General features: G+C 44.5%; 1 protein-coding gene across 50 annotated transcripts; it reads right to left on the bottom strand.

Moving 5' to 3' along the window:
* Positions 1 to 45,524: 45,524 nt before the first annotated feature.
* On the bottom strand, positions 45,525 to 108,029 carry LOC127951882 (fibroin heavy chain). Of its 50 annotated transcripts, none has more exons than XM_052549970.1 (13): positions 107,801 to 108,029; positions 107,428 to 107,559; positions 105,462 to 106,697; positions 99,630 to 100,235; positions 93,761 to 94,330; positions 87,892 to 88,461; positions 82,035 to 82,604; positions 76,598 to 76,735; positions 76,166 to 76,471; positions 70,605 to 70,760; positions 64,724 to 64,879; positions 57,845 to 58,846; positions 45,525 to 46,387 (listed from the first exon to the last, which is right to left on the bottom strand). In XM_052549970.1, the coding sequence occupies exons 1-13, from the start codon at positions 107,892 to 107,894 to the stop codon at positions 45,540 to 45,542; spliced, it is 6,384 nt and encodes a 2,127-aa protein (XP_052405930.1). In that variant the 5' UTR covers positions 107,895 to 108,029; the 3' UTR covers positions 45,525 to 45,539. The 50 variants fall into 50 exon arrangements, with proteins under 50 accessions (XP_052405930.1, XP_052405938.1, XP_052405928.1 ...); XM_052549978.1 differs by having other exon boundaries at positions 76,166 to 76,417; XM_052549968.1 differs by having other exon boundaries at positions 76,166 to 76,735; positions 82,035 to 82,340; positions 82,467 to 82,604.
* Between the last annotated feature and the right edge of the window lie 28,872 nt (positions 108,030 to 136,901).

The following is a 136,901-nucleotide window of genomic DNA, read 5'->3' as shown; positions in this document are numbered from 1 at the left end:
GGGTTTGATAAAACTATTGAGTATGAAAGCAGACCAACACTGCGGGCGGCGCCGGGAACAATCACGCATGGGCTCGGACTGCAGCAAACGAGCCCCGTGTAAAAGCCCCCTTAACTAATCCCATAACCCTGAGTTTGTTTAACAATGGTAGCCCCTTCGAATGCACTGTTTAAGGTTTAAGCAAATGGTACATGTTGAGTAATAGATTTTAGGACAATATAACAATGTCGCAAATCAAATTAATAATCGAATAATAATAATAAATAATACACACATGATTATGTATTTTTGTATGATTGTTTTGTAAGTCTGAAAATTACACAATGACCATCTATTCCCTGCATCTGATACAGCATTCAATCTTTAGATCAATCTTTAACCCAATTGCTTATGCGTTTAAGTCGATGCGGCGAGGGGACCAAGCAGTACTACCGATCTGATCCCGTTGGTTTGGGAGAAGAGTGTGTTGCTGTTTTATGCTGGTCCTTTGTCAATAAATGACCAGCATCCTAGTGTCAAAACATACCAAACCAGCATATGCAGTTTTTTTCAACAGGGAAGGGGGCTCAAGTCTTCAGGGAGTTGTAGTTTCAAAGACCGTGTCAGTCTCAGAAGGTTTTACACTGCAAGCGAGAGCGTAACTACAGCATCAATGCAGTTGCACCATAGTATTCACCCTAGGAGCATTTGTACAGCGTCACCACAGCGGCTCTAAAGCTACGTATTTCTGTACAAAGACAACTATACATTTGTTTATAGGGACAGGTCAATTATAAACTTTAACGTTTTGAAGTCTTGAAAGTTTGTTAAAATGAGGATTCGCCCTGAGTTGTCCCCTGACAACTCAGGGTCCCTGTTCTTCAACTACAAGGGGACTTCCTCAGTTGTGTACTGCTTCCGTGTATTGGATGTGGGCAGCTACGGGAGGACAAGCGATGGCGGTGTGCTGGCTAACTCCACTTTCGGCCAGGCACTCCGAGATGGGACCCTTGGGCAGCCACTGGATGCTCTGCTGCCAAGTGCAGAGCATTTGGGACCCCAGCCACATGTGTTTGTGGCTGATGAAGCCTTCCTGAGAAGGTCCACAAACAGCACCCGGACATCCATACTATCAACTGGAGATGAAGAAGCTGCTGGCTATCCGTGTCCAAGAGAGAAATTTATGACCTATTTCTCCACAGTGGGAGCTGTCCCTGGCAAACTGTAGCATAATCCATTGCTTTTAACAGCTCTTTTAAGAGCCAAGAATTTGTAAAAAAAAAAAAAAAAAATGATTTCCATACATTTAATATCAAGTTGTGGCAACACCCACTCTTAAATGTGCTTAAAGTGCTCTTTTTATGCACTAATTTTGTACATAATACACTACAAATTCTTCTTTAGTAGTTCTTTAAAACATCCACATGTACCTAACTATGCTATTTGTGAGACACCATGAATATGAACTAAATGTGCTAAAAATATATTTATAAAATGTGTTTAGGTACCGCTTGAAACTCTTTCATAAAAAGTGCTAATTAATATATATTTTAATAGGGGTTGTTTATAACCTCTCATCAAACTGTGTGCTCTCTTTCTCCTGTGTGAGTGCCCTGTCTGGCCCTGAACACTGGACTGGCTCGGGCTTGATGGTCCTGCCTGAACCTCAACGCTAAACTGGCTTGAGCTCTCACTCAGCTGGTTCGCCTCACACTGCTGACTGTGTGTGTATGTTGTTTGCGCTGACTGCCATGGCATCTTCTCCTGGGGTCTACCATATTACTGGCAGTTATTCTGTCTTCTAGGAAGGGGTTGAGGAAGCCCATGACCCCACTGTAGCACCATGGCCAGACACTGCTCGCCCCTGCTCCACTTCTTTTTCTCTCTGACTCCTTCCTTGCCTCTTTTCTGTAGGTATCTCTAAGAGACTTTCACCTTTTTCTACACTCATCCGCTAGTGAGAAGACAACAATAAACACATATTCAATATAAACACATCATTACCCACAATTCAGAATATTTCGTTTGCATGCTGTGTCTAAAATGGCACAGCTGTATGTGCCACTGACTGTGTATATATTTAAGCCTACTGACATTTATCATAATTTTGTCCAGCTAAGCAATTTGTTGAAAAAAAAAAAACACAGGGGAGACCAGTTATAGAACAGTTTTGTTTTTTTACTTGTATAAAAAAAAAACAAAAAAAAAACAAAGGAAGCAGTGACTGCTTTCATTTAAAATAAAATATGTGACAAGCACATCTGTCTTCATCAAATGTAAAAAAACAAAAAAAAAAACTCTTTACAACACCTATTTTTCATTTAACCCAATATGTGTGGATATGTCAGTGTAGCATTTGGACCAATCAGACACACAACTAGTTGTTACATTTAACAATATCTAACGCCTCCTCATCTAACCAAAGGGGTATATGGTCCCCCCCCCCCCCCCCCCCAAAAGGAAGCTATCACCTCAAAATGGACAGAACAGGCCTCTGGTTCCCTTGCAACCAAAGGCACACTCTCTGATAACACTAGGTTCACGATGTCCAAAAATGTGGCTAAGCAACTCTTAACTCAAGTCTCTCAGAAACAGACACATAATGCACATAAAAAAGGGACTCTTCCTCTAATGAATTCATAGAAAACCTTTAGGGCATTGTGTATGCTGTTACTGTTTTTGTATATTGTGAAATGTAAATGTTTTATGCATGCTTATGATGGATCACTAGTTAATATTACCTTATCTATATGATGTTTGGTATCTATGAGTTCGTATTTCCATGATCAAATGACAGTGTATATTATATGTCGATGCCTATGCAACACATAATTTTTTTAGTTAATATAACCTCATCTATGTGATGTTTGGTATCTATGAGTTCGTATTTCCATGATCAAATGACAGTATATATTATATGTTGATGCCTATGCGACACATTATTTTTATAAGAATCTTAAAGATCCTTCTCTTTAACTCCCCAATCTAATTTCATAGGCAAGACACCATACTAGGAACAAAGAGTGTAAAACTTCCCTCCGAAAGGTACAATACCTTATTGGCTCACTCAAATCCTGAGGGTGTGACATTGTCCCCCTATATAGATCACTGATCATCAGATCAGGGCGGTTCTTTTAGATTCAGGAACTCCAGGAGAAGATGCTGAGTTAAGAGCTCTCAAAACCATGCCAAGCTTGTGCCAGGCTTCGGCCTTGACTTTCCATTCATCAAGATCCTCTGATTCGAACTGGTCTCATCTATTCTCTTCAGCAGAGACCAACTGGAGCCCCAAAGTTCATCAGGACTCTTTATCAAACAGGCGAGACTAGCAAGTATCAAACTTAGTCTTATTATTTGACACATTAAGTATCATATGCACCTTTTACAAAGGTTTGTTTGAACTAAGAAACTGATATTTCCTTTAGGCTGTAGATCTGCTGAATATCAAATTGTACCATAGCGTCATGTCTCTATTTCTTTCTTTTTTTATACTCCTTAAGCTTTAACCCTTTTTCCCTATGCCAACTATGCATGTGTGTGTGTGTGTATATGTTAGACTAGTTCAAGTGTTTATGTAGTTAATAAAGTCTTAATTGTATCACACTTGAGGTTGTTCATTGTTTCAGCGAGCTCATAACTGATTTTAGCTACATGCTCTGAGTAGTATTGTACAGTAAGAAAGTTATTTTTCCTAAACCAGGAAATTAACATTCTTAGAATTGACAGACAGTTGACAATGAGAGGTCAAGTAAAAACTTACAGTGGATCTAAATATTTATAATTTATCATAACTAGTTGTGATTGATTATTCATATTATCTCTTTGAGCTAATTTGTTACATTAGTATATAAAATCTTTAAGAAATCTACACAAAAAAAGTATACAAAATTGTCCCTCTTAGTTATGTGTATATATTATATTTTATGTATGTATCATTGCATTACATTAGATTACATATGTAATGCATTATATTACATCCAGGTACCATTAGTCGCACTGGATTATGAGTTGCATTTATTTAGAACCATCATTTCTCTTGGTTCATGCCAAATTCATTTTGATAAATAAGTTGCAGGACCAGCCAAACTATGAAAAAAAAATTATACTTAAACTTATAGTCCGGAAAATAGATCCAAATATATTTAAAATTTTAATATTCATAATTTAATATTTATATTACTTAAAATGTATTATTTTAAAACTTTGGTTTTGTCTGCATTAGAGGTGGGAATTTTATATTTAAATAATTAAACAATGTAATATTTCTGTTTGAAATTATTCTTGTTCCTTTAAAGTAAAAAATAAAATATAAATAAAAGACAAAGTTAATCACTAAATTCAACTACAATGAATCAATGTCTCTTTCTCTATATTTTAATGGCTATAACAATTTGAAAGTATTGATTTTAAAGTACTCATTAAAGAAAACTGAAATATTTTAATTAAACTTTTTCATATGTGGAACCTTTAATTGATTTTTAATTTATAATAATAAGGCTTACTGCACAGCTGTCTCCATGGGGTCTCACTTAAATATATGGATAGAAGAATAACGCTGCATGACTATTGGCTGCCAGCTGAAGTTCACAGTGCTGACTGGCTGATCAGTGATCAATACTGTGATAGAGCAAGACCAATGGCAGATATTCCAAAATTCTCCCGAGGTAAGTAGCGGTAGTTTATTTTTCTAACATCTGCCTTTAAAAAAGATTTTCAATAAATATGTTGCCCAAGTGGTGTATAGTATTGTTGCTTGAAATTTGTGTATGCATTATCTAATTCTGAATATTAGCGCAATATTGAAAGAGTGCATTTTTTAAGGTATTTTACCAGAAATTAGTAATTAGTCATCAACGTTAGGCCGCTGGAGATCGATGGTATATTTCCTGCTTGAATGTGCTTTTAGGACTTAGTATTTCCTAAAATTTACCGCCTATTTAAGAAAAAACATTTGTTTGAAGTGACTGTGAGACCTGATTAATGCTGCGTGTTGGGCATGATTAATGCAAGTATTTTCTGCTGTTCCATAAATGTCTATATAATGTTTAAAAATAGGTAAAAATAGACAGGGCTCTGAAACTACACACTGGCCAGTCCCTCCAGAAAAACGCGGATTATTTTTGTGATTGTTGCGGGCAAAAATCCTTGATTTTGCGGCAGGTTTTCTTAAAAAATGCGATGGAACATGCGGGATATTTTTGCAATATTATGCGATGGAATATGCGGGATATTTTTGCAATATTATGCGATGAAATTGCGGGAACTTGCAAAAAATGTGGTTTGATGAAAAAGAGAAAAAAAGGTGATACCCCCCCCCAACACCCTGTTCTCACTAGGCTACTACCTTACTGTAATGAGTCATTTCTTATGACTTCCTATGATAAGCAAGCATACTAAATTACATAATATTTAAGTTCTCATTCTGTTTTATTTCAGACCTTAATTAACACATGGCTCAAACTTACAAAACATTGAGTCAAACAAGTTCTCTAGCTTTACAAAAGGAATATTCAACAACTTCTGTAAAAATGAATACAAATAAAATATACACACAAATATACAAATGCTGTTTTACAGGAATTGCAAAGTGCAATCTCTTACTGCAACATAAATTAATTTACATACTACTAATATACTTACGACTGTAAGGTTTTGGTACTATTCTGTAACAAAAAAGTACAATCTTACAACTGTAGAGGTGCATCAACTTCTGAATGAAACTACAACAGTCCACTGTGAAAATGAAAGCTAACTGCGTAGCCTTTAACACTGGCCTATCATTCGCCATCCTCATCTCTCTCTCAAAATAATTTGCCCCCACTGTCATGTAACACACCGGGTAACTGCTTGCGCCGTCTTTTGCGCTTATTTTTGTTGGCAGATGAGAATGATTTGCATCCTTCACCCTGGTTTCACCGCTGGGTTCGCAGATGATGTTCACGTCGCGCAATTACGTCACTTCATAAGGTTCCCATTGGGAAATAATGGCGATTTTCTTTGTTTGAAGTAAACGCAACATTTTTCAACTTTCTACTAAGATATATGTGACTTTTTTGCAACGGAAATTATTATTATTAAGAAATCATGCTACCTCCGCATATTTTGCTTCCTGAAATCGGCAATTTATGCGGCGAAAGTGCGGCGTATTTGAAAAAATGCGACCCCCGCATAAATATGCGGCCCTTGGCTGATTATGTGTTAAATCAGACGATCGCATAATCGCGTTTTTCTGGAGGGACTGACTGGCTGCCGAGTCTGACATGTTATTGAGATTCACACACGGAGTCGGTGTGAGATAACGTTAAATATTAATGGCACTTATCCATTTTTTCTCGTTCACGGGATGCGGGCGGCTTTCCGTTTTGAGCATATATGCGAAACGCAAAATCTGTTGGGCTTTTTTTTTGGCCACAAAATGTTGTTGAGTAACTGTTTAGATGCAGTGTCAGCTACACTTTTTATGTACTTTTTTCATAATTTATGATCAGAATATAATTAGAGTACTTTATAATGGTAATGCTTAATGGTTTTAAGTCGGCTATATATCAGATTATATATCCATTAATATATAGTAATGAATGCGTCAGGGAGGAGCAACAGTATTTAAAGCTTAAATACAATCTGTTCATGCAGAGGAAGAGCAAGATGAAGTTGTGTTTTGTTTGTCGGTGACCAATGCTGTATTCATTTGATGAGAAATGGTTAAAACAGTGGTATTGTAAGATATCATTACAATTTGAAATTACTGTTTGCTCTTTTAACATATTGTATATGTGAATTATAAATCAGAAATTATTTATATTATATAATTATTAAGAATAAACTTTTATTATCAGTGTTGAAAAAGGTTGTGCTGCTTAATATTGTGTGAAAAAAAGAAATTTGTGATAAACTGTAATGCATCTTAAAGTTTTGTAATAAACCCTTATAAATTTTTTTCCAGTATTGTTTGAAAACAAAGTAAAAAAAAAAAGTAAAAAAAACGTTTTTTTTTAAAGTCCAAAATCTTATGTAACATTGTTAAATACTGTCACTTTTGATCAGTTCATGTCTGTTTAGTAGAACTCAAACCTAATAGTTATAATTCACAGTTTTAAGAAAAATATGAAGCAGCACAACTGTTCCCATGTTGATGATAACATGACACTGACAAATGGAGTAAACAATGATAATTCAGTTTTCCATTACGAAAATAAATAAAATGTAAAAAATAAAATAAAAAGAAAAATACAAAAAAAATTAGCCATTCTCTCAAGAAGAGAAAACTAATTTTAACTTTGTTTGCCAATGCCTGATTTCTTTCCAGTTTACTTTTGTAAGTTACAAGTTACTTTTTTTGGTGCATGGAAATAAAAGGATTCTCCTGTACATTGTTGTAATTTGTAATTCTTCCATAACATACTTATTTTAATAGAAACATTCAAATACATTTATTTTTGTCTTGAAAATGAAGTTGTTTCATTAAAACAAATAATTCAAAACATTACTGAAACTACTTAACAACATAACTTACACAGGGCTGACACAATCGACAACTATTATGTTTTCAGAAAGGGATGAATAATTTAAATTAACTTGCATACTCAAAACCAGGGGCGTCATGCACCTTTGTTTTTTTGAGGGGGCACAGTGTGCACAACAAACAGAAACTTGTTAACAAATACAGATGTTAAAAGCAATATTCTATTTATTATATATTTATACAACAACAAAAAATGAAGCTCCTTTCCTTTCCTTTAATCGAATGTTTTGGAAAACTTTCTAGTTCTGGCTGAATGGGACATATCTTAATGTAATTCTCCCTGGCCAGTTGATCTTTTGGGATAATAAAGTCTGAATCTTCTTCTCAAGAGGCAAAGCAAGTAATGAAACATGTATTAGTCAAACAGCAATAATCTCCTCCCTTGTCTCTAAATAACCAAGCTTGCCTTTCCTACCTGTTACAGTATCAGTGACCATCTCCTCTTGCTCATCTGCATCCTCCTGCCTTCCTCCTATCTGTCTGTTGACATCTACAGTCATGTGATAAGAAGATGAGAGCATTATTTTAAAAAAATACACACAAATCATGGTAACAAAAGTACTATTTGTTTCATAATAAATTCTATAAAAGATGTAAACTAATAATGGCATATTTTAGTTCGTGCCAGCATTTCAGTTGAGCATTTATAGTTACAGCATCTAACCCTCTCCCTTCCCAACCCCTCACCCCCACAAAAAAGTTAATTAATTTTATCAAATACTACTGTTCTTTTAAAAGTTCGATTCTTTTAATACTAGGTTAATAACTCGTTTAATCTACTATTGTTCTTTTCTTTGGAAAAAAAAAAGTGTTTCTATATATATTAGATTCATAATTTGTTTTATTTGCTCCTGTTATTTTTATTGAAAAAAAAAGTTTATTAGCTGTATTTGTAAGTTGTTCCTGTCAATTAATAGTTTTTTTCTTTAGAAATACTTTGCAGGTTGTATCATTTCAGCACTTCGTGAAGTAAGTGACTGAAAATATCCTACACAAAAATGCTTATTGAATACAATCCTTTTTGACTGTAGCATTAAAACCATCTTACAGTCATTTTTTAATCAGAGATCTGTTCAAACTCACATTGAACAAAAGGTTTGTTTGCTAAACACTTATTAAAGAGATGATGTGAAATCATCTGCTTATTATTATTATTATTATTATTATTGAAAAACCATCAGATCAGGTTATCAAGATATTAAACTTAAATTATTTAATCCCATTTACCTACATAAAAGGTTGATTATTATGATCATAAAATGGAAAAATGCAGTAATTAACTTATTATTAAATTAACTTATTTTAATGTGGAGTATGTTTGAAAATTAAGCACCTCTTTGTTTCCATACATGCAGCATGTTATGGTGTTTTCAGAGCATCTCTACAGAGAGAGCATCACATTGACACAATTCCTGTGTCTGTATATTTTTGGAGTTGTAGAATTCCCAACTCTTTGACCAAGTTATATCTTTCTAATAATGGAGTTCGTCAGATATGTCATGGATTATTTTATAATAAGTCTTCGGTCTGTTTTCTCACATTTTGTCTTTTGTTCTTTTGAAGGATGCCTCAGAAAGGTAGGAGATCCCAGGCTCAGAAAGTAAAAGGACAGACGAGATCAGTAAAGGTGTTGATCAGTTTTCTAATGGACAGCAGTACGAAGATGGCAACAACACATCTATACTTCTATCCGTGCAGGCGTCTCATTGCCAAAGTGATGCAAGGTTTTCTCTGACATTCCTTGCGTACCACATTGAGGGAACTTTGTTCAGACAGCCTGATCTTGACAGAGTGCTAGAGGAAGAGGATGCTTTGTATGTCGGCATTAAAATGCAGTTTATTGCTGAAGGAAGATTCCGACAGGATCTTCTAAACATGGGTAAAGTACCTGTGAGCATCTCAACTTCTAACCACAACTACAGCGTCCAAAAGCCAGAAGTTTTGATGGGGTATCTGAGAAACAGAGGAACTTCTGAAATGGCTTATAGTTTCTCCAGAGTGCTTTGAGTGAGTGAAGTGACTTTCAGCCAAGTATGGTGACCCATACTCAGAATTTGTGCTCTCCATTTAACCCATCCGAAGTGCACACACACAGAGCAGTGAACACACACACACTGTGAACACACACCCGGAGCAGTGGGCAGCCATTTATGCTGCGGCGCCCAGGGAGCAGTTGGGGGTTCGATGCCTTGCTCAAGGGCACCTAGGTTGTGGTATTGAAGGTGGAGAGAGAACTGTACATGCACTACCGCCACCAACAATTCCTGCCGGCCTGGGACTCGAACTCACAACCTTTCGATTGGGAATCTGACTCTCTAACCATTAGGCCACGACTTCCCCTTGGTGTGTTCAGAGACAGATCTGAAAGATATGGATTTTTTGATTCACATTCCAGAACTGCTGAAGGTTTGCCACATCCTACTGGTGATAGAACAGCAGTTATACTAACTTTCACCAACCTGCATGACATGATCAACAGACTACTTGAGCTTTTTGAAATCGTGGTGCTCTTATTTGCTTATTTGCAGTCTGAGGAACCATGCTCATCATCAACATGTGTGACACCATCAGAAGTAACGTCACCTCTGCCAAAAACACAAACAAATGCTGACATCAGAATTCCTAAAATCTTGTTCTTACAGATGCCAAAAACAAAAGTGTCAAAGTTTTAAAAACAAACAAGCAGCGAAGAAGAAAAAAAAGTGCGTAGAGATGTGAATAAAAAGCAAGACTTGAGAAAACCGCTCCACATTTTGAAGTCCGGGGGTAAAAATGAAGCGAAAACAAGAGAGAGAAATATGCCACAAATTTGCAGTTTCAGAAGAATAAAATGGAGGGTACCAAAAATTAGTATGATCAAGATCATTTTGGCAGATTCAAAAAGCTAGAGTATATGACCGAGAGGTACAAAACTGATGTTCTCTTCCAGAAGAAAAAGAAGGACTACATGATGAAGAGGTACAAGACCGATGCTCGTTTCCAGAAGAAACAGAAGTTTCTCACTGATGCAGGATTCCACATTCTACACAAGTTGAAATTTTCACTAAGGATCAAGAGAAAATACATGCCATGCGACAAACCAGCCTGTGTCCAACAGCTTGATGCAAAAGGCCAAATCTGCATTCCGGTGTCAAATTCTGCATGGTCCAACTTACATCTGTACAGTCTTTCACAGGACTCCTTTTCCAAATCAAGTCAAGATGTATAATAGAACACGATATATGAAAAATGTTCATATTACAGCCTGTTGCTTAAACGAGAAAAATGTTCATGCTTGTGAAAGTGCCTGCTCAGTTTCTTGTGCAGTTCCAGAAGAGAGAAGACAGGAATGGATCTGCAACACTTATGACACTCATCTGAAGAGAGGAACCATGCCTTATATTGCAGCAGGAAACAGACTTGAATTGCCTCTCTTCCCTGCAGAACTGATTGAATTGAATGTACTTGAATGACAGCTTATTGCCAAAATTGTCCCTTTCGCAAAAATAGTTGCATTGCTCAAAGGACAGCAAAGATCAGTGTATGGTGCTGTTGTGTGTGTGCCCTCTGAGGTGGAGAAAACAGTCAACTGTCTGCCAAGGCATAAAAGTGAGTCCCAACTCCTACAGGTGAAGCTGAAAAGACACATCAAGTTCAGAGGATACCAACACTTCCATACAGTGAATATGCACAATGTGCTAGCAGCGTTAGCAAAACTGAAAGCGATGAATTTAGAATACAGGGACATCTCGATTAGTGACGCTACCACATTTGAATTTCTCCCTTGCGATGAGATGGATGACACAGAGGAGAAACAGGAAGTTGTTGTCTCTGAGCAGGATGACCAGACTGTCAGCACAGAAGAAAAGGATGAACTCAGGCCTGGGCTCACTCTGGACACATACATGCAGCCACTTGACATTGGACAGGACTTGCTGTCGTACAGTGAGAGAATCTTCAGCATTGCACCTGCTCAAGGAAAAAAGCCAGTCGGAGTTCTGTCCAGTTCGGTTTTGCCAAAGACCAGAGTTATCTCTTCTTTGCACAGTTTGTCACTGAAATGCACATGTCCATCCAGTTGCGAAAAGGCAAACCTGTTACAAAAGATGGACGTAGAATCTCCAACAAGCTTCTTCAGGATAATTTTAAGGTCGAAAGACTGTTCCGCAGTCGTGATGCCACAAGGTTTATGCAACCCTTGAGAGGCACTCCATCTTATTGGGAGAAAACGTTGAGAGATCTACAGCCCATGATCAGGCAGTTAGGGACTCATCAGGGAAATCAAGAATTCAGCCAGAGGAAGCTGGCCTGGCCTGGGTAAAGGGGGCACACACGAATTTAAGAATGCTGTTAGAAAAGCAATGAACAAAGCCAGGACTAAACTCACGCCATTGTGGGATTTACTAATTGATCCTCAGGCCTCGTTTGACAACTTGTCAGCCTTGCTGACCAAATGTATTCAGTCCATGGATGATTACTGTGAATACGCTAAGGCACTGTCCACTTAAAACGTGATTTTGCTGAAGTGTGATCCAAAGGAGGCTTGGGTGAATGGATACAACCCAGATGGGGAAGTCGTGGCCTAATGGTTAGAGGGTTGGACTCCCAATCGAAGGGTTGTGGGTTCTAGTCTCGGGCCAGACGGAATTGTGGGTGGGGGGAGTGCATGTGCAGTTCTCTCTCCACCTTCAATACCACGACTGAGGTGCCCTTGAGCAAGGCATCGAACCCCCAACTGCTCCCCGGGCGCCGCAGCATAAATGGCTGCCCACTGCTCCGGGTGTGTGCTCACAGTGTGTGTGTGTGTGTTCACTGCTCTGTGTGTGTGCATTTCGGATGGGTTAAATGCAGAGCACAAATTCTGAGTATGGGTCACCATACTTGGCTGAATGTCACTTCACATTTCACATTTGCTGAGGGCATGGAACGCGTTCTTGACTCTTTCAGCTGCATCATGTATATGTTGTCCTACATTTCCAAGCCAGAAAACGAAATGAATGATTCCCTGAAGACCGTGATCAAGGGTGTTAGTGAAACCAATGTAAACAAAAAGGACAAAATTAAACAAATAATGCAGGCCTACTCCAAACACAGGCAAGTGAGTGTTCAGGAGTTTGGGCACGAACATGCAGCTTCCCAATGAAGAAGTGTTCACGAAGTGTTATGTTTATACCGATAGATGATGATGCCCTGAAGATGAGTTCAGAGGATGTCTGGATATCATGTATGATAGATAATTACAGAGCAAGACCTTAAATGCTGGAGTTTGAAGTGATGTGTGGTGATTTGTGTCGAATTACAAACTTTGTGTTGTGTATGGTCTGCAAACAAAAGGAGAAGAACCGGAGAAGTTTTGCGGAACACTGGTTAAACTTTACATGCCACATTGTGTCTATGCACAGCTGAAACCTCAACGGTATCCAACATATCAGGAGTTTTACAAAAGTGAATTTGTTGAACTCCGGCACACCCTGGTCTCCTAATGCCTGTCTGTGGCTTAGTTAAATCACAGCAGCATTAGTTAAAAAAAAACAGCAATAAAGTGGATGAATCATTTGAACAGCAGCAGTGGGAAGGACCATCTGAGAATGCTTGGTCTGCTTTTGCACCTGAAATCGACGTTGATCGCATGGAGTGTATTGCAGAACAACAAAATGTCTATCCAGAAGAAGATGAACAAGATGATGTTCCGGAATACCAGATTCTTCATGAAGATGGAGATGAGTCGTACCACAGATAGAAGCTACAGATGACTAGTGAATTTGTGAGGAAGATGTTTAGGAGTCTTAATGAGATGCAGGCAGCAATTATTTACACTGTCCGCCAGTGCTGCCATAAGCATATATGGGGTCATAATCCAGAGCAGTTTTTTTACTTTTTGTCAGGTGGTGCTGGTTGTGGGTAATCACAATTTCTTTACTGCTTACACTCAGAAGCAACCAAGATTCTGCGACAACTACCTCGACCACGGGAAGAAGGGGATCTCTCCGTGCCCAAGGTGCTGCTGTCTGTATTTACTGGAATGGTAGCATTCAACATCTCTGGTAAAAGCCTGCATTACATTTTAAAATTGCCTGAAGCCTGATTCTGAAGCCACCATATCAAGGACTTGGAAATGCCCTAGATGAAATGAGAGCAGGATTACGCGACATGGAGATTCTTATCATCGACGAAATATCCATGGTTTCAAAGGACCTGTTTACTCAAGTAAACTGAAGATTTCAGCAGATCAAAGGCAACAAGAAACCTTTTGGAAGAATATCTTGCCTCGACGTAGGGGATTATTATCAACTGCCACCACTTGGTAAAGCCAAACTGCTCTGTGTGTATGCAGAGGATGTGCTGGACTTCTGGAAGGACCATTTTCAAATCATCACCCTCACAGAGATCATGCGCCTGATAGAAGACCTCGCTTTTGCTAAAGCGACTTCAAGGGAAGCAGAATACTAATGTTCTCAGGGAAGACGATAGAGCTTTGTTATTCCAGATTGTGAAGAAGCCAGAAAACTGCCCGCGTGATGCTCTGCACATATTTGCCACCAACAAAGAAGTTCACAAGTGCAATACCAAGACTGTACAGGCCCTATTCACTGATATCATAACAATTGATGCCAAAGACTACAGGAAGGACCCAAAAACAGGAGGGATGAAGAAACTAAACAAACCTGTCACTGGGAAAAAGGACAACTTGCTTGACACAATGCAAGTTGCAGTGGGAGTTTGTGAAGGTTACCAGGAATTGTCAGTGGATGTTTTGGTATGATTGTAAACATTGTCACCAAAACAAAAAGATGGAATCGCCACAGTACAAATGCTAGGACTTCACCTCGACAATTCGAACGCCAGTCAGAAACAAAAAGGTATGAGGTTAAGAAGACATCTTGGTTTACATTGAGAGATCTGAAGAAAATCTAAGGAAAGGAGCCATTCGTCGACAATTTCCCATCAAGCCAGCTTACTCCTGTACAGCCCATAAAGTTCAAGGCATGACGATGCACTCTACAGTAGTGTCACTGAAGAAGATTTTTCAGCAGAGAATGGCCTACGTTGCCCTCAGCAGAACGACTTCTCTACAAGGATTACACATTATAGGCTTCGACGACAAGAATATATATGCTGATACTGAAATCACAGTCTCTTTGTGAAGCATGAGAAAAGCAGGAGTCAAAAAAATGATGCCACTTCTGCAGTATGTATGAGGAAAATAGGCACGAACATAGTTATCCTCATTCATCACAACACGGAAGGACAGGCATCTCACACAGAGGATATCAGATGCCATCATGAGCTACAACTCGTGGATGTTCTATGTCTAATGGGTAACGCACCTGACTGGATCGTGTAATTCAGATCTACAATTGGAAGGATACAACTTGTTTACATGCAACAGGCATGTCTCCTACTCCACACATCAAGAAATTGGAAAGAAAAACAGTGGAGTCGCAATATATTGCAGGGAGCACATTCCAACTCAGTCCAGGCAATATATACAAAATGTGACTGATCTGGAGTTTGTTGTAATCAAATTAGATTCCCCAATAAAAGCAGCAGTTGTAGCTGTGTATAGGCTACCACAATATGATATTGGAGATTTTATGACCAACCTGAAGAGTATGCTGGATTATCTGGACTTCGCACACAATAATCTCGTCATCATCTGTGGAGACTTCAATGAGGACCTCCTACACCCTGAAAAAAAAACTTATTCTGGAGTTGTTTCAATCTCAAGGATACACGCAACTGATTACATCAGTGACAACGGAAAAGCACACACTACTTGACCACATCTACATTTCCAATCCGGACCTCTGCCATCAATTGGGTGTTACAGAGCTACCACAGTTACCACAATCACGTGTACTGTGTATTGCGTTTAACATAGGTGATTTGACTGGTATGGTTGTGTCCTGGTGTTGTACCATACCGGGGGCACTGAGCATGCATTAACGGTGCAAGTGGGGCCTGAATGGGTTGGTGCGTATGGCTGTGTTGGAAGTGAAGGCAGCAGCAGCAGCATACAGGACGAAGTGAGGATTAGTGATAGCTAATTGTGCTAATTTCTTTCAAGTAGTTTTTAGTTTACTTTTTTTTAATCCTTATTATTTTTTAGTTTATTTATAAATATGTATGTAGTGATCCTATTATTCATTTATTAATTTCATTGCCAGAGGTTGGGACCAGATGTGTTTGGAGTTGAGGACAATGCTGAAGCGGAAGAAGCAGATTAAAACACTGAGGTAAAGTTCGTCTAATACTGGTAAGGTCTAGTGTTTCAGTGCATTTTATCATACAATGTGTTTGTTCAGAGGCATGTGCTTTGATATGAAAACTTAGATTTTAAAGTGTATAAGGGTATTCTTAAAGCATTATAATGAATGCATAATGCATTATAAAAAAAAAAAACTTAGAATATGCTGCATCTTCTCATGAATAATCATAACAACAATTATAATACATCATAATACTTACATATTTGTGGTTATAAGTTTAAGACTATGATTATTTATGACACACAAGGAACTCCTATCAAATCTACTTCATTTACAGTATAATGGACTGTATCATATCTTGAAATTGTTTATTTAAGATCTGCACAGTATCTTACTACAGCTTGTGAGTGGTTAGATGTTGAGTGTTATTTGAGTGTTTCTGTGGAGCTAATGTTAATTAATTGATGTGAGCTTAATACTCCAACTGAAAAAAATTCAATATTTGAATGGTTAAATTTTATTTTCATGATTCCCTTAAACAATCATCTATAAGCAACTTTGCAACTACATGCCAACTAACTCTCATTAGAGTATTAATACGCTCAAGAATGGTAGAATCTAGTATGGTAGAATAAATAGAAGTAGTCAGTTTATCTGTTGGTTGACCATCAAAATAAAGTGTTTACATATAATTACAGTAGCAGACTCTGATGACTGCTAGTTGAATTGTAGTTGCAGAGTTACTTATCAGCAGCTGACTAAAGGTTACCATCAAAGTAATCAGACTAATATTACAATAAAAATAGTTCAAAGCAAATGTGTCATATTACAGATTAATCTGATCTGATATCTGATCTTATGGCTGTTTGAGAGAATTTTTATTATTATTATTATTACTAATATTATTACTACTTACAAGTGGTATTTGACTGCTTTAAGTAAAGTAGCATCAGAAAAATGGCAAGATATGAGACTTATAAAACATTTTAACTATGAAAAATACAATCCATTGTAAAAGTGGATGCAACGTGTTCATTGTGTTATAAATCATCATAATCTTAAAAGCTATAACCACAAATAAGTAAATATTATAATTGATTAAGATTGTTCTTATGAATATTTATGAGGTGATACAACATTTAATAAGTTTTTTTTTTATAATGCATTGTGCATTCAATATAATGTCTAAAGAATACCCTTATAATATATTATAAATATGAGCTTTATAGAAAGTGTTACCGAAATATCTATTGCAAGACATACATCTGACCTGAAAGTTTATGCTCTATAGGTCTTATTTAATGAAAACAATTCAATTCAATTCAACCTCCTCTACCTCAGGGTGTCCAGCCTGTTTGCCATGTTAGATGGCGGGATATGCTTCATTATACCCCTGATTGCATTTAATCATTGGATGATCAATTAATTAATTTTAATATATTTATAAATTATCTTATTATATTTAATATTGGTCTTAATTTATTATTTCATATTTTAACTTAAATTAGAAAGTTATAATGTGTATGCCATGCCAGAGGAGGATGGGTTCCCCCTGATGAGTCTGGTTCCTCTCAAGGTTTTTTTTTTTTTTTTATCTCCCTAAGAGTTTTTTTCTTGCCACTGTCGCCACTGGGGGTGTTGTGTCAAATCCTGTGTCCGTCTCGGGTACCTGCTGACCAGGGTTTCCAAAACAACAGTTTGCGAGGACTAAGGATTGCAAAAAAATGAAATAACCTTATGGTGTCCAGAAATCATTGAAATGCTTAGCATAAAATCTACAATAGTAGTAGTATTAAGCTCGTGATTCTTTATGGGAGTGAATACACATAAATTTGACACATAAACCAGCATTCTCAAATGGGCTGGGGGTAGCATGCAAGAGGTTCATTCAAAGTACAGTATGTTTTCCAATTAAAATCGTTGACTGTATATCAAGAGTAGGAACATGTTTGTCTACATTTCATTTTGTGATTTCACCGGAACAAGTAGAGTGATCAAGTGGCGTTCAACGAACAAAAGGGTAGTATCAAGTGATGTTCTTCACAGTATTGTCAGTAGTTGCTTTCTTTAGAAATTAAAAACAAAAAAAAAATATATATATATATATATATATATATATATATATATATATATATATATATATATATATATATATCATCATTGTATATTTGCTATTTAATTTTTTTAATTAAAATATTATTTGTGTAAATGTATTTATAAAGATAAAATATGGCCTAAGTCAATTTAGGGGACAAATATTATCCTTTAATCGAAAGGTGTGCAGAAGGATGGTTAATGCTTTGCAGGGTTTATTGTGTAACAAAATATTCATTGATTATGCACTGCTCTAAAGCGGTCGCTGTCTGTAGAATGTGCAACAGCTTCACCTTTTGATAATGAAACGCAGCGATCATCTTAAATACTGGCACCAAATCACAGCACCCTCACTCTTCGAGATGGCGGATGAGAGAGTACCTCATGTATTGATTGTTGACAGTTCAATTATTCGAAGGCTGTATGCTCACATTGGTGAGCAGGGGCTTGACAGGATCCTTGGCCTTTGCTGCAGGATTACTTGGCAGGGCAGAGGAGACAGATTCTGGGAGCAGTTGTTTCCAGTGCTGCGGTCTCTCAGGGCCAGAGCTCCAGCTCCCAACATCTTGATTATTCACCTCGGTGGAAACAGCTTGTGTCGGGAGGGCCAGAAACGCCTGGTTTTCTTGAAGACCAACCTGGCTGAGGTCTTCAGGATGCTCCCCAGAAGCAGACTTCTTTTTTCATTCATTCTGCCCCGACTGAATTGGTGAGGACAGACTGCTAGGTCTGCATACGGCATCGAACGGAGCCAGTGGTGGCTCAACAGTGTGATTGCAGGCTTCTTGGCAGAGAGACAGATGCACTGCGTTTGCAATCCCAACATCGACCTGTTGCATCTGTCCAGGGACGGAGTCCACCTGAGCCCAGAGGGGAATGAGCGTTTGCTGAGTAACCCAAGAGAAGCTCTGCAGGTAGGACTCCGAAGATGAAGCCGTCAAATGTCCTTTTAAGGGCAGCAACGGCTCTTTTAAGAGCAACCCATTAATTAAAAATAAGATTTTTTTTTTTTTCAAGTCTCCTTACATTACATAATGGGTTTTTTAAAACATATGACACATTTCTATCACAAACAGTGATAAGAAATCGTATGTCTTTACTATAAAAAAATTTATGTAGTGTTAAGCTCGTGATTTAGGATTCAGGGTTCGAAACCATTGTATATCATTTTTTCTTACACTTTACAATAAGTTTCATTAGTTGACATTAGTTAACATAAACTCATAATTAACTGCACTTCTACAGAATCTACAGAATTTATTAATATTTGTTCATGTTGAACAACATCTTGAACAACATCATGAACAACATCTCCAGCACTGCTCTGACAGTCACTTCATGAGCATTTGACCGTTTGATTTGAGTAAAACTAGCGTCTAGCGATGTCCGATTCGTGAACGAATTGTTCAATTTAACCGGTTCTTCTTAGTGAACCGGTTGAACCAGTTCACCAAGTTTTCAGGGAAGTTGGACAATAATTAAGACTCTATGTTTAATAGGAATAAGGGATGATTTATGAAATATCTGTAGTGTATATATAGTTAATGATGACACATTCACAAATTGAGTTTGTAGTAAACAGAACATGAACACGAGTAGAGCAGCTGATGAAACTGAACTGCAGCCCGTGCCGGTTACAGCGATTCTCGTTCTCGAGTCAAGAACCGGTTGCATCGGTTTTCGGATCATCAGTACACTGAACTGAAAACCGTTTCTTTCTGACGCGTCCGATTCGAGAACCGAGGAGCTGATGATACTGCGCATGTGTGATTCAGCGTGAAGCAGACTGACACACAGAGTGTCTGAACCGAACTGATTCTGTGCTAATGTTATGAGCGCGGGTAGACAGTAAAAGAAATGGACACAGCGACCCCATTGGAACTCAATTGAGACAAGTGAAGCCCATTTTTAGCGTTTTTTAGCACTTCCGTTTCTGAGGCGCAGACTCAAACGAAGCTTGACGACGTCAGCAACCTGTCTGACAGATGTAAATCTTCTAGTAGCTGTGCGTGCAAACTGCCATCGTTAATCTTGCAGAGACGGCGAGCTTGAGCCGGGAGTTCTTTGGCGTGAGTGAGCAGGAGTAAGTATTCTGATTAATTATTTTGTATAGTATTTTAAAATGTAACGCCAGTACGCCATATTAAGTTAATGCATACTATTAAGAAGTTATGTAAAATTATGTTCAAGAACTGATATGAATTCATACCCAATAGTTATTTAAACCAGGGATCGAATATGTTAAATATAATAAAATTTTTGATGCACATGATGGTGTATAACGTTAATGGGCACCGAATATAACCACAAAATGGCGTTAACTGTTATCTACACATCTACATCACAAGAGAAATGGATGAATCAGTCATATAAAAAAGTTATTCAGTAAATCGCTTGGACAAACCCGTCTGCTTTGGCCTGTTAAATAACATATAGATAATAAATGGACAATAACGAATGTCACCAATAACATCTATAACTAATGGTTGCCCTTTTCATTTTTCTTTCCTCATAGGTAAAAATACAAACTTTTCTTCTGCTAACACCAGAAAAAGAAGAAAGAAAAAAAAACGAAAACCATGGCTAACTACGCTACCAACAAAGGTAAGCCATATTGATATAGTTTCATTTAGAATATATAGTATAAAATATGAAAACAACACTGTTAGAGAGAATAAAATAATAAATTAACCTTGTGTAATACCTTTATTGTTATTATATTTTCAATGGACAGATAAGAGCAATTAATTTGTGTTTTATTGTATATTTGCATAGACTTTTTTTCTGTTTTGTTCGGACATAAATAAATCAATGGCCAGAGACAAGTTACTTGTGTGATAAAATCGTTTTACTCATACTGACAAAACAGTGTTTTGATTGTGATTGCTGTATGCTTTTAACAGGTCCAATGATTTGGATCATCGGGAGTAGCTACATTTGTTTTGGGGAAGTGAGGGCCAGAGAGACCATCAGGGCCAAGTTTTACTGGTTTGGCTGGGGTGGACTTCGATGGCACGGACTCCTTCCTTTCTTCTACCGGTCCCTCAGAGGAAGAGCAGTCCCGGATGTCCTGCTGATTCACTGCGGCAGGAACGACTTGGGATGCAGTAAGAGCATCGATCTCGTCACAGCGATGAAGCAGGATCTGCAACATCTCTATCGGCGTCTCTCTCAGATGACCATTGTGCTGTCTGACATCACCCAGAGACGTCGGTGGAGATCGGGTCTTCCGGGGAAAATTGACAAGTCCCGTAAATGGGTGAACAGTGTAATGGCTACCTTTGTCTTGGGAATGCAGGAGAGTATTGTGCATCACCCTTAAATTGTATTTAACAAGCCTCAGCTGTTTCTAAGGGACGAAGTTCATTTATCACCTAGGGGTAATGATATTTTTTTTAATTATTTAGCTGAAGGCTTGGGAGTCTTAATCCAGTAGGGGTGATGCTGGATTAAACCTCTCAGCATGTTTTTAACTTGAAACAGTTGAAGATTGTTAAATTGTTTTGGGGTTGTGTATGTGCCTTTTGTCTTTAGTTTAATACATGTTCACATTGGTAGACATAACACTGTTCAATAGACACTGCTCTTTCTCCCCCCACCCTTCTTTCTCCCCTCCGTGCCATTCATGTATCACCCTAGCCATCCACCCCATGGCCTCTCACTTTTCTTCCCCTCGACGAATGTAGCTAGAGAGGGCATCAGGATAAAAAATAAAAAAAAAGTATTACTTTATTTAAATGTTTTAGTGTTTCAATAAATAAATATTTATTAACGAAATGATTGAATATTTATTATCAAAACACAGTAGACACTTCAAGTAGACATACTTTGACAGAAATGTCATGTGGTTTTATTACTTGTGGTTTAAAACTTCGTAATGATACATATTCAGTCAGTAGCCTTCGCAGTGAATATTGATAAGGGAGATGTCAAGACACCTTTAGATTACATTAGATTTATCTTTATTGTCAATGTGTAGAGTACAAGTACAGAGACAATTCAATGCAGTTAGTGTCTAACCAGAAGTTATTATTATAAACAGTAAATGACATGAAAGTAGTATACACTTAACCTAGTAGTACGGTTTATAGTAAGGATGTTTATTTCAAGTTTATTTGTATAGCACTTTTCACAATACATATTGTTTCAAAGCAGCTTTACAGAAAATGCATTTCAGAAATGTATTAATTTATTGCATAACATATCGCCGGCATCGAGTCGTCTCTTCACAGGTGTTGGGGCATCTGAAGTTTCAATGTGAGGCTGGATACAAACTGGAGCTGACATAGTCTATAACAAAAAGGCAGATGGGAAATAATTAGCATTAGCATAGCAATTAGCATTGCTTTTATGGACTCTATATCTATGGGCTTCTCTCTTGACGTCTCCCCAATTGCCTGCGAGCTTCTCCTCCTGTCTGTACGGTAATTTCTCTACTGTGCGACAGAGTCGAGTGGTTATGACGCAATCGTTAGCCTATTTTTCAAACACTGTTTCTATGGGGCCGTAATGTAACAGAGAAGGGAATGGAGCCCTTTATACATTGTCGTGTATCTTAATAAAATAAATAATGGACAAATGGAGTCTTTAAACACCTCAGATGTAAAGTTATTTGCTGTCAAAGTGACGCCAAAATGAATGGGAGTCAATGGGATGCTAACAGCAAGTGAAATCTGCTACAAGATGGCGGCACGCGGCCGACTTCAACTTCCGGTCAACTTCCTTCCCGCCTGGTGAACTGAGGGCTTGGATGAAGGGCAATCTGTCAAAATGTAAACACCTAATTTATGTACTTTATATCTTCAAGACTTAAATCCTCGTATGCACATTATTGCTGTTACTGTATTTGGGTCCATTGTTGCAAAACTCAAATGTAAACTTTCCATGATTATGAGGTTCTTAACTTACTAAAGTTATGATTACTGACTTATAAATAAATACATATATAAATTTGATAGACTTGACACCATTACGTCATCGCCAATGACGTCATTACGTCGAGCCTAAAAGAACCGCTGAACCGTTTTTTTTTCAACCGGTTCATTGAATTGAACCGTCCGAAAGAACCGGTTCGCGGAAAAGAATCGATCTTCCCATCACTACTAGCGTCACATCACATACACAGAACTGTAAAGGTACATCAACCCGTAAAAATAAAAGTCCGATTAAAGACTATTGTTCAGCAGAATGTACATAGTCTACTACTTAAAAAAAAAAAAAAATTATGTTTTAATCACATAACATTTCTTCCATGTTTTGTTTTTTTTATAGTAAATCCCCTTTGTTTGCCAAAAAGTAAATTTTCAATAATTAAAAGATAAATTAATGTTTTATGTGTTTAATGTGCATCTAAGTAAATGCTTTATTTAAAACCCCAACTGAATGGCACTTAAATGCACTTAATTCATCTATCAACTTTATTGACATTGTTCACAGTACAAGTACAGAGAAACAATGGGTAATAATTAAATGTTTATTTTGATGTATGCATTGCATTCTATGCATTAAAAAAAAAAAAAAGTTAGTTGTTCATTTTAAGAGGTCCAGGAGTCTTATTTTCTCTTGCATAATTAATATTGCACTTTAATTAAGCAAAAACACATTTTATCTGATTAATCGATGGAATTTTTGGTAGAATACTCGATTAGTAAAATATTCGATAGCTACAGCCCTACTTTAGTTCAAGATCATGATGGTGCTTAAGTTTCAGGGTAGGAGGTGTGCTCTTTTGTTGCAGGTGAGAAACCAGTCTGCAAATATCAAACCAGTCTGCCCTCCATCCTCCAACTGACTGTCCTCTCCCGGGAGCTGACCACAGAGGACCCCAGCCCCATGTGGCAGATGAGGCCTTTTCCCTCAGGAAAAACCTCATGAGGCCATTCCCTGGGCGCACCCTTCCCCGAGAGAGATGGGTCTTTAATGTTTAGCTCTTATAAATATTCCCATTATTTAGTCTTTTCTTTTGATTTACACCCTTTATATGTTGTAAATAATGTTTTCAACCTCTCTTGTAAATATTGCTTTCGTTTTTCATCCTTAACTCTTGAAAATCTTTCATCATTTTTCAATGATTTTTTTGTTCCAAGTTTAGATTATAGTTTTCTTGTTTCCAAATGATAAATGGAGCCTCCAAAAGTAATCCCTGTCTCGTTTGCTGCATTCTCATTACACTTTATCACAACACTGCTCCAATCACAAATAACTGTCATTTAACTAAACTATTGTGAGTATATTTGAAATAGGATATAATTAGAATGAATGTACAAATGTTTACCATAAGTCTTTAGTCTTAACATACAAATACAAATTATGATTTACTATGTTATGCACTAAGTAATACACCAAACTCTTTGGTCATTGTATAGAACATATTATATCAAATAAAACGAATCAAATTAATATATATGTGTATACACACAGACACATACACAATTTACAAAGTACATTTACAACTATTTACAGTCTGATTCTCTTCACCCCCTCTCCAGATTCCCGATGGAGACGAAGTGGTCGAGGAAAGACAGGAGAGTACTTCCACGTTTTCCCTGACCCTGCTGCTAACCCACTTTCTCTTCTCCCTCTCCTTTAAAAAAACGTCCACATCTTTCTGCACACTTCCTCTAAATAAACACATCAATTCAATATGTATATATAGCTCAAATTGAGAAAAAAGGCGTTTTTTAAAACGGACCAGATTGTCCGACCTCCTCGCTCACTTTCTTCTAATCCTTTTTATTTCCGTTTCTGTCAAAGTATGAAGAAGTATCACACAGCTCTGGGTATCCACACACAGCGACGATGACTTCGTCCTCCATTGCTGTCTCGGATTTTCCCTCCGTTCGCTCCTGAATTGCTAACACTCCACGGATTTTCTCCATAATTCAGATTTTTTACGCGCGTCAAAACGTCCGAGACGCGCAAATCGCGTCATTCGCTCCGCAGGATGTTTACTCGCTCACTCGCGGTTAACGCTTCATCCGCGTCTGGAGTTTTGAAAGCAGTCAAACAGAATGAATATTATTCTGAACAATCTAAACTCTTAACCTGTTACGTCACAGTCAGCGCCTGCGGGATTTATCCGGGCATTCTAGTCACGTGATTGTGCTCGCACCTCAATTAAAAAGAAGATATTTTTTTATAATACGGACTACCAGCAAAATAAAACACCTCAAAAGACAAAAAAACTGGGATAAAAAAACACATACACACACACTTTGAAACACACGAGTAGCACACACATTCAGTACATACTCTAATTCTACCCATTTTCTTTTTATTTATTGTATTATTTAAAAGCCCTTGCTACGTGTAAAATAACTGAAATTTGTTACATCACTTATATATATCATTGCTCTTTTGTTGTTTTTGATTCCTTTCATTGTTCTATTTTTTAAGTCATTTGGATAAAAGCATCTGCCAAATGACAATGTAAATGTACTCAGAAAAGGTGCATGTATTTCTCAGTATGGATGAGATCTACTTGAGAAAACCATTTCCTACAGAGAAGAAAAGAAATGAAAGGGTGAGAGTGGAGTAAATTTAATTTAATTCAGCCTGAAGAAATATTTTTTATACATTCTTGTGAGGTATTTCTTTGGTTTGGTTTGCACATCGGGTCTTTATAAAAGCAAAGGAGGAGAATAATGCTTTTTGAACTAATAAAACAAAAGATATATGTTCTTTTGTTTGTCCGGAGAAGAGATTTTTAGACTTTTGGACTTTTTTTTTCCATCAATGATGAAATACATAGAGAAAAATAGTCTTTTATTGAACTGAAAAAACACAAAATGCTAAAAATGTAGGTGCATTTTAAATAAACTTGCACTTAGTGAAATGTAAAAATCTATTTTAATAAATTTTATGCAGTTATGAACAAAATGTAAACACTGCAGAAGGTTTTGCCACAAATTCAACTCACAGGCAAGTAACTGTACATAATAGTATAAAAAAACAACAACACAAATATCCCTTTAAAATGATTTCCACTTAATCATTATATATATATATATATATATATATATATATATATATATATATATATATATATATATATATTCATGTTTAGGGCACTATGTTTTATTTTTTTCTTACTATAATATTTATATTATTATATTGAATATATAAACCACTTTGTTTATGAATTTTATTTTTTCTTAAAGTAGCCTTATGACCCCCCCCCCCCCCCCCCCCATATTAATATTAAACAAATGGGATATAATATAACAATTGATACATGAAAGAAATGTTGTGTAATTTAATTAAAAAATAATTGTTTATTTCATTTTAGTAGTAGTAGTAGTAGGCCATGTATGTTCTACTGAAAAATAGTTCCAGACTTTTATTTTGATGGGTTAATACCTTTACAGATCTTTGTATCTGAAATGATGCTAGTTTAACTCAAATCTGACGGTCAAATGCTCATGATCACTGCGTGCGTCAGCCACATTTCAGTAAATGTAACTGTGCATGTTTACATTGACTTTTGCAGCTCTATATTTACAGATAATGTCATGTTCTCGAGACACATCAGATCTCGCGAAATCTCGTCAATAAAACAGCTTACACACGCAATGTCACATCAAACTACCTCGGGAAAGCCATTCAGTGTCCACAATTAAACTCTGGATAGCAGTTTTTAAAATAATTGTACCGAAATAAATTCACCGTAAGCAAGTGGCCACTCCTATCTGTTGATAGCCAGACAAGCATGTTTGTCTGATCAGTCCACACTTTCATTGAAGTCTTTTGGACTAATCGTGTTTTGAAAATAGAAAAAAAATATATTATCATATTTAATCTCTTAACCAATTGACGTGTTTGTTACTATATAACTCCTGTAATTTCAAATCAATCAGATTATTGCACACTGAGATGTGAATATCCATGTGTTCACACTGGCGGCCATTTTGAAAGCTGTCTGAAAACTTTCACCAAAAGAGGAGCCCCTTAAATGTATTTATTTTTATTTTTTTGTTATGTTTAAGCCTTTATTTTGGGGGTGTTTTACTACTTACTGTAAAAATTAAGAGATTAATGTTTATACTTTTCCATATTATAGCCTGGAACTTGTATGTGGGAAATAATTACAGTTAGATCCAAAAGATAGTTCTAGCAACACAGCGCAGATGCTACAGAACACTTCTGTTTCAGATTGTGTGATACGCTAATGTATAACTTAACAGGAATAACTGGCTTGGGCTTTAAAATCCATATTATAATAATTTTAGAGTGTTTCGCTGGTCTGTGGTTTTACAGTGTTGTAATTGTTAAAGATTTCATATTATTGTCTCATGAGCTTAAAGGTAGCTCTACTATGAAAATCACAGTTTCAGTGTGACCTCAATAAGAAAAAGTATAATTTCATTGATATTGTTAATAATAGTTGTTCATATTAAAATATGTATTCATTGTTTATCTTGCACAATCTTTGTCATCTTAATGTTACATGAAAATTATTAAATATTTTCCTGCTCCAATTAAGCGCAGTGTGTTTTCTTTAAGCTCTTCCACATTGAACGTCTATGTATATACTTCATAAACATACTTTAAATATTAACAGATGGTTGTCATCTTTAGTTCATCTTTATAAAATGGTTAATAACTTATTTTAACAGCTTTAAAATAAATAGACATAACTAGTTTATGGCCAAAAAATGAAAAGAGGCTTGTCATCCATTCAAAGGAGCCGTATCTGTCCAGGAAAAAACAACTAAAGACTAGAAATAAAATACAGGACTTTTAACATTTGAACAGATTTTGAAACAGCAGTGCATGATGTGATCCTCTGTCATTTACTGCATGATGGCTAGTTTTCCTTTGTAACTTGTAAACAGTCATACACTAAATGACTGCGGATCACACACTGTGACACACTATGCAGACTTTAAATTCATTTAGATCACAACAAACTCCAGAAATCTGTGCATAGTTGCTAGGAGACACATGGAATGAAATGAAAACAATGTGTTCTAACTCCTTTGACTCGAAATTTGAATCAAATTCGAAAGTCTGGGACCATCATCATCTGTGACGTGACTTTTTTTTATTGAATCAGATGACTCAAATCTACAGACTGACTTAGACCTTTGGCAACTAGCACCTTTAAAATTCACAGAGCAACTTAAGCTTACGTGTGACCTTGTTTGCAGCAGGAAAATCCTCCTTTTTTTGAACATTTATGATCAGTAATATAGTTCCGTTAAACTTGGCCAGAAGGACTCATCATGGGACTGTATGCCCTGCAGTGTGTTTGTGTTAACTTCAGGCATGCATCCATGTCAGAGTGAAAAAACAATGGGTACCCTGTCAGTGATGGGAATAACGGCGTTATAAATAACGGCGTTACTAACGGCATTACTTTTTCCAGTAACGAGTAATCTAATTGATTACTCTTCTCATCTTAATAACGCCGTTACCGTTACTGCCAAAAAATGCGGCGCGTTACTATAACTGATGATGAAGCTGTTTTTTTTACTGTTCTTCCTTGGTTAGTGGGCAGAGCACGAGACAAGCGCATAAATGCTAACGATTGGCTGAGGTAGAGTAAAATTTCATTGTAAGCCAATCAGAGGTAGAGTTGGGCGGGTTTTCGAAAGCACGCATAGTAATGATGGGAATTCGGCTCTTTTGACTCAGCTCACTGAAAAGAGCCGGCTCTTTGGCTCACAAACGGCTCTTTAAATGACTTTGACTATAATATTTCAATTTTTATTACATAATTATTTAATTTCTATAGGCTAAATTTGAAAAAAAAATAGAGTTGGCTCTTCAGATATGCGAGCCAGCTCCCGAAGTTCAACTAAAAAAGCCGGCTCTTAGAGTCGGCTCATTCGCGAATCGCGAACGACTCATCAAAAGCTCATTCGCGAACGAGTCGATCCATCATCACTAACGCTCATTCGCGAACGACCCATCATCGGACAGGACAGGACACACAACGAACAACACAAGCCAGTCAGTCAACGAGAGACAGGTATGGCGACGAGCCCAAATAATCCAAAAGTAGCCTTCTCTAAATAGAAGTATATACATTACTTTTTCCTTCAAGAAATTAAAGAAACAATAAAAGGAAATATCAAAAGTTCCCAAAAATCTATCGTGTTATTTGCATTGATCCACTATATAAACATAATATCTACATACATGCCATTTGATTGGAGGCTAGTCTCACTTTGTCCCACAGCAACTTTTTTTTTTAGATGTGTGTACAATGTTTCATGTTTCTGTTAATAATGTATTGTATTAAGTGTCCATTTCATTATAATATTCAGATTTATCATAAATAATTGAACATGCACATGTATTTTAAGTTCCTTTAAAGAGGGGTAGAGGTGGGGTCACGTTTGAGCATTTAAAATTTAATTTTACTTGAAAGTAACGCAATAGTTACTTTCTTAAGTAACTAGTTACTTTAAAAATTTGTAACTGAGTTACTAATTCAGTTACTTTTTGGAAGAAGTAACTAGTAACTGTAACTAATTACTTTTTAAAAGTAACTTGCCCAACACTGTACCCTGTAGACTGAAGAACTATAAGAACAGGAGATTTAGAGCCAATCCCAATTCTATTTTATACTTCTTCCCCTCTACCTACTCCTTCCCTTTGTCCCTTGAAACAGAGTGTCTAGTGGTAGGGTCAAAAATTTTGCCCATAGGATTGGGACACCACTATTATGCCATTACACATCATCATATGTCGTCTAGCTCCTACAATACACACATATATTGATGTGCATTAGAGCCTTTAATTTTCATTCTGTATTAATGCGCTGCTTTCTGGCACACACACACACACAAACACATATATCGGAAATCGTGCAGCAGCTCACACGTCCAGGAGAAAAGAAACTTGTCAATGCTGCCCCACGTCTTCTATTAAATACAGTTTAAATACTGAATCGCTACATTAAATTTTCCAGCAACTAGAGGATAAAATCGCTCATTTAAAGTAAACTGACTAAAAACCCATAGACGCGCAACTTTCATCTTTCTCTCTCTCTCTGGAATTGGCAATATTTGTTCATTACCAACTTTATTTAGAACATCGAGCATCTCGGAATCACAATGTGAAGTATGATTATCAAGTTATTTGTTTGTTTTCTCCCGAGCGTCTTATCAGTATGTGTGCTGTCTGCAGCCTGTCTGCGCTGATCGTCATGTACAAACACGTCATTAAAAAGAAGTGTAACTCTGTGAATACTCAACTTAGAGACATGAGAGAGATATCTATAGAAAGCTTGACATGTCTACTTTAAAACTAAACAAGTGCTGCCGAAAACAGATATTCTGTGATAAAGTAATCCATATGAAAACAACGCGATATCTGTTTTTCATGTCTCCCTTCGTGACCACGCCCCCACGCTGAAAGCGCTATTCAGATTCAAACTGAAGCGCGCGGCTTGAATACACCCACACAGAATAAAAAGCAGCGAGACTGTTCAAGTTTTTTTATTTTACTGTTTGCTTCGCGATGAGAGGAATAAGACATAATTCACCCCAAACAGATGCTAACGCATAGTTTACCGTGGAGGTGTGTGCGGAACAACCAATCAAACCTGACTATGTTAGTTGACCAATCAGAACACAGTATGCTACCGAAAGGTGGGGTTTAAGGAAACTGAATCTTTTGAACAGCTTCACGCGAACCGTTTGGGGATCTCTGAGAATTGAGGTAATTTTAAAATGATATTTTGACAAAATGACAATGTTTTTTAACCTTGGATGGATTTAAACCTAATGTACAGGACTTATAAACAGTGATAGGAAGCTTAGAATTTTCATCTTACTGGCTCTTTAATATTTTTGAACATTATCAACTCAAAAAAGTAAAAAGCTCAAAGGGTCTTCTTTCCAAAGACACCAAAATGATGTAGCTGGAGCTTGTGGGCTAGAGGAAATCTTTATTTTCATTTATTTAAAGGTGTGGTCATAAAACAGGCAATATTCTGACAATGGCAAACAGGAATATTGAAGACAAAAAGTAATCCAAAATGGGCATGAGTCAGATGACAGCGAACATTATCCAGCGGGCTTGACAAGGGGAAATCCAATGACACAAGCAATATTCCAGGCGAGGTGTAAACACAGTCTGAAACAGAAAGACAAATAGTTAATCCAAGAAGGCAAGAATCAGGTAACACGGGAGGGTAGTTAAGACAAAACTATGGCTGTGTTTGAAATGGCATACTGCTTACTGAATAGGTGCGTTTGACTTGAAGCATGGCTACAGACGGTGGTCAACGAAATTAGCCGAGGGGCAAAGTTGAAAATGGAGCCATCTAGTCGGACATTTCTGGCCTCACATATTCGAGTTTGTATCACTATATATTTTCAAATGTGTAAACTAAGTTAACAAGTTTCACTTGTGACTGCATTGATAGAGCAACATTATTTATTTTATTTGTCCTCCTTCATTTTTCATATGACGTTTAAATTTGCCATATTCTTATTCTCATATATCTCAACCTTTAACAAAACCTTTAACCTTTAGTTTTGAATCTCGCTAGGTCTCTCGCGAGAAGTAAATCAAACTGCTTTGTGTTGCAAAGCTCTTGAGTGGCTGTTTGCCAGTGATGTCACACTTTCATGTGCATAGGCTCCACAAACTCAGGATCAAAGCCTGAGTTGACAAAGTTGATGAACGGCATCATGGTACCAACAAAGCAGTACTGGAGAGGTTTGGTTTTGTCTACTAAAAACTAATCCTGTAACTCTGAATTTGTTCAGCTACCATCATGGTTCAGGCCCCTGGTTTGCTGGTCTTAGCTGGTTTAAGCTGGAAGTAACTGGTTTTGACTGGTTTCCCAGCCTGACAAGTTAAGTGGCCAAAATCCCTCTTAAACCAGCGTTCTTACCAGCTATGACCAGTTGAGTCCAGACTGAATGGCCAGCTAAAACCAACCAACCAGCTTAGGTTTTGTTTTAGCTGTTTTTTGTTTTCAGCAGGGACATGTTAATGTTTCTGTTATGTAGATTGGTACCAAAAATACTGAATTTTGTGGAGGATGTTGTTCCACTAGTATGTACAGTCCCTCAGAATTCTGAAGTCATTTCAGGCTTTCCAAACAATAGGTGGAGGTGCATACTAAATAATGTAAAATTCATTTAACTATTACAATTGTTTGCATGTTGTCTTGATAACCAATGTTCCATTTGTTATGGAAGCCTGTGAAAGGAACAGTGGTACGCTCCTTCCCTCCGTAGTGCTAGGGTCTTCTCCTTGGGCAAGAGAGAACAACCCTTTAGCCCCCCTTACTAGGGTTACAGTTATTTTTAATTATAATTATATTCTTGTGTGGATCTATTCCATTATCACACTTAAAGAAGTTGAAAGTAAACAGATCCTTAATATCCCAAATGGGACAGCTCGTTTGCGTGAGTTGCGACACATGTCGGTGGAGAAAGAGATCCTGGTCCCTGAAAAATGTGGTTTACTGAGGTTTCCGTTATTTTAACATGGTACTTTGGCTTCTCCTAGATGGGAGGTTAGAATGGCTCGATCAAATTCATCAGCTGGTCAAGGCATGCCCTGGGAAAAACCTTTCGTTATATATATCACCAGAAGGCATTGGCTTAGGGTCAATCGAGTGATTTGAGCAAATGATAGCTTACTTTGCTTGAGTATACCATTTTTATATCCCTAATGCATAATCTGCTGGAGATCCGTGGAGCTGTGCATCCCTTTTTTGGGGGGCTCCGAGGTGGGTGGGGAGTTAAAGATGATGAAATTTAAACATTTAAATTTGGCTACAAAACACAACTCAAAAAAACGTTTTTTGGAACCAGATACGGATAACAATGCAGCAAACAGAGTCTTTTCTTTGTCGAGTAATGATGAATGGCCAAAGTTTATCACCAGTGAATCTATCTCTTCAGATCTCCCAATCACCAAGCCATACAAAAGGGTATTGCAGGAATAGCAGGAACTGTTAAAGAAGTGAAAAAATTACATTCGGGGCAAATTCTTGTTGAATGCTGTAAAAAGGCAAATGCTGAAAACCTGTTACATGCTAATATGTTGGCAGGAGTTCAGATAAAGACATCCCCTCACCCAACTTTGAACTATAGTAAAGGAATAATTCGTACTAGAGAACTTGATGATGTAGATGCAGAAGAAATAACAAATGAGCTTAAAACTCAAGGAGTAACAAATGTGAAACAAATTATAACCAAAAGAGAAGAAAGAATTATTAAAACCAACCCTTATGAAACAAAAATTTATTGCAGTATATTGGAAAATATCATGTAATATATTAGGCATATATTCATATATATATATATATATTATATGTATCATCAATATATTATAAAATGTATTCAAATATATAAAATATTAGAAAATAAAAAGGGAAAAGAATATATTACAATATATCACAATATATTTTAAGAAATATATTGGTAAATATATTTTCCTTTCGTAGGGGAATACATACATCACTTTTAATAAACCACTCCTACTTGAAAGAATTCAGATTGGGTATCTAAGTGTTCCAGTAGACCTATATCTACCCAATCCTCTGAGGTGTTTCAATTGTCGAAAGTATGGTCATGGATTTAATAGTTGCAAAAACAGACACATCTGTTGTAACTGTGGAGAAGAAGGCCATGACAAGGGTAGTTGTAAGAAACCAACTAAATGTTGTAACTGCACAGGTGATCATTCGGCTGCATCAAAACAGTGTCCCATGTGGATCAAAGAAAATACAAAAAAAATCTAATGTACAAAAAGGATCAGTTACATTGAAGCAAAGAAACAAGTGCCTATAACACCTATTTTTACTCTAAATAAAACATTTGCTTCTGCTGTAAGGAAATCTGTGAGATCAGTAGATTTGTTACGGTATTCAGGGACAGGAGACTGGATTAACAGGAGAACACGGTTTATTATAGAACAAGCAGAGGAACAGGTAGTGCACAGTGAGGATATGGTGATTGAGGTAGCGGAGATGAATGGGTGTGTAGGAGATGAACACAAGACACTGGAGGTAGATGGCGCGCACACACACAATGGAGACTAGGAGACAGGTAAGCAAAGTAATGGGTTAGTCCTTTGAGTAGGCAGGCAGGTATAGACCTTGTTGCAAACAAGACCGGACGGCTGCGTGTGTGGCTTTTATGGGAGTGGGTTGATTGAAGGTGGATGAGGAGCATGTGGGAGTGATTAGTATTCAGTTGAGGGAGTGCGCTGTGATGTACAAAAATAAAACTCAAACAGTTAACCCAAGTAATACTCCCTCAAGGGCAAAATTTCCAGAAAAACAAAATAAAATCCCTTCAAATTACAAAAAATGAAAATCCAACCCAATTTCAAATTTTACAGTATTTGCCACCTTTGGACCCAATGACAAACCAGCTTCTGGTGGTACAGCAATACTAGTTAGAAACAATGTTATTCATAGTCCTATCAGTATTAATAGCAGACTACAAGTGACAGCAGTATGATTAACTTTGCAGAAAACCATTACTATATGCTCCATATATATTTCTCAGTTACCTATTTACATCCAGGGCATGGAACTTATTCTGCAATTGATGAAGTTCTTTTAGATTTATCATGGAAAGTATTGGATGGCCTTTGTGGAAGTAACCATTTTCCAATAATCGTTACTTTTTGTAAGGAGGATTTAGACTGAATGAATTCCATAAGCGGGCCTTTATTATAGGATCTGAGCATAAAATCCAAACAATAGTTGCAACTCGTGGTCAGGTCCCAGGCTTGGGTCAAAACACAGGCAAAACCATCCACTGGCAGACAAATCCAAAACAGTAATCCAAAAACGTGAGCAAAAGCAAAGGTCATAACAAGTATCAACAATGGAACAATGGAACAATGGAACAATGGAACAATGAAAGAACGCTTAGTAAGGCAGTGAACTGGCAATACTTCGCAAAGTGGCAGTACAAACAAATGATTTATATACAGGGTGACAGGAAATGACAAGACACGAAATGATGTGGCAGGAACAGGAAGTGGCAGAGTTCAATATTCAGGTGAAGGCTCCCTCTAGTGGACTGGAGCCTGATCAAACGTTACACTTTTAAAGGAAAAGAAGAGGAAGCAAAAACACAAAGATGGAAAATCAAAAAAGCTAACTTGTATCAATTTCAAGCTCTATGTTATGAAAGATTTACACATTTTGTGGAGGACAGCCCAGACGCCTTGGAAAATGTAACAGATACACTAATGTCTATTGCAAATGATACAGTCCCAAAAACATCATTAAACAAAAAAATCTAAAAAACTCCCATGGTTTGATGATAAATGTAAAGAAATTATTAAAGAAAAGAAAAAAGCTATTTCTGCAAACATCCATCAACTGAAAATCTTATTAAACTCAAAATTGCTAGAGCAAAAGCAAGAAGAACTATCAGTGAAGTTAAGAAGGAAAGCTGGAGAAATTTTGTTGCCAGTATATCACCTAGTACTCCTTTAACCAAAATCTGGAACTTGATACAGTAAATGAAGGGTGATACCATTGGTTCGCAAATACAACACATCAAGCAACATGATTTACTCTTGACTTCAAAACAAAATTTTTTTTTTTTTTGAAAAGAATTAAACTTTTGAGAACTGTTCTCCTGCTTTTAGAACATTCCAAATTCAACAAGAGAAAGAGAAAATACATTTTAATTCAAATAAGTTAGAGCCATACAATCAGAATTTGTCCATGAAAGAACTACAACGAGCCATAAGGAAATCCCATGATACAGCGGTTGGACCAGATAAAGTTCATAATCAATTTATAAAGAACTTATCTCAATGCTTTCTGAAGAAGCTTCTGGGAACTTTTAACTCTATTTGGATATCAGGAAATATTCCATCTTCTTGGCTTGAAGCTGAAATGATTCCTATCCCAAAACCAGGAAAAGACCATAGTGATCCTATAAATTAATGACCTATAGCTTTAAACAGTGGTTTATGAAAAACTATGGAGAGGATGGTAAATGATCGTCTAGTCTGGTGCCTGGAATCCAAACATCTTATAAGTAAGGCTCAGTGTGGTTTTAGGAAAGGTCGAAGTACAACAGATCACCTTGTCAGCTGTTTTTCTTTTTTTTTCGACTTTGAAATTTTCTCAAATTTTTATTGAAAGATTTCTTTCAATGGAATTTTTAGAGTCAAGGTAGACAATACTGTGTCCAACCCGCTTAAAAAAGAACTTGGGAGTACCTCGAGGAAGTATTTTATCAGTTATACTCTTTTTAGTATAAAAATGGACAGTATTGCTCAGGTTATTGGTTCTGATGTTCTTTGTAATTTATATGTAGATGACATCTGCATTTGTTATAGAAGCAAAAATATAAACACTATTGAACGAAAAATCTGACAAAAAATAAATAAAATGCTCTCATGGTCAATACGGAATGGCTTTAAATTTTCACAAACAAAAACTCTCTGTATACATTTTTGTCAACTTCTTTCATTGCACAGTGAAACAGAATTATTTTTGGATGGAACTCCCCCTAAGTCGCAAAGGAGTCTAAATTCCTTGGCATAATCTTCGACAATAAGCTGTCATTTATTTCACATATTAAAAAAATAAATGTTCTAAAGACCTGAACATCTTAAAGGTTTTGTCCAAAACTAAATGGAGAGCAGATATGACATCACTTGTGAACTTATATACAATATATACAATCATTGGATACTATACATCATCAAGGCATACGACTAGCTTTGGGAGCTTATAGAACATCACCAATTCAAAGTTTATATGTAGAAGCCAATGAACCTTCCTTGGAAAACAGATGATTGAAGTTGGCCTTACAATATGCAATCAGATTAAAAACAAATAAAGGAAATCCAGCATATCCAGCTGTTTTTTCAGTCCAGTGTTCAATAATGTATGAAAGAAAACCTACTCATATTTGTCCATTTGGTCTACATATAAAACCTCATCTGGAAAATCTCAAAGTAGATTTAAACATCTTGGAACAAACTCACTTTTGCAAAATTCCTCCTTGGGGTATCAAAAAACCCTTGATTTTGTTGGATTTATCAAAGAATCAAAAATCTGAAACCCATCCAAATGATTATCAAATACAATTTTTAGAAATAAGAGCTACTTATCCTCAGCGTACTCTTAAAATATACAGATGAATCCAAATCTGGAAACGGTAACGGTAACGGTCTGGAAGGTAGCAGCAGCTTTTGCAACGAATGAAGTACATCAAGGTATACGTATTCCAGATCAAAGCTCAATCTTCACAGCAGAAGCAAATGCTTTATTGCTGGCATTAAAATGTATTGAAACGTCCTCACAGAAGAAATTCTTAATAATGACTGACTCAAAATCATGCCTGGATTCACTGGAAAGTATGAAAACTGATCATCCAACAGTAGTCAAGATCTTCATTAAATTAACTATGCTCAAATCCAAGGCTTTTAGCATCTACTTTTGCCGGGTACCTGGACACGAGAAAGCGGACAGTGCAGCAAAAGAATGGGATCAGAATGGGATCAATGTCTAAATAATAAGTTACATGAAATAAATCCTGAATAATAAATCAAAACCCATAGCTGTCAACTCTCAAGCATTCAGCGTGAGACTCACGCAATCGACCCAATTCACACGCTCTCACGCTACACCCCCATATACTCACGCAGACTCGTGCAGCAGTGAGGAAAAAAAATTACGCCGCATGATTTCACAAAGCAACGCACAGAGAGACAAGACTGACAGTATAGTGATTTTTTTGACAATTGTGATGGAAATACTTTAAACCCATAAACTGTGTAGTAAGCCGTTCTCCCTCCCATCTGCACTTTGTGAATTGTGAACACAGGTAGAGGACTGCATTGGGTTTTTGGACCCCCGGGACCCAACGCAAATCTCGCGGGAGTGGGCAGTTTTACCTTTGCTGCGGGCGGGAGTGGGCGGTCAGAAAATTTCGTGGGAGACCGGCGGGGAACGGTGGTGTGTAGTAGAAATGGAGTCAACACAAGAAGTTGAGAAGAAAATTAAAGCTGCTGTTTACTTGACAAAATCAAAGTAAGGCAAGTCAAACATCTGGAAACAAACAAAATGTGTTTTATTTTGAGCATTGCCAGAGCATGTGAGAGGATCGGAGTGCTAAAATTTCCTGAAGAGCTCTGAGCGCTTTCTGGAGATTCCCCTCTGCTCGCTCAACCCATTCATTAATCTATGCGTTTTCTAAGTGCATTTTATCTTGTGTGTGCTTTTCACAGGCTTTATAATCTAGGTGTATTTTGTAAAGATCTACACACATTTAATCTCATGTGTGTGTTTGTGTTTTAATGAGCCTGTTTTGAATGTTCTATTGCACAACAACAGCTGCTATTTTCACTGAAATAAACTTAAAGTGAACGAAAATCAAATACACTTCTTCAGTGTTTGCATTTCAGGTAGGCGGTTTGTTTGATTATCCTATTAAATACATTTTAATTAGCCTAATACAATTACTAAAATTAGGAAGAATGTAAGAATTTCGTTTTGAAAAATTGCTATTTATCAGCATGCATTATTTTAGACAATTAACCAAGAATTTCTACATACATTTTATCTAGCAGACCTAATTGTTTATATATATATATATATATATATATATATATATATATATGTATATATGTATATATATATATATTAGTATTATGTTTTTTATTTTGTATTTATTTTGTTAAAATTATATCTAGCTCATTTTCAAAGTTCTTTAAAAGTAAACAAAGTGTTTATTTAATTTTTAAAGTTATTTATGTTTGGTGCATGTATGCAGTAGGCCTAGCCTGTGTTTAAAAAATGAGGTGCCGCTTTTGGTTTTGTTTTAATGATTTCTAATGGTTTTATTTTTTTTTATAACGCTAATGAAAAATACCCAATGTTTTTGCCTTGTGTGGTGCTTTGGTTTAGCATCGGTTACTTTCATGTTTGAAATCGGTTATTCTGGATGTTAACTTGAACGAATATTTAGTCTGAGTAGCCTACCTATTTGTGTACATTTATAGTCCGCGGGAGCAGGCGGGAGTGGACCCAAACATTGCGGGAGCAGGCGGGCCTGGTCATACATTCAGCGGGAGCGTGCGGGTGCGGGTTTAAGAAAACAGTCCCGCACAGGGCTCTAAACGCAGGCAGGTCAGTGAGTTACAGGGTGCTCCGTGTCTCCGTCCAGTTTAGGCTAGTAACTAATAGGCATATGCTGTTATATAGTGTATATATGATTAAATAAGCATTAGCAGAGTTGTTTGTTTTGCAGCACTGAGCAGTTATTTTACATAACTTTATCATAACAAAACAGTACAAAAGCATGTCCAGATGACAAATATCTGGACATGCCTAGTAGTTAATGTTAATTATTGTTTTCTAAAAACATAATTTCAAGTCAACAACATCCCATACTAAAAAGATTTTGTTTATATCAATCATAACTCATCAATCATGTCCAGATATTTGACTGGTGGTGGTGTCAGAATGGATGTTAATCCTATTTCTGTAAAATGTTTGTGAAAATTAAATGTAAATCTCCCAAGAAATTCTGTACATATACCAAATACTTTGACAATCAATATATACTTAATACACTTCTGCTAATGCAAGGATTTGGTGTTTGTATTTTTTCCCCTCCATAAGCCCCTCCCCCATGACAAAGCCCCGCCGCCAAAATCTCACTCTAAGATGAACTCAAAAGTTGGCAGCCCTGAAAAACCTTTTTTATTCCATTGATACTTTTGAAAAAAAAATTAATCAAGTGAATTCAAACATGGTCCTAAGATTTCTAGAGGAAATAAATTTTAAACATCTTTTCTAGCCTTCCTTTGATTGATTGTACTTTATTCTTGCCATGAATATAGCCTTAGAAGCTGGTATGGCGTTTAAAAGAAAAGAAAGGAAGAATACATGCATGCATCACCACATCTCCTGGCCCACAGGCCAAATGCTGCAGATGACAAAGTTGAATTTTGAGGCAAGGAGACCCCACTGTGATAATACCTTAATAGGAAACAGTTTTATTCAGTCATTTTAACTGGGTTTTGTGACAGTCAGCTGTGTTTCTGTCACATCAGTGTGGGTCACGCATTTCATCTAATGGAGGTTGGACGAGTTCTTGAAGAAGATCCTCATTCCCTTGTTCCACAGGGAATGCATATAATTGGAGATTCTGCCTATCCTCTGTTGCCTCAACTTATAAAGCCTTACAGAGACAATGGACACTTGACTGCTAGACAAAGAAGCTTTAATAGAAAGCTAAATGCTGCCCATCTAGTCATTGAACATGTATTTTGCATTCTGAAGTCCAAGTTCAGGAGGCTTCAATTCCTGCAAATGCAAAGCATTTCAAATATCAGTTCTGCACTCTCAGCATGCTGCATTCTGCATAATGTTTGTTTAGAACCCTGTAACCAAGATGTTCAAGTAGATGTTCAGGAGGTGAGCCACAACCCCACAATCTTGATGCATGCCACTATAGGGACCTGGTTTGCAACATCTAATATGAACAAATAGTATTTTCCGGACTAAAACTTTTTCAGTATTTTCTTTTTTTTTGCAAAAAGACATTTAAATATTTGACATATTATACTAACCGGCATGTACTGGTTCATTGGCTAACTTTTTTTTTTGACAAATTCAGTTCTGACAAAGTCATAACCTCATTTCTTAAACTGTAAATCTTTTGACACCTCTTCAGTGGACGCTTACATGAAACAATACACACAATCTGAAACAAGTATTTTGACAACTGTATCTTTTGTTCTTTAAGCAGATTTTGTTTCTCTTCCAGGTTTGTATGGTCTATGTTCCGTGAAACGGCGCTGTTTTGTACACAAAGCCTTCAGGACAATACAGCCATGTCTTTATCCAGAAGAGGTATAATGTCAGATTGTCTGAACAATTCTTTGTCATTGACAGCACCAGAATACAGTAAGGAAACCAAAGTACCAGCACCATGGGATGACACACAAATCATTCCTTTCAGGGTAGTGTGGTATTTGTACTGAGAAAACATCTCACTCTGTAAGAGTAAAGATGAAGGTGTCTGACATTTCAGCTCCGTACAATCAAAGGATAACATGGGTGTCAGAGTATTTAACAAACACATTCAGCATTGTGGCTCTGATGTCCTCAGGAGACATCCATATTCCAACAGTGGCAATTTCAGGACTAAAGTTGCCCATTCATGTGTAATTGATAATATTACTCCCAGTATAAATTACACTGTAACATGGACAACCTCAACCAAATGATTTAGAACAAGCCATGCGTACTGGTTTATGAAGTGCCTTGTCAGGTGCTCCAGCTGTGCTGGAATTGGATGTCCGTGTACCAACATGCACAATTCTCCTAGTTGCAGGTTCAATCATTCTCCAAAATGCTTGCAGATGATGGTATCTGGCAAATCTAAAATATTGAAATAAGGCCTGTTGTAGTATGTTCGTTGGAGGAAAGGAAGAGGACAAAGGGGTCAGCTAGACAACTAACTGAAAGTTTACAAACACCAAATGGTGACTTTTATTCTGACACGGTTGCACAACACTTTCGATTTACTCCTTCCGGTTTCCGTTTCTGGTTCGGGTCAGCAGTCCGTCTCTCTCTCGCTTGCTTCCGTCTCTTCTTGTTCCAGCCAATTACTGAGAATCTTATCCATGAGGCGCTGAAAGGTAGCAGGTGCCCCGAACAAGCCAAATGGAAGGGTAACAAACTGGTGTAATCCAAACGGCGTTGTGAAAACTGTCTTTTCTCTGGATAATGGAGACAAGGGGATCTGCCAAGAGGCCTTTGTTAAGTCCAATGTTGAATAAAAACGAGCCGTGCCTAGCCGATCAAGCAACTCGTCAACCCGCGGCATTGGATACGCAGCGAATTTCGACACAGCATTCACCTTGCGGTAATCCACACAGAACCAGACTGAGCCGTCCGTTTTCGGAACTAAAACTATCAGGCTCGCCCAGTTACTATTGGATTCTTCTATTACCCCCATGTCAAGCATAGAGTCTAATTCGTCCTGAACTACTTTTTTCTTGTGCTCAGGTAAGCGATATAGCCGGCTGCGAACTACCACGCCCAGCTCGGTCTTGATATGGTGCTGAATCAGGTTAGTAGGGCCTGGTAGGGGCAAGAAGACGTCGGCAAACTCTGCCTGCAATTTCGTTAAATCAGTGAGTTAGGACGGCGAGAGGTGATCTCCACCCGGAGCCAGGGAGCGAGGGATTGTGGTTTGATGTTCGCCTCTGGCCCGAGATCATCCCCCCCCCCCCCCAATCACCGTTGCCAACATCACTGATTCCGCCTCATTCCATTTTTATAGGAGGTTGAGGTGATAGATCTGACGGGATCCGTTCCTATCGGACCGTATTACCTCATAATCGAGATCTCCGACCTGTCGTGCGACCTCAAACGGTCCCTGCCACTTAGCCATTAACTTAGGGCTCGATGTTGGGAGTAATACAAGTACTTTCTCTCCTGATGCAAATTTGCGTAACCTAGCTCCCCTATTATACAGCTGGCTCTGGTGGTCCTTGGCTTGTAACAAATTCTCCATTGATAGTCGCCCCAATGTGTGGAGTTTTGTTCTCAAGTCCAGCACATACTGAATTTCGTTTTTGCCCTGAGATGGTCCCTCCTCCCAAGTTTCTCTCAGTATGTCGAGCACCCCTTGGGGCTGGCGTCCATAGAGAAGCTCAAAGGGGGGAAACCCCGTGGAGGCTTGTGGGACCTCTCGCACAGCGAATAACAAGGGCTCTAGCCACCTATCCCAATTTTTGACGTCTTCCTGAACGAACTTACGGATCATGGATTTAAGTGTGCGATTAAATAGTTCGACCAGGCCGTTGGTTTGTGGGTGATAGACGCTAGTTAGAATCGATTTAATGCCCAACAATCTGTACAGTTCGCGTAGCGTCCGTGACATAAACGCCGTGCCCTGATCGGTGAGGATTTCTTTTGGAACCCCCACCCGGGAGATAAGACGAAACAGGGCATCCGCAACACTTTTAACGGAAATGTTGCGGAGGGCCACCGCTTCAGGATATCGTCTTGCATAATCAACTATGACTAATGCAAAACGATGTCCTCAAGCCGATCGCTTTAATGGCCCGATGATGTCCATACCAATTCTCTCGAAGGGAACCTGCATTAAGGGAAGAGGGCAAAAAGGCGCTTTTGGGGCGGCCGGTGGACTCACCAACTGATATTCCGTCATGAATGCCCGGCCAGAAGAAACGGGTCATGAGGCGATTTAGTGTTGTTGCCTGTCCCAAATGGCCCACCATAGGGTTAGAATGAGCCGCATGGAAAATCATTTTCCTGTGGCTCTTCGGAATTAACAATTGGGTTGTATTCACTTTTGTCCGAGCGTCTTGGGTCACTCGATACAACGTTCTTTTAAAATGGTAAAATACGTATAGGTGAGCGGGAGGGCAGGTTGGAGAGGCTGGCCATCAATGGAGCGGACCTGTTGAAATGCATGCTTTAATGTCTCATCCTGAGACTGCTCCAGAGGAAAGTCATCACACTCCGAGAGAATCAGTCTCCCGATTTCGTTCGGTTCCCCGAAGCAGACCCCAGCGGTCCTGGCTCAGTTTCTCCCACCTGTACCCGCACGGTCTCCTTCCATGCCTTATTTCCCCAAGAGGCATCCGCACATAACGACCCCAATAAAACCGTAAACGCTGGCCAATTCATTCCCAAAATTATCTGATGCCGGAGGTGGGGACTAACCGCCACCTCTACACTATGCTTTTATCCCCGGAATTGAATAATAATTGGGACAACCGGATACTCCACCACAACCCCGTGTATGCACCGCACCTTAACCACACGGCTTGTATCCAATGCCCCAGGCTGAATCAGGCTTTGATGGATTGAGGTTTGGTTACATCCTGAATTCCTTGAAAAGGCCAAATATGTACCCCTCTTGATACTCACAGGTATTTGGTACTCACCAGCCTGACTGGGGGTGACCTGTCAGACGTCCGGGACCCGGATCATCGTCCCCACCTCCATCACTGGACACCTGTCCACGAAATGCTCTGGGTCCCCGCAACACCAACACCCAGACCTACCCACTGGATGGCAGAGTCCAGTGACGTGGGGCGGTGGCACTGGACCCACTCGGCCATCTTCTTGGGTAGCTGAGCGACGAACTGCTCCAGCACCACCAGGTCAATGACATGCTCCACGTCACTTCCCTCGGACAGTAGCCACTTGCGGCAGGAGTCTTGGAGCTGTTGGGCCATCGCGAAGGGCCGACCAGCTTCTACCAAGTCCAGGGACCGAAAGCGCTGACGATGTTGCTCGACCGGCCGACCCGCTGGATGATGGCCCTCCTCAGGTCGTCGAAGACCAGGAGGTTCGCCACCAGAAGTTGTCGCACCTGGGCTTTGCCGGAGAGCAGGGGAATGAAGCGCACCGGCCACTGCTCGTGGGGCCAGCCGCATGCCTCTGCCGACTTCTGGAAAAGCTCCAGGAAGGCCTCCGGATCGTCTTGGGGCCCCATCTTGTGTAACGGCAGGTGCATGGGTGCGGTGGGCGGCCTCAGCGCGAACCTCCCGATCAATCCAGCTCCGGAACCTCTCGCGGTTCTCCTGCTGGGCCTAGACGATGGCTTGGAAGCGCCTCTCCTGGTTGGTCCTCAAGTCCAGCAGGGCCTGGTGTTGTTCGCGGTGCAGGACCGCGAGGGAGGCGATGTTCACCAAGGCCAAATATGTACCCCTCTTGATACTCACAGGTATTTGGTACTCACCAGCCTGACTGGGGGTGACCTGTCAGACGTCCGGGACCCGGATCATCGTCCCCACCTCCATCACTGGACACCTGTCCACGAAATGCTCTGGGTCCCCGCAACACCAACACCCAGACCTACCCACTGGATGGCAGAGTCCAGTGACGTGGGGCGGTGGCACTGGACCCACTCGGCCATCTTCTTGGGTAGCTGAGCGACGAACTGCTCCAGCACCACCAGGTCAATGACATGCTCCACGTCACTTCCCTCGGACAGTAGCCACTTGCGGCAGGAGTCTTGGAGCTGTTGGGCCATCGCGAAGGGCCGACCAGCTTCTACCAAGTCCAGGGACCGAAAGCGCTGACGATGTTGCTCGACCGGCCGACCCGCTGGATGATGGCCCTCCTCAGGTCGTCGAAGACCAGGAGGTTCGCCACCAGAAGTTGTCGCACCTGGGCTTTGCCGGAGAGCAGGGGAATGAAGCGCACCGGCCACTGCTCGTGGGGCCAGCCGCATGCCTCTGCCGACTTCTGGAAAAGCTCCAGGAAGGCCTCCGGATCGTCTTGGGGCCCCATCTTGTGTAACGGCAGGTGCATGGGTGCGGTGGGCGGCCTCAGCGCGAACCTCCCGATCAATCCAGCTCCGGAACCTCTCGCGGTTCTCCTGCTGGGCCTAGACGATGGCTTGGAAGCGCCTCTCCTGGTTGGTCCTCAAGTCCAGCAGGGCCTGGTGTTGTTCGCGGTGCAGGACCGCGAGGGAGGCGATGTTGTCCGCGAGGGAGGCGATGATGTCCGCAAGCGGTGTGGAGGACGGGCTTTGCATGGCGGTGGCGGCCCCTCTTCCTTCCCGGGTTTCGGCACCAGTGTAGTATGTTCGTTGGAGGAAAAGAAGAGGACAAAGGGGTCGGCTGGACTGCTGACGGATTTATTTAACAAAAACTAACAGAAAGTTTACAAACACCAAATGGTGACTTTTATTCTGACACAGTTGCACAACACTTTCGGTTTACTCCTTCCGGTTTCCGTTTCCGGTTCGGGTCAACAGTCCGTCTCTCTTTCGCTTGCTTCCATTTCTCCTGGCGTTTTATACTGTCTCCTCGCCAATTACTCCCTGTCCATAGCCGCTGCCTTGTCCAGCACCCTGTCCATAGCCGCTTCCCTGTCCAGCACCCTGTCCATAGCCGCTGCCCTGTCCATAGCCGCTGCCCTGTCCAGCTCCGCTGCCCTGTCCATAGCCGCTGCCCTGTCCATAGCCGCTGCCCTGTCCATAGCCGCTTCCCTGTCCAGCACCCTGTCCATAGCCGCTTCCCTGTCCAGCTCCGCTGCCCTGTCCATAGCCGCTTCCCTGTCCAGCTCCACTTCCCTGTCCATAGCCGCTGCCCTGTCCAGCACCCTGTCCATAGCCGCTTCCTTGACCAGCTCCGCTTCCCTGTCCAGCACCCTGTCCATAGCCGCTTCCTTGACCAGCTCCGCTTCCCTGTCCATAGCCGCTGCCCTGTCCATAGCCGCTTCCCTGTCCAGCTCCGCTTCCCTGTCCATAGCCGCTGCCCTGTCCATAGCCGCTGCCCTGTCCATAGCCGCTGCCCTGTCCATAGCCGCTTCCCTGTCCAGCACCCTGTCCATAGCCGCTTCCCTGTCCAGCTCCGCTGCCCTGTCCATAGCCGCTTCCCTGTCCAGCTCCGCTGCCCTGTCCATAGCCGCTTCCCTGTCCAGCTCCGCTGCCCTGTCCATAGCCGCTTCCCTGTCCAGCTCCGCTGCCCTGTCCATAGCCGCTTCCCTGTCCAGCTCCACTGCCCTGTCCATAGCCGCTGCCCTGTCCAGCTCCGCTGCCCTGTCCATAGCCGCTGCCCTGTCCAGCACCCTGTCCAGCTCCGCTTCCCTGTTCAGCTCCACTTCCCTGTCCAGCACCCTGTCCATAGCCGCTTCCCTGTCCTGCTCCACTTCCCTGTCCATAGCCGCTGCCCTGTCCAGCACCCTGTCCATAGCCGCTTCCCTGTCCAGCTCCACTTCCCTGTCCATAGCCACTGCCCTGTCCGGCGCCCTGACCAGCTCCGCTTCCCTGACCCTGTCCGGCTCCCTGACCAGCTCCGCTTCCCTGTCCTGTGCCACTTTCCTGACCAGCTCCGCTTCCCTGTCCTGCGCCACTTCCCTGACCAGCTCCGCTTCCCTGTCCTACGCCACTTCCCTGACCAGCTCCGCTTCCCTGTCCTGTGCCACTTCACTGACCAGCTCCGTTTCCCTGGCCCTGTCCGGCTCCCTGACCGGCTCCGCTTCCCTGACCGGCTCCGCTTCCCTGACCCTGTCCTAAACCTGACCGGCTCCGCTTCCCTGTCCTGCGCCACTTCCCTGACCAGATCCGCTTCCCTGTCCTGCGCCACTTCCCTGACCAGCTCCGCTTCCCTGGCCCTGTCCGGCTCCCTGACCAGCTCCGCTTCCCTGACCGGCTCCGCTTCCCTGACCCTGTCCTGAGCCCTGACCGGCTCCGCTTCCCTGTCCTGCGCCACTTCCCTGACCCTGTCCTGCGCCCTGACCGGCTCCGCTTCCCTGTCCTGCGCCACTTCCCTGTCCGGCTCCCTGACCAGCTCCGCTTCCCTGTCCTGCGCCACTTCCTTGACCCTGTCCTGCACCCTGACCGGCTCCGCTTCCCTGTCCTGCGCCACTTCCCTGTCCGGCTCCCTGACCAGCTCCGCTTCCCTGGCCCTGTCCGGCTCCCTGACCAGCTCCGCTTCCCTGCCCGGCTCCGCTTCCCTGCCCGGCACCCTGTCCGGCGCCCTGACCAGCTCCGCTTCCCTGGCCCTGTCCGCTTCCCTGTCCAGCTCCACTACCCTGTCTATAGCCGCTGCCCTGACCTGCGCCCTGTCCATAGCCGCTGCCCTGTCCGGCGCCCTGACCAGCTCCGCTTCCCTGACCCTGTCCGGCTCACTGACCAGCTCCGCTTCCCTGTCCAGCGCCACTTCCCTGTCCGGCTCCCTGACCAGCTCCGCTTCCCTGACCCTGTCCAGCTCCCTGACCAGCTCCGCTTCCCTGGCCGGCTCCGCTTCCCTGACCTGCACCCTGTCCGGCGCCCTGACCAGCTCCGCTTCCCTGGCCCTGTCCGGCTCCCTGACCAGCTCCGCTTCCCTGGCCGGCTCCGCTTCCCTGTCCGGTGCCCTGTCCGGCGCCCTGACCAGCTCCGCTTCCCTGTCCGGCGCCCTGACCCGCTCCGCTTCCCTGACCCTGACCTGCTCCACTTCCCTGACCTGCTCCGCTTCCCTGACCCTGACCTGCTCCGCTTCCCTGACCGGCTCCCTGACCAGCCCCGCTTCCCTGTCCGGCGCCCTGACCAGCCCCGCTTCCCTGTCCTGCACCCTGACCAGCTCCGCTTCCCTGTCCTGCACCCTGACCAGCTCCGCTTCCCTGTCCTGCACCCTGACCAGCTCCGCTTCCCTGGCAACTTGCTTGACCTCTTCCCTGACCACGTGGTTCACTGCATGCAAAGCCACCGGTGGTTGGGCAACATTTCTGCGTGGCAGGACACTGGCCATCACGGAAACAGCTTTTAGCACACAGTGGAATCATCTCCGGTACGGGACACTGACCCGGCTTCACTGCGTGAACACAGATATTCAGCTTTAGTTTGTGCATATAGACCAGGAATCCTCAAATCTGGACCTCGAGATCCACATTACTGCAGAGTTAAGGTCCAACCCTAATCAAACACACTTGGGCATGCTAACCGGTGCCAATCAATGTCTTTGGGATCATTAGAAAAATCACAGGCAGGCGACTTTGATAAGGTTTGGAGCGAACTTCTGCAGTGCATTGGACCTCCAGGGCAAGATTTGAGGAACCCTGATAGAGACAGTATGCCACTTCGTTATACAACAAAACATTCAAAGCGTGAATAACAAGTTTTAGCTAAAGAAAGAATTCTATTCCAAGTCAGTGGTTCTCAATTTTATAGTCCTTGGGGCCCCCTCGCTTTGCACATTTTGCAGGTCTCCTTTATTTAACACACCTGATTGAGATCAACTTGTTGGTCCAGTTCATGGCTCTCTCTCCTGACAAGCTGATGTTCAGGAGTGTTAAATAAGGGGGACATACAAAGTGTGCAAAGCAGGGGGTCTCCAGTACTGGAATTGAGGACCACCGTTCAAAGTATTATTCGGCTTTATTTTGTAAAGCCATCCTGTCCTTAAAACCATCCTAAGGGATGAATTCAAACCGACTTTAGAGGAGAACAACAAAAGGCAAAGTCTCTTAGAACGTACATGGAATTCATTGGGTTACTACTGTGTGTGTTTTCAGCCTTAGCATCCATTATTAACTGAAACTCACTGAAAACAGGCAGCACGCAAACAGGCCCACAGTCAAATTGACAGCATTTGTGCCCTCCAGGGCAGTCTTCATCAGAGGAACATCCTCGATGGAACGGCACGACCGTCAGCCTCGCCGGACAGAAACCATCCACTAGAGAATTCAAGTGGATCATTAGGAGAGGCCAGGGAGTGCGGTTTCAGCAATTTTAAATCTGGGGTTTCGGAATGGGTCTCAAACCGAAATACAAATTTTATACATAGTTGTCTGCTTCAAATCAAAGGGGTTTGAAAACCTAATAATTCATAAACCGTGTTAATTACTTCCAAAGACTGGGAGTCACTTATTTCCGCATTTCTTCAGGGTGTGTAATGAAATCAACAGATCTTTTCACCTGTGGTTCGTCTTTGAATAGCGTGGGCTATGCTCAAGTATCCGAACAGACACGAAAAAACCGCAATCAACGAGAAATACACTCGAGCTGTCATCCTCCCAGCCTGTGATCTCTGCCTGTGAGCAAACCGCACAAAACTAAGACAAATACGTGTTGCTGCAATATCAACCTCTGTAAAATCGAATTTTAAAGATTCAAGAACAGGTCAATTCCAACCCCAATCAAACTCACCTGCCTGTAGCTTTCCAGTGATCTGAAATGCCTTGATTAGCTAGTTCAGGTGTGTTTGATTGGGGTTGGACCAACTGAATGCTGCGTTCTAGCCATGTCATAAATTAAGCTAGCCTAATTACGAGAGGATGGTGCATTTCTATGGCGACACTATCAACTGCAAAATGAATATGCAGTGGTCAGGTGCTACAGCGATCATGTTGTGGTACCAGTAGGTGTGTTTGAAAATTACCCAGAACAAAACTTACAACAGTAATGTACAAGAGTGTGCAAACCATTTATTCAGTAATCAACAACTGTATATTCGTAAAAGTTACAAGTCTTGTTTGCTTTATTATTAACATTGTTCTCCAAACTGGTGCAGTAGTCCTCAAGTCTCCTGAAGAAAATGGATGAAATTTGGCTTGGACCCTGACCTTGTAGGTGTAATTTTCCCCAAATAATAAAAAAAGATGTACAAGAAAAGTTATTACATTCATTTGAACACATACGTATCAAAACGATTTAACTTGAATGTAATATGTATTTCTTTTCCCTCTACGAAAATTAACCATGGTTTTACTACAAATAAAACCAAAAAACCATGGTTACTATAGTTAAACCATGGTGACCACAAAATAACCACGGTTTTGCTATATTAACCATAGTTTAACCATGGTATTTGTAGTAAATCTGTGGTTATACAAATGGTGGTCAACACGCCAAAAAACCATGGGTTACTACAGTTTTACTATAATAAAACCATGGTTATTTTTCGTAAGGGTCATTACATTTTGCACATCCACCCCGAAAAATATATAAACGTAAACAAAATTACAAAATACATGGATAATATAGATAATATAGAATTTACATTAATGCATTAACTAACAAGAATTAACAGTGAACAATACATTGATTACACAATTGGTTAATCTTTGTTAATGTCAATAAAACTAGGGTGGTTCATTGTTCATGTTAGTTCACAGTACATGAACGTTTACAAAAACAACTTGAGATTTTAATAATGCATAAGTAAACGCTCAAATTAACATGAACCAAGATAAATCAATGCTGTGGAAATATTGTTCATTATTATTTATTTATACATGTAATTAACTAATGTCAACTAATGAACCTCATTGAAGAATGACCGCAGATGAGGCATTAAGTGTGTGGCACTACGACCAACTTAACATTTTACAAGATTAATGTAGCAATGGGTTTGCTCGGTTTTAATCATGTAACGGTTAATAGATTTGAGCAAAGAAATAAAGTGCCATATTGATTGCAAATACAAAAACAAGACGAGTAAAGAAAATGTGGTACTTATTAAATACATTTTTATTTAGATGTACTCTATGAACAGAGAAAACCCGCTGTTAACAGGTTAATATAACATTTCTCAGTCTAGGACTAGTAAAATAATGGCAATATACTATGATGAACACAGCTCTCCTCAGAGTGGCAGCATCATCTTCTTGTATGACAGGTGTTAAGGCACAATACTGCCACCTGGGAGCTAAACCAGGTAGTGGTGCTGGAGTATTTACATGTGGCGAATACTGGTATATCGTCACGCACACCAAATTAACACGATATCGATAATCATTACTTTGAATATCATGTTTGTCTCCCAAACCGGTATGTCGCAACAACCCTACCATGAAACATTTTAAATCTAGCCTCTTTTACTTAGTTTATTTTCACAAACACACCAAGCTTTACTTCAATTCTAAATCCACAATAAGCTTTTGACCTGTAACACAGGTTATGCTACTCCTAGGTTTATTAGTACAACGGTTTAAGAATCAACGTCTTTTAGAAACATGCTGTCTTGAACATATTGCCTCAGCAGAATCACAAGAGCTTATGGAAGTGTCACTTGCGCCCTACAAACTGTTTTCAGCCATAATGAAATGTGTCTAGAGCATCAAATCAGCATAATACAATGATTTTAGACCGGAGTAATGGCTGCAGACTATTCAGCTTTGGCAAGAATAAATGTAATACACACACCAAAAAAAAAAAAAAAAAAAAAATCATGATTTTCTCATGCAATTATTATCCAGTACTCAGGGAGAGGAACTTACAGCACTGATGCCAGAGAGCATTTATGTGAGAAAACGGCCAAGTGATACCAAACACCAACTCTTCAAACCAAGCAATTATTTATTTTTTATTTTAGGAGGTTGTAGTAGTGGTAGAGACAGAAAATCTTTCTAAACTGAGCAAACAGGGAAAACATGCCATTTGAATAAAAGCACTAGAAAAGATCTCCAGAAAGTATCATGCAAAATTCCCAGGAACATCTCCCTGACCTCAACATTGACCTTGGCCACATCGCCGACAATTCCCTTGACCGCTTCCCTGTCCTGCACAGCTTCCCTGACCCTGTCCAGCGCCCTGACCAGCTCCGCTTCCCTGTCCAGCACCCTGTCCATAGCCGCTTCCTTGACCAGCTCCGCTTCCCTGTCCAGCACCCTGTCCATAGCCGCTTCCTTGACCAGCTCCGCTTCCCTGTCCATAGCCGCTGCCCTGTCCATAGCCGCTGCCCTGTCCAGCACCCTGTCCAGCTCCGCTTCCCTGTCCAGCTCCACTTCCCTGTCCAGCTCCCTGTCCATAGCCGCTTCCCTGTCCAGCTCCACTTCCCTGTCCATAGCCGCTGCCCTGTCCATAGCCGCTGCCCTGTCCATAGCCGCTGCCCTGTCCAGCACCCTGTCCATAGCCGCTTCCCTGTCCAGCACCCTGTCCATAGCCGCTTCCCTGTCCAGCTCCGCTGCCCTGTCCATAGCCGCTTCCCTGTCCAGCTCCGCTGCCCTGTCCATAGCCGCTGCCCTGTCCATAGCCGCTGCCCTGTCCATAGCCGCTGCCCTGTCCAGCTCCACTTCCCTGTCCAGCACCCTGTCCATAGCCGCTTCCCTGTCCAGCTCCACTTCCCTGTCCATAGCCGCTGCCCTGTCCAGCACCCTGTCCATAGCCGCTTCCCTGTCCAGCTCCACTTCCCTGTCCATAGCCACTGCCCTGTCCGGCGCCCTGACCAGCTCCGCTTCCCTGACCCTGTCCGGCTCCCTGACCAGCTCCGCTTCCCTGTCCTGTGCCACTTCCCTGACCAGCTCCGCTTCCCTGTCCTGCGCCACTTCCCTGACCAGCTCCGCTTCCCTGTCCTACGCCACTTCCCTGACCAGCTCCGCTTCCCTGTCCTGTGCCACTTCCCTGACCAGCTCCGTTTCCCTGGCCCTGTCCGGCTCCCTGACCGGCTCCGCTTCCCTGACCCTGTCCTGAGCCCTGACCGGCTCCGCTTCCCTGTCCTGCGCCACTTCCTTGACCCTGTCCTGCACCCTGACCGGCTCCGCTTCCCTGTCCTGCGCCACTTCCCTGACCAGATCCGCTTCCCTGTCCTGCGCCACTTCCCTGACCAGCTCCGCTTCCCTGGCCCTGTCCGGCTCCCTGACCAGCTCCGCTTCCCTGACCGGCTCCGCTTCCCTGACCCTGTCCTGAGCCCTGACCGGCTCCGCTTCCCTGTCCGGCTCCGCTTCCCTGTCCTGCGCCACTTCCCTGTCCGGCTCCCTGACTAGCTCCGCTTCCCTGTCCTGCGCCACTTCCTTGACCCTGTCCTGCACCATGACCGGCTCCGCTTCCCTGTCCTGCGCCACTTCCCTGTCCGGCTCCCTGACCAGCTCCGCTTCCCTGGCCCTGTCCGGCTCCCTGCCCGGCTCCGCTTCCCTGCCCGGCTCCGCTTCCCTGACCAGCTCCGCTTCCCTGTCCGGCTCCCTGACCAGCTCCGCTTCCCTGTCCTGCGCCACTTCCTTGACCCTGTCCTGCACCATGACCGGCTCCGCTTCCCTGTCCTGCGCCACTTCCCTGTCCGGCTCCCTGACCAGCTCCGCTTCCCTGGCCCTGTCCGGCTCCCTGACCAGCTCCGCTTCCCTGCCCGGCTCCGCTTCCCTGACCAGCTCCGCTTCCCTGACCCTGTCCGCTTCCCTGACCCTGTCCGCTTCCCTGTCCATAGCCGCTGCCCTGACCTGCGCCCTGTCCATAGCCGCTGCCCTGTCCGGCGCCCTGACCAGCTCCGCTTCCCTGACCCTGTCCGGCTCCCTGACCAGCTCCGCTTCCCTGGCCGGCTCCGCTTCCCTGACCTGCACCCTGTCCGGCGCCCTGACCAGCTCCGCTTCCCTGGCCCTGTCCGGCTCCCTGACCAGCTCCGCTTCCCTGGCCGGCTCCGCTTCCCTGTCCGGTGCCCTGTCCGGCGCCCTGACCAGCTCCGCTTCCCTGTCCGGCGCCCTGACCAGCTCCGCTTCCCTGTCCGGCGCCCTGACCAGCTCCGCTTCCCTGTCCGGCGCCCTGACCCGCTCCGCTTCCCTGTCCTGCACCCTGACCAGCTCCGCTTCCCTGTCCGGCGCCCTGACCAGCCCCGCTTCCCTGTCCGGCACCCTGACCAGCTCCGCTTCCCTGTCCTGCACCCTGACCAGCTCCGCTTCCCTGTCCTGCACCCTGACCAGCTCCGCTTCCCTGGCAACTTGCTTGACCTCTTCCCTGACCACGTGGTTCACTGCATGCAAAGCCACCGGTGGTTGGGCAACATTTCTGCGTGGCAGGACACTGGCCATCACGGAAACAGCTTTTAGCACACAGTGGAATCATCTCCGGTACGGGACACTGACCCGGCTTCACTGCGTGAACACAGATAGTCAGCTTTAGTTTGTGCATATAGACCAGGAATCCTCAAATCTGGACCTCGAGATCCACATTACTGCAGAGTTAAGGTCCAACCCTAATCAAACACACTTGGGCATGCTAATCGGTGCCAATCAATGTCTTTGGGATCATTAGAAAAATCACAGGCAGGCGACTTTGATAAGGTTTGGAGCTAACTTCTGCAGTGCATTGGACCTCCAGGGCAAGATTTGAGGAACCCTGATAGAGACAGTATGCCACTTCGTTATACAACAAAACATTCAAAGCATGAATAACAAGTTTTAGCTAAAGAAAGAATTCTATTCCAAGTCAGTGGTTCTCAATTTTATAGTTCTTGGGGCCCCCTCGCTTTGCACATTTTGCAGGTCTCCTTTATTTAACACACCTGATTGAGATCAACTTGTTGGTCCAGTTCATGGCTCTCTCTCCTGACAAGCTGATGTTCAGGAGTGTTAAATAAGGGGGACATACAAAGTGTGCAAAGCAGGGGGTCTCCAGTACTGGAATTGAGGACCACCGTTCAAAGTATTATTCGGCTTTATTTTGTAAAGCCATCCTGTCCTTAAAACCATCCTAAGGGATGAATTCAAACTGACTTTAGAGGAGAACAACAAAAGGCAAAGTCTCTTAGAACGTACATGGAATTCATTGGGTTACTACTGTGTGTGTTTTCAGCCTTAGCATCCATTATTAACTGAAACTCACTGAAAACAGGCAGCACGCAAACAGGCCCACAGTCAAATTGACAGCATTTGTGCCCTCCAGGGCAGTCTTCATCAGAGGAACATCCTCGATGGAACGGCACGACCGTCAGCCTCGCCGGACAGAAACCATCCACTAGAGAATTCAAGTGGATCATTAGGAGAGGCCAGGGAGTGCGGTTTCAGCAATTTCAAATCTGGGGTTTCGGAATGGGTCTCAAACCGAAATACAAATTTTATACATAGTTGTCTGCTTCAAATCAAAGGGGTTTGAAAACCTAATAATTCATAAACCGTGTTAATTACTTCCAAAGACTGGGAGTCACTTATTTCCGCATTTCTTCAGGGTGTGTAATGAAATCAACAGATCTTTTCACCTGTGGTTCGTCTTTGAATAGCGTGGGCTATGCTCAAGTATCCGAACAGACACGAAAAAACCGCAATCAACGAGAAATACACTCGAGCTGTCATCCTCCCAGCCTGTGATCTCTGCCTGTGAGCAAACCGCACAAAACTAAGACAAATACGTGTTGCTGCAATATCAACCTCTGTAAAATCGAATTTTAAAGATTCAAGAACAGGTCAATTCCAACCCCAATCAAACTCACCTGCCTGTAGCTTTCCAGTGATCTGAAATGCCTTGATTAGCTAGTTCAGGTGTGTTTGATTGGGGTTGGACCAGCTGAATGCTGCGTTCTAGCCATGTCATAAATTAAGCTAGCCTAATTACGAGAGGATGGTGCATTTCTATGGCGACACTATCAACTGCAAAATGAATATGCAGTGGTCAGGTGCTACAGCGATCATGTTGTGGTACCAGTAGGTGTGTTTGAAAATTACCCAGAACAAAACTTACAACAGTAATGTACAAGAGTGTGCAAACCATTTATTCAGTAATCAACAACTGTATATTCGTAAAAGTTACAAGTCTTGTTTGCTTTATTATTAACATTGTTCTCCAAACTGGTGCAGTAGTCCTCAAGTCTCCTGAAGAAAATGGATGAAATTTGGCTTGGACCCTGACCTTGTAGGTGTAATTTTCCCCAAATAATAAAAAAAGATGTACAAGAAAAGTTATTACATTCATTTGAACACATACGTATCAAAACGATTTAACTTGAATGTAATATGTATTCCTTTTCCCTCTACGAAAATTAACCATGGTTTTACTACAAATAAAACCAAAAAACCATGGTTACTATAGTTAAACCATGGTAACCACAAAATAACCACGGTTTTGCTATATTAACCATAGTTTAACCATGGTATTTGTAGTAAATCTGTGGTTATACAAATGGTGGTCAACACGCCAAAAAACCATGGGTTACTACAGTTTTACTATAATAAAACCATGGTTATTTTTCGTAAGGGTCATTACATTTTGCACATCCACCCCGAAAAATATATAAACGTAAACAAAATTACAAAATACATGGATAATATAGATAATATAGAATTTACATTAATGCATTAACTAACAAGAATTAACAGTGAACAATACATTGATTACACAATTGGTTAATCTTTGTTAATGTCAATAAAACTAGGGTGGTTCATTGTTCATGTTAGTTCACAGTACATGAACGTTTACAAAAACAACTTGAGATTTTAATAATGCATAAGTAAACGCTCAAATTAACATGAACCAAGATAAATCAATGCTGTGGAAATATTGTTCATTATTATTTATTTATACATGTAATTAACTAATGTCAACTAATGAACCTCATTGAAGAATGACCGCAGATGAGGCATTAAGTGTGTGGCACTACGACCAACTTAACATTTTACAAGATTAATGTAGCAATGGGTTTGCTCGGTTTTAATCATGTAACGGTTAATAGATTTGAGCAAAGAAATAAAGTGCCATATTGATTGCAAATACAAAAACAAGACGAGTAAAGAAAATGTGGTACTTATTAAATACATTTTTATTTAGATGTACTCTATGAACAGAGAAAACCCGCTGTTAACAGGTTAATATAACATTTCTCAGTCTAGGACTAGTAAAATAATGGCAATATACTATGATGAACACAGCTCTCCTCAGAGTGGCAGCATCATCTTCTTGTATGACAGGTGTTAAGGCACAATACTGCCACCTGGGAGCTAAACCAGGTAGTGGTGCTGGAGTATTTACATGTGGCGAATACTGGTATATCGTCACGCACACCAAATTAACACGATATCGATAATCATTACTTTGAATATCATGTTTGTCTCCCAAACCGGTATGTCGCAACAACCCTACCATGAAACATTTTAAATCTAGCCTCTTTTACTTAGTTTATTTTCACAAACACACCAAGCTTTACTTCAATTCTAAATCCACAATAAGCTTTTGACCTGTAACACAGGTTATGCTATTCCTAGGTTTATTAGAACAACGGTTTAAGAATCAACGTCTTTTAGAAACATGCTGTCTTGAACATATTGCCTCAGCAGAATCACAAGAGCTTATGGAAGTGTCACTTGCGCCCTACAAACTGTTTTCAGCCATAATGAAATGTGTCTAGAGCATCAAATCAGCATAATACAATGATTTTAGACCGGAGTAATGGCTGCAGACTATTCAGCTTTGGCAAGAATAAATTTAATACACACACCAAAAAAAAAAAAAAAAAATCATGATTTTCTCATGCAATTATTATCCAGTACTCAGGGAGAGGAACTTACAGCACTGATGCCAGAGAGCATTTATGTGAGAAAACGGCTAGGTGATACCAAACACCAACTCTTCAAACCAAGCAATTATTTATTTTTTATTTTAGGAGGTTGTAGTAGTGGTAGAGACAGAAAATCTTTCTAAACTGAGCAAACAGGGAAAACATGCCATTTGGATAAAAGCACTAGAAAAGATCTCCAGAAAGTATTATGCAAATTTCCCAGGAACATCTCCCTGACCTCAACATTGACCTTGGCCACATCGCCGACAATTCCCTTGACCGCTTCCCTGTCCTGCACAGCTTCCCTGACCCTGTCCAGCGCCCTGACCAGCTCCGCTTCCCTGTCCAGCACCCTGTCCATAGCCGCTTCCTTGACCAGCTCCGCTTCCCTGTCCAGCACCCTGTCCATAGCCGCTTCCTTGACCAGCTCCGCTTCCCTGTCCATAGCCGCTTCCCTGTCCAGCTCCGCTTCCCTGTCCATAGCCGCTGCCCTGTCCATAGCCGCTGCCCTGTCCAGCACCCTGTCCAGCTCCGCTTCCCTGTCCAGCTCCACTTCCCTGTCCAGCACCCTGTCCATAGCCGCTTCCCTGTCCAGCTCCACTTCCCTGTCCATAGCCGCTGCCCTGTCCATAGCCGCTGCCCTGTCCAGCACCCTGTCCATAGCCGCTTCCCTGTCCAGCACCCTGTCCATAGCCGCTTCCCTGTCCAGCTCCGCTGCCCTGTCCATAGCCGCTGCCCTGTCCATAGCCGCTGCCCTGTCCATAGCCGCTGCCCTGTCCAGCTCCACTTCCCTGTCCAGCACCCTGTCCATAGCCGCTTCCCTGTCCAGCTCCACTTCCCTGTCCATAGCCGCTGCCCTGTCCAGCACCCTGTCCATAGCCGCTTCCCTGTCCAGCTCCACTTCCCTGTCCATAGCCACTGACCTGTCCGGCGCCCTGACCAGCTCCGCTTCCCTGACCCTGTCCGGCTCCCTGACCAGCTCCGCTTCCCTGTCCTGTGCCACTTCCCTGACCAGCTCCGCTTCCCTGTCCTGCGCCACTTCCCTGACCAGCTCCGCTTCCCTGTCCTACGCCACTTCCCTGACCAGCTCCGCTTCCCTGTCCTGTGCCACTTCCCTGACCAGCTCCGTTTCCCTGGCCCTGTCCGGCTCCCTGACCGGCTCCGCTTCCCTGACCCTGTCCTGAGCCCTGACCGGCTCCGCTTCCCTGTCCTGCGCCACTTCCTTGACCCTGTCCTGCACCCTGACCGGCTCCGCTTCCCTGTCCTGCGCCACTTCCCTGACCAGATCCGCTTCCCTGTCCTGCGCCACTTCCCTGACCAGCTCCGCTTCCCTGGCCCTGTCCGGCTCCCTGACCAGCTCCGCTTCCCTGACCGGCTCCGCTTCCCTGACCCTGTCCTGAGCCCTGACCGGCTCCGCTTCCCTGTCCTGCGCCACTTCCCTGACCCTGTCCTGCGCCCTGACCGCCTCCGCTTCCCTGTCCTGCGCCACTTCCCTGTCCGGCTCCCTGACCAGCTCCGCTTCCCTGTCCTGCGCCACTTCCTTGACCCTGTCCTGCACCATGACCGGCTCCGCTTCCCTGTCCTGCGCCACTTCCCTGTCCGGCTCCCTGACCAGCTCCGCTTCCCTGGCCCTGTCCGGCTCCCTGACCAGCTCCGCTTCCCTGCCCGGCTCCGCTTCCCTGACCAGCTCCGCTTCCCTGACCCTGTCCGCTTCCCTGTCCAGCTCTACTACCCTGTCCATAGCCGCTGCCCTGACCTGCGCCCTGTCCATAGCCGCTGCCCTGTCCGGCGCCCTGACCAGCTCCGCTTCCCTGACCCTGTCCGGCTCCCTGACCAGCTCCGCTTCCCTGGCCGGCTCCGCTTCCCTGACCTGCACCCTGTCCGGCGCCCTGACCAGCTCCGCTTCCCTGGCCCTGTCCGGCTCCCTGACCAGCTCCGCTTCCCTGGCCGGCTCCGCTTCCCTGTCCGGTGCCCTGTCCGGCGCCCTGACCAGCTCCGCTTCCCTGTCCGGCGCCCTGACCAGCTCCGCTTCCCTGTCCGGCGCCCTGACCCGCTCCGCTTCCCTGTCCTGCACCCTGACCAGCTCCGCTTCCCTGTCCTGCACCCTGACCAGCTCCGCTTCCCTGTCCGGCGCCCTGACCAGCCCCGCTTCCCTGTCCTGCACCCTGACCAGCTCCGCTTCCCTGTCCTGCACCCTGACCAGCTCCGCTTCCCTGTCCTGCACCCTGACCAGCTCCGCTTCCCTGGCAACTTGCTTGACCTCTTCCCTGACCACGTGGTTCACTGCATGCAAAGCCACCGGTGGTTGGGCAACATTTCTGCGTGGCAGGACACTGGCCATCACGGAAACAGCTTTTAGCACACAGTGGAATCATCTCCGGTACGGGACACTGACCCGGCTTCACTGCGTGAACACAGATAGTCAGCTTTAGTTTGTGCATATAGACCAGGAATCCTCAAATCTGGACCTCGAGATCCACATTACTGCAGAGTTAAGGTCCAACCCTAATCAAACACACTTGGGCATGCTAATCGGTGCCAATCAATGTCTTTGGGATCATTAGAAAAATCACAGGCAGGCGACTTTGATAAGGTTTGGAGCTAACTTCTGCAGTGCATTGGACCTCCAGGGCAAGATTTGAGGAACCCTGATAGAGACAGTATGCCACTTCGTTATACAACAAAACATTCAAAGCATGAATAACAAGTTTTAGCTAAAGAAAGAATTCTATTCCAAGTCAGTGGTTCTCAATTTTATAGTTCTTGGGGCCCCCTCGCTTTGCACATTTTGCAGGTCTCCTTTATTTAACACACCTGATTGAGATCAACTTGTTGGTCCAGTTCATGGCTCTCTCTCCTGACAAGCTGATGTTCAGGAGTGTTAAATAAGGGGGACATACAAAGTGTGCAAAGCAGGGGGTCTCCAGTACTGGAATTGAGGACCACCGTTCAAAGTATTATTCGGCTTTATTTTGTAAAGCCATCCTGTCCTTAAAACCATCCTAAGGGATGAATTCAAACTGACTTTAGAGGAGAACAACAAAAGGCAAAGTCTCTTAGAACGTACATGGAATTCATTGGGTTACTACTGTGTGTGTTTTCAGCCTTAGCATCCATTATTAACTGAAACTCACTGAAAACAGGCAGCACGCAAACAGGCCCACAGTCAAATTGACAGCATTTGTGCCCTCCAGGGCAGTCTTCATCAGAGGAACATCCTCGATGGAACGGCACGACCGTCAGCCTCGCCGGACAGAAACCATCCACTAGAGAATTCAAGTGGATCATTAGGAGAGGCCAGGGAGTGCGGTTTCAGCAATTTCAAATCTGGGGTTTCGGAATGGGTCTCAAACCGAAATACAAATTTTATACATAGTTGTCTGCTTCAAATCAAAGGGGTTTGAAAACCTAATAATTCATAAACCGTGTTAATTACTTCCAAAGACTGGGAGTCACTTATTTCCGCATTTCTTCAGGGTGTGTAATGAAATCAACAGATCTTTTCACCTGTGGTTCGTCTTTGAATAGCGTGGGCTATGCTCAAGTATCCGAACAGACACGAAAAAACCGCAATCAACGAGAAATACACTCGAGCTGTCATCCTCCCAGCCTGTGATCTCTGCCTGTGAGCAAACCGCACAAAACTAAGACAAATACGTGTTGCTGCAATATCAACCTCTGTAAAATCGAATTTTAAAGATTCAAGAACAGGTCAATTCCAACCCCAATCAAACTCACCTGCCTGTAGCTTTCCAGTGATCTGAAATGCCTTGATTAGCTAGTTCAGGTGTGTTTGATTGGGGTTGGACCAGCTGAATGCTGCGTTCTAGCCATGTCATAAATTAAGCTAGCCTAATTACGAGAGGATGGTGCATTTCTATGGCGACACTATCAACTGCAAAATGAATATGCAGTGGTCAGGTGCTACAGCGATCATGTTGTGGTACCAGTAGGTGTGTTTGAAAATTACCCAGAACAAAACTTACAACAGTAATGTACAAGAGTGTGCAAACCATTTATTCAGTAATCAACAACTGTATATTCGTAAAAGTTACAAGTCTTGTTTGCTTTATTATTAACATTGTTCTCCAAACTGGTGCAGTAGTCCTCAAGTCTCCTGAAGAAAATGGATGAAATTTGGCTTGGACCCTGACCTTGTAGGTGTAATTTTCCCCAAATAATAAAAAAAGATGTACAAGAAAAGTTATTACATTCATTTGAACACATACGTATCAAAACGATTTAACTTGAATGTAATATGTATTCCTTTTCCCTCTACGAAAATTAACCATGGTTTTACTACAAATAAAACCAAAAAACCATGGTTACTATAGTTAAACCATGGTAACCACAAAATAACCACGGTTTTGCTATATTAACCATAGTTTAACCATGGTATTTGTAGTAAATCTGTGGTTATACAAATGGTGGTCAACACGCCAAAAAACCATGGGTTACTACAGTTTTACTATAATAAAACCATGGTTATTTTTCGTAAGGGTCATTACATTTTGCACATCCACCCCGAAAAATATATAAACGTAAACAAAATTACAAAATACATGGATAATATAGATAATATAGAATTTACATTAATGCATTAACTAACAAGAATTAACAGTGAACAATACATTGATTACACAATTGGTTAATCTTTGTTAATGTCAATAAAACTAGGGTGGTTCATTGTTCATGTTAGTTCACAGTACATGAACGTTTACAAAAACAACTTGAGATTTTAATAATGCATAAGTAAACGCTCAAATTAACATGAACCAAGATAAATCAATGCTGTGGAAATATTGTTCATTATTATTTATTTATACATGTAATTAACTAATGTCAACTAATGAACCTCATTGAAGAATGACCGCAGATGAGGCATTAAGTGTGTGGCACTACGACCAACTTAACATTTTACAAGATTAATGTAGCAATGGGTTTGCTCGGTTTTAATCATGTAACGGTTAATAGATTTGAGCAAAGAAATAAAGTGCCATATTGATTGCAAATACAAAAACAAGACGAGTAAAGAAAATGTGGTACTTATTAAATACATTTTTATTTAGATGTACTCTATGAACAGAGAAAACCCGCTGTTAACAGGTTAATATAACATTTCTCAGTCTAGGACTAGTAAAATAATGGCAATATACTATGATGAACACAGCTCTCCTCAGAGTGGCAGCATCATCTTCTTGTATGACAGGTGTTAAGGCACAATACTGCCACCTGGGAGCTAAACCAGGTAGTGGTGCTGGAGTATTTACATGTGGCGAATACTGGTATATCGTCACGCACACCAAATTAACACGATATCGATAATCATTACTTTGAATATCATGTTTGTCTCCCAAACCGGTATGTCGCAACAACCCTACCATGAAACATTTTAAATCTAGCCTCTTTTACTTAGTTTATTTTCACAAACACACCAAGCTTTACTTCAATTCTAAATCCACAATAAGCTTTTGACCTGTAACACAGGTTATGCTATTCCTAGGTTTATTAGAACAACGGTTTAAGAATCAACGTCTTTTAGAAACATGCTGTCTTGAACATATTGCCTCAGCAGAATCACAAGAGCTTATGGAAGTGTCACTTGCGCCCTACAAACTGTTTTCAGCCATAATGAAATGTGTCTAGAGCATCAAATCAGCATAATACAATGATTTTAGACCGGAGTAATGGCTGCAGACTATTCAGCTTTGGCAAGAATAAATTTAATACACACACCAAAAAAAAAAAAAAAAAAAAAAAAAAATCATGATTTTCTCATGCAATTATTATCCAGTACTCAGGGAGAGGAACTTACAGCACTGATGCCAGAGAGCATTTATGTGAGAAAACGGCTAGGTGATACCAAACACCAACTCTTCAAACCAAGCAATTATTTATTTTTTATTTTAGGAGGTTGTAGTAGTGGTAGAGACAGAAAATCTTTCTAAACTGAGCAAACAGGGAAAACATGCCATTTGGATAAAAGCACTAGAAAAGATCTCCAGAAAGTATTATGCAAAATTCCCAGGAACATCTCCCTGACCTCAACATTGACCTTGGCCACATCGCCGACAATTCCCTTGACCGCTTCCCTGTCCTGCACAGCTTCCCTGACCCTGTCCAGCGCCCTGACCAGCTCCGCTTCCCTGTCCAGCACCCTGTCCATAGCCGCTTCCTTGACCAGCTCCGCTTCCCTGTCCAGCACCCTGTCCATAGCCGCTTCCTTGACCAGCTCCGCTTCCCTGTCCATAGCCGCTGCCCTGTCCATAGCCGCTTCCCTGTCCAGCTCCGCTGCCCTGTCCATAGCCGCTGCCCTGTCCATAGCCGCTGCCCTGTCCATAGCCGCTGCCCTGTCCAGCACCCTGTCCAGCTCCGCTTCCCTGTCCAGCTCCACTTCCCTGTCCAGCACCCTGTCCATAGCCGCTTCCCTGTCCAGCTCCACTTCCCTGTCCATAGCCGCTGCCCTGTCCATAGCCGCTGCCCTGTCCATAGCCGCTGCCCTGTCCAGCACCCTGTCCATAGCCGCTTCCCTGTCCAGCACCCTGTCCATAGCCGCTTCCCTGTCCAGCTCCGCTGCCCTGTCCATAGCCGCTTCCCTGTCCAGCTCCGCTGCCCTGTCCATAGCCGCTGCCCTGTCCAGCTCCGCTGCCCTGTCCATAGCCGCTGCCCTGTCCATAGCCGCTGCCCTGTCCAGCTCCGCTGCCCTGTCCAGCTCCACTTCCCTGTCCAGCACCCTGTCCATAGCCGCTTCCCTGTCCAGCTCCACTTCCCTGTCCATAGCCGCTGCCCTGTCCAGCACCCTGTCCATAGCCGCTTCCCTGTCCAGCTCCACTTCCCTGTCCATAGCCACTGCCCTGTCCGGCGCCCTGACCAGCTCCGCTTCCCTGACCCTGTCCGGCTCCCTGACCAGCTCCGCTTCCCTGTCCTGTGCCACTTCCCTGACCAGCTCCGCTTCCCTGTCCTGCGCCACTTCCCTGACCAGCTCCGCTTCCCTGTCCTACGCCACTTCCCTGACCAGCTCCGCTTCCCTGTCCTGTGCCACTTCCCTGACCAGCTCCGTTTCCCTGGCCCTGTCCGGCTCCCTGACCGGCTCCGCTTCCCTGACCCTGTCCTGAGCCCTGACCGGCTCCGCTTCCCTGTCCTGCGCCACTTCCTTGACCCTGTCCTGCACCCTGACCGGCTCCGCTTCCCTGTCCTGCGCCACTTCCCTGACCAGATCCGCTTCCCTGTCCTGCGCCACTTCCCTGACCAGCTCCGCTTCCCTGGCCCTGTCCGGCTCCCTGACCAGCTCCGCTTCCCTGACCGGCTCCGCTTCCCTGACCCTGTCCTGAGCCCTGACCGGCTCCGCTTCCCTGTCCTGCGCCACTTCCCTGACCCTGTCCTGCGCCCTGACCGGCTCCGCTTCCCTGTCCTGCGCCACTTCCCTGTCCGGCTCCCTGACCAGCTCCGCTTCCCTGTCCTGCGCCACTTCCTTGACCCTGTCCTGCACCATGACCGGCTCCGCTTCCCTGTCCTGCGCCACTTCCCTGTCCGGCTCCCTGACCAGCTCCGCTTCCCTGGCCCTGTCCGGCTCCCTGACCAGCTTCGCTTCCCTGCCCGGCTCCGCTTCCCTGACCAGCTCCGCTTCCCTGACCCTGTCCGCTTCCCTGTCCAGCTCCACTACCCTGTCCATAGCCGCTGCCCTGACCTGCGCCCTGTCCATAGCCGCTGCCCTGTCCGGCGCCCTGACCAGCTCCGCTTCCCTGACCCTGTCCGGCTCCCTGACCAGCTCCGCTTCCCTGGCCGGCTCCGCTTCCCTGACCTGCACCCTGTCCGGCGCCCTGACCAGCTCCGCTTCCCTGGCCCTGTCCGGCTCCCTGACCAGCTCCGCTTCCCTGGCCGGCTCCGCTTCCCTGTCCGGTGCCCTGTCCGGCGCCCTGACCAGCTCCGCTTCCCTGTCCGGCGCCCTGACCCGCTCCGCTTCCCTGTCCGGCGCCCTGACCCGCTCCGCTTCCCTGTCCTGCACCCTGACCAGCTCCGCTTCCCTGTCCTGCACCCTGACCAGCTCCGCTTCCCTGTCCGGCGCCCTGACCAGCCCCGCTTCCCTGTCCTGCACCCTGACCAGCTCCGCTTCCCTGTCCTGCACCCTGACCAGCTCCGCTTCCCTGTCCTGCACCCTGACCAGCTCCGCTTCCCTGGCAACTTGCTTGACCTCTTCCCTGACCACGTGGTTCACTGCATGCAAAGCCACCGGTGGTTGGGCAACATTTCTGCGTGGCAGGACACTGGCCATCACGGAAACAGCTTTTAGCACACAGTGGAATCATCTCCGGTACGGGACACTGACCCGGCTTCACTGCGTGAACACAGATAGTCAGCTTTAGTTTGTGCATATAGACCAGGAATCCTCAAATCTGGACCTCGAGATCCACATTACTGCAGAGTTAAGGTCCAACCCTAATCAAACACACTTGGGCATGCTAATCGGTGCCAATCAATGTCTTTGGGATCATTAGAAAAATCACAGGCAGGCGACTTTGATAAGGTTTGGAGCTAACTTCTGCAGTGCATTGGACCTCCAGGGCAAGATTTGAGGAACCCTGATAGAGACAGTATGCCACTTCGTTATACAACAAAACATTCAAAGCATGAATAACAAGTTTTAGCTAAAGAAAGAATTCTATTCCAAGTCAGTGGTTCTCAATTTTATAGTTCTTGGGGCCCCCTCGCTTTGCACATTTTGCAGGTCTCCTTTATTTAACACACCTGATTGAGATCAACTTGTTGGTCCAGTTCATGGCTCTCTCTCCTGACAAGCTGATGTTCAGGAGTGTTAAATAAGGGGGACATACAAAGTGTGCAAAGCAGGGGGTCTCCAGTACTGGAATTGAGGACCACCGTTCAAAGTATTATTCGGCTTTATTTTGTAAAGCCATCCTGTCCTTAAAACCATCCTAAGGGATGAATTCAAACTGACTTTAGAGGAGAACAACAAAAGGCAAAGTCTCTTAGAACGTACATGGAATTCATTGGGTTACTACTGTGTGTGTTTTCAGCCTTAGCATCCATTATTAACTGAAACTCACTGAAAACAGGCAGCACGCAAACAGGCCCACAGTCAAATTGACAGCATTTGTGCCCTCCAGGGCAGTCTTCATCAGAGGAACATCCTTGATGGAACGGCACGACCGTCAGCCTCGCCGGACAGAAACCATCCACTAGAGAATTCAAGTGGATCATTAGGAGAGGCCAGGGAGTGCGGTTTCAGCAATTTCAAATCTGGGGTTTCGGAATGGGTCTCAAACCGAAATACAAATTTTATACATAGTTGTCTGCTTCAAATCAAAGGGGTTTGAAAACCTAATAATTCATAAACCGTGTTAATTACTTCCAAAGACTGGGAGTCACTTATTTCCGCATTTCTTCAGGGTGTGTAATGAAATCAACAGATCTTTTCACCTGTGGTTCGTCTTTGAATAGCGTGGGCTATGCTCAAGTATCCGAACAGACACGAAAAAACCGCAATCAACGAGAAATACACTCGAGCTGTCATCCTCCCAGCCTGTGATCTCTGCATGTGAGCAAACCGCACAAAACTAAGACAAATACGTGTTGCTGCAATATCAACCTCTGTAAAATCGAATTTTAAAGATTCAAGAACAGGTCAATTCCAACCCCAATCAAACTCACCTGCCTGTAGCTTTCCAGTGATCTGAAATGCCTTGATTAGCTAGTTCAGGTGTGTTTGATTGGGGTTGGACCAGCTGAATGCTGCGTTCTAGCCATGTCATAAATTAAGCTAGCCTAATTACGAGAGGATGGTGCATTTCTATGGCGACACTATCAACTGCAAAATGAATATGCAGTGGTCAGGTGCTACAGCGATCATGTTGTGGTACCAGTAGGTGTGTTTGAAAATTACCCAGAACAAAACTTACAACAGTAATGTACAAGAGTGTGCAAACCATTTATTCAGTAATCAACAACTGTATATTCGTAAAAGTTACAAGTCTTGTTTGCTTTATTATTAACATTGTTCTCCAAACTGGTGCAGTAGTCCTCAAGTCTCCTGAAGAAAATGGATGAAATTTGGCTTGGACCCTGACCTTGTAGGTGTAATTTTCCCCAAATAATAAAAAAAGATGTACAAGAAAAGTTATTACATTCATTTGAACACATACGTATCAAAACGATTTAACTTGAATGTAATATGTATTCCTTTTCCCTCTACGAAAATTAACCATGGTTTTACTACAAATAAAACCAAAAAACCATGGTTACTATAGTTAAACCATGGTAACCACAAAATAACCACGGTTTTGCTATATTAACCATAGTTTAACCATGGTATTTGTAGTAAATCTGTGGTTATACAAATGGTGGTCAACACGCCAAAAAACCATGGGTTACTACAGTTTTACTATAATAAAACCATGGTTATTTTTCGTAAGGGTCATTACATTTTGCACATCCACCCCGAAAAATATATAAACGTAAACAAAATTACAAAATACATGGATAATATAGATAATATAGAATTTACATTAATGCATTAACTAACAAGAATTAACAGTGAACAATACATTGATTACACAATTGGTTAATCTTTGTTAATGTCAATAAAACTAGGGTGGTTCATTGTTCATGTTAGTTCACAGTACATGAACGTTTACAAAAACAACTTGAGATTTTAATAATGCATAAGTAAACGCTCAAATTAACATGAACCAAGATAAATCAATGCTGTGGAAATATTGTTCATTATTATTTATTTATACATGTAATTAACTAATGTCAACTAATGAACCTCATTGAAGAATGACCGCAGATGAGGCATTAAGTGTGTGGCACTACGACCAACTTAACATTTTACAAGATTAATGTAGCAATGGGTTTGCTCGGTTTTAATCATGTAACGGTTAATAGATTTGAGCAAAGAAATAAAGTGCCATATTGATTGCAAATACAAAAACAAGACGAGTAAAGAAAATGTGGTACTTATTAAATACATTTTTATTTAGATGTACTCTATGAACAGAGAAAACCCGCTGTTAACAGGTTAATATAACATTTCTCAGTCTAGGACTAGTAAAATAATGGCAATATACTATGATGAACACAGCTCTCCTCAGAGTGGCAGCATCATCTTCTTGTATGACAGGTGTTAAGGCACAATACTGCCACCTGGGAGCTAAACCAGGTAGTGGTGCTGGAGTATTTACATGTGGCGAATACTGGTATATCGTCACGCACACCAAATTAACACGATATCGATAATCATTACTTTGAATATCATGTTTGTCTCCCAAACCGGTATGTCGCAACAACCCTACCATGAAACATTTTAAATCTAGCCTCTTTTACTTAGTTTATTTTCACAAACACACCAAGCTTTACTTCAATTCTAAATCCACAATAAGCTTTTGACCTGTAACACAGGTTATGCTATTCCTAGGTTTATTAGTACAACGGTTTAAGAATCAACGTCTTTTAGAAACATGCTGTCTTGAACATATTGCCTCAGCAGAATCACAAGAGCTTATGGAAGTGTCACTTGCGCCCTACAAACTGTTTTCAGCCATAATGAAATGTGTCTAGAGCGTCAAATCAGCATAATACAATGATTTTAGACCGGAGTAATGGCTGCAGACTATTCAGCTTTGGCAAGAATAAATTTAATACACACACCAAAAAAAAAAAAATCATGATTTTCTCATGCAATTATTATCCAGTACTCAGGGAGAGGAACTTACAGCACTGATGCCAGAGAGCATTTATGTGAGAAAACGGCCAAGTGATACCAAACACCAACTCTTCAAACCAAGCAATTATTTATTTTTTATTTTAGGAGGTTGTAGTAGTGGTAGAGACAGAAAATCTTTCTAAACTGAGCAAACAGGGAAAACATCCCATTTGGATAAAAGCACTAGAAAAGATCTCCAGAAAGTATTATGCAAAATTCCCAGGAACATCTCCCTGACCTCAACATTGACCTTGGCCACATCGCCGACAATTCCCTTGACCGCTTCCCGGTCCTGCACAGCTTCCCTGACCCTGTCCAGCGCCCTGACCAGCTCCGCTTCCCTGTCCAGCACCCTGTCCATAGCCGCTTCCTTGACCAGCTCCGCTTCCCTGTCCAGCACCCTGTCCATAGCCGCTTCCTTGACCAGCTCCGCTTCCCTGTCCATAGCCGCTGCCCTGTCCATAGCCGCTTCCCTGTCCAGCTCCGCTTCCCTGTCCATAGCCGCTGCCCTGTCCATAGCCGCTGCCCTGTCCATAGCCGCTGCCCTGTCCAGCACCCTGTCCAGCTCCGCTTCCCTGTCCAGCTCCACTTCCCTGTCCAGCACCCTGTCCATAGCCGCTTCCCTGTCCAGCTCCACTTCCCTGTCCATAGCCGCTGCCCTGTCCATAGCCGCTGCCCTGTCCATAGCCGCTGCCCTGTCCAGCACCCTGTCCATAGCCGCTTCCCTGTCCAGCACCCTGTCCATAGCCGCTTCCCTGTCCAGCTCCGCTGCCCTGTCCATAGCCGCTTCCCTGTCCAGCTCCGCTGCCCTGTCCATAGCCGCTGCCCTGTCCATAGCCGCTGCCCTGTCCATAGCCGCTGCCCTGTCCAGCTCCACTTCCCTGTCCAGCACCCTGTCCATAGCCGCTTCCCTGTCCAGCTCCACTTCCCTGTCCATAGCCGCTGCCCTGTCCAGCACCCTGTCCATAGCCGCTTCCCTGTCCAGCTCCACTTCCCTGTCCATAGCCACTGCCCTGTCCGGCGCCCTGACCAGCTCCGCTTCCCTGACCCTGTCCGGCTCCCTGACCAGCTCCGCTTCCCTGTCCTGTGCCACTTCCCTGACCAGCTCCGCTTCCCTGTCCTGCGCCACTTCCCTGACCAGCTCCGCTTCCCTGTCCTACGCCACTTCCCTGACCAGCTCCGCTTCCCTGTCCTGTGCCACTTCCCTGACCAGCTCCGTTTCCCTGGCCCTGTCCGGCTCCCTGACCGGCTCCGCTTCCCTGACCCTGTCCTGAGCCCTGACCGGCTCCGCTTCCCTGTCCTGCGCCACTTCCTTGACCCTGTCCTGCACCCTGACCGGCTCCGCTTCCCTGTCCTGCGCCACTTCCCTGACCAGATCCGCTTCCCTGTCCTGCGCCACTTCCCTGACCAGCTCCGCTTCCCTGGCCCTGTCCGGCTCCCTGACCAGCTCCGCTTCCCTGACCGGCTCCGCTTCCCTGACCCTGTCCTGAGCCCTGACCGGCTCCGCTTCCCTGTCCTGCGCCACTTCCCTGACCCTGTCCTGCGCCCTGACCGGCTCCGCTTCCCTGTCCTGCGCCACTTCCCTGTCCGGCTCCCTGACCAGCTCCGCTTCCCTGTCCTGCGCCACTTCCTTGACCCTGTCCTGCACCATGACCGGCTCCGCTTCCCTGTCCTGCGCCACTTCCCTGTCCGGCTCCCTGACCAGCTCCGCTTCCCTGGCCCTGTCCGGCTCCCTGACCAGCTCCGCTTCCCTGCCCGGCTCCGCTTCCCTGACCAGCTCCGCTTCCCTGACCCTGTCCGCTTCCCTGTCCAGCTCCACTACCCTGTCCATAGCCGCTGCCCTGACCTGCGCCCTGTCCATAGCCGCTGCCCTGTCCGGCGCCCTGACCAGCTCCGCTTCCCTGACCCTGTCCGGCTCCCTGACCAGCTCCGCTTCCCTGGCCGGCTCCGCTTCCCTGACCTGCACCCTGTCCGGCGCCCTGACCAGCTCCGCTTCCCTGGCCCTGTCCGGCTCCCTGACCAGCTCCGCTTCCCTGGCCGGCTCCGCTTCCCTGTCCGGTGCCCTGTCCGGCGCCCTGACCAGCTCCGCTTCCCTGTCCATAGCCGCTGCCCTGTCCAGCACCCTGTCCATAGCCCCTTCCCTGTCCGGTGCCCTGTCCGGCGCCCTGACCAGCTCCGCTTCCCTGTCCGGCGCCCTGACCCGCTCCGCTTCCCTGACCCTGACCTGCTCCGCTTCCCTGACCCTGACCTGCTCCGCTTCCCTGACCGGCTCCCTGACCAGCCCCGCTTCCCTGTCCGGCGCCCTGACCAGCCCCGCTTCCCTGTCCTGCACCCTGACCAGCTCCGCTTCCCTGTCCTGCACCCTGACCAGCTCCGCTTCCCTGGCAACTTGCTTGACCTCTTCCCTGACCACGTGGTTCACTGCATGCAAAGCCACCGGTGGTTGGGCAACATTTCTGCGTGGCAGGACACTGGCCATCACGGAAACAGCTTTTAGCACACAGTGGAATCATCTCCGGTACGGGACACTGACCCGGCTTCACTGCGTGAACACAGATAGTCAGCTTTAGTTTGTGCATATAGACCAGGAATCCTCAAATCTGGACCTCGAGATCCACATTACTGCAGAGTTAAGGTCCAACCCTAATCAAACACACTTGGGCATGCTAATCGGTGCCAATCAATGTCTTTGGGATCATTAGAAAAATCACAGGCAGGCGACTTTGATAAGGTTTGGAGCTAACTTCTGCAGTGCATTGGACCTCCAGGGCAAGATTTGAGGAACCCTGATAGAGACAGTATGCCACTTCGTTATACAACAAAACATTCAAAGCATGAATAACAAGTTTTAGCTAAAGAAAGAATTCTATTCCAAGTCAGTGGTTCTCAATTTTATAGTCCTTGGGGCCCCCTCGCTTTGCACATTTTGCAGGTCTCCTTTATTTAACACACCTGATTGAGATCAACTTGTTGGTCCAGTTCATGGCTCTCTCTCCTGACAAGCTGATGTTCAGGAGTGTTAAATAAGGGGGACATACAAAGTGTGCAAAGCAGGGGGTCTCCAGTACTGGAATTGAGGACCACCGTTCAAAGTATTATTCGGCTTTATTTTGTAAAGCCATCCTGTCCTTAAAACCATCCTAAGGGATGAATTCAAACTGACTTTAGAGGAGAACAACAAAAGGCAAAGTCTCTTAGAACGTACATGGAATTCATTGGGTTACTACTGTGTGTGTTTTCAGCCTTAGCATCCATTATTAACTGAAACTCACTGAAAACAGGCAGCACGCAAACAGGCCCACAGTCAAATTGACAGCATTTGTGCCCTCCAGGGCAGTCTTCATCAGAGGAACATCCTCGATGGAACGGCACGACCGTCAGCCTCGCCGGACAGAAACCATCCACTAGAGAATTCAAGTGGATCATTAGGAGAGGCCAGGGAGTGCGGTTTCAGCAATTTCAAATCTGGGGTTTCGGAATGGGTCTCAAACCGAAATACAAATTTTATACATAGTTGTCTGCTTCAAATCAAAGGGGTTTGAAAACCTAATAATTCATAAACCGTGTTAATTACTTCCAAAGACTGGGAGTCACTTATTTCCGCATTTCTTCAGGGTGTGTAATGAAATCAACAGATCTTTTCACCTGTGGTTCGTCTTTGAATAGCGTGGGCTATGCTCAAGTATCCGAACAGACACGAAAAAACCGCAATCAACGAGAAATACACTCGAGCTGTCATCCTCCCAGCCTGTGATCTCTGCCTGTGAGCAAACCGCACAAAACTAAGACAAATACGTGTTGCTGCAATATCAACCTCTGTAAAATCGAATTTTAAAGATTCAAGAACAGGTCAATTCCAACCCCAATCAAACTCACCTGCCTGTAGCTTTCCAGTGATCTGAAATGCCTTGATTAGCTAGTTCAGGTGTGTTTGATTGGGGTTGGACCAGCTGAATGCTGCGTTCTAGCCATGTCATAAATTAAGCTAGCCTAATTACGAGAGGATGGTGCATTTCTATGGCGACACTATCAACTGCAAAATGAATATGCAGTGGTCAGGTGCTACAGCGATCATGTTGTGGTACCAGTAGGTGTGTTTGAAAATTACCCAGAACAAAACTTACAACAGTAATGTACAAGAGTGTGCAAACCATTTATTCAGTAATCAACAACTGTATATTCGTAAAAGTTACAAGTCTTGTTTGCTTTATTATTAACATTGTTCTCCAAACTGGTGCAGTAGTCCTCAAGTCTCCTGAAGAAAATGGATGAAATTTGGCTTGGACCCTGACCTTGTAGGTGTAATTTTCCCCAAATAATAAAAAAAGATGTACAAGAAAAGTTATTACATTCATTTGAACACATACGTATCAAAACGATTTAACTTGAATGTAATATGTATTCCTTTTCCCTCTACGAAAATTAACCATGGTTTTACTACAAATAAAACCAAAAAACCATGGTTACTATAGTTAAACCATGGTAACCACAAAATAACCACGGTTTTGCTATATTAACCATAGTTTAACCATGGTATTTGTAGTAAATCTGTGGTTATACAAATGGTGGTCAACACGCCAAAAAACCATGGGTTACTACAGTTTTACTATAATAAAACCATGGTTATTTTTCGTAAGGGTCATTACATTTTGCACATCCACCCCGAAAAATATATAAACGTAAACAAAATTACAAAATACATGGATAATATAGATAATATAGAATTTACATTAATGCATTAACTAACAAGAATTAACAGTGAACAATACATTGATTACACAATTGGTTAATCTTTGTTAATGTCAATAAAACTAGGGTGGTTCATTGTTCATGTTAGTTCACAGTACATGAACGTTTACAAAAACAACTTGAGATTTTAATAATGCATAAGTAAACGCTCAAATTAACATGAACCAAGATAAATCAATGCTGTGGAAATATTGTTCATTATTATTTATTTATACATGTAATTAACTAATGTCAACTAATGAACCTCATTGAAGAATGACCGCAGATGAGGCATTAAGTGTGTGGCACTACGACCAACTTAACATTTTACAAGATTAATGTAGCAATGGGTTTGCTCGGTTTTAATCATGTAACGGTTAATAGATTTGAGCAAAGAAATAAAGTGCCATATTGATTGCAAATACAAAAACAAGACGAGTAAAGAAAATGTGGTACTTATTAAATACATTTTTATTTAGATGTACTCTATGAACAGAGAAAACCCGCTGTTAACAGGTTAATATAACATTTCTCAGTCTAGGACTAGTAAAATAATGGCAATATACTATGATGAACACAGCTCTCCTCAGAGTGGCAGCATCATCTTCTTGTATGACAGGTGTTAAGGCACAATACTGCCACCTGGGAGCTAAACCAGGTAGTGGTGCTGGAGTATTTACATGTGGCGAATACTGGTATATCGTCACGCACACCAAATTAACACGATATCGATAATCATTACTTTGAATATCATGTTTGTCTCCCAAACCGGTATGTCGCAACAACCCTACCATGAAACATTTTAAATCTAGCCTCTTTTACTTAGTTTATTTTCACAAACACACCAAGCTTTACTTCAATTCTAAATCCACAATAAGCTTTTGACCTGTAACACAGGTTATGCTATTCCTAGGTTTATTAGAACAACGGTTTAAGAATCAACGTCTTTTAGAAACATGCTGTCTTGAACATATTGCCTCAGCAGAATCACAAGAGCTTATGGAAGTGTCACTTGCGCCCTACAAACTGTTTTCAGCCATAATGAAATGTGTCTAGAGCATCAAATCAGCATAATACAATGATTTTAGACCGGAGTAATGGCTGCAGACTATTCAGCTTTGGCAAGAATAAATTTAATACACACACCAAAAAAAAAAAAAAAAAAAAAAATCATGATTTTCTCATGCAATTATTATCCAGTACTCAGGGAGAGGAACTTACAGCACTGATGCCAGAGAGCATTTATGTGAGAAAACGGCCAAGTGATACCAAACACCAACTCTTCAAACCAAGCAATTATTTATTTTTTATTTTAGGAGGTTGTAGTAGTGGTAGAGACAGAAAATCTTTCTAAACTGAGCAAACAGGGAAAACATGCCATTTGGATAAAAGCACTAGAAAAGATCTCCAGAAAGTATTATGCAAAATTCCCAGGAACATCTCCCTGACCTCAACATTGACCTTGGCCACATCGCCGACAATTCCCTTGACCGCTTCCCTGTCCTGCACAGCTTCCCTGACCCTGTCCAGCGCCCTGACCAGCTCCGCTTCCCTGTCCAGCACCCTGTCCATAGCCGCTTCCTTGACCAGCTCCGCTTCCCTGTCCAGCACCCTGTCCATAGCCGCTTCCTTGACCAGCTCCGCTTCCCTGTCCATAGCCGCTGCCCTGTCCATAGCCGCTTCCCTGTCCAGCTCCGCTTCCCTGTCCATAGCCGCTGCCCTGTCCATAGCCGCTGCCCTGTCCATAGCCGCTGCCCTGTCCAGCACCCTGTCCAGCTCCACTTCCCTGTCCAGCTCCACTTCCCTGTCCAGCACCCTGTCCATAGCCGCTTCCCTGTCCAGCTCCACTTCCCTGTCCATAGCCGCTGCCCTGTCCATAGCCGCTGCCCTGTCCATAGCCGCTGCCCTGTCCATAGCCGCTGCCCTGTCCAGCACCCTGTCCATAGCCGCTTCCCTGTCCAGCACCCTGTCCATAGCCGCTTCCCTGTCCAGCTCCGCTGCCCTGTCCATAGCCGCTTCCCTGTCCAGCTCCGCTGCCCTGTCCATAGCCGCTGCCCTGTCCATAGCCGCTGCCCTGTCCATAGCCGCTGCCCTGTCCATAGCCGCTGCCCTGTCCAGCTCCACTTCCCTGTCCAGCACCCTGTCCATAGCCGCTTCCCTGTCCAGCTCCACTTCCCTGTCCATAGCCGCTGCCCTGTCCAGCACCCTGTCCATAGCCGCTTCCCTGTCCAGCTCCACTTCCCTGTCCATAGCCACTGCCCTGTCCGGCGCCCTGACCAGCTCCGCTTCCCTGACCCTGTCCGGCTCCCTGACCAGCTCCGCTTCCCTGTCCTGTGCCACTTCCCTGACCAGCTCCGCTTCCCTGTCCTGCGCCACTTCCCTGACCAGCTCCGCTTCCCTGTCCTACGCCACTTCCCTGACCAGCTCCGCTTCCCTGTCCTGTGCCACTTCCCTGACCAGCTCCGTTTCCCTGGCCCTGTCCGGCTCCCTGACCGGCTCCGCTTCCCTGACCCTGTCCTGAGCCCTGACCGGCTCCGCTTCCCTGTCCTGCGCCACTTCCTTGACCCTGTCCTGCACCCTGACCGGCTCCGCTTCCCTGTCCTGCGCCACTTCCCTGACCAGATCCGCTTCCCTGTCCTGCGCCACTTCCCTGACCAGCTCCGCTTCCCTGGCCCTGTCCGGCTCCCTGACCAGCTCCGCTTCCCTGACCGGCTCCGCTTCCCTGACCCTGTCCTGAGCCCTGACCGGCTCCGCTTCCCTGTCCTGCGCCACTTCCCTGACCCTGTCCTGCGCCCTGACCGGCTCCGCTTCCCTGTCCTGCGCCACTTCCCTGTCCGGCTCCCTGACCAGCTCCGCTTCCCTGTCCTGCGCCACTTCCTTGACCCTGTCCTGCACCATGACCGGCTCCGCTTCCCTGTCCTGCGCCACTTCCCTGTCCGGCTCCCTGACCAGCTCCGCTTCCCTGGCCCTGTCCGGCTCCCTGACCAGCTCCGCTTCCCTGCCCGGCTCCGCTTCCCTGACCAGCTCCGCTTCCCTGACCCTGTCCGCTTCCCTGTCCAGCTCCACTACCCTGTCCATAGCCGCTGCCCTGACCTGCGCCCTGTCCATAGCCGCTGCCCTGTCCGGCGCCCTGACCAGCTCCGCTTCCCTGACCCTGTCCGGCTCCCTGACCAGCTCCGCTTCCCTGGCCGGCTCCGCTTCCCTGACCTGCACCCTGTCCGGCGCCCTGACCAGCTCCGCTTCCCTGGCCCTGTCCGGCTCCCTGACCAGCTCCGCTTCCCTGGCCGGCTCCGCTTCCCTGTCCGGTGCCCTGTCCGGCGCCCTGACCAGCTCCGCTTCCCTGTCCGGCGCCCTGACCCGCTCCGCTTCCCTGACCCTGACCTGCTCCGCTTCCCTGACCCTGACCTGCTCCGCTTCCCTGACCGGCTCCCTGACCAGCCCCGCTTCCCTGTCCGGCGCCCTGACCAGCCCCGCTTCCCTGTCCTGCACCCTGACCAGCTCCGCTTCCCTGTCCTGCACCCTGACCAGCTCCGCTTCCCTGTCCTGCACCCTGACCAGCTCCGCTTCCCTGGCAACTTGCTTGACCTCTTCCCTGACCACGTGGTTCACTGCATGCAAAGCCACCGGTGGTTGGGCAACATTTCTGCGTGGCAGGACACTGGCCATCACGGAAACAGCTTTTAGCACACAGTGGAATCATCTCCGGTACGGGACACTGACCCGGCTTCACTGCGTGAACACAGATAGTCAGCTTTAGTTTGTGCATATAGACCAGGAATCCTCAAATCTGGACCTCGAGATCCACATTACTGCAGAGTTAAGGTCCAACCCTAATCAAACACACTTGGGCATGCTAATCGGTGCCAATCAATGTCTTTGGGATCATTAGAAAAATCACAGGCAGGCGACTTTGATAAGGTTTGGAGCTAACTTCTGCAGTGCATTGGACCTCCAGGGCAAGATTTGAGGAACCCTGATAGAGACAGTATGCCACTTCGTTATACAACAAAACATTCAAAGCATGAATAACAAGTTTTAGCTAAAGAAAGAATTCTATTCCAAGTCAGTGGTTCTCAATTTTATAGTCCTTGGGGCCCCCTCGCTTTGCACATTTTGCAGGTCTCCTTTATTTAACACACCTGATTGAGATCAACTTGTTGGTCCAGTTCATGGCTCTCTCTCCTGACAAGCTGATGTTCAGGAGTGTTAAATAAGGGGGACATACAAAGTGTGCAAAGCAGGGGGTCTCCAGTACTGGAATTGAGGACCACCGTTCAAAGTATTATTCGGCTTTATTTTGTAAAGCCATCCTGTCCTTAAAACCATCCTAAGGGATGAATTCAAACTGACTTTAGAGGAGAACAACAAAAGGCAAAGTCTCTTAGAACGTACATGGAATTCATTGGGTTACTACTGTGTGTGTTTTCAGCCTTAGCATCCATTATTAACTGAAACTCACTGAAAACAGGCAGCACGCAAACAGGCCCACAGTCAAATTGACAGCATTTGTGCCCTCCAGGGCAGTCTTCATCAGAGGAACATCCTCGATGGAACGGCACGACCGTCAGCCTCGCCGGACAGAAACCATCCACTAGAGAATTCAAGTGGATCATTAGGAGAGGCCAGGGAGTGCGGTTTCAGCAATTTCAAATCTGGGGTTTCGGAATGGGTCTCAAACCGAAATACAAATTTTATACATAGTTGTCTGCTTCAAATCAAAGGGGTTTGAAAACCTAATAATTCATAAACCGTGTTAATTACTTCCAAAGACTGGGAGTCACTTATTTCCGCATTTCTTCAGGGTGTGTAATGAAATCAACAGATCTTTTCACCTGTGGTTCGTCTTTGAATAGCGTGGGCTATGCTCAAGTATCCGAACAGACACGAAAAAACCGCAATCAACGAGAAATACACTCGAGCTGTCATCCTCCCAGCCTGTGATCTCTGCCTGTGAGCAAACCGCACAAAACTAAGACAAATACGTGTTGCTGCAATATCAACCTCTGTAAAATCGAATTTTAAAGATTCAAGAACAGGTCAATTCCAACCCCAATCAAACTCACCTGCCTGTAGCTTTCCAGTGATCTGAAATGCCTTGATTAGCTAGTTCAGGTGTGTTTGATTGGGGTTGGACCAGCTGAATGCTGCGTTCTAGCCATGTCATAAATTAAGCTAGCCTAATTACGAGAGGATGGTGCATTTCTATGGCGACACTATCAACTGCAAAATGAATATGCAGTGGTCAGGTGCTACAGCGATCATGTTGTGGTACCAGTAGGTGTGTTTGAAAATTACCCAGAACAAAACTTACAACAGTAATGTACAAGAGTGTGCAAACCATTTATTCAGTAATCAACAACTGTATATTCGTAAAAGTTACAAGTCTTGTTTGCTTTATTATTAACATTGTTCTCCAAACTGGTGCAGTAGTCCTCAAGTCTCCTGAAGAAAATGGATGAAATTTGGCTTGGACCCTGACCTTGTAGGTGTAATTTTCCCCAAATAATAAAAAAAGATGTACAAGAAAAGTTATTACATTCATTTGAACACATACGTATCAAAACGATTTAACTTGAATGTAATATGTATTCCTTTTCCCTCTACGAAAATTAACCATGGTTTTACTACAAATAAAACCAAAAAACCATGGTTACTATAGTTAAACCATGGTAACCACAAAATAACCACGGTTTTGCTATATTAACCATAGTTTAACCATGGTATTTGTAGTAAATCTGTGGTTATACAAATGGTGGTCAACACGCCAAAAAACCATGGGTTACTACAGTTTTACTATAATAAAACCATGGTTATTTTTCGTAAGGGTCATTACATTTTGCACATCCACCCCGAAAAATATATAAACGTAAACAAAATTACAAAATACATGGATAATATAGATAATATAGAATTTACATTAATGCATTAACTAACAAGAATTAACAGTGAACAATACATTGATTACACAATTGGTTAATCTTTGTTAATGTCAATAAAACTAGGGTGGTTCATTGTTCATGTTAGTTCACAGTACATGAACGTTTACAAAAACAACTTGAGATTTTAATAATGCATAAGTAAACGCTCAAATTAACATGAACCAAGATAAATCAATGCTGTGGAAATATTGTTCATTATTATTTATTTATACATGTAATTAACTAATGTCAACTAATGAACCTCATTGAAGAATGACCGCAGATGAGGCATTAAGTGTGTGGCACTACGACCAACTTAACATTTTACAAGATTAATGTAGCAATGGGTTTGCTCGGTTTTAATCATGTAACGGTTAATAGATTTGAGCAAAGAAATAAAGTGCCATATTGATTGCAAATACAAAAACAAGACGAGTAAAGAAAATGTGGTACTTATTAAATACATTTTTATTTAGATGTACTCTATGAACAGAGAAAACCCGCTGTTAACAGGTTAATATAACATTTCTCAGTCTAGGACTAGTAAAATAATGGCAATATACTATGATGAACACAGCTCTCCTCAGAGTGGCAGCATCATCTTCTTGTATGACAGGTGTTAAGGCACAATACTGCCACCTGGGAGCTAAACCAGGTAGTGGTGCTGGAGTATTTACATGTGGCGAATACTGGTATATCGTCACGCACACCAAATTAACACGATATCGATAATCATTACTTTGAATATCATGTTTGTCTCCCAAACCGGTATGTCGCAACAACCCTACCATGAAACATTTTAAATCTAGCCTCTTTTACTTAGTTTATTTTCACAAACACACCAAGCTTTACTTCAATTCTAAATCCACAATAAGCTTTTGACCTGTAACACAGGTTATGCTATTCCTAGGTTTATTAGTACAACGGTTTAAGAATCAACGTCTTTTAGAAACATGCTGTCTTGAACATATTGCCTCAGCAGAATCACAAGAGCTTATGGAAGTGTCACTTGCGCCCTACAAACTGTTTTCAGCCATAATGAAATGTGTCTAGAGCGTCAAATCAGCATAATACAATGATTTTAGACCGGAGTAATGGCTGCAGACTATTCAGCTTTGGCAAGAATAAATTTAATACACACACCAAAAAAAAAAAAATCATGATTTTCTCATGCAATTATTATCCAGTACTCAGGGAGAGGAACTTACAGCACTGATGCCAGAGAGCATTTATGTGAGAAAACGGCCAAGTGATACCAAACACCAACTCTTCAAACCAAGCAATTATTTATTTTTTATTTTAGGAGGTTGTAGTAGTGGTAGAGACAGAAAATCTTTCTAAACTGAGCAAACAGGGAAAACATCCCATTTGGATAAAAGCACTAGAAAAGATCTCCAGAAAGTATTATGCAAAATTCCCAGGAACATCTCCCTGACCTCAACATTGACCTTGGCCACATCGCCGACAATTCCCTTGACCGCTTCCCGGTCCTGCACAGCTTCCCTGACCCTGTCCAGCGCCCTGACCAGCTCCGCTTCCCTGTCCAGCACCCTGTCCATAGCCGCTTCCTTGACCAGCTCCGCTTCCCTGTCCAGCACCCTGTCCATAGCCGCTTCCTTGACCAGCTCCGCTTCCCTGTCCATAGCCGCTGCCCTGTCCATAGCCGCTTCCCTGTCCAGCTCCGCTTCCCTGTCCATAGCCGCTGCCCTGTCCATAGCCGCTGCCCTGTCCATAGCCGCTGCCCTGTCCAGCACCCTGTCCAGCTCCGCTTCCCTGTCCAGCTCCACTTCCCTGTCCAGCACCCTGTCCATAGCCGCTTCCCTGTCCAGCTCCACTTCCCTGTCCATAGCCGCTGCCCTGTCCATAGCCGCTGCCCTGTCCATAGCCGCTGCCCTGTCCAGCACCCTGTCCATAGCCGCTTCCCTGTCCAGCACCCTGTCCATAGCCGCTTCCCTGTCCAGCTCCGCTGCCCTGTCCATAGCCGCTTCCCTGTCCAGCTCCGCTGCCCTGTCCATAGCCGCTGCCCTGTCCATAGCCGCTGCCCTGTCCATAGCCGCTGCCCTGTCCAGCTCCACTTCCCTGTCCAGCACCCTGTCCATAGCCGCTTCCCTGTCCAGCTCCACTTCCCTGTCCATAGCCGCTGCCCTGTCCAGCACCCTGTCCATAGCCGCTTCCCTGTCCAGCTCCACTTCCCTGTCCATAGCCACTGCCCTGTCCGGCGCCCTGACCAGCTCCGCTTCCCTGACCCTGTCCGGCTCCCTGACCAGCTCCGCTTCCCTGTCCTGTGCCACTTCCCTGACCAGCTCCGCTTCCCTGTCCTGCGCCACTTCCCTGACCAGCTCCGCTTCCCTGTCCTACGCCACTTCCCTGACCAGCTCCGCTTCCCTGTCCTGTGCCACTTCCCTGACCAGCTCCGTTTCCCTGGCCCTGTCCGGCTCCCTGACCGGCTCCGCTTCCCTGACCCTGTCCTGAGCCCTGACCGGCTCCGCTTCCCTGTCCTGCGCCACTTCCTTGACCCTGTCCTGCACCCTGACCGGCTCCGCTTCCCTGTCCTGCGCCACTTCCCTGACCAGATCCGCTTCCCTGTCCTGCGCCACTTCCCTGACCAGCTCCGCTTCCCTGGCCCTGTCCGGCTCCCTGACCAGCTCCGCTTCCCTGACCGGCTCCGCTTCCCTGACCCTGTCCTGAGCCCTGACCGGCTCCGCTTCCCTGTCCTGCGCCACTTCCCTGACCCTGTCCTGCGCCCTGACCGGCTCCGCTTCCCTGTCCTGCGCCACTTCCCTGTCCGGCTCCCTGACCAGCTCCGCTTCCCTGTCCTGCGCCACTTCCTTGACCCTGTCCTGCACCATGACCGGCTCCGCTTCCCTGTCCTGCGCCACTTCCCTGTCCGGCTCCCTGACCAGCTCCGCTTCCCTGACCAGCTCCGCTTCCCTGGCCCTGTCCGGCTCCCTGACCAGCTCCGCTTCCCTGCCCGGCTCCGCTTCCCTGACCAGCTCCGCTTCCCTGACCCTGTCCGCTTCCCTGTCCAGCTCCACTACCCTGTCCATAGCCGCTGCCCTGACCTGCGCCCTGTCCATAGCCGCTGCCCTGTCCGGCGCCCTGACCAGCTCCGCTTCCCTGACCCTGTCCGGCTCCCTGACCAGCTCCGCTTCCCTGGCCGGCTCCGCTTCCCTGACCTGCACCCTGTCCGGCGCCCTGACCAGCTCCGCTTCCCTGGCCCTGTCCGGCTCCCTGACCAGCTCCGCTTCCCTGGCCGGCTCCGCTTCCCTGTCCGGTGCCCTGTCCGGCGCCCTGACCAGCTCCGCTTCCCTGTCCGGCGCCCTGACCCGCTCCGCTTCCCTGACCCTGACCTGCTCCGCTTCCCTGACCCTGACCTGCTCCGCTTCCCTGACCGGCTCCCTGACCAGCCCCGCTTCCCTGTCCGGCGCCCTGACCAGCCCCGCTTCCCTGTCCTGCACCCTGACCAGCTCCGCTTCCCTGTCCTGCACCCTGACCAGCTCCGCTTCCCTGGCAACTTGCTTGACCTCTTCCCTGACCACGTGGTTCACTGCATGCAAAGCCACCGGTGGTTGGGCAACATTTCTGCGTGGCAGGACACTGGCCATCACGGAAACAGCTTTTAGCACACAGTGGAATCATCTCCGGTACGGGACACTGACCCGGCTTCACTGCGTGAACACAGATAGTCAGCTTTAGTTTGTGCATATAGACCAGGAATCCTCAAATCTGGACCTCGAGATCCACATTACTGCAGAGTTAAGGTCCAACCCTAATCAAACACACTTGGGCATGCTAATCGGTGCCAATCAATGTCTTTGGGATCATTAGAAAAATCACAGGCAGGCGACTTTGATAAGGTTTGGAGCTAACTTCTGCAGTGCATTGGACCTCCAGGGCAAGATTTGAGGAACCCTGATAGAGACAGTATGCCACTTCGTTATACAACAAAACATTCAAAGCATGAATAACAAGTTTTAGCTAAAGAAAGAATTCTATTCCAAGTCAGTGGTTCTCAATTTTATAGTCCTTGGGGCCCCCTCGCTTTGCACATTTTGCAGGTCTCCTTTATTTAACACACCTGATTGAGATCAACTTGTTGGTCCAGTTCATGGCTCTCTCTCCTGACAAGCTGATGTTCAGGAGTGTTAAATAAGGGGGACATACAAAGTGTGCAAAGCAGGGGGTCTCCAGTACTGGAATTGAGGACCACCGTTCAAAGTATTATTCGGCTTTATTTTGTAAAGCCATCCTGTCCTTAAAACCATCCTAAGGGATGAATTCAAACTGACTTTAGAGGAGAACAACAAAAGGCAAAGTCTCTTAGAACGTACATGGAATTCATTGGGTTACTACTGTGTGTGTTTTCAGCCTTAGCATCCATTATTAACTGAAACTCACTGAAAACAGGCAGCACGCAAACAGGCCCACAGTCAAATTGACAGCATTTGTGCCCTCCAGGGCAGTCTTCATCAGAGGAACATCCTCGATGGAACGGCACGACCGTCAGCCTCGCCGGACAGAAACCATCCACTAGAGAATTCAAGTGGATCATTAGGAGAGGCCAGGGAGTGCGGTTTCAGCAATTTCAAATCTGGGGTTTCGGAATGGGTCTCAAACCGAAATACAAATTTTATACATAGTTGTCTGCTTCAAATCAAAGGGGTTTGAAAACCTAATAATTCATAAACCGTGTTAATTACTTCCAAAGACTGGGAGTCACTTATTTCCGCATTTCTTCAGGGTGTGTAATGAAATCAACAGATCTTTTCACCTGTGGTTCGTCTTTGAATAGCGTGGGCTATGCTCAAGTATCCGAACAGACACGAAAAAACCGCAATCAACGAGAAATACACTCGAGCTGTCATCCTCCCAGCCTGTGATCTCTGCCTGTGAGCAAACCGCACAAAACTAAGACAAATACGTGTTGCTGCAATATCAACCTCTGTAAAATCGAATTTTAAAGATTCAAGAACAGGTCAATTCCAACCCCAATCAAACTCACCTGCCTGTAGCTTTCCAGTGATCTGAAATGCCTTGATTAGCTAGTTCAGGTGTGTTTGATTGGGGTTGGACCAGCTGAATGCTGCGTTCTAGCCATGTCATAAATTAAGCTAGCCTAATTACGAGAGGATGGTGCATTTCTATGGCGACACTATCAACTGCAAAATGAATATGCAGTGGTCAGGTGCTACAGCGATCATGTTGTGGTACCAGTAGGTGTGTTTGAAAATTACCCAGAACAAAACTTACAACAGTAATGTACAAGAGTGTGCAAACCATTTATTCAGTAATCAACAACTGTATATTCGTAAAAGTTACAAGTCTTGTTTGCTTTATTATTAACATTGTTCTCCAAACTGGTGCAGTAGTCCTCAAGTCTCCTGAAGAAAATGGATGAAATTTGGCTTGGACCCTGACCTTGTAGGTGTAATTTTCCCCAAATAATAAAAAAAGATGTACAAGAAAAGTTATTACATTCATTTGAACACATACGTATCAAAACGATTTAACTTGAATGTAATATGTATTCCTTTTCCCTCTACGAAAATTAACCATGGTTTTACTACAAATAAAACCAAAAAACCATGGTTACTATAGTTAAACCATGGTAACCACAAAATAACCACGGTTTTGCTATATTAACCATAGTTTAACCATGGTATTTGTAGTAAATCTGTGGTTATACAAATGGTGGTCAACACGCCAAAAAACCATGGGTTACTACAGTTTTACTATAATAAAACCATGGTTATTTTTCGTAAGGGTCATTACATTTTGCACATCCACCCCGAAAAATATATAAACGTAAACAAAATTACAAAATACATGGATAATATAGATAATATAGAATTTACATTAATGCATTAACTAACAAGAATTAACAGTGAACAATACATTGATTACACAATTGGTTAATCTTTGTTAATGTCAATAAAACTAGGGTGGTTCATTGTTCATGTTAGTTCACAGTACATGAACGTTTACAAAAACAACTTGAGATTTTAATAATGCATAAGTAAACGCTCAAATTAACATGAACCAAGATAAATCAATGCTGTGGAAATATTGTTCATTATTATTTATTTATACATGTAATTAACTAATGTCAACTAATGAACCTCATTGAAGAATGACCGCAGATGAGGCATTAAGTGTGTGGCACTACGACCAACTTAACATTTTACAAGATTAATGTAGCAATGGGTTTGCTCGGTTTTAATCATGTAACGGTTAATAGATTTGAGCAAAGAAATAAAGTGCCATATTGATTGCAAATACAAAAACAAGACGAGTAAAGAAAATGTGGTACTTATTAAATACATTTTTATTTAGATGTACTCTATGAACAGAGAAAACCCGCTGTTAACAGGTTAATATAACATTTCTCAGTCTAGGACTAGTAAAATAATGGCAATATACTATGATGAACACAGCTCTCCTCAGAGTGGCAGCATCATCTTCTTGTATGACAGGTGTTAAGGCACAATACTGCCACCTGGGAGCTAAACCAGGTAGTGGTGCTGGAGTATTTACATGTGGCGAATACTGGTATATCGTCACGCACACCAAATTAACACGATATCGATAATCATTACTTTGAATATCATGTTTGTCTCCCAAACCGGTATGTCGCAACAACCCTACCATGAAACATTTTAAATCTAGCCTCTTTTACTTAGTTTATTTTCACAAACACACCAAGCTTTACTTCAATTCTAAATCCACAATAAGCTTTTGACCTGTAACACAGGTTATGCTATTCCTAGGTTTATTAGTACAACGGTTTAAGAATCAACGTCTTTTAGAAACATGCTGTCTTGAACATATTGCCTCAGCAGAATCACAAGAGCTTATGGAAGTGTCACTTGCGCCCTACAAACTGTTTTCAGCCATAATGAAATGTGTCTAGAGCGTCAAATCAGCATAATACAATGATTTTAGACCGGAGTAATGGCTGCAGACTATTCAGCTTTGGCAAGAATAAATTTAATACACACACCAAAAAAAAAAAAATCATGATTTTCTCATGCAATTATTATCCAGTACTCAGGGAGAGGAACTTACAGCACTGATGCCAGAGAGCATTTATGTGAGAAAACGGCCAAGTGATACCAAACACCAACTCTTCAAACCAAGCAATTATTTATTTTTTATTTTAGGAGGTTGTAGTAGTGGTAGAGACAGAAAATCTTTCTAAACTGAGCAAACAGGGAAAACATCCCATTTGGATAAAAGCACTAGAAAAGATCTCCAGAAAGTATTATGCAAAATTCCCAGGAACATCTCCCTGACCTCAACATTGACCTTGGCCACATCGCCGACAATTCCCTTGACCGCTTCCCGGTCCTGCACAGCTTCCCTGACCCTGTCCAGCGCCCTGACCAGCTCCGCTTCCCTGTCCAGCACCCTGTCCATAGCCGCTTCCTTGACCAGCTCCGCTTCCCTGTCCAGCACCCTGTCCATAGCCGCTTCCTTGACCAGCTCCGCTTCCCTGTCCATAGCCGCTGCCCTGTCCATAGCCGCTGCCCTGTCCAGCTCCGCTTCCCTGTCCATAGCCGCTGCCCTGTCCATAGCCGCTGCCCTGTCCATAGCCGCTGCCCTGTCCAGCACCCTGTCCAGCTCCGCTTCCCTGTCCAGCTCCACTTCCCTGTCCAGCACCCTGTCCATAGCCGCTTCCCTGTCCAGCTCCACTTCCCTGTCCATAGCCGCTGCCCTGTCCATAGCCGCTGCCCTGTCCATAGCCGCTGCCCTGTCCAGCACCCTGTCCATAGCCGCTTCCCTGTCCAGCACCCTGTCCATAGCCGCTTCCCTGTCCAGCTCCGCTGCCCTGTCCATAGCCGCTTCCCTGTCCAGCTCCGCTGCCCTGTCCATAGCCGCTGCCCTGTCCATAGCCGCTGCCCTGTCCATAGCCGCTGCCCTGTCCAGCTCCACTTCCCTGTCCAGCACCCTGTCCATAGCCGCTTCCCTGTCCAGCTCCACTTCCCTGTCCATAGCCGCTGCCCTGTCCAGCACCCTGTCCATAGCCGCTTCCCTGTCCAGCTCCACTTCCCTGTCCATAGCCACTGCCCTGTCCGGCGCCCTGACCAGCTCCGCTTCCCTGACCCTGTCCGGCTCCCTGACCAGCTCCGCTTCCCTGTCCTGTGCCACTTCCCTGACCAGCTCCGCTTCCCTGTCCTGCGCCACTTCCCTGACCAGCTCCGCTTCCCTGTCCTACGCCACTTCCCTGACCAGCTCCGCTTCCCTGTCCTGTGCCACTTCCCTGACCAGCTCCGTTTCCCTGGCCCTGTCCGGCTCCCTGACCGGCTCCGCTTCCCTGACCCTGTCCTGAGCCCTGACCGGCTCCGCTTCCCTGTCCTGCGCCACTTCCTTGACCCTGTCCTGCACCCTGACCGGCTCCGCTTCCCTGTCCTGCGCCACTTCCCTGACCAGATCCGCTTCCCTGTCCTGCGCCACTTCCCTGACCAGCTCCGCTTCCCTGGCCCTGTCCGGCTCCCTGACCAGCTCCGCTTCCCTGACCGGCTCCGCTTCCCTGACCCTGTCCTGAGCCCTGACCGGCTCCGCTTCCCTGTCCTGCGCCACTTCCCTGACCCTGTCCTGCGCCCTGACCGGCTCCGCTTCCCTGTCCTGCGCCACTTCCCTGTCCGGCTCCCTGACCAGCTCCGCTTCCCTGTCCTGCGCCACTTCCTTGACCCTGTCCTGCACCATGACCGGCTCCGCTTCCCTGTCCTGCGCCACTTCCCTGTCCGGCTCCCTGACCAGCTCCGCTTCCCTGGCCCTGTCCGGCTCCCTGACCAGCTCCGCTTCCCTGCCCGGCTCCGCTTCCCTGACCAGCTCCGCTTCCCTGACCCTGTCCGCTTCCCTGTCCAGCTCCACTACCCTGTCCATAGCCGCTGCCCTGACCTGCGCCCTGTCCATAGCCGCTGCCCTGTCCGGCGCCCTGACCAGCTCCGCTTCCCTGACCCTGTCCGGCTCCCTGACCAGCTCCGCTTCCCTGGCCGGCTCCGCTTCCCTGACCTGCACCCTGTCCGGCGCCCTGACCAGCTCCGCTTCCCTGGCCCTGTCCGGCTCCCTGACCAGCTCCGCTTCCCTGGCCGGCTCCGCTTCCCTGTCCGGTGCCCTGTCCGGCGCCCTGACCAGCTCCGCTTCCCTGTCCGGCGCCCTGACCCGCTCCGCTTCCCTGACCCTGACCTGCTCCGCTTCCCTGACCCTGACCTGCTCCGCTTCCCTGACCGGCTCCCTGACCAGCCCCGCTTCCCTGTCCGGCGCCCTGACCAGCCCCGCTTCCCTGTCCTGCACCCTGACCAGCTCCGCTTCCCTGTCCTGCACCCTGACCAGCTCCGCTTCCCTGTCCTGCACCCTGACCAGCTCCGCTTCCCTGGCAACTTGCTTGACCTCTTCCCTGACCACGTGGTTCACTGCATGCAAAGCCACCGGTGGTTGGGCAACATTTCTGCGTGGCAGGACACTGGCCATCACGGAAACAGCTTTTAGCACACAGTGGAATCATCTCCGGTACGGGACACTGACCCGGCTTCACTGCGTGAACACAGATAGTCAGCTTTAGTTTGTGCATATAGACCAGGAATCCTCAAATCTGGACCTCGAGATCCACATTACTGCAGAGTTAAGGTCCAACCCTAATCAAACACACTTGGGCATGCTAATCGGTGCCAATCAATGTCTTTGGGATCATTAGAAAAATCACAGGCAGGCGACTTTGATAAGGTTTGGAGCTAACTTCTGCAGTGCATTGGACCTCCAGGGCAAGATTTGAGGAACCCTGATAGAGACAGTATGCCACTTCGTTATACAACAAAACATTCAAAGCATGAATAACAAGTTTTAGCTAAAGAAAGAATTCTATTCCAAGTCAGTGGTTCTCAATTTTATAGTCCTTGGGGCCCCCTCGCTTTGCACATTTTGCAGGTCTCCTTTATTTAACACACCTGATTGAGATCAACTTGTTGGTCCAGTTCATGGCTCTCTCTCCTGACAAGCTGATGTTCAGGAGTGTTAAATAAGGGGGACATACAAAGTGTGCAAAGCAGGGGGTCTCCAGTACTGGAATTGAGGACCACCGTTCAAAGTATTATTCGGCTTTATTTTGTAAAGCCATCCTGTCCTTAAAACCATCCTAAGGGATGAATTCAAACTGACTTTAGAGGAGAACAACAAAAGGCAAAGTCTCTTAGAACGTACATGGAATTCATTGGGTTACTACTGTGTGTGTTTTCAGCCTTAGCATCCATTATTAACTGAAACTCACTGAAAACAGGCAGCACGCAAACAGGCCCACAGTCAAATTGACAGCATTTGTGCCCTCCAGGGCAGTCTTCATCAGAGGAACATCCTCGATGGAACGGCACGACCGTCAGCCTCGCCGGACAGAAACCATCCACTAGAGAATTCAAGTGGATCATTAGGAGAGGCCAGGGAGTGCGGTTTCAGCAATTTCAAATCTGGGGTTTCGGAATGGGTCTCAAACCGAAATACAAATTTTATACATAGTTGTCTGCTTCAAATCAAAGGGGTTTGAAAACCTAATAATTCATAAACCGTGTTAATTACTTCCAAAGACTGGGAGTCACTTATTTCCGCATTTCTTCAGGGTGTGTAATGAAATCAACAGATCTTTTCACCTGTGGTTCGTCTTTGAATAGCGTGGGCTATGCTCAAGTATCCGAACAGACACGAAAAAACCGCAATCAACGAGAAATACACTCGAGCTGTCATCCTCCCAGCCTGTGATCTCTGCCTGTGAGCAAACCGCACAAAACTAAGACAAATACGTGTTGCTGCAATATCAACCTCTGTAAAATCGAATTTTAAAGATTCAAGAACAGGTCAATTCCAACCCCAATCAAACTCACCTGCCTGTAGCTTTCCAGTGATCTGAAATGCCTTGATTAGCTAGTTCAGGTGTGTTTGATTGGGGTTGGACCAGCTGAATGCTGCGTTCTAGCCATGTCATAAATTAAGCTAGCCTAATTACGAGAGGATGGTGCATTTCTATGGCGACACTATCAACTGCAAAATGAATATGCAGTGGTCAGGTGCTACAGCGATCATGTTGTGGTACCAGTAGGTGTGTTTGAAAATTACCCAGAACAAAACTTACAACAGTAATGTACAAGAGTGTGCAAACCATTTATTCAGTAATCAACAACTGTATATTCGTAAAAGTTACAAGTCTTGTTTGCTTTATTATTAACATTGTTCTCCAAACTGGTGCAGTAGTCCTCAAGTCTCCTGAAGAAAATGGATGAAATTTGGCTTGGACCCTGACCTTGTAGGTGTAATTTTCCCCAAATAATAAAAAAAGATGTACAAGAAAAGTTATTACATTCATTTGAACACATACGTATCAAAACGATTTAACTTGAATGTAATATGTATTCCTTTTCCCTCTACGAAAATTAACCATGGTTTTACTACAAATAAAACCAAAAAACCATGGTTACTATAGTTAAACCATGGTAACCACAAAATAACCACGGTTTTGCTATATTAACCATAGTTTAACCATGGTATTTGTAGTAAATCTGTGGTTATACAAATGGTGGTCAACACGCCAAAAAACCATGGGTTACTACAGTTTTACTATAATAAAACCATGGTTATTTTTCGTAAGGGTCATTACATTTTGCACATCCACCCCGAAAAATATATAAACGTAAACAAAATTACAAAATACATGGATAATATAGATAATATAGAATTTACATTAATGCATTAACTAACAAGAATTAACAGTGAACAATACATTGATTACACAATTGGTTAATCTTTGTTAATGTCAATAAAACTAGGGTGGTTCATTGTTCATGTTAGTTCACAGTACATGAACGTTTACAAAAACAACTTGAGATTTTAATAATGCATAAGTAAACGCTCAAATTAACATGAACCAAGATAAATCAATGCTGTGGAAATATTGTTCATTATTATTTATTTATACATGTAATTAACTAATGTCAACTAATGAACCTCATTGAAGAATGACCGCAGATGAGGCATTAAGTGTGTGGCACTACGACCAACTTAACATTTTACAAGATTAATGTAGCAATGGGTTTGCTCGGTTTTAATCATGTAACGGTTAATAGATTTGAGCAAAGAAATAAAGTGCCATATTGATTGCAAATACAAAAACAAGACGAGTAAAGAAAATGTGGTACTTATTAAATACATTTTTATTTAGATGTACTCTATGAACAGAGAAAACCCGCTGTTAACAGGTTAATATAACATTTCTCAGTCTAGGACTAGTAAAATAATGGCAATATACTATGATGAACACAGCTCTCCTCAGAGTGGCAGCATCATCTTCTTGTATGACAGGTGTTAAGGCACAATACTGCCACCTGGGAGCTAAACCAGGTAGTGGTGCTGGAGTATTTACATGTGGCGAATACTGGTATATCGTCACGCACACCAAATTAACACGATATCGATAATCATTACTTTGAATATCATGTTTGTCTCCCAAACCGGTATGTCGCAACAACCCTACCATGAAACATTTTAAATCTAGCCTCTTTTACTTAGTTTATTTTCACAAACACACCAAGCTTTACTTCAATTCTAAATCCACAATAAGCTTTTGACCTGTAACACAGGTTATGCTATTCCTAGGTTTATTAGTACAACGGTTTAAGAATCAACGTCTTTTAGAAACATGCTGTCTTGAACATATTGCCTCAGCAGAATCACAAGAGCTTATGGAAGTGTCACTTGCGCCCTACAAACTGTTTTCAGCCATAATGAAATGTGTCTAGAGCGTCAAATCAGCATAATACAATGATTTTAGACCGGAGTAATGGCTGCAGACTATTCAGCTTTGGCAAGAATAAATTTAATACACACACCAAAAAAAAAAAAATCATGATTTTCTCATGCAATTATTATCCAGTACTCAGGGAGAGGAACTTACAGCACTGATGCCAGAGAGCATTTATGTGAGAAAACGGCCAAGTGATACCAAACACCAACTCTTCAAACCAAGCAATTATTTATTTTTTATTTTAGGAGGTTGTAGTAGTGGTAGAGACAGAAAATCTTTCTAAACTGAGCAAACAGGGAAAACATCCCATTTGGATAAAAGCACTAGAAAAGATCTCCAGAAAGTATTATGCAAAATTCCCAGGAACATCTCCCTGACCTCAACATTGACCTTGGCCACATCGCCGACAATTCCCTTGACCGCTTCCCGGTCCTGCACAGCTTCCCTGACCCTGTCCAGCGCCCTGACCAGCTCCGCTTCCCTGTCCAGCACCCTGTCCATAGCCGCTTCCTTGACCAGCTCCGCTTCCCTGTCCAGCACCCTGTCCATAGCCGCTTCCTTGACCAGCTCCGCTTCCCTGTCCATAGCCGCTGCCCTGTCCATAGCCGCTTCCCTGTCCAGCTCCGCTTCCCTGTCCATAGCCGCTGCCCTGTCCATAGCCGCTGCCCTGTCCATAGCCGCTGCCCTGTCCAGCACCCTGTCCAGCTCCGCTTCCCTGTCCAGCTCCACTTCCCTGTCCAGCACCCTGTCCATAGCCGCTTCCCTGTCCAGCTCCACTTCCCTGTCCATAGCCGCTGCCCTGTCCATAGCCGCTGCCCTGTCCATAGCCGCTGCCCTGTCCAGCACCCTGTCCATAGCCGCTTCCCTGTCCAGCACCCTGTCCATAGCCGCTTCCCTGTCCAGCTCCGCTGCCCTGTCCATAGCCGCTTCCCTGTCCAGCTCCGCTGCCCTGTCCATAGCCGCTGCCCTGTCCATAGCCGCTGCCCTGTCCATAGCCGCTGCCCTGTCCAGCTCCACTTCCCTGTCCAGCACCCTGTCCATAGCCGCTTCCCTGTCCAGCTCCACTTCCCTGTCCATAGCCGCTGCCCTGTCCAGCACCCTGTCCATAGCCGCTTCCCTGTCCAGCTCCACTTCCCTGTCCATAGCCACTGCCCTGTCCGGCGCCCTGACCAGCTCCGCTTCCCTGACCCTGTCCGGCTCCCTGACCAGCTCCGCTTCCCTGTCCTGTGCCACTTCCCTGACCAGCTCCGCTTCCCTGTCCTGCGCCACTTCCCTGACCAGCTCCGCTTCCCTGTCCTACGCCACTTCCCTGACCAGCTCCGCTTCCCTGTCCTGTGCCACTTCCCTGACCAGCTCCGTTTCCCTGGCCCTGTCCGGCTCCCTGACCGGCTCCGCTTCCCTGACCCTGTCCTGAGCCCTGACCGGCTCCGCTTCCCTGTCCTGCGCCACTTCCTTGACCCTGTCCTGCACCCTGACCGGCTCCGCTTCCCTGTCCTGCGCCACTTCCCTGACCAGATCCGCTTCCCTGTCCTGCGCCACTTCCCTGACCAGCTCCGCTTCCCTGGCCCTGTCCGGCTCCCTGACCAGCTCCGCTTCCCTGACCGGCTCCGCTTCCCTGACCCTGTCCTGAGCCCTGACCGGCTCCGCTTCCCTGTCCTGCGCCACTTCCCTGACCCTGTCCTGCGCCCTGACCGGCTCCGCTTCCCTGTCCTGCGCCACTTCCCTGTCCGGCTCCCTGACCAGCTCCGCTTCCCTGTCCTGCGCCACTTCCTTGACCCTGTCCTGCACCATGACCGGCTCCGCTTCCCTGTCCTGCGCCACTTCCCTGTCCGGCTCCCTGACCAGCTCCGCTTCCCTGGCCCTGTCCGGCTCCCTGACCAGCTCCGCTTCCCTGCCCGGCTCCGCTTCCCTGACCAGCTCCGCTTCCCTGACCCTGTCCGCTTCCCTGTCCAGCTCCACTACCCTGTCCATAGCCGCTGCCCTGACCTGCGCCCTGTCCATAGCCGCTGCCCTGTCCGGCGCCCTGACCAGCTCCGCTTCCCTGACCCTGTCCGGCTCCCTGACCAGCTCCGCTTCCCTGGCCGGCTCCGCTTCCCTGACCTGCACCCTGTCCGGCGCCCTGACCAGCTCCGCTTCCCTGGCCCTGTCCGGCTCCCTGACCAGCTCCGCTTCCCTGGCCGGCTCCGCTTCCCTGTCCGGTGCCCTGTCCGGCGCCCTGACCAGCTCCGCTTCCCTGTCCGGCGCCCTGACCCGCTCCGCTTCCCTGACCCTGACCTGCTCCGCTTCCCTGACCCTGACCTGCTCCGCTTCCCTGACCGGCTCCCTGACCAGCCCCGCTTCCCTGTCCGGCGCCCTGACCAGCCCCGCTTCCCTGTCCTGCACCCTGACCAGCTCCGCTTCCCTGTCCTGCACCCTGACCAGCTCCGCTTCCCTGTCCTGCACCCTGACCAGCTCCGCTTCCCTGGCAACTTGCTTGACCTCTTCCCTGACCACGTGGTTCACTGCATGCAAAGCCACCGGTGGTTGGGCAACATTTCTGCGTGGCAGGACACTGGCCATCACGGAAACAGCTTTTAGCACACAGTGGAATCATCTCCGGTACGGGACACTGACCCGGCTTCACTGCGTGAACACAGATAGTCAGCTTTAGTTTGTGCATATAGACCAGGAATCCTCAAATCTGGACCTCGAGATCCACATTACTGCAGAGTTAAGGTCCAACCCTAATCAAACACACTTGGGCATGCTAATCGGTGCCAATCAATGTCTTTGGGATCATTAGAAAAATCACAGGCAGGCGACTTTGATAAGGTTTGGAGCTAACTTCTGCAGTGCATTGGACCTCCAGGGCAAGATTTGAGGAACCCTGATAGAGACAGTATGCCACTTCGTTATACAACAAAACATTCAAAGCATGAATAACAAGTTTTAGCTAAAGAAAGAATTCTATTCCAAGTCAGTGGTTCTCAATTTTATAGTCCTTGGGGCCCCCTCGCTTTGCACATTTTGCAGGTCTCCTTTATTTAACACACCTGATTGAGATCAACTTGTTGGTCCAGTTCATGGCTCTCTCTCCTGACAAGCTGATGTTCAGGAGTGTTAAATAAGGGGGACATACAAAGTGTGCAAAGCAGGGGGTCTCCAGTACTGGAATTGAGGACCACCGTTCAAAGTATTATTCGGCTTTATTTTGTAAAGCCATCCTGTCCTTAAAACCATCCTAAGGGATGAATTCAAACTGACTTTAGAGGAGAACAACAAAAGGCAAAGTCTCTTAGAACGTACATGGAATTCATTGGGTTACTACTGTGTGTGTTTTCAGCCTTAGCATCCATTATTAACTGAAACTCACTGAAAACAGGCAGCACGCAAACAGGCCCACAGTCAAATTGACAGCATTTGTGCCCTCCAGGGCAGTCTTCATCAGAGGAACATCCTCGATGGAACGGCACGACCGTCAGCCTCGCCGGACAGAAACCATCCACTAGAGAATTCAAGTGGATCATTAGGAGAGGCCAGGGAGTGCGGTTTCAGCAATTTCAAATCTGGGGTTTCGGAATGGGTCTCAAACCGAAATACAAATTTTATACATAGTTGTCTGCTTCAAATCAAAGGGGTTTGAAAACCTAATAATTCATAAACCGTGTTAATTACTTCCAAAGACTGGGAGTCACTTATTTCCGCATTTCTTCAGGGTGTGTAATGAAATCAACAGATCTTTTCACCTGTGGTTCGTCTTTGAATAGCGTGGGCTATGCTCAAGTATCCGAACAGACACGAAAAAACCGCAATCAACGAGAAATACACTCGAGCTGTCATCCTCCCAGCCTGTGATCTCTGCCTGTGAGCAAACCGCACAAAACTAAGACAAATACGTGTTGCTGCAATATCAACCTCTGTAAAATCGAATTTTAAAGATTCAAGAACAGGTCAATTCCAACCCCAATCAAACTCACCTGCCTGTAGCTTTCCAGTGATCTGAAATGCCTTGATTAGCTAGTTCAGGTGTGTTTGATTGGGGTTGGACCAGCTGAATGCTGCGTTCTAGCCATGTCATAAATTAAGCTAGCCTAATTACGAGAGGATGGTGCATTTCTATGGCGACACTATCAACTGCAAAATGAATATGCAGTGGTCAGGTGCTACAGCGATCATGTTGTGGTACCAGTAGGTGTGTTTGAAAATTACCCAGAACAAAACTTACAACAGTAATGTACAAGAGTGTGCAAACCATTTATTCAGTAATCAACAACTGTATATTCGTAAAAGTTACAAGTCTTGTTTGCTTTATTATTAACATTGTTCTCCAAACTGGTGCAGTAGTCCTCAAGTCTCCTGAAGAAAATGGATGAAATTTGGCTTGGACCCTGACCTTGTAGGTGTAATTTTCCCCAAATAATAAAAAAAGATGTACAAGAAAAGTTATTACATTCATTTGAACACATACGTATCAAAACGATTTAACTTGAATGTAATATGTATTCCTTTTCCCTCTACGAAAATTAACCATGGTTTTACTACAAATAAAACCAAAAAACCATGGTTACTATAGTTAAACCATGGTAACCACAAAATAACCACGGTTTTGCTATATTAACCATAGTTTAACCATGGTATTTGTAGTAAATCTGTGGTTATACAAATGGTGGTCAACACGCCAAAAAACCATGGGTTACTACAGTTTTACTATAATAAAACCATGGTTATTTTTCGTAAGGGTCATTACATTTTGCACATCCACCCCGAAAAATATATAAACGTAAACAAAATTACAAAATACATGGATAATATAGATAATATAGAATTTACATTAATGCATTAACTAACAAGAATTAACAGTGAACAATACATTGATTACACAATTGGTTAATCTTTGTTAATGTCAATAAAACTAGGGTGGTTCATTGTTCATGTTAGTTCACAGTACATGAACGTTTACAAAAACAACTTGAGATTTTAATAATGCATAAGTAAACGCTCAAATTAACATGAACCAAGATAAATCAATGCTGTGGAAATATTGTTCATTATTATTTATTTATACATGTAATTAACTAATGTCAACTAATGAACCTCATTGAAGAATGACCGCAGATGAGGCATTAAGTGTGTGGCACTACGACCAACTTAACATTTTACAAGATTAATGTAGCAATGGGTTTGCTCGGTTTTAATCATGTAACGGTTAATAGATTTGAGCAAAGAAATAAAGTGCCATATTGATTGCAAATACAAAAACAAGACGAGTAAAGAAAATGTGGTACTTATTAAATACATTTTTATTTAGATGTACTCTATGAACAGAGAAAACCCGCTGTTAACAGGTTAATATAACATTTCTCAGTCTAGGACTAGTAAAATAATGGCAATATACTATGATGAACACAGCTCTCCTCAGAGTGGCAGCATCATCTTCTTGTATGACAGGTGTTAAGGCACAATACTGCCACCTGGGAGCTAAACCAGGTAGTGGTGCTGGAGTATTTACATGTGGCGAATACTGGTATATCGTCACGCACACCAAATTAACACGATATCGATAATCATTACTTTGAATATCATGTTTGTCTCCCAAACCGGTATGTCGCAACAACCCTACCATGAAACATTTTAAATCTAGCCTCTTTTACTTAGTTTATTTTCACAAACACACCAAGCTTTACTTCAATTCTAAATCCACAATAAGCTTTTGACCTGTAACACAGGTTATGCTATTCCTAGGTTTATTAGTACAACGGTTTAAGAATCAACGTCTTTTAGAAACATGCTGTCTTGAACATATTGCCTCAGCAGAATCACAAGAGCTTATGGAAGTGTCACTTGCGCCCTACAAACGGTTTTCAGCCATAATGAAATGTGTCTAGAGCGTCAAATCAGCATAATACAATGATTTTAGACCGGAGTAATGGCTGCAGACTATTCAGCTTTGGCAAGAATAAATTTAATACACACACCAAAAAAAAAAAAATCATGATTTTCTCATGCAATTATTATCCAGTACTCAGGGAGAGGAACTTACAGCACTGATGCCAGAGAGCATTTATGTGAGAAAACGGCCAAGTGATACCAAACACCAACTCTTCAAACCAAGCAATTATTTATTTTTTATTTTAGGAGGTTGTAGTAGTGGTAGAGACAGAAAATCTTTCTAAACTGAGCAAACAGGGAAAACATCCCATTTGGATAAAAGCACTAGAAAAGATCTCCAGAAAGTATTATGCAAAATTCCCAGGAACATCTCCCTGACCTCAACATTGACCTTGGCCACATCGCCGACAATTCCCTTGACCGCTTCCCGGTCCTGCACAGCTTCCCTGACCCTGTCCAGCGCCCTGACCAGCTCCGCTTCCCTGTCCAGCACCCTGTCCATAGCCGCTTCCTTGACCAGCTCCGCTTCCCTGTCCAGCACCCTGTCCATAGCCGCTTCCTTGACCAGCTCCGCTTCCCTGTCCATAGCCGCTGCCCTGTCCATAGCCGCTTCCCTGTCCAGCTCCGCTTCCCTGTCCATAGCCGCTGCCCTGTCCATAGCCGCTGCCCTGTCCATAGCCGCTGCCCTGTCCAGCACCCTGTCCAGCTCCGCTTCCCTGTCCAGCTCCACTTCCCTGTCCAGCACCCTGTCCATAGCCGCTTCCCTGTCCAGCTCCACTTCCCTGTCCATAGCCGCTGCCCTGTCCATAGCCGCTGCCCTGTCCATAGCCGCTGCCCTGTCCAGCACCCTGTCCATAGCCGCTTCCCTGTCCAGCACCCTGTCCATAGCCGCTTCCCTGTCCAGCTCCGCTGCCCTGTCCATAGCCGCTTCCCTGTCCAGCTCCGCTGCCCTGTCCATAGCCGCTGCCCTGTCCATAGCCGCTGCCCTGTCCATAGCCGCTGCCCTGTCCAGCTCCACTTCCCTGTCCAGCACCCTGTCCATAGCCGCTTCCCTGTCCAGCTCCACTTCCCTGTCCATAGCCGCTGCCCTGTCCAGCACCCTGTCCATAGCCGCTTCCCTGTCCAGCTCCACTTCCCTGTCCATAGCCACTGCCCTGTCCGGCGCCCTGACCAGCTCCGCTTCCCTGACCCTGTCCGGCTCCCTGACCAGCTCCGCTTCCCTGTCCTGTGCCACTTCCCTGACCAGCTCCGCTTCCCTGTCCTGCGCCACTTCCCTGACCAGCTCCGCTTCCCTGTCCTGCGCCACTTCCCTGACCAGCTCCGCTTCCCTGTCCTACGCCACTTCCCTGACCAGCTCCGCTTCCCTGTCCTGTGACACTTCCCTGACCAGCTCCGTTTCCCTGGCCCTGTCCGGCTCCCTGACCGGCTCCGCTTCCCTGACCCTGTCCTGAGCCCTGACCGGCTCCGCTTCCCTGTCCTGCGCCACTTCCTTGACCCTGTCCTGCACCCTGACCGGCTCCGCTTCCCTGTCCTGCGCCACTTCCCTGACCAGATCCGCTTCCCTGTCCTGCGCCACTTCCCTGACCAGCTCCGCTTCCCTGGCCCTGTCCGGCTCCCTGACCAGCTCCGCTTCCCTGACCGGCTCCGCTTCCCTGACCCTGTCCTGAGCCCTGACCGGCTCCGCTTCCCTGTCCTGCGCCACTTCCCTGACCCTGTCCTGCGCCCTGACCGGCTCCGCTTCCCTGTCCTGCGCCACTTCCCTGTCCGGCTCCCTGACCAGCTCCGCTTCCCTGTCCTGCGCCACTTCCTTGACCCTGTCCTGCACCATGACCGGCTCCGCTTCCCTGTCCTGCGCCACTTCCCTGTCCGGCTCCCTGACCAGCTCCGCTTCCCTGACCAGCTCCGCTTCCCTGGCCCTGTCCGGCTCCCTGACCAGCTCCGCTTCCCTGCCCGGCTCCGCTTCCCTGACCAGCTCCACTACCCTGTCCATAGCCGCTGCCCTGACCTGCGCCCTGTCCATAGCCGCTGCCCTGTCCGGCGCCCTGACCAGCTCCGCTTCCCTGACCCTGTCCGGCTCCCTGACCAGCTCCGCTTCCCTGGCCGGCTCCGCTTCCCTGACCTGCACCCTGTCCGGCGCCCTGACCAGCTCTGCTTCCCTGGCCCTGTCCGGCTCCCTGACCAGCTCCGCTTCCCTGGCCGGCTCCGCTTCCCTGTCCGGTGCCCTGTCCGGCGCCCTGACCAGCTCCGCTTCCCTGTCCGGCGCCCTGACCCGCTCCGCTTCCCTGACCCTGACCTGCTCCGCTTCCCTGACCCTGACCTGCTCCGCTTCCCTGACCGGCTCCCTGACCAGCCCCGCTTCCCTGTCCGGCGCCCTGACCAGCCCCGCTTCCCTGTCCTGCACCCTGACCAGCTCCGCTTCCCTGTCCTGCACCCTGACCAGCTCCGCTTCCCTGTCCTGCACCCTGACCAGCTCCGCTTCCCTGGCAACTTGCTTGACCTCTTCCCTGACCACGTGGTTCACTGCATGCAAAGCCACCGGTGGTTGGGCAACATTTCTGCGTGGCAGGACACTGGCCATCACGGAAACAGCTTTTAGCACACAGTGGAATCATCTCCGGTACGGGACACTGACCCGGCTTCACTGCGTGAACACAGATAGTCAGCTTTAGTTTGTGCATATAGACCAGGAATCCTCAAATCTGGACCTCGAGATCCACATTACTGCAGAGTTAAGGTCCAACCCTAATCAAACACACTTGGGCATGCTAATCGGTGCCAATCAATGTCTTTGGGATCATTAGAAAAATCACAGGCAGGCGACTTTGATAAGGTTTGGAGCTAACTTCTGCAGTGCATTGGACCTCCAGGGCAAGATTTGAGGAACCCTGATAGAGACAGTATGCCACTTCGTTATACAACAAAACATTCAAAGCATGAATAACAAGTTTTAGCTAAAGAAAGAATTCTATTCCAAGTCAGTGGTTCTCAATTTTATAGTCCTTGGGGCCCCCTCGCTTTGCACATTTTGCAGGTCTCCTTTATTTAACACACCTGATTGAGATCAACTTGTTGGTCCAGTTCATGGCTCTCTCTCCTGACAAGCTGATGTTCAGGAGTGTTAAATAAGGGGGACATACAAAGTGTGCAAAGCAGGGGGTCTCCAGTACTGGAATTGAGGACCACCGTTCAAAGTATTATTCGGCTTTATTTTGTAAAGCCATCCTGTCCTTAAAACCATCCTAAGGGATGAATTCAAACTGACTTTAGAGGAGAACAACAAAAGGCAAAGTCTCTTAGAACGTACATGGAATTCATTGGGTTACTACTGTGTGTGTTTTCAGCCTTAGCATCCATTATTAACTGAAACTCACTGAAAACAGGCAGCACGCAAACAGGCCCACAGTCAAATTGACAGCATTTGTGCCCTCCAGGGCAGTCTTCATCAGAGGAACATCCTCGATGGAACGGCACGACCGTCAGCCTCGCCGGACAGAAACCATCCACTAGAGAATTCAAGTGGATCATTAGGAGAGGCCAGGGAGTGCGGTTTCAGCAATTTCAAATCTGGGGTTTCGGAATGGGTCTCAAACCGAAATACAAATTTTATACATAGTTGTCTGCTTCAAATCAAAGGGGTTTGAAAACCTAATAATTCATAAACCGTGTTAATTACTTCCAAAGACTGGGAGTCACTTATTTCCGCATTTCTTCAGGGTGTGTAATGAAATCAACAGATCTTTTCACCTGTGGTTCGTCTTTGAATAGCGTGGGCTATGCTCAAGTATCCGAACAGACACGAAAAAACCGCAATCAACGAGAAATACACTCGAGCTGTCATCCTCCCAGCCTGTGATCTCTGCCTGTGAGCAAACCGCACAAAACTAAGACAAATACGTGTTGCTGCAATATCAACCTCTGTAAAATCGAATTTTAAAGATTCAAGAACAGGTCAATTCCAACCCCAATCAAACTCACCTGCCTGTAGCTTTCCAGTGATCTGAAATGCCTTGATTAGCTAGTTCAGGTGTGTTTGATTGGGGTTGGACCAGCTGAATGCTGCGTTCTAGCCATGTCATAAATTAAGCTAGCCTAATTACGAGAGGATGGTGCATTTCTATGGCGACACTATCAACTGCAAAATGAATATGCAGTGGTCAGGTGCTACAGCGATCATGTTGTGGTACCAGTAGGTGTGTTTGAAAATTACCCAGAACAAAACTTACAACAGTAATGTACAAGAGTGTGCAAACCATTTATTCAGTAATCAACAACTGTATATTCGTAAAAGTTACAAGTCTTGTTTGCTTTATTATTAACATTGTTCTCCAAACTGGTGCAGTAGTCCTCAAGTCTCCTGAAGAAAATGGATGAAATTTGGCTTGGACCCTGACCTTGTAGGTGTAATTTTCCCCAAATAATAAAAAAAGATGTACAAGAAAAGTTATTACATTCATTTGAACACATACGTATCAAAACGATTTAACTTGAATGTAATATGTATTCCTTTTCCCTCTACGAAAATTAACCATGGTTTTACTACAAATAAAACCAAAAAACCATGGTTACTATAGTTAAACCATGGTAACCACAAAATAACCACGGTTTTGCTATATTAACCATAGTTTAACCATGGTATTTGTAGTAAATCTGTGGTTATACAAATGGTGGTCAACACGCCAAAAAACCATGGGTTACTACAGTTTTACTATAATAAAACCATGGTTATTTTTCGTAAGGGTCATTACATTTTGCACATCCACCCCGAAAAATATATAAACGTAAACAAAATTACAAAATACATGGATAATATAGATAATATAGAATTTACATTAATGCATTAACTAACAAGAATTAACAGTGAACAATACATTGATTACACAATTGGTTAATCTTTGTTAATGTCAATAAAACTAGGGTGGTTCATTGTTCATGTTAGTTCACAGTACATGAACGTTTACAAAAACAACTTGAGATTTTAATAATGCATAAGTAAACGCTCAAATTAACATGAACCAAGATAAATCAATGCTGTGGAAATATTGTTCATTATTATTTATTTATACATGTAATTAACTAATGTCAACTAATGAACCTCATTGAAGAATGACCGCAGATGAGGCATTAAGTGTGTGGCACTACGACCAACTTAACATTTTACAAGATTAATGTAGCAATGGGTTTGCTCGGTTTTAATCATGTAACGGTTAATAGATTTGAGCAAAGAAATAAAGTGCCATATTGATTGCAAATACAAAAACAAGACGAGTAAAGAAAATGTGGTACTTATTAAATACATTTTTATTTAGATGTACTCTATGAACAGAGAAAACCCGCTGTTAACAGGTTAATATAACATTTCTCAGTCTAGGACTAGTAAAATAATGGCAATATACTATGATGAACACAGCTCTCCTCAGAGTGGCAGCATCATCTTCTTGTATGACAGGTGTTAAGGCACAATACTGCCACCTGGGAGCTAAACCAGGTAGTGGTGCTGGAGTATTTACATGTGGCGAATACTGGTATATCGTCACGCACACCAAATTAACACGATATCGATAATCATTACTTTGAATATCATGTTTGTCTCCCAAACCGGTATGTCGCAACAACCCTACCATGAAACATTTTAAATCTAGCCTCTTTTACTTAGTTTATTTTCACAAACACACCAAGCTTTACTTCAATTCTAAATCCACAATAAGCTTTTGACCTGTAACACAGGTTATGCTATTCCTAGGTTTATTAGAACAACGGTTTAAGAATCAACGTCTTTTAGAAACATGCTGTCTTGAACATATTGCCTCAGCAGAATCACAAGAGCTTATGGAAGTGTCACTTGCGCCCTACAAACTGTTTTCAGCCATAATGAAATGTGTCTAGAGCATCAAATCAGCATAATACAATGATTTTAGACCGGAGTAATGGCTGCAGACTATTCAGCTTTGGCAAGAATAAATTTAATACACACACCAAAAAAAAAAAAAAAAAAAAAAAATCATGATTTTCTCATGCAATTATTATCCAGTACTCAGGGAGAGGAACTTACAGCACTGATGCCAGAGAGCATTTATGTGAGAAAACGGCTAGGTGATACCAAACACCAACTCTTCAAACCAAGCAATTATTTATTTTTTATTTTAGGAGGTTGTAGTAGTGGTAGAGACAGAAAATCTTTCTAAACTGAGCAAACAGGGAAAACATGCCATTTGGATAAAAGCACTAGAAAAGATCTCCAGAAAGTATTATGCAAAATTCCCAGGAACATCTCCCTGACCTCAACATTGACCTTGGCCACATCGCCGACAATTCCCTTGACCGCTTCCCTGTCCTGCACAGCTTCCCTGACCCTGTCCAGCGCCCTGACCAGCTCCGCTTCCCTGTCCAGCACCCTGTCCATAGCCGCTTCCTTGACCAGCTCCGCTTCCCTGTCCAGCACCCTGTCCATAGCCGCTTCCTTGACCAGCTCCGCTTCCCTGTCCATAGCCGCTGCCCTGTCCATAGCCGCTTCCCTGTCCAGCTCCGCTTCCCTGTCCATAGCCGCTGCCCTGTCCATAGCCGCTGCCCTGTCCAGCACCCTGTCCAGCTCCGCTTCCCTGTCCAGCTCCACTTCCCTGTCCAGCTCCACTTCCCTGTCCATAGCCGCTGCCCTGTCCATAGCCGCTGCCCTGTCCAGCACCCTGTCCATAGCCGCTTCCCTGTCCAGCACCCTGTCCATAGCCGCTTCCCTGTCCAGCTCCGCTGCCCTGTCCATAGCCGCTGCCCTGTCCATAGCCGCTGCCCTGTCCATAGCCGCTGCCCTGTCCAGCTCCGCTGCCCTGTCCAGCTCCGCTGCCCTGTCCAGCTCCACTTCCCTGTCCAGCACCCTGTCCATAGCCGCTTCCCTGTCCAGCTCCACTTCCCTGTCCATAGCCGCTGCCCTGTCCAGCACCCTGTCCATAGCCGCTTCCCTGTCCAGCTCCACTTCCCTGTCCATAGCCACTGCCCTGTCCGGCGCCCTGACCAGCTCCGCTTCCCTGACCCTGTCCGGCTCCCTGACCAGCTCCGCTTCCCTGTCCTGTGCCACTTCCCTGACCAGCTCCGCTTCCCTGTCCTGCGCCACTTCCCTGACCAGCTCCGCTTCCCTGTCCTACGCCACTTCCCTGACCAGCTCCGCTTCCCTGTCCTGTGCCACTTCCCTGACCAGCTCCGTTTCCCTGGCCCTGTCCGGCTCCCTGACCGGCTCCGCTTCCCTGACCCTGTCCTGAGCCCTGACCGGCTCCGCTTCCCTGTCCTGCGCCACTTCCTTGACCCTGTCCTGCACCCTGACCGGCTCCGCTTCCCTGTCCTGCGCCACTTCCCTGACCAGATCCGCTTCCCTGTCCTGCGCCACTTCCCTGACCAGCTCCGCTTCCCTGGCCCTGTCCGGCTCCCTGACCAGCTCCGCTTCCCTGACCGGCTCCGCTTCCCTGACCCTGTCCTGAGCCCTGACCGGCTCCGCTTCCCTGTCCTGCGCCACTTCCCTGACCCTGTCCTGCACCATGACCGGCTCCGCTTCCCTGTCCTGCGCCACTTCCCTGTCCGGCTCCCTGACCAGCTCCGCTTCCCTGGCCCTGTCCGGCTCCCTGACCAGCTCCGCTTCCCTGCCCGGCTCCGCTTCCCTGACCAGCTCCGCTTCCCTGACCCTGTCCGCTTCCCTGTCCAGCTCCACTACCCTGTCCATAGCCGCTGCCCTGACCTGCGCCCTGTCCATAGCCGCTGCCCTGTCCGGCGCCCTGACCAGCTCCGCTTCCCTGGCCCTGTCCGGCTCCCTGACCAGCTCCGCTTCCCTGGCCGGCTCCGCTTCCCTGTCCGGTGCCCTGTCCGGCGCCCTGACCAGCTCCGCTTCCCTGTCCGGCGCCCTGACCCGCTCCGCTTCCCTGACCCTGACCTGCTCCGCTTCCCTGACCCTGACCTGCTCCGCTTCCCTGACCGGCTCCCTGACCAGCCCCGCTTCCCTGTCCGGCGCCCTGACCAGCCCCGCTTCCCTGTCCTGCACCCTGACCAGCTCCGCTTCCCTGTCCTGCACCCTGACCAGCTCCGCTTCCCTGTCCTGCACCCTGACCAGCTCCGCTTCCCTGGCAACTTGCTTGACCTCTTCCCTGACCACGTGGTTCACTGCATGCAAAGCCACCGGTGGTTGGGCAACATTTCTGCGTGGCAGGACACTGGCCATCACGGAAACAGCTTTTAGCACACAGTGGAATCATCTCCGGTACGGGACACTGACCCGGCTTCACTGCGTGAACACAGATAGTCAGCTTTAGTTTGTGCATATAGACCAGGAATCCTCAAATCTGGACCTCGAGATCCACATTACTGCAGAGTTAAGGTCCAACCCTAATCAAACACACTTGGGCATGCTAATCGGTGCCAATCAATGTCTTTGGGATCATTAGAAAAATCACAGGCAGGCGACTTTGATAAGGTTTGGAGCTAACTTCTGCAGTGCATTGGACCTCCAGGGCAAGATTTGAGGAACCCTGATAGAGACAGTATGCCACTTCGTTATACAACAAAACATTCAAAGCATGAATAACAAGTTTTAGCTAAAGAAAGAATTCTATTCCAAGTCAGTGGTTCTCAATTTTATAGTCCTTGGGGCCCCCTCGCTTTGCACATTTTGCAGGTCTCCTTTATTTAACACACCTGATTGAGATCAACTTGTTGGTCCAGTTCATGGCTCTCTCTCCTGACAAGCTGATGTTCAGGAGTGTTAAATAAGGGGGACATACAAAGTGTGCAAAGCAGGGGGTCTCCAGTACTGGAATTGAGGACCACCGTTCAAAGTATTATTCGGCTTTATTTTGTAAAGCCATCCTGTCCTTAAAACCATCCTAAGGGATGAATTCAAACTGACTTTAGAGGAGAACAACAAAAGGCAAAGTCTCTTAGAACGTACATGGAATTCATTGGGTTACTACTGTGTGTGTTTTCAGCCTTAGCATCCATTATTAACTGAAACTCACTGAAAACAGGCAGCACGCAAACAGGCCCACAGTCAAATTGACAGCATTTGTGCCCTCCAGGGCAGTCTTCATCAGAGGAACATCCTCGATGGAACGGCACGACCGTCAGCCTCGCCGGACAGAAACCATCCACTAGAGAATTCAAGTGGATCATTAGGAGAGGCCAGGGAGTGCGGTTTCAGCAATTTCAAATCTGGGGTTTCGGAATGGGTCTCAAACCGAAATACAAATTTTATACATAGTTGTCTGCTTCAAATCAAAGGGGTTTGAAAACCTAATAATTCATAAACCGTGTTAATTACTTCCAAAGACTGGGAGTCACTTATTTCCGCATTTCTTCAGGGTGTGTAATGAAATCAACAGATCTTTTCACCTGTGGTTCGTCTTTGAATAGCGTGGGCTATGCTCAAGTATCCGAACAGACACGAAAAAACCGCAATCAACGAGAAATACACTCGAGCTGTCATCCTCCCAGCCTGTGATCTCTGCCTGTGAGCAAACCGCACAAAACTAAGACAAATACGTGTTGCTGCAATATCAACCTCTGTAAAATCGAATTTTAAAGATTCAAGAACAGGTCAATTCCAACCCCAATCAAACTCACCTGCCTGTAGCTTTCCAGTGATCTGAAATGCCTTGATTAGCTAGTTCAGGTGTGTTTGATTGGGGTTGGACCAGCTGAATGCTGCGTTCTAGCCATGTCATAAATTAAGCTAGCCTAATTACGAGAGGATGGTGCATTTCTATGGCGACACTATCAACTGCAAAATGAATATGCAGTGGTCAGGTGCTACAGCGATCATGTTGTGGTACCAGTAGGTGTGTTTGAAAATTACCCAGAACAAAACTTACAACAGTAATGTACAAGAGTGTGCAAACCATTTATTCAGTAATCAACAACTGTATATTCGTAAAAGTTACAAGTCTTGTTTGCTTTATTATTAACATTGTTCTCCAAACTGGTGCAGTAGTCCTCAAGTCTCCTGAAGAAAATGGATGAAATTTGGCTTGGACCCTGACCTTGTAGGTGTAATTTTCCCCAAATAATAAAAAAAGATGTACAAGAAAAGTTATTACATTCATTTGAACACATACGTATCAAAACGATTTAACTTGAATGTAATATGTATTCCTTTTCCCTCTACGAAAATTAACCATGGTTTTACTACAAATAAAACCAAAAAACCATGGTTACTATAGTTAAACCATGGTAACCACAAAATAACCACGGTTTTGCTATATTAACCATAGTTTAACCATGGTATTTGTAGTAAATCTGTGGTTATACAAATGGTGGTCAACACGCCAAAAAACCATGGGTTACTACAGTTTTACTATAATAAAACCATGGTTATTTTTCGTAAGGGTCATTACATTTTGCACATCCACCCCGAAAAATATATAAACGTAAACAAAATTACAAAATACATGGATAATATAGATAATATAGAATTTACATTAATGCATTAACTAACAAGAATTAACAGTGAACAATACATTGATTACACAATTGGTTAATCTTTGTTAATGTCAATAAAACTAGGGTGGTTCATTGTTCATGTTAGTTCACAGTACATGAACGTTTACAAAAACAACTTGAGATTTTAATAATGCATAAGTAAACGCTCAAATTAACATGAACCAAGATAAATCAATGCTGTGGAAATATTGTTCATTATTATTTATTTATACATGTAATTAACTAATGTCAACTAATGAACCTCATTGAAGAATGACCGCAGATGAGGCATTAAGTGTGTGGCACTACGACCAACTTAACATTTTACAAGATTAATGTAGCAATGGGTTTGCTCGGTTTTAATCATGTAACGGTTAATAGATTTGAGCAAAGAAATAAAGTGCCATATTGATTGCAAATACAAAAACAAGACGAGTAAAGAAAATGTGGTACTTATTAAATACATTTTTATTTAGATGTACTCTATGAACAGAGAAAACCCGCTGTTAACAGGTTAATATAACATTTCTCAGTCTAGGACTAGTAAAATAATGGCAATATACTATGATGAACACAGCTCTCCTCAGAGTGGCAGCATCATCTTCTTGTATGACAGGTGTTAAGGCACAATACTGCCACCTGGGAGCTAAACCAGGTAGTGGTGCTGGAGTATTTACATGTGGCGAATACTGGTATATCGTCACGCACACCAAATTAACACGATATCGATAATCATTACTTTGAATATCATGTTTGTCTCCCAAACCGGTATGTCGCAACAACCCTACCATGAAACATTTTAAATCTAGCCTCTTTTACTTAGTTTATTTTCACAAACACACCAAGCTTTACTTCAATTCTAAATCCACAATAAGCTTTTGACCTGTAACACAGGTTATGCTATTCCTAGGTTTATTAGTACAACGGTTTAAGAATCAACGTCTTTTAGAAACATGCTGTCTTGAACATATTGCCTCAGCAGAATCACAAGAGCTTATGGAAGTGTCACTTGCGCCCTACAAACTGTTTTCAGCCATAATGAAATGTGTCTAGAGCATCAAATCAGCATAATACAATGATTTTAGACCGGAGTAATGGCTGCAGACTATTCAGCTTTGGCAAGAATAAATTTAATACACACACCAAAAAAAAAAAAATCATGATTTTCTCATGCAATTATTATCCAGTACTCAGGGAGAGGAACTTACAGCACTGATGCCAGAGAGCATTTATGTGAGAAAACGGCCAAGTGATACCAAACACCAACTCTTCAAACCAAGCAATTATTTATTTTTTATTTTAGGAGGTTGTAGTAGTGGTAGAGACAGAAAATCTTTCTAAACTGAGCAAACAGGGAAAACATGCCATTTGGATAAAAGCACTAGAAAAGATCTCCAGAAAGTATTATGCAAAATTCCCAGGAACATCTCCCTTACCTCAACATTGACCTTGGCCACATCGCCGACAATTCCCTTGACCGCTTCCCTGTCCTGCACAGCTTCCCTGACCCTGTCCAGCGCCCTGACCAGCTCCGCTTCCCTGTCCAGCACCCTGTCCATAGCCGCTTCCTTGACCAGCTCCGCTTCCCTGTCCAGCACCCTGTCCATAGCCGCTTCCTTGACCAGCTCCGCTTCCCTGTCCATAGCCGCTGCCCTGTCCAGCGCCCTGTCCATAGCCGCTTCCCTGTCCAGCTCCGCTTCCCTGTCCATAGCCGCTGCCCTGTCCATAGCCGCTGCCCTGTCCAGCGCCGCTGCCCTGTCCATAGCCGCTGCCCTGTCCAGCACCCTGTCCATAGCCGCTTCCCTGTCCAGCTCCGCTTCCCTGTCCATAGCCGCTGCCCTGTCCATAGCCGCTGCCCTGTCCAGCACCCTGTCCAGCTCCGCTTCCCTGTCCAGCTCCACTTCCCTGTCCAGCACCCTGTCCATAGCCGCTTCCCTGTCCAGCTCCACTTCCCTGTCCATAGCCGCTGCCCTGTCCAGCACCCTGTCCATAGCCGCTTCCCTGTCCAGCTCCACTTCCCTGTCCATAGCCGCTGCCCTGTCCGGCGCCCTGACCAGCTCCGCTTCCCTGACCCTGTCCGGCTCCCTGACCAGCTCCGCTTCCCTGTCCTGTGCCACTTCCCTGACCAGCTCCGCTTCCCTGTCCTGCGCCACTTCCCTGACCAGCTCCGCTTCCCTGTCCTACGCCACTTCCCTGACCAGCTCCGCTTCCCTGTCCTGCGCCACTTCCCTGACCAGCTCCGTTTCCCTGGCCCTGTCCGGCTCCCTGACCAGCTCCGCTTCCCTGACCGGCTCCGCTTCCCTGACCCTGTCCTGAGCCCTGACCGACTCCGATTCCCTGTCCTGCGCCACTTCCCTGTCCGGCTCCCTGACCAGCTCCGCTTCCCTGTCCTGCGCCACTTCCTTGACCCTGTCCTGCACCCTGACCGGCTCCGCTTCCCTGTCCTGCGCCACTTCCCTGTCCGGCTCCCTGACCAGCTCCGCTTCCCTGACCCTGTCCGGCTCCCTGACCAGCTCCGCTTCCCTGGCCCTGTCCGGCTCCCTGACCAGCTCCGCTTCCCTGGCCGGCTCCGCTTCCCTGACCTGCACCCAGACCGGCTCCGCTTCACTTTCCGGCGCCCTGTCCGGCGCCCTGACCAGCTCCGCTTCCCTGTCCGGCGCCCTGACCAGCTCCGCTTCCCTGTCCGGCGCCCTGACCCGCTCCACTTCCCTGACCCGCTCCGCTACCCTGACCTGCTCCGCTTCCCTGACCCTGACCTGCTCCGCTTCCCTGTCCATAGCCGCTTCCCTGTCGATAGCCGCTTCCCTGTCCAGCTCCGCTTCCCTGTCCATAGCCGCTTCCCTGTCCAGCTCCGCTTCCCTGTCCATAGCCGCTGCCCTGACCAGCTCTGTTGCCCTGTCCATAGCCGCTGCCCTGACCAGCTCTGCTGCCCTGTCCATAGCCCTGTCCATAGCCGCTGCCCTGTCCAGCTCCGCTTCCCTGTCCATAGCCGCTGCCCTGTCCAGCACCATGTCCAGCTCCGCTTCCCTGTCCAGCTCCGCTTCCCTGTCCATAGCCGCTGCCCTGTCCATAGCCGCTGCCCTGTCCAGCACCCTGTCCAGCTCCGCTTCCCTGTCCAGCTCCACTTCCCTGTCCATAGCCGCTGCCCTGTCCAGCACCCTGTCCATAGCCGCTTCCCTGTCCAGCTCCACTTCCCTGTCCATAGCCGCTGCCCTGTCCGGCGCCCTGACCAGCTCCGCTTCCCTGACCCTGTCCGGCTCCCTGACCAGCTCCGCTTCCCTGTCCTGCGCCACTTCCCTGACCAGCTCCGCTTCCCTGTCCTGCGCCACTTCCCTGACCAGCTCCGTTTCCCTGGCCCTGTCCGGCTCCCTGACCAGCTCCGCTTCCCTGACCGGCTCCGCTTCCCTGACCCTGTCCTGAGCCCTGACCGGCTCCACTTCCCTGTCCTGCGCCACTTCCTTGACCCTGTCCTGCACCCTGACCGGCTCCGCTTCCCTGTCCTGCGCCACTTCCCTGACCAGCTCCGCTTCCCTGTCCTGCGCCACTTCCCTGACCAGCTCCGCTTCCCTGGCCCTGTCCGGCTCCCTGACCAGCTCCGCTTCCCTGACCAGCTCCGCTTCCCTGACCCTGTCCTGAGCCCTGACCGGCTCCGCTCCCCTGTCCTGCGCCCTGACCAGCTCCGCTTCCCTGTCCGGCGCCCTGACCAGCTCCGCTTCCCTGTCCGGCACCCTGACCCGCTCCGCTTCCCTGACCCTGACCCGCTCCGCTTCCCTGACCCGCTCCGCTTCCCTGACCCTGACCTGCTCCGCTTCCCTGACCCTGACCTGCTCCGCTTCCCTGACCGGCTCCTTGACCAGCCCCGCTTCCCTGTCCGGCGCCCTGACCAGCCCCGCTTCCCTGTCTTGAACCTTGACCAGCTCCGCTTCCCTGTCCTGCACCCTGACCAGCTCCGCTTCCCTGGCAACTTGCTTGACCTCTTCCCTGACCACGTGGTTCACTGCATGCAAAGCCACCGGTGGTTGGGCAACATTTCTGCGTGGCAGGACACTGGCCATCACAGAAACAGCTTTTAGCACACAGTGGAATCATCTCCGGTACGGGACACTGACCCGGCTTCACTGCGTGAACATAGATAGTCAGCTTTAGTTTGTGCATATAGACCAGAAATCCTCAAATCTGGACCTCGAGATCCACATTACTGCAGAGTTAAGGTCCAACCCTAATCAAACACACTTGGGCATGCTAATCGGTGCCAATCAATGTCTTTGGGATCATTAGAAAAATCACAGGCAGGCGACTTTGATAAGGTTTGGAGCTAACTTCTGCAGTGCAGGGCAAGATTTGAGGAACCCTGATATAGACAGTATGCCACTTCGTTATACAACAAAACATTCAAAGCATGAATAACAAGTTTTAGCTACAGAAAGAATTCTATTCCAAGTCAGTGGTTCTCAATTTTATAGTCCTTGGGGCCCCCTCGCTTTGCACATTTTGCAGGTCTCCTTTATTTAACACACCTGATTGAGATCAACTTGTTGGTCCAGTTCATGGCTCTCTCTCCTGACAAGCTGATGTTCAGGAGTGTTAAATAAGGGGGACATACAAAGTGTGCAAAGCAGGGGGTCTCCAGTACTGGAATTGAGGACCACCGTTCAAAGTATTATTCGGCTTTATGTTGTAAAGCCATCCTGTCCTTAAAACCATCCTAAGGGATGAATTCAAACCGACTTTAGAGGAGAACAACAAAAGGCAAAGTCTCTTAGAACGTACATGGAATTCATTGGGTTACTACTGTGTGTGTTTTCAGCCTTAGCATCCATTATTAACTGAAACTCACTGAAAACAGGCAGCACGCAAACAGGCCCACAGTCAAACTGACAGCATTTGTGACTTCCAGGGCAGTCTTCATCAGAGGAACATCCTCGATGGTACGGCACGAAGAGAATTTAAGTGGATCATTAAGGTAGGCCAGGGAGTGCGGTTTCAGCATTTGTAAATCTGGGGTTTTGGAATGGGTCTCAAACCGAAATACAAATTTTATACATATTTGTCTGCTTCAAATCAAAGGGGTTTGAAAACCTAATAATTCATAAACCATGTTAATTACTTTCAAAGACTGGGAGTCACTTATTTCCGCATTTCTTCAGGGTGTGTAACGAAATCAACAGATCTTTTCACCTGTGGTTCGTCTTTGAATAGCGTGAACTATGCTCAAGTATCTGAACAGACATGAAAAAACAGCAATCAACGACAAATACACTAGAGCTGTCATTAGTTTTAGTCACATTCATACTCTTTTTAGTCTAGTTTTAGTCTATGAAAACCCATGACATTTAGTATAGTTTTATTCAATGAAAGTGGTATTTTAGTCTCTTTTTATTAATGACATTCTATTCAAACCAGGCAATATAATATAAGTACCTAGAAGTATAGACAAAACCAAAATTTTATTTTTGCCCAACCCATTTCAAACAAGGTTATCTTATTATATTATTGATGCCTTATAGACTTAATACATCCATTCCAGACACGAAAGACTCTCTGATTTGAATTTACATTTATTTTAGCAACAAAACATGTAAGAAGTACACACACATAAATTTAAATAAAATAATTACAAACAATAAATAAAATTTAAGAAAAAAAAAAAACTCCCAAAGACGAACCCTGATTGGCCGGCCATCGGTTCCTTTTTCTGTCAAGGCTGGCTTATACTCGATGTGCCCGCAATTTTGCTTGGCTGAGCTTGGAAAATGTGACGTCATCGTGTTGTTGCAGGAGGTTTTATTTGAGTGTGCACTAAATATTTGTGTGGCGGAGTGCACAGCATTTTTTTTTTCTTTTTTTGCGGAAGAAGTAGAGACGCTGCTGGGACTTCTTTGCCAGTGCTGCAGTGTTGTCGGTCCAGGAGAGGTCCTCTGAGCAGCACCAAGTTCCTGGGTGTGCACATCACACTCTCTCCACAGTTGCACCGTTGATGGTCAGAGGAACATGCTGAGTGTGCACTCTCCTGAAGTCAACAACAATATCCTTCCCTGCACATTCAGAGAGAGATTGTTGTCACTGCACCATCCAGCCAGGTGGCTTATCTCACTCCAGTTATTTTTTTTCGTCCTTGCTGCTAATGAGACCCACCACAGTCATCCGCAAACTTAATGAAGAGGTTGGAGTTGTGTGATGGTGTGCAGTCGTGGGTCAGCAGAGTGAAGAGGAGGGGGCTCAGCACACATCCTTGGGAGGCCCATTGTTCAGTGTGATGAAGTAGGATGTGTCCTGCCTGAGGTCTTCCAGTCAAAAAGTCCAACAGCCAATTGCACAGCGAATTATTGAACCCAAGCTGGACCAGTTTGTAAATGAGTTGTTGAGGTATGATTGTGTTGAATGCTGAACTGAAGTCTATAAACAGCATTCTGATGTACGAGTCCTTTTTGTCTATATGTGTGTGTGCTGAGTGGATTGCAGTGGTGATGGACATCATCGTTCGACCGGTTGGACCGATATGCAGACTGGAAGTGATCCATGTTTGTTTCCTTGTCACATCTCGCAGGTGTTTGGTTGTGAAATTTCAAGTCAAGTCACCTTTATTTATATAGTGCTTTTAAACAAAATACATTGGGTCAAAGCACCTGAACAACATTCATTAGGAAAACAGTGTGTCAATAATGCAAAATGACAGTTAAAGGCAGTTCATCATTGAATTCAGTGATGTCATCTCTGTTCAGTTTAAATAGTGTCTGTGCATTTATTTGCAGTCAAGTCAACGATATTCTGTAGATGAAGTGACCCCAACTAAGCAAGCCAGAGGCGACAGCGGCAAGAAACCGAAACTCCATCGGTGACAGAATGGAGAAAAAAACCTTGGGAGAAACCAGGCTCAGTTGGGGGGTCAGTTCTCCTCTGACCAGACGAAACCAGGAGTTCAATTCCAGGCTGCAGCAAAGTCAGATTGTGCAGAAGAATCATCTGTTTCCTGTGGTCTTGTCCTGGTGGTCCTCTGAGATGAGGTCTTTGCAGGGGATCTGTATCTGGGGCTCCAGTTGCCCTGGTCAATTCCAGGCTGCAGCAAAGTCAGATTGTGCAGAAGAATCATCTGTTTCCTGTGGTCTTGTCCTGGTGGTCCTCTGAGACGAGGTCTTTGCAGGGGATCTGTATCTGGGGCTCTAGTTGCCCTGGTCTCTGCTGTTTTTAAGGGCAGTAGAAGTCCTTTCTAGGTGCTGATCCACCATCTGGTCTGGATACGTACTGGATCCGGGTGACTGCAGTGACCCTCTGATCTGGAAACAGACTAGATCTGGTGGCTACAGTGAGCTTGGAATAAGAGAGAAACATACTAATAAAGCGTAGATGCCATTCTTCTAATGATGTAGCAAGTACATTGGGTGGTATGGGAAGTGTTCCCGGTTCCGGTTTACCTAATTTATGCAGCCTAAAAATCCTTTAACAGATTTGGATATTAAAAGCATATTAGTATGTTATGTGTAAGCCAGGTTAAAGACATGGGTCTTTAATATAGATTTAAACTGCAAGAGTGTGTCTACCTCCCTAACAATGTTAGGTAGGTTATTCCAGAGTTTAGGCGCCAAATAGGAAAAGGAGAATCTTAGTAGTTTACTTAGTCATAGTTTGCGTGCCAGACAGAGCTGTTGGCGATTCTTCCTATTGTACAGTCATGCAGTGTGAACACAGCAGTGACTGAATGCTGGCTAAGACAGTGTGAAAAGAACAGTGACCCTACTACTTTTAAAATCGTGGAGTCTGAACTCGGCTTTAGCTTCTCTGATGCCGCGGGATAGGTTGGCCTTGGCTGTTCTCAGGCCCACCTAATCTCCAGCTCTGAAGGCAGCGTTCTGAGCCTTAAATATTAAATATCTGAATGGCACAATCTGGAAAGCTGTTGCTTAGCCATGTTTCTTTGAACACAAAAACACAACAGTCTTACAGTCCTCTGAGTTGAGCGTATTAATCGGATGTAGTCCAGTTTATTGTCCAAAGAGCGTAAGTTAACCAGTATGATGGTGGGGATAGATGGCTTATTAGATTAGATTCAACTTTATTGTCATTATGCAGAGTACAAGTACAGAGCTAATGAAATGCAGTTAACATCTAACCAGAAGTGCAAGAATATAGTGTTTTATATACATAAAAGTGCAGAGTAAGTAAAGCTATGATATACAGAATGTACAGTGGAGTTGCTACATATAATATTGATCAGAGTATATACAGAATAGAAATATGAATGCAATGTAGGGATTGTATGTACATTATGAACAGAGCAATGAAGGATTATATATACATTATGAATAGTAGGAACGTGAGAACAGTGGTAATAAATACAGTTGAATGAGTGTGCAAAGTATTGTTGAACAATGTATTATATGCAAAATAACAGTAGTGCTATTTTTTTGTAATTTTGTATTTTTAATGATATTTTTTGTAGAAATGGTTTACTGTGCTTGTACAGTAACAACTTTAGACAATTTATAGTGTGCAGTCTGTGCAAAATATGAATAGTGCAAAATAATGTATGTAAAGTACTGTGACCAGTGCAGTAAAAGAGCAGGTGCAGGTTAGATTGGTGGTGTGGCATTCAGAAGGGTCACAGCTTCGGGGAAGAAGCTCTTCCTGAGCCTACTAGTTCGAGAGCGTAGGCTCCTGTAACGCCTGCCGGATGGAAGGAGGGTAAAAAGTCCATGGTTAGGGTGAGAGGCATCCTTGATGATGTTTCTTGCCCTGCCCAGACAGTGCTTGTGATAAATGTTCTCGATGGAAGTTAACTGGGTGCCGGTGATCCGTTGAGCAGTTTTCACCACCCGCTGGAGTGCTTTGCGGTCAGATGCAGAGCAATTGCTGTACCACACTGGATTGCAGTTTGTGAGTATGCTCTCAATGGTACAGTGGTAGAATTCAGCTAGGATCCTGGGACTGAGGTGAACTTTTTTTAAGGCTCCGTAAGAAGTAAAGGCGCTGCTGTGTCTTTTTGACTAGGGTGGAGGTGTTTAGGGACCAGGTGAGGTCATCTCAGATGTGGATGCCAAGGAACTTGAAACTCGACACACGCTCCACTACAGCTCCGTTGATGTAGATGGGTGTGTGTGCATGATTCCTAGTCCGCCTAAAGTCCACAATGATCTCCTTTGTCTTCTGGGTGTTTAGTTCCAGGTTGTTGGTGGCACACCACATAGCCAGGTGCTGCACCTCATCCCTGTAGGCTGACTCATCGTCATCCTTGATCAGACCTACCACCATGGGTGAGGGCAGAGTGAAGTGCTGTTGAGATGGCATCCTCTGTTGACCTATTGTTGCGATAGGCAAATTGGAATGGGTTTAATGTAGCAGGGAGACAGGATTTAGGGACTAAGGCAGTGGAGTGCTTCGGTACAGGCACGATGGTGGAGGTTTTGAAGACAGTGGGGACAGTTGTTTGAGCCAGGGACAGATTGAAAATGTCCGTGAAGACCGCAGCCAGCTGCTCCGCACAGGCTTTAAGCACACGACCAGGTATTCCGTCAGGGATACACAGAGTGGAGTAAACATCTGATGTGGAGAGTGTGAGAGGCAGTTCACTGGGATGATGCTCAGCTTTGAGTGAGATCTCCTTATTATTTTGTTCAAAACAAGCATTAAAGTGATTGAGTTCATCTGGGAGGGAGGCAGAGCTGGAGGGGGGCACAGAGTTAGGTGGTTTGTAATCTGTGATAGATTGTATGCCTTGCCACAAAAGAATTGAAATGTTCTTCAATCCTCTGTTTATGTTTGAGTTTGGCCTGGCAGATACCCTTCCTCAGGTTGGCTCTGGCTGAGCTGTAAGCCTCCCAGTCTCCAGACCTGAAGGCTGCATCTCTTGCTTTGAGCAGGAGGCGAACCTCTCTGTTCATCCAGGGCTTCTGATTGGGGAAAATTTGTATTTTTTTGTGTGAGGTCACTCTGTTCACACATCTGTTGATGTGCTCCAGGACAGAGTTGGTGTAAGTGTCAATATTAATCTGAGAGTTTGTGGTGGCCTGGGCAGCAAACACACTCCAGTCTATGTGCTGGAATTGATGTTGAAGAGTGGAGTCAGCACCTTCCAGCCAGATTTTAACAGTCCTTATTGTAGGATTCACACATTTGATGACCGGGTATACTTGGGGAGCAGGAACAAAGAGAGGTGGTCAAACTGACCCAGATGGGGGAGGGGTGTGACTTTGTAGGCATCAGTCACATTAGTATAAACGTGGTCGAGTGTTTTATGTCTCCTTGTAGTGCAGGAGACATTTTGATGAAATTTAGGGGAAACCGATCTTAAAGTGCAGTGATTGAAGTCCCCTGCAACAATAAAGGCTCCATCCGGGTGCAGGGTTTATAATTTGCTAATAGCAGCACAAAGTTCGTTCATAGCCACGTTAGCATTAGCGTCCGAAGGTACATAAACTGCAGCAGAAACAATGCAAGTAAACTCACATGGTAGATAGAATGGCCTGCACTTGATAATCAGGCACTCCAGATCAGCAGAGCAGTAGGTATCAACAATGACAGTCTTTACACCATGATTTGTTTAAATAAATGCATACTCCACCATCTTTGTTTATACCAGAGCTTGCTGCTACTCTGTCAGCCCTGAAGAAAGAGCGTCCTTCCATATGCACCACGCTGTTTGGAACATCGTTGCAGAGCCATGTTTCAGTGAAAAACATAACATTACAGTCCATAAGCCATTTCTGTGTGAGGGTCCAGATCTTTAGTTCGTCCATCTTATTCATCAGAGACCGTACATTGGCAAGGAAGATGCTGGGCAGAGCTGGTCGATGTGGGTTTAGCCTTAGCTTAGCACGCAGCCCTCCACGCTTCCCCCCTCTTTGTTTAAGTGTCACACCCAGGGGCGGGCTATGCTTTGACTAAGCCACACCCCTTCTCAACTTCCACCTCGAGGAGGTCCCCAAAGCCAACCCAATGGCCAAACAACACGAGAACAAGTAAGTGATAAAACAAATCTTTATTTAAATATTTAAAAATAGCTTGGGGAATAGGGAAAAGGGCAATTAAAACTAAACTCTGACTCGGCCCTCCAGATGGGCTATGGCCGGGAAGAGGTCAGGGAGCAAGGGGGCCACAGGGATCCGGGGCGTGGGACTCGGGGCCCGGCCAGAGTCTTAGGTATCCGTAGCGCCCACCTTCTTCCTCCTCTTCGCTGAATACAACTCACGGTAAGTACTGGTTCACACAGTTCGTTCTCGGGGTGCTCACTCTCTTTCTCTTCCTCCACAGGCAACGGCTGGGACGCAAAGGCACAGTTAATTCGGCTTGGTTTTGCTCTCAACTCTTCGCTGATTGCAGCTCACAGTAAGTACTGGTTCACACAGTTCGTTCCTTGGGTGCTCACTCGCTTTTCTCTTTCTCCACAGGCAGCGGCGTAAGTACAGGTTTCCTCGGTCTCTCCTCGTGTTACCCACTCTCTCTCCTTTTCTCTCCACAGGTATCAACTTGGGCACAATAGCACAGTTAGTTTGCTTTGAATGGCTCTCACCTCTGGGCTGGACACAGCGTACTGTAAGTACAGGTTTCTCTCTATTTCTCCTCGCGTTATCCACTCTCTCCCCTCCTCTCTACAGGTATCAACTTGGACACAAAACACAGTTACTCTGCTTTGGATGGCTTTCACCTCTGGGCTGGACACAACGTACTGTAAGTACAGGGTTCGCTCTATTCCTCCTCGTGTTATTCACTCTCTCTCCTTTTCTCTCCACAGGTATCAACTTGGGCACAATAGCACAGTTAGTTTGCTTTGAATGACTCTCACCTCTGGGCTGAACACAGCGTACTGTAAGTACAGGTTTCCTCTGTTTCTCCTTGTGTTACTCACTCTCTCTTTCCTTCACTCTCCACAGGTATCAACTTGGGCACAATAGCACAGTTAGTTTGCTTTGAATGGCTCTCACCTCTGGGCTGGACACAGCGTACTGTACGTACAGGTTTCCTCTGTTTCTCCTTGCGTTACTCACTCTCTCTTTCCTTTTTTTCTCCACAGGTATCAGATTGGACACAAAGCACAGTTAGTTTGCTTTGAATAGCTCTCACCTCTGGGCTGAACACAGCGTACCGTGCTATCTCCGGAGATCTGAAGCACGCTCGCAACATATACTGTACTGAACTAGGCTAGAACCAGCAGTCTCCTTGTCCTCCCGCGACGAAGTGCGTGAAGGCGGGGGTTTATCTGACAGGACACACGGCAATACACAGCAACCCACAGCAATATACAGCACCACGTCAAAATTATAGGTTTTCACAGCACGAAGACTCACCCACCACACTCAGTGTACGAAAAGGACACCCGTCTTCCTTCACTTCGCTTGGTTCGGGTCTGGCGATGGAATATGCGGCCTAGCTAGTGATGTCGTCGTTGTGACTACTTCAATAAGTATTCCTTCGGCTCTCCCACCACGCTATATTAGGGGTAGGGCCGCCCTCCTCCTCCTGGAGAGATCTACATAACGCCAGGTCAATATACAGGGCACTTTCGGCTTGCTCTTAGTACTCACATCAATGCCGCTTCCAATCCCCTTTTTCACGTCGTCTCAATTCGCCGTATAATCCGTTCACTTCTCAACCTTTAAGGTTCGCGATGTCTTCACAATCATACAATTCCAGCCTGAGGGAGAGAGAGAGAGTTAGACAGCCACCCGCAGCGCACCAAGACGGGCACGACACAGTGCTTCACACACACCAGAAAGAGCTCTCAGACTGTGAAATAACTTGGCCTTAAGTACTGCCTTGTCCAGCGTATCCTCCAATCACCAACCGCTGTCCCTAACTAGGCACAGGTGCATCGAATTCCCTGATTTTCCCTCTTACGGCGCTACCGGAAGTTCCGGTGTTCTGTTTTTCCGGTCCGGGCGGAACCAAACTTCCCGAATTTTGGTTCCGCCCCTAAAGATCGTCACCTTGTGACATCAGTTCTCGACGTCGACGCTGAGAACTTCCGGTCGGTACGAGTGATCCGCTTGTCTGCAAAAATGCAAACAAAAATGCATGTTTTTTATTAAAGGAATTTTAAAATTGGAATTAAAATATAGGCATAATATATGTAAATATTGACATTTTGCATATTAATCCATGTAGCCTACCCCCTAAAATAGGCTAACACTTTTAATGCTATGATGCAAGTAAACCACAATTTCTTTTGAATAATATTACACATAATTCGTATAATATAAATAATACTGCACACCTTTTAAATATGTCAAATCTAAAATATGGTTTAATACCATGTAGCTTACAGAAAATATAAGCACAGGCACAGGCTTGACATTTATCCTGCTTGAATTCATTCTAAGAAATGCACATAACCACATAAGTACCACATTTTCATCTGTGAATATTAAATATTTGAACTATAGTGTTATTCTTTCATTTTCCGTGACTGAATCAGTCAAATATAACACATCAGCGAGGCAAAACTGACATCTATTTGTGAAAATGTGCTTTGAAGCGCTTGTTTGATAACTTGTGGTTAAAGCGCCTAGTGTCTAAAGAATTAATAAAACGTCCTCACGATTAAACTCAAGTTCTCTCATTATAATCAACAACATTCACACGATGTAAAAAAAAAAGCTTTAGTAATTGACAACTAAAGTAATTTTAAAGGGAACCTTCTTTACTTGCTTTTAAAGTAGGGTAATATCATATGGCCTAAAAAAAAATCCCAGTTTTTTGTTTTTTTTTTTAGAAAAAAAAATCTGATTTATGATTTAAACCGATTTTTAAATCAATATTCAAATGACGAAGAATTTTTACAAAACAAGTTTTAATATAGTTCTTTATCATTCATTTAGCAGTCAAAACTGCAACAAGATGATAAAAAAACAGTACTGTTATTACCTTAATGCTGGAAAGATGCTGTTTTTTTTTAATACTAGCCCATCATGCATTTAACCATCCACTCAGCTTTAAAGGTGCCATATGCAGAAATTGAGGTAAAAATATCCATAACATGTCCTACACGCATCAAAAGAATGAGAATAAATAAGGGCGATGATGTCATTAAAAAAATGTCAAGTTATAGTGCTGCAGAGATATCAACCTTAATTAGCATTAGCATTACTAGCCCCGGCACCCCCAGGTGTTGTAATACCAGTTTTGGCCGTGGGAGGCGGTATGCGGGGAACATAACCACCAGCCAACCTGCAATACACGAATAACTCGCAGGGCGTACCTGAACCTGATGTCTATCGTGTGGAAAGTACAGCCCACTACTTTCAGTTTAGAGAAGAGAGCGGAAGGATAGCTGAAGCCCTTGGCAAGAGACCAACACCCGCTACAGGGAAACAACCGCGCTCGGAATCACAAATCAAATCCGATAAGAATACCAGAGTAAACATCGGCACTGCTTTTAATCGCTGGAGACAACTGATGGACCTGAAAGAAATGAGGTTCGACTCCGAACTTGCAAGTTAGATGCTGTTAGTATTTCGCTAGAAGTTTGTTTTATATGTTTGTGTATTTGTTTTCAGGAAGTTATAACATAGAAATGTATAGGCTGTTCGATAAACGTGCTAATGTTAGCGATGGCTAACCGTAGCTGCGTTTGATAATTAGCTAGCTATAACTTAATGTTACCCATTTTATTATATAGGGCTGTGCATGTCTTTACTCATGTACATCTCATCAGTAAAGACGCTCCTGTAATTAGGAGTATATCTCCAGCACGTGTGTTCAGATCAGGATTGCCAGGTTTTCACAACAAATCCTGCCCAGTTGCTTCTCAAAACTAGCCCAATCTCGCTTCCAGAAGGTTCCCCGATAAAACATTGCTTCCCGGGGTTAAAATATAGGTTTTTTAGCAGGGTTGCCTTGGTATAATTCGCATTTTAGGGGCTAAATATCACGTTATTTGTATTGGGTTCGCTGTGACCAGCGGACATGAAAAACAACCACCACAGACTTGGCAACACTGGTGCTAATTGCTAATTTTAAAAATGCTAATTTTACCAGGGAAACCCTTCCCAAAAATTTATATTTTAACCCTGGGAAGCAATTTTTATCGGGGAACCTCCCGGAAACGCGATTGGGCTAGTTTTGGACTAGTTTTAAGAAGCAACTGGGCAGGATTTGTTGTGAAAACCTGGCAACCCTGATCTGAATGCACATGCTGGAGATATACTTCTTATTACAGGAGCGTCTTTACTGATGAGAGGTGCATGAAAATCGCATTCGATTTTTTGCACAGCCCTATGTATCATAACTAACCTCCTGTGCCTAGTCTGTTGGTCTCCGTGTCCTCTTTGCTTCGTGGTTTTTCTGTGCGTGAAAAAATTGATTTGTGGCGTGAAAGCCACAGGTTGATTATTGCTGTTTAGCGTTTGTATTAATCTATGATGTGTCCCTGTTTGCCTACAGGGACATAAAAAAATAATTTAAAAGTGATACGTGGACCAAGGTGTCTGAGATTGTTCATTTTAAGTAAATGATCCTAATATTTCGTCCACAACAATATTTAATGAGGTTTTAACTCCTTGTGGTTAGTCTGCACGAGATCAACAAGCTTGTTTGCTTTGCGGCCGCTTTAAATACAAAATAAGCATTCGATCTACGTTAGAGCGTCTGAGCGCTCACAAATCTTTCAGCAGCGTCGTGAGCAGAGCGGCAAGAACGATTTTTGACGCTCTAGATGCCGGCGGTGTGAACGCACAGTTAGGCTTCGGCTATGGCTGTAGTGTTGTTGTGAAAGTAGGGGCGGAGCATAAAGACTATGCCGTTTCTCGTTTGTTACTCTAGAGTAGACCAATTCACTTTATTGAGGCATACTGCCCCCATCTGGTATGGAATGTGGAGTATGACTTGATTTTTTTTGCCAAACATTACAGATGGCACCTTTAAGAGCTGTTCAGATGAAAACTGGCAGCTCAGCAGTGAGTCAGTGTCATGGATGGAGGACCTGTTAATATTTTTTCTAGTTTATATTTCCATCTCGTTATGCCGCTGGTTTAGATTTTTTTTGTTTTGTTTTTTCTTATAGAACTTATTTGTAAATAGAGCAGTCACTGTCTGTGTCTACACCAGACGGAGAGTTGTCATCTGTGTCCCACAGCGAAAAGTGTGTCTAAACTTGATGACATCACACTATAGTGTCAAACCATCTGAACACAGTGTCAGAACATTTCATCATAAACAGAACGAGCATCAGTTCACTAAAGCGGATCGTGTCCAGTGTATCCATCACTGGGTTCTGCTGTCTTTAGTTGGATCCACTCGTGTCCGGTGTAGACCTGGCGTGCGTTTTTTATTGTTTTATTTTACAGCCCTGCTTGTTTTAATGTTTTTATTAAATATCTGTATTGACTGCATGGTCATATTATCAAATTATTTACTGCCATGCAACCTACAAAAGTAAAGCTTGGCGAGTCGATGAACAGGTGCAGGTTGATTTTTGGCGGATGTGCTGTGCTTGTGCAGCTGCGGTAGTCTTCATTTCGTTTCGGTGAAACATCTCTCTCACTCGCAGCAGAGTCTGTGACAAGCAACAACTTCCCCTCTGCGCGCACTGATACCAGAAAAACTCTTAACATCCCGCTCGACACTTGCAGTCAACCTTCTGATCAAGCTAAATATGTTGGCTGTTGGCATGAATTTTACTCGTGATAAGAAGCTTATATTCAAGTGTTTGTGCAAAAATTATTAATGTGCATTAATGACAGGGAGGCGCCTTCTCATCACTTTAATTTTTCATGATAATGAATGTATAATTTTTTAATTAACATAATATCATGGTGTCTCACATAGGTACATAAAGAATATATCTACAGAAAGCTTGAAATGTTTTTAAACGAAAAGGAATAGTGTAATGTGTGAATGTTGCATTTCTCTCGTCAGAGAGAGCCAGCACTGTGAATATAACCAAAACAACAGTCCTATATAAACCAGTTCAGCAAGTGAAAGCACTGTCCATATGAAAGAGCAATTCACACCGTTATCTCGACCCCACAAGCCATGAATAACTATCCAAAACCCAACCACCTTCAGCTGAACAGAATTCGGTCTGTGTTTTGGCTCTGAGGAACGGTGTGTTACTGGGCTGAAACATGCCTGTACTCAGCAGCACTAGGCTACTATTTGTATTCATAATTTTCTCGCAACCCATATTATTATTTTCACAAGACCATAATGATAATAACAAATCATCAATTAATAATTAATCATTATTTTACGAAAATCATTGTTATTTGTGATGGTGGATGTTTGCGGGAGGCTTTAAGACCAAGCGAAGTCCTCTGTTCCCGCCTTACAGCGGGCGGGTCTCCGAGGCTTCACTGTCTGCTGTTTGACTTTACTGAATCAGATTGAGGCGAACTTATTGATCATGAGCCCAACATTTAACAAGACAGGAAAAGTCTAACGGAAGGAAGACGTATATCATTGAGCTAATGCTGTTAAAGAGATCTAGGACTATTCTGAAATTTGTATATTGAAGTACAAATCCAAACACCAGAAACGTTAAGCATTTTATGAATAATGAAATGTTATGAAAATTATGCATTTTATTTATTCACATGCTGTATGGTTGAAATAATATTTTAGTTCACAACTTTAAGTTCCGTTGTTTAAAAAAATGCTTTATTGGCTAATGTTTCATAAACCTTCAGTTAAAATCCATGCCATTATTAATTTCACAGTATTTTTACCACCTATATGACTAATCTTTAAAGTCACAATTCTATAATGGTCAAAATTACTCAGGCCAATGGTATTTTTTAATGACATTATTTTATTATTATTATTATTTGAATAATTGTAGCTTACATAAATAGGTAAAGCAAAACAAATATTCGGATTGTCCCTTATTTTTTCCTTTGTTTTCCTAAAGAATAAACACCTTTTTTTACAAGAATAAACATGGTAACATATTATTAATTAATAAAAATAATTGAAGAAATTAAAACCTTTTTTTTTTAACTTGAATTTAAATACTATTAAACTAACTTTAAATTCTCAAGGAGTTTATAGGTAAAAAAAAAAAGTTCTAAATGAACTTGTGTTAACAATATAATTAAAACTAACAATATAATTCGATTTTTTAAAATGAACAATTCCTGTATAAAATGGGACAGCAACCTTTATATCAGTGGTTCTCAACCTTTTTTTCCAGCGGGCCGCACTATGGTCTAAGTGCAAGTCTACGCATATAATTTACATATAACGTCAGCAATACAAACCAACCTGATTTATAATATTATAGCCTAACTATTATGATATATAATCTATTACATTCATTGAAATAAACAATTCTACTCTCCATAAATATAACGCCTGATGCTGTCGGGAGCTGACCAATTTTGTGAGATTTAGCTTGAAAGGAGTAACACAAAGAAGTTGCGATTGTAACGCCTGTGTTATACTTTCCGCATGAGCAATCCGGACGCGTACACGGCCAGCGCGGAGGCAGACTTCTTAAATTTATACTTCTGAATGCGCAGGCTGATGGCCAGTTCTACAATTGCCCAGAATTATTGCACATCGCTGTCTTTATATTCTTTTATTGACTGATTGCACAGGTTCGAGTAGCAATGAGCTTCTTCACACTGCCTGCACATGTGCAATTTTGCTTTTGAAGCCAACTGACCACGCGCACCTGTCCGCGCGGTCATCTGCTAGAGCCTCTGCACACACTCTCTAATGACGATTTTTACATCACGCCTACCTAGCGGTCCATAGCGGACTCGCGGACGCCGAAAGTTTGACAGAGGGTTTAAGATGCAGGCAAAGCACTTTTGAATTTAATAATATGAGGTTCTCTCTTGAGATATTTTGCCACATTTCTTCAATTAAGGATTGTTAGGCTACATAGTGTATGGTGTTTCCATTTATCTGAACTTCCCTTACGAAAATTGACCATGGTTTTACTACAAATAAAACCAAAAAACCATGGTTACTGTAGTTAAACCATGGTAACCACAAATTAACCATGGTTTTGCTATATTAACCATAGTTTAACCATGGTATTTGTAGTAAATCTGTGGTTTTACAAATGGCAGTCAATACGCCAAAAAACCATGGGTTACTACAGTTTTACTATAATAAAACCATGGTTATTTTTCGTAAGGGTTCTTCAAGTGAGTTGCGGGGCAAAAAAAAAAAAAAGACGAAAATCCAGCACTTCTCCTTCAATACTGATACTGCGACTATTGACAGTTTGTACATGTTCATTCATGCGCAATTTTACCTTAAAGGCAATTTACCTAATGGCTGTTGATGACTATTTGAATTGAATTCTGCCAAAGTGCGCGCTTGTATGTGTTCATTAAATGCTTATGCCAGTGCTCATATCTGAAAATAATATATGAAGAAAAAAAAATCACATAAAAACATTAGGATATAGCTTATATTTCATTAGTAGCATAATTTTTTTTAATTGATGTAAACAATAAAATTTTATTTTTTTATAAAATTTTATTTTTTTATTCAGCATGTGGTGCAGGCCGCATTTGAATTCGTGACGGGCCGCGGGTTGAGAACCACTGCTTTATATCAAACATTTTTAAATTGTCCACAGCTGAGTTTTGCAGGAGGCTGATCTGCGCCAGATCGCGTGAAGTGAATGTAATGAACAAAGTCATTTTCAGATGCAATGAAAAAAAAAAAAAAAACATGGATAACCTAGATTAGTCCCATGCTCTGTTCTGAAGTAAAATAATTATATTTACTGTTAACCAAGAGTAACACATTTTTACGGATTAATCGCATATTTTCATTTGCTGAATGTTTTCTTTCTTTTTTATTTTAACACGCTAAAAAATAAATTAAGTTTGTCAGAGGAAAAAAATATATGAGTCGTTTATAGGTTTCATTTTAACAGATCAATCACCTATTTTCGTTTGCTGCATGTTTTTTTTTAAACAAGCTAAAAAATTAATCAGAGTTTGTGAGAGGAAAAAAAATAGGCTATTAGAAAATATTTGACAACAAATCCTTTAAATTTAACTAATTTATCAGAACAAAACAATAATTAAAAATATATAATTCTAGTGGATAAATATAATTGCAGTATATAATAATATAGAAAAAATATAAAAAAATATATAAAATAATAATAATAATAATAATTTAAAGCTAAGCATAAGATGAGCTTGGGCTTTCTCAGTCGGGAGAAATCAAACGTTTCCATATTTGTGATGTTGCCCATTTGAAGCTTAACTATTATTCATGAGGTAAATAGGCTGTGTGCGTTTCAGTATCAATGAAAAAAAAAATCATAATTAACAATATGTCAAAGTGCTCATGCCGAATGTCTGGTGAACGACTGCTGTTTCCAGTGAATATGTGCGCGAGGCACCAGCATGATCAAACAGCTGAAACAAATAATACTTAATTTTTGGTCACACATAAGGCATAATTCAAAAATGCTGGTAGTTTGAAAAATCAAGAATAATAACAGAGTTAATACTAATTATTGCTAAATGCTGGACCGCTCCCATTTCGCTCTGCATATGGAACCTGAAGATTTTTTTAAACCAAGAATGAACCGAAATGAAAATGAAATTAAAACATTTAGCTTATATTAGGGATGGCCCGATACTGATACTGGCATCGGGTATCGGGTCGATACTGTCCTCATATACTCGTACTCGTACTCATAAAAATGATCTGATACCACGTGCGTTTTGTGAAAAGAAACTGGCCGCCGCGAACTGCCGCTTTGTCTAGGTGAACGCCATCTGAACGTAAAATGTCAGCGGTTTGGGCTCATTTCAAGATCAGGGATGATGACAGCAGCAAGGCAGACTGTAAGTTATGTTCAGCTAAGGTGTCGAGAGGAGGAAAAGAAAGTACATAGTTTAACACCAGCAATCTAATTAAACATCTGAAGACGCATCATAGTGCTGAATACACACAGTTTAGTCAAGCTAAACAAGCAACTCAGCAGCCAACATTAACACAGGTTTTACAGAAGCGCGAGAAGATGTCCAGAGATAATCCACGGGCACTAAAAATAACAGAGGGAATTGCATACTTTATTGCACTTGATGACCAGCCACTGTCGGCTGTTGAAAATATAGGATTTCGACATCTTCTTGGCATACTGGAGCCGCGATACGAAATTCCAAGTCGCCATCACATTACAACCGCTATGCTACCGAAAGTGTTTAATGACGTGAAAAAGCACGTCAGTGGCCTGTTGCGTGACGTTTCGGCCGTCAGTTTTACAACAGATATTTGGTCAAGCAGTGTCTGCCCAATGTCTCTGCTCAGTTTAACTGTACAGTGGATTGATGACAACTTTACTCTTCGCCACGCCACCTTACAAGCAAAGCCGTTTCGGGGTTCGCACACCAGCAAAGCCATAGCAGACGCGTTCGATGGGATGCTTCAGACCTGGTGCATTCCGAAAACCTCTGTCCACGTTGTGCTACGAGACAACGCTAAAAATATAATTAAGGGCATGAATGATGCTGGACTCCCTAGCCTACCTTGTGCTGCTCACACTCTCCAGCTGGTGGTCCACGAAGGACTTTTGTCACAGAGAAGTGTTGCTGATGCATTGGCTATCGGACGCAAAATCGTTGGCCATTTTAAACATTCTCCTCTAGCCTACTCCTGCCTCGAAGACATTCAGTTAGAGATCGGTCAGCCTGCAAACGACTACAGCAGGACGTACAGACCCGCTGGAACAGCACATTTTACATGATCCAGTCCCTGCTTGAGCAGAAACGGGCACTAGGAGTTTTTGTGTCCGAACATGAACTCCCTGATAATCTCACGGCTCACCAGTGGGCACTGCTGGAGAAGGTTGTAACTGTTCTGGGTCCGTTTGAGGAGTTAACACGAAAAGTTAGCTCTTCTGAAGCTATGGCAGCAGATGTGATTCCTGCTGTCACTGTATTGCAGCGATTTCTGTCTAGAGAGACCGCGATGACCATGGCATCAAAACTATGAAAGGGACTTTAGCTGCAGCTGTCAGGAGGCGATTTTCTGATGTGGAAGAACAACCCCTCTACAGCATTGCTACTCTACTCGACCCCAGGTATGTGTGTGTGGGCGTGTGTTTCTGTGTGTGTGTGTGGGTCTGCATCTATGTGCGTGTGTGTCTGTCTGTGTGTTTGTTTCTGTGTGTGTATGTGTGTGTGTGTGTCTGTCTGTCTGTGTGCGTGTGGGTCTGCATCTGTGTGTGTGTGTGTGTGTGTGTCTGTCTGTCTGTCTGTGTGTGTGTGTGTGTCTGTGTGTACGTGTGTCTGTCTGTCTGTCTGTCTGTGTGTGTGTGTGTGTGTGTCTGTGTGTGTATCTGTGTCTGTGTGCGTGTGTGTCCTAGATAGCGAGTTAAAAGTTGCCAATGTCTTGCTGAAAAGTACATTTTAGTATTTCATTTTCATTAATAAATTATTTGATTAGGCTGTGTTATTTTAATAAATACCTATTGTCAGATGCCACATTTTTTTTCTTCCTCTGTTATAGGTATAAAAATCTTTTTTTCTCTAACACCAACACTGCTGCAAATGCCAAGGAGATACTGATGCGTGAGCTGTTGAGGTCATATAGAGAAGAGGAGAATCATGACCTGCACGAAACTCCTGCCAGAAAACCACGCAGGGATCAGGCAAGCAGCAGCCTGGACAGTATATTTGATGAAATAGCAGATGAGCAAGCACCAGTCTCTCTAAACAGAGCTCAAGTAGGTTCTACTGCACAATTAGAGACATACCTAGGGGAGACCACAATTTCTCGAGAAGACAAACCACTACAATACTGGCCAAAATGGCATCCAGATACCTCTCAGCACCATGCAGTAGTGTTGACAGTGAAAGGCTGTTCAGCTCAGTGTCACATATTGTGAATGACGACAGAAACAGAATCACAGCTGATCATGCAGAGATGATTTTGTTCATCAAAAAGAACCTGCCTCTCATTCTCCCAAAAAGTACCTAAGATAGTTCAGATCACATTGCTGACTGAAATGTTTGTTTAATTGAAACAAGGGAGCTGTCACTGTGCCACATAGTTTAATTGTTGTTTAATTGAAATATGCAGTAGTTTTATTGAGACTTCCAATAGTTTCATTGATGTTTTCTTTAATTGAAATATGTAAGTGTTTCATTGAGACTACACAACATCTACACCCACATCTTATTAGACCAAGATGGCGGCGCGAACACATCGCGAGGCTCAGCGTCTCTCCAGTTTTTGCAATTTTGCAGTATTATTCCTGCTCATCTCGGGTCTGTTCGTACAGAACAGCTTTGCTTTAACATCATACACCCGACAGGAGCTTTTGGATATCGGTGAGGACTTTACCAGCAGTTTTATCACCAATCTTCGACTCATCCCTGAGATCGCTAGAACACCCGAGGCTTCGCACTCTACCCGGCCGGGCGGAAGTGCTCGCAGGCGGCGTCGAGATCGTAAACAAATGCGGGGGAATCGCGGAGGTCTAAGAGCTCAGCTAAAGCTAACACCGCTCCGGCTCTCTTTACCCAGCATTGTTCTTGCTAATGTGCGGTCACTGGTGAACAAAATGAATGAGTTACGACTCCGCATCACCCACAGTAAGAGACTTCTGGACTGCAATGTCATGGTTTTCACAGAAACATGGCTACACAGCGACGTACCCAACAATGCTTTTGAGCTAGCAGGATGCTACACACTCCGGGCAGATAGAACGGCAGATGACTCCGGCAAGACAAGAGGTGGTGGATTGTGCATTTATGTCAACAAAGCTTGGTGTACGAACACTGTCATTGTTGGGAGACACTGCTCAGCTAACCTAGAGTTTCTCATGGTTAAATGTAGACCTTTTTATCTGCCACGGGAGTTCACTTCCACCATAATAACCGCAGTCTATATTCCACCGGATGCTAATGCCAAGCTTGCTTTGAACGAACTTCATGCAGCCATTAGTAAACAACAGACTGCTCACCCGGAGGCTGCTTTTATTGTCGCGGGTGATTTTAATCACTGCAAATTAAAAACAGTACTCCCCAAATTTCACCAGCATGTTTCCTGCCACACCAGAGGAGACAAAACTTTGGATCATGTCTATACAAACATTAATGGAGCTTACATCGCTAGCCCCCTCCCCCACCTCGGACAGTCTGATCACATTTCTTTGTTTCTCACCCCTAAGTATTCACCCCTCATCAACCGTGTGAAGCCATCAGTGAGGACCATCAAAGTGTGGCCAACTGGAGCTGACTCTTTACTTCAAGACAGGTTTCAACACACTGACTGGAGTATGTTTGCTTCACAGGCTGCCTGTGGCTCTCACACGGACATTGATATCTACACCTCCTCTGTACTGGATCACATCAACTCCACCATTGACAGTGTAACAACAGAAAAACAGATAACAACATACCCTAATCAGAAGCCATGGATGAACAAGGAGGTGCGACTTCTGCTGAAAGCCCGCAACACCGCTTTCAGGTCAGACGATGCTCAGGCCTACAGTAAATCCAGGGCTAACCTGAAAAGGGGCATCAAAAAGGCCAAGTACTGCTACAAGTTGAAGGTAGAGGAACACTTTTCCAACTCTGACCCCCAACGCATGTGGCAGGGCATCCAGATCATCAGTGACTACAAGTCAAGCAACTCCACACCAACAGTCACGGACGTCTCCTTCCTTAACGAGCTAAATGACTTTTATGCTCGCTTCAACAGCGACAGCAAGGAGACGGCCACCAAAATCTCAGCCTCTTCAGACCACCAACCTCTCAAACTCACCTCCACAGATGTCCACACTGCACTGAGCCGGATCAACGCACGCAAGGCTGCTGGCCCTGATGGCATTCCTGGACGTGTGCTTAGGGCATGTGCAGAGCAGCTTGCAGGGGTCTTCACAGACATTTTCAACATGTCCCTCATCAAAGCAACTGTGCCTACATGTTTTAAGTCCACATCCATTGTGCCAGTACCAAAACACTCCTCCCCAATGTGCCTCAATGACTATCGCCCCATAGCACTCACACCCATCATTATGAAGTGCTTCGAGCGACTGGTCCTAGCACATCTCAAAGACTGCCTCCCACCCACACTGGACCCACACCAATTTGCCTACCGCAGAAATAGGAGCACAGAGGATGCAGTATGCACAGTGCTGCACTCTGCACTCACACACCTGGACCATAACAACACGTATGTTAGGATGTTGTTTGTTGACTTCAGTTCAGCATTTAACACCGTCATTCCCTCCAAGCTGACCACAAAACTTGGAGACCTGGACATTAACACCTCCCTCTGCAACTGGATTATGGACTTTCTGACCAACAGGCCTCAGCATGTTCGGTCAGGCCACAACCACTCCACCACCATCACACTTAACACTGGCGTACCACAGGGCTGTGTGCTGAGCCCATTCCTCTACTCCCTTTACACCCACGACTGCAAGCCTGTGCATGGATCCAACTCCATCATTAAGTTTGCAGATGACACCACGGTGATTGGCCTCATCAGTGACAACGATGAGACTGCCTACAGGGAAGAGGTACAGCACCTGGCCACATGGTGCGCTGACAATAACCTGCTCCTTAACACCAATAAGACCAAGGAGCTCATTGTGGACTTCAGGAAGAAGAAAGGAAGCACGCATGACCCCATCCACATTAACGGTATGGTTGTTGAACGTGTCTCCAGCTTCAAGTTCCTGGGAACCACCATCTCGGAGGACCTGTCCTGGACTACAAACACCTCCAGCCTCGTCAAAAAGGCTCACCAGCGCCTTTTCTTCCTCAGGACACTGAAGAAGAACCAGCTGTCTTCAACCATCCTGGTGAACTTTTACCGGTGTGCGATCGAGAGCATCCTGACCAGTTGCATCACAGTCTGGTATGGGAACTGCTCAGTGGCTGACTGCAAGGCACTGCAGAGGGTGGTGAAAACTGCCCAACGAATCACAGGGACACCACTTCCTGCTCTTGAGGACATCCAGAGGAAACGCTGTCTACGTCGAGCTCGCAGCATTCTCAAGGACTCCTCTCACCCTGACCACGAACTGTTTAACCTCCTCCCCTCCAGAAGGTGTTTCAGGAGCCTCCGGACAAGGACCACAAGATTCAGGAACAGCTTTTTCCCTAAAGCTGTCTCCTTGCTGAACTCTGCCCTCTGACACCCCTCAACACCCCCCACACCACACACATAGATTCCTCCCCCTCTTCAACACTCTGATTTATTTATATTACTCACAACAAGCAAAAAGTAACTTGTTATTACTTGCACTACTGCCTGTTCATCCAGGAACACTGTATAATCCATTTGCACATTGAAATATTTTTTTCTATATACTTTACTGTCCATTGCAATACTGTAAATTATGTTCATAGTTTTGCCTATAGTGTACATACACTTTTACATAGCCCATCTGTATAGTATGTTCATAGTACACTATCTGTATATCGTGCTTATAGTATTTAATATCTGTAAATTATGTCCATAATACTTACCTGTATAGTTATTGTACATATTATAGACCTTTATTCTGTACTTACTGCTTATTGCACTTCTGGTTAGATGCTAACTGCATTTCGTTGCCTTGTACCTACATGTGCAGTGACAATAAAGTTGAATCTAATCTAATCTAATCTACATTGAAATTGAGTTAAACTGAAAGCTGGAGACGTTGTCAAACATTTCATTGATATATTGTTGAGTTGACGGTGTTGACTGTACAATACGTTTTATTTATATTTTGTCAGTTGTGAAGACAGTGCCAGTTTTGAGGCATTTTGTTTACAAAGAAATATATATAATTTATTTTTTATTTGAAATTGCCTACATTTATTATTTTACTCATTATTTATTTTGTTAAAACAAGCAGAGAAAATAAAAACAGTCTTCTAACCTGTGTTCTAAAATAGCCTTCTGTCTTCTTTTCTGGTAGCCTGTAATTACTTTTGCTGTAGAAATATCGGTATCGGTACTCGGTATCGGCAAGTACACAAATGTTAATACTCGTACTCGTATCGGTTTGGAAAAAAATGGTATCGGGCCATCCCTAGCTTATATATATATATATATATATATATATATATATATATGTATGTGTATATATATATATATATGTATGTGTATATATATATATATATATGCCTTATATTTATTTACTGTTTAATAAAAATAGCATGCATATGATCCTTTGTGTTAAGGTCTTCTTTTAATTTTTGTTTAGTAGACTGTAGTCAAAGACTATCCTACATTTTAAAAATTAACAAATTGTAAAAAAAAATGTTTTTTTTTAAATGTTACAATGTTATCATAATGTTATTGTTGTTTTACTTCCTTCTTTTATCTCATTTTACAATTACATTAATTTCGCAATCCGTCTCTTTGCGCCACCTGGCGGTAGTTTCGCGAATAATTTTAACACACGACTGAATTACAGTTACCAGCGCGGCGGTAAGCCCCAGATAGGCTGGCCACCTACTGTACTTCATAGACAGGCAAGGGTTTTACATTTTTCAAGATTTCAACATATTTAATACTTTAAGTTTAATTTGGACCATGGTCACAAAACAACTACTTAATCTGTTCTTAACACATGTTTTTTTTTTTAGAATTCAGGAACTACTTCCTTTCAGTGGGCTAGAGGAAAAGGACAAGGGGAGTGAGGAGTTCTTGGAATATCAACTCGTGGATATTCCCATGCCACAAGATCCCACCACCTTTAACGTTGAGGAGTTTTGGGGGAGTATGTCCTTCAGTCAAGTGTAAAGTAAGAAGTATTTGGAATCACATGACATACACACAACTGAAATCATAAAAGCAAAGTATTTGAGTAATAGAGGCTCTTGGTTCCTTTTTTCAGAAGTTTGAGCCAGTTTGGGAGGCTTTCTAAAATAGCTGCATTGGTGTTAGTGCTCCCTCATTCAAATGCCGACGCTGAGAGGGTTTTCTCCATGGTGGGATTAAACAAGACGAAAACCAGGAACAGCTTAGGACTTGCTGGAACCCTGTCATCCATCATGATGGTAAAAATGGCTGGCCTGGAACCACAGTGTGTAACGGACTGCTAATTTGTTAACCAGATATGAAGTCTGTATTGCATTGACCCTTTTTTTTGTAC

The sequence above is a fragment of the Carassius gibelio genome, chromosome B3, assembly GCF_023724105.1.
Source record: "Carassius gibelio isolate Cgi1373 ecotype wild population from Czech Republic chromosome B3, carGib1.2-hapl.c, whole genome shotgun sequence".
Taxonomy (NCBI): Eukaryota; Metazoa; Chordata; class Actinopteri; order Cypriniformes; family Cyprinidae; genus Carassius; species Carassius gibelio.
This window is presented reverse-complemented; position numbering and strand designations above follow the sequence as displayed.

What these genes read in the sequence shown, in the direction of transcription:
- LOC127951882 (XM_052549964.1), bottom strand. Translation starts at nt 107,894, where the DNA reads ATGACAGCTCGAGTGTATTTCTCGTTGATTGCGGTTTTTTCGTGTCTG. An exon ending in TATTCAAAGACGAACCACAG is followed by an intron (nt 107,560 to 107,800) that starts GTGAAAAGATCT and finishes TGAATTCTCTAG; the next exon opens with TGGATGGTTTCTGTCCGGCG. An exon ending in TGGTCAGGGAGCCGGACAGG is followed by an intron (nt 82,605 to 87,891) that starts GTCAGGGAAGCG and finishes GAAGTGGCGCAG; the next exon opens with GACAGGGAAGCGGAGCTGGT.